Source organism: Diabrotica virgifera, chromosome 5 (genome assembly GCF_917563875.1).
Source record: "Diabrotica virgifera virgifera chromosome 5, PGI_DIABVI_V3a".
In the NCBI taxonomy this organism is placed as follows: Eukaryota; Metazoa; Arthropoda; class Insecta; order Coleoptera; family Chrysomelidae; genus Diabrotica; species Diabrotica virgifera.
The window spans coordinates 90,737,111-90,881,289 of record NC_065447.1 but is presented as its reverse complement, the minus strand read 5'-3'; the positions used below and the strand labels follow the sequence as shown (position 1 = coordinate 90,881,289).

The 144,179-nt window shown below is 32.8% G+C and overlaps 1 protein-coding gene across 1 annotated transcript; it reads right to left on the bottom strand.

Moving 5' to 3' along the window:
- Positions 1 to 121,256: 121,256 nt before the first annotated feature.
- On the bottom strand, positions 121,257 to 124,013 carry LOC126885054 (uncharacterized protein K02A2.6-like). Its single transcript, XM_050651485.1, has 2 exons — positions 122,988 to 124,013; positions 121,257 to 122,901 (listed from the first exon to the last, which is right to left on the bottom strand). Exon 1 carries the CDS (start codon positions 123,724 to 123,726, stop codon positions 123,190 to 123,192), a length of 537 nt encoding a protein of 178 aa, XP_050507442.1. The 5' UTR covers positions 123,727 to 124,013; the 3' UTR covers positions 121,257 to 122,901; positions 122,988 to 123,189.
- Between the last annotated feature and the right edge of the window lie 20,166 nt (positions 124,014 to 144,179).

Sequence of the window (144,179 nt, the reverse complement as noted above, 5' to 3'; positions counted from 1 at the left end):
TTTGTTTATCCCAAAAAACTTTTGTTATCATGTTATTGTTCAGAAAATAAGAATTGAATAGCAGTTCTGTGGAAACCACGTGAAAGAAGAATAATTATATTTTCAATGAATTTAAAAAAATTAATAGAAAGTCATTTTTATCATTCCGAAAACATTTTACTAAAGTGGAGTCATTTTTGGCTTATAAACAATTTGAATAACTTTGTTAATATTGATTATAGATTAAAGCTACTTTTGGATTTGAAAAGCTATTATTTTTAAACGAATTATCAAAAACAACTTTTGACCTAGGTTAATTACGGTCAAAGTTAGCCATTTTTTTTATTTAATTCACAGCTACTTTGTTCATAACAATTAATCAACCTAACTAGCGCCATTTTTAAGCTTAAGGTAAATAGTTTATGTGTAAAAGTTTGAGTAAATTTTAAACTTCAAAAAAGTGGTTAATAAAGCTTTAAAAATTACGTCCTAACGAAATCAATTCGTGGTCGGTAGAGGGGAATTATTAAAATCCGTGCACTCAAAAAATGAAATTGATTCTTCAAACATATGCTGCGATTAATACCTCCGGAGCTTGTTGATGGATTTTAATCATATTTTTTTTAATTTGTATGTACCCGTAGTCTTGTAGAGTACGTTATGTACACATATCCCCACCTAGCATTACAAAATGTTAGGGGGAACCCCCCTTATCACTCAGGGATATGAAAAATAGATTACGACCGATTCTAAGACCTACCGAATATTCATATATTCGGAATTTCATAAAAATCGGTGTCAAGCGGTCTCGGAGGAGTATGGCAACTAACACTGTGACAGGAGAATTTTATAGATGTAAATATATAGATGGTTATTAAAAAATGGGGATTGGTTATAGAAGAGTGAAAATTAAGGGTTGTATGTATTTTTTAATTCTACACCATATAAAATTAAGGTAGACAATTTTGCCAAAAAATTAAAAAAAAATGTCAGGGGGACAACACCCTTTATAATTTATAGGTATAAAAATGGATTAATACCTATTGTCAGTCCTACAGGATATACGTGTTGAAATCCCAAAGTAGATTTACTCTACAGTCAATATTGACAAATTTATTGAAATTGTTTTTATGCCAAAAATTACTCTACTTTAGTGAAATGTTTTCGGAATGATAAACATGACTTTTGATTATTTTTTTTAATTCTTTGAAAATATAACTGTTCTTCTTTCTTGTAGTTACCACAGAATTGCTGTATCATTATTATTTTCTGAACAATGATATTGCAAAAAAAGCTTTTTGGGAGAAACAAATTGAATAAAATTTAAACTAATTGACGAATCGTCTTGAAATTTTTTGTGCGTGATAAATATGTACTGGTTGTTTCAAATTTTCATGCAATATCAAAGTCTTAAGTTTATTTTCACAAAAGTTATAACACATTTTTTTTTCGAAATTTTAGTCTTATTTTACAATAAGCGAAGCAGAAAATGATCGGACCAAAATTCAAAAACTGCCATTTTGAACCTTTGCTCATATACTAAAATATGAATGCTCTAAATACATAAGATAGGTAATTACCTTATTGTTACCTGTAGCGATTTAAACGAAAAAAGCTGCCATTTTTGACCCTTATTGGTAATAACTAAAATTCTCGTTCGAAGTGTGACGGGCATTTTTGTATTTATAATGGATAAAGGTATATAGTACCCAAAAACCCATTTGCAACCTGGCTGCTCAAGTGTCCCGACAAAAACCTTATTTCTCTGGACTACAAACTAAATGAGCAACTACATAAATTCACTATAATACATAGGGGAAAGTATGGAACAAATTTATTTTTCTACGGCCGTGCTAAAGCAGCCACTTTCCCGCACGCATTTTGTTCCCGAAATTTGAAGTTTCCTGCACTGCGTGCGCGAAAGTAAATTTTTCCCGCACGGCGTGCAGAAAAGTCGAATACCTTGTAATATAAATGCAATAAACCAATATTTAGATATTATGTACTAATGTATTTCAAATGCATCTTATTGTGTCAATGTTTTAATGAAAATAACGCGATAATTCGATGAAATAAAATTAATTACTTTTAATGGGAAATAAGCCACAATTTTACCAAAAAAAGGATCTTATTAACGTTTCGACGCCTAAGTCGGGTGTCGTTGTCAAAATACAAAATAATTATTTTGAAAAGTCAAATCAGTAGACATTAGTTGCGTTCGCGGGTGCCTGAAATTGTCAGAGAATTGGATAAATTGTCAGAACACGCAGGCGCACTTTAAAATAATATCGTTAATAGATAAATAGACAAGGTATATTTACCTAGTATAATTTAATAATTAGTTACTAATATTAATTAAAAGAAAATATACCTTGTATATTTATGTATTAATGGTATTATTTATATTAAGTGAGGTTAGAAATTGTCGGCGATAATTTCTAACTAGCAGTTTCTCTTAAAACCCTCCATTATCTTCGACAGTTCTGATTTTCGTTTACTTCATTATCCAATAATGTTTTCTATTTTCTTTTTTTTTTTTATTACTCGGTTAACTTACACTGTTTTCGTTTTTTTCTTAATTTGAGTTATATTTAGTTGGTTAAACATAGCACTACAAATACACGTAAGCAGTTTCTCTTTTCTAATGGAAGGAAAACAAACTACATATTTGCAGCAAAGCAACTCAATATTTTATGTCAATTCATTTACAATACACAACTCCAGACATATATTAGCGTAAACAATATGATATCCTGTTTGTGTTCGATAATTAACCTAAACTTTATAACGAATGAAGCAGCATAGCAATATTCACAAAAGCTCACCACAACACTTTTATCTTACTTATAAGGAAAGTTATGTATTTTGTCCAGAAAGCCACTGCGCATCCGCTAGGAAAAATGTTCCGATTCGGATTTTTTGCACATTCATAATCAAAAAGGACCCCTTTTAACAAATTTGCATGTTGCCAGATCCAAAAGTGGGTCAAAATGTTTTTAAACGTTTTTTTTTTGTTTTTTTCCTAAAATTATTTGTTTGCATTTTTTTAACCTTCCGATGACCAAAGTTTTTTTGTTACACGGATGACCAAGGGGGGAAAATGACCCCAGGTCAAAAATGTCAAAAATGACAATTAACAAAAAAATTAAGTTTTTTTTAATTTTTTTTTGGCATGGACTTTATGTCAGCCAGTCACAACATGAGTATTAGTGTCATGTGTAGTGTGTATGTTGAGTAAGTGTCTTGTTACTTTGCAAAGTCGAGGACATTAGCGTAAAACTACTTGGAATTACACATAATAGACGGTATTTTACTAAACATCAACTTCAGAATATATTTTTTATTCGTAAAATGTAGGGATTTTTTTTTTATTTCAAAATATGAGGATATCTAGAATGATATTGAAGTCAAATAAAAAAATAATGAGTTAAAAATTGAAAATACTTTTGAATTTATTAAAAAAAACATACGCTGGGGTCACAATTTCCCCCGCTTGGTCATCCGAAGGTTAACAAAGCTTTTTTTAGGTTTTTCGGGTCATTTCAAACAGAAAAGGTCTTTAGTGACTTTTCTCTAAAGTTGATAGTTGTTGACATATAAGCGATTAAACCCGATTTTAACCCTCAAAAACTATGTGAAAAACTGAAAATTTCGATGTTGCCAAGGTAAGAAGATATTCTCTGAACATCTATTGATGAAATCCCGAAGAGTATTTTGCAATACAATATCAAAAACCCCTTTGTTTTTTAATTGCCAATCAAGCGGGCACTTGATTGGCAACCGTTGCATGTATATTATGTGACCTGCGTAAATATATGCGCGGAAAAATATTTAAATTCAATTTTTTTTCACCATCTTACTTGAAAATATCCCCTATTAACAAATTTGTATGTTGCCAGGATCAAAAAGTCAAAATTTTTTTAAATGTTGGTTTTTTTGTTTTTCCTAAAACTAATTTTTTTGCATTGGACAAATTTTTTTAGGTATTTTGGATAATTCCAAATAAAAAATATCTTAAGTGACTCTTCTGTAAATGTGATAGTTTTCGAGGTATAAGCGATTGAAAATTAAAAAATTGCAAAATCGGCCATTTTTAACCCTCATAAAATATGTAAAACACCGAAAATTTCAATGATACCAAGGTACGTAGATACTCTAATAATATCGATTGATGAAGTCCCGAAGAGCTTTTTGCAATACAATATCGAAAACCCCTTTGTTTTTTAATTGCTAACCAAGCGTTCGCTACACTATTTTTAACCGTCGCATGTATACAACATTGTATGTACAATGTAATACTTATGCGTAAATATAAATATGTGCGGAAAAATATTTTGATTCAATTTTTTTTACACCATCTTGCTTAAAAAGGTTACATATTAAGACCAGTGTCAAAAATGTGTCAAAAAAATTTTTAAACAATTTTTTTAAAATTTAAATTGTTCTCCGATTACATATTATATTATACACATGCAACGGTTGAAAAGAGTGTCGCACCCGCTTGATCAGCAATGAAAAGACAAAGGGGTTTTCGACATTGCATTGCATCGGGATTACTCTTCGGGATTTCATCAATCGATATTCTTAGAATATCTACGTACCTTGGTATCATTGAAATTTTTAGTGTTTCACATAGTTTTTGAGGGTTGAAAATGGCCGAATTTGCATTTTTTTAAATTTCAATCACTTATATCTCGAAAACTATCACCTTTACAGAAAAGTCACTTAAAGTCTTTTCTATTTGGAATGATCAAAAACCTAAAAAAAATTGTCCGATGCAAAATAATTAGTTTTAGGAAAAAAACAAAAAACAAACCTTTAAATTTTTTTTTACTTTTTGATCCTGGCAACATACAGATTTGTTAAAAGGGAATATTTTCAAGCAAGATATTGAAAAAAAATTGGATCGAAATATTTTTCCGCACATATTATATAGACGCATGACGCATATTACATAATATTATACATGCAACGTTTGCCAATCAAGTGCCCGCTTGATTGGCAATTAAAAAACAAAGGGGTTCTCGATGTTGTACTGCAAAAAACTCTTCGGGATTTTATCAATCGATGTTCAAACAATATCCTCTTACCTTGGCAATATCGAAATTTTCAGTATTTCACATAGTTTATGAGGGTTAAAAATGACCGATTTCGCAATCTTTAAATTTTTAATGGCTTATATGTCAAAAACTATCAACTTGAGAGAAAAGTCACTAAAGGCCTTTTCTGTTTGAAATGATCCAGAAAACCTAAAAAAACTTTGTAAATTTTAGGAAAAAAACAAAAAAAACTTTTAAAAAAATTTTGACCCACGTTTGTACCTGGCAACATGCAAATTTGTTAAAAGTAAGATTGGCCTTTTTGAGTAAGATTGTGCAAAAAATCCGAATCGGAATGATGCGCAGTGGCTTTCTGGACTAATTGAATATTCCAAATCAATTAAAACGAGGGTTGGCAACTATAAACAAGAAAAAAGAAGAATGACATTTTTATAAAACATGTTGTGAATCCAAACATTTTTATTTAGAAATCCACAAGGAAAATGATTTCCTGTAGTTGTCTGTATACATACCATATATTACAATTAATTAATTACCTAAAATCCTTTACAAAAGGTATAAAATTTATTAATAGGATTCCCAAAAAGAGCTATATCACAAATGCAGAACTTTTTCGATATTGTATCAGTTGTTCCCTACCGTCCGTTATGTGAGGAGTCAGAATCTCGAGGCGTGTTCAACCCACGTGGGGAGTCATATGGTACCTCGTGCTAAATCTAGGATAATTTCAAGCAACCATGTTATCTAAAATCAACAATGTAAATTTTTCCAATATTGTAACATGTTAAAGAGTTTCTAGCCTTATACATTGGGGTGCAAAATTAACCGGACAGTTTAAAAATGGGTCATTTTTTATTTCTGGAATTTCATAAACCTGTTGTCCGATTTAAGTGATTTTTTTAATATATTATTGCCCTATTCTTTAGCAATATCTCTGTAGTAGTATTGTTGCTAAACAGTTAAATTTTCATTGTATACCGGGTGTACCAATCAAACTGTGTTTTTCTCTCAAAGTTCGCATCACCCTGTGGAATATTTAGTATTTATAAAATACTGAAATTAAATTCCAACTATAGCGTCATGTTTTCTAAACATTTTGTTTTTTGATTCATTCGCTTACATTGGACCAAAAAAAAAGTTAGGTACTTTAACCACTAGCCATGATTTTTCATCAATACAGGGTGTTTTAAATAAGTATGGCCAACTTTGAGGGGAATTTCTGCATAAAAAATAGTGAGAGTTTGATTTATAAACGGCATGTCCGCAAATACTTCGTTTCCGAGATAGGTGGTGTTGAAATTTTTATTACAGAATGATGATTTATTTATTGCTTTAAAACCAGTTGAGATATGCAAATGAAATTTTGTCGGTTTTAAGACGTAGTTATTGCACATCTTTTGACATACAATTAAGCATTTAATACTTACCAATGGCGCGCATACGGGTAATATAACCGCTCATATTACCCGTATGCGCGCCAATGGTGAATATTAAATTCTTACTTGTATGTCTAAAAATGTACAATACCTACGTCTTAAAATCTACCAAATTTCATTTGCATATCTCAAGCGGTTTTAAAATCGTCGGTTTGTAAGAAAAATTTCAAGACCCTCTATCTCAGAAAAGAAGCATTTGCGGACATAGGTTTATAAAGCAAACTGTCATTATTTTTTTCATGTAGAATTACCCCTTAAAGTTGGCCACACTTATTTAAAAACACCCTGTATTTATGAAAAACCTGGGTAATTGTTAAAGTACCTAACTTTTTTATGGTCCAATATAAGCGAATGAATCAAAAAACAGAATATTGAGAAAACATGAATCTATAGTTGGGTTTTAATTTCAGTATTTTATAAATGCTACAGTATTCCACAGGGTGATGCGAAGTTTGAGAAAAGAACACAATTTCATTGGTACACCCGGTATACAATGAAAATTTACCAGTTTAGTAACAATATTATTACGGCGATATTGTTAACGAATAAGGCTATAACATATTAAAAAATCACTTAAATCGGACAACAGGTTTAGGAAATTACAGACATAAAAAATGACCCATTTTAAAGGTGTTCGGTTAATTTTGCACCCCAGTGTATTTTTAATTTGGTGGCTTAGCATATGAACATACTGCCCAGCACTGATGATGATTTATAATAGATCGAAAACTTTCTGCATTTGTGATGTAGCGCTTTAACGGACTTTGGTAATAATAAATTATATTCCTTTTATAAAGGATTATAACAAATTAAATTTTTATATACCTAGGTAAAACGTTATGATAATTTAAAGCTCTAAAATTTTACATGGCGCGAAGGTTAGCCACATGAATAACTTCTCATTATAATTAACTCATTATTGCAGTCAAATTTATCTCCCTCCTTATTTATAGGGCATATTACTGCATTTTTCCATTGTACTGGTATTGTTTCTCTTTTCCATATTTCTAGTAATACATTTAATATTTCACTCTGTATTCCATGTCCTCCATATTTTAACATTTTTACGGTTATTGTATCGCATCTTGGGGCCCTGTTATTTTTCATTTTTATATTACATCTTTTATTTTTTTTTTCTGTTGGTGCATATTGGTTTGCATCAGGCTCTCCGAATAATCTAAGCTCTTCTATTTCTTAAGGTTGATTTTGTTTGTTTAAAAGTTCTTCGAATTATTCCCTCCGCGCGCCGCGCGCCGCGCCGTTTTAGCACTGTTTTTTGGTCTGATATTAGCTCTCCATTTTTACCTTATACATAATTTTGTTCCTGATTTAAAACCTTTATCATAACATTTATTTCCATATTTATAGAAATCTTGTCTTTATTTTAGTTTCTATTCCTCTTTTTAAACCTTAGATTTTTTTTAATTGTCTACTTGACATATATTCGTCTTTGGTTCCATCTGTAATCTTCGTCAGCATTTTAAGCCTAGCTTGATTTTTTTGTTACATTAGCCTGCGACAGTCTTTGTCATACCAGCTTTTTTGACTAGGTTTTTTGCTTTTTCTCATTAATTTTTTTGCAGCTGCTATTATAATAGTATAATACGATTGATCCAAAAGATGGCATAACCCAGAATTCTAAAGTGAAAGTTCTCCTCCAACACCAAATTGTTCTATATGGTCCACATATGGTTCAGTAAAAAATTACACCATTTTGAGCGTCCGGTTTGGGAGGGAGATGTGGGAGAAGTCGGTAAATTAGTAGTTTTTTTAAGTTTTTTGTCAATATTTCTAAAACTGTGCTTTAGTGTAAACAACATTCTATACAAGAATATTCTACATAAAATTTAAAACAAAAAGATCCTATACATAATTGTTATTAAATCAACGGTTCCAGAGTTACGGAGGGTGAAAAGCGGAGGTTTTCGATACTTTTTATATTTTTTGGGAAATTAATGATGATTTTGGGTGGTGAGGTTGACGTTTCTTCAAGGGCTTATCACTAACATACCATCGGCTACTGAAATAGCAAATTTTATTTATAAAACCCAATCCTGTTAAAGAAAATCAGTAGGAAATTGCCCAATAAATATAAAAAGTATCGAAAACATCCACTTTTCACCCTCCGTAACTCTGGAATCGTTGATTTTATAACAATTATGTATAGGACCTTTTTTGTTTAAATTTTGTCTAGAACATTTTTGTATAGAAAAATTGTTTACGCTAAAGCATAGTTTTAGAAATATTGACGAAAAACGTAAAAAAAACTACTAATTTACCGACTTCTCCCCCATCTCCTCCCCAAACCGGACGCTCAAAATGCTGTAACTTTTTACTGAACAATATGTGGACCATATAGAACAATCTGGTGTTGGAGGAAAACTTTTACTTTGCATATTTAGGTTAGGCCTTTTTTTGGACCAATTATACTATACTACATACCTCCGTAACTTTGAAACCGTTCATTTTAGAAGAATTATGCATAGGACCTTTCTTATTTAAAATTTAATGTAGAACATTTTTGTATAGAAGGTTGTTTATGCTAAATCGTATAGTTTTAGAAATATTTACGAAAAACCTAAAAAACTACGAATTTACCGATTTCTCCCCCTCTCCCCCTCTTCCCCCCCAAAACCAAAGCTCAAAATGGTGTGACTTTTTTCTGAACATTATGTGGACCATATAGAACAATTTGGTGTTGGAGGATAACTTTCACTTTGGATATCTGGGTTCGGGTCTAGTTATAAATTACTCTTACTCTATAACAGTTTCTCTTAAAACCCTCCAGTTATCTTCGATAGTTCTGATTTTAATTTACTTTATTCTATTATTAAATTATGTTTTCTATTTTCGTTTTCTTAACTTGCTCGGTTGAATTCTTCTTAATTGGAGTTACATTTAGTTGGTTAAACATGCAAACTAGCACAACAGCCACACATAAGCAGTTTCTGTTTTCTGGTGAAAGAAAAACAAACTATTTGCAGTAAACTGCAACTCAATCTTTTATGTCAATTCACAACTCAAGACATACATTACCGTAAACAATATGGTATCCTGTTTGTTTTCAATAATTAACCTAAACTTTATAACGAACGAAGCAGCAATATCCACAAAAGCTCACCACAACGCTTTTGTCTTATTAGAAAAGTTATGTATTGAATATTCCAAATCAATTAAAACGAAAGTTGGGAACTTGTTAGATAAAGTGAGGCTAAATAATTTAAATTCGTAAAGCTTTGGTATCATGTTCGTTAATTAGCGTGTAGCTTTGTACAAAAGAAGCAAGATAATGAAAATATGAAGCGAAAATGCTAAAATTACAATCTGTTGGGGTTTCTTGTATAGATAATAATATAACATATAGACATTATTTTGATGGAGACGTAATTAACTTTTAAATTATTACTTTCGAATCTATTTAATAACAGTTTATCAACTGGAATAATACAATTTTGTTATATATCAATAATATGTTCTAGTCAATAGTCCTGTCGCCAGGGGGGGTACAACGGCCTTCTTAATTCAGATGGACTGACCCAAGTTTTTTTTATGTATTTTGGCCCGTAGAACACGAATTTTTTGGGTAACAGTTGATCCGGATGTCGATAAGATTGTTATAAACAAAGAAGTTGAGGAATTACATAACAGCGATTTCTCGCAAAACAAAACATTTTTTTCTATTTTTTGGGTCATTCTAACCAAAAAATGTTCCTACAAGTTTTTTCGTAGGATGCATAGTTTTCGAGATAAACGCGGTTGAACTTTCAAAAAATCGAAAAATTGCAATTTTTGAACCCGAATAACCTTTGAATAAAAAATAAAATAGCAATTCTGCTTACCGCCTTTAAAAGTTTGAGTCATATTTTATCTGTTTTGAATATTTGCATTGCTAAAAATTTATTTTTTGATTGTTAAAAAAAGCTATAAACACATAGTGTTTCCCGTGCCTAATACATGCGTTTTAATGCATGCTACGTAGAAATAGCCCCGCTTGCACTCTTACCTCCTCTACCTACTCATTCGATTTTAAATGAGAAATCATTGAAAACATCACTCAAGCACTAGGTGTTTATAGCTTTGTTTTAACAATAAAATAATAAATTTTTAGCAATACAAATAATTAAAACCGATATAATTTGACTTGAACTTTCAAATGCGGTAAGCAGAATTGCTATTTTATTTTTTAATCAAAAGTTATTCGGGTTCAAAAATTGCAATTTTTCGATTTTTTGAAAGTTCAACCGCGTTTATCTCGAAAACTATGCATCCTACGAAAAAATTTGTAGGAACATTTTTTGGTTAGAATGGCCCAAAAAATACAAAAAAATGTTTTCTTTTGCAAGAAATCGCTCTTATGTGATTCCTCAACTTCTTGGTTTATAACAATCTTATCGACATCCGGATCAACTGTTACCCAAAAAATTCGTGTTCTACAGGTCAAAATACATAAAAAAAACTTGGGTAAGTCCATCTGAATACAGGAGGCCGTTGTACCCCCCCTGGCGACAGGACTACAAGGATCACAGGCGTATTTTCACCATTTATTATTAACAAGCTAATTTTTCGTGAGTAGCTTCATTTTGACGAGACACTCAACTTTTTTCCTTACAACAATTTCTGTATATGGTAGATAACAAAGATAGCAGGGATAGTCCAGTCGAGTTGGACGAATAACAGGCCTAACCTTGCATACCGAGCTGCCCCAAATTTTGTTTTGCTAATCTTTACGGAAGGTAGTAGTGTAAATTTAAAATCTCGACAGAATTCCGCCGTTGCGTTAGCCGTCATTTAAATTTCAAACGGGAACCTTTCATGCACGACATTATTAATTTTACGACAAAAAGAGCAGCTCGGCATGCAAGGTTAAATGCTATCCCAACTGGGCTAGGATGAAAAATGTAATATTTTTAAGACGCACATTGTCCTATAAATTTTATGCTACGTTGTCCGAGTCCTACTTTTAAAAGTTGTTAATAACACAAGACCATTGTTTTTTATTAGTAACAGTAAGACAAAGGTATCACTTGATAAGTTGATGTATTTTTCATCCAAATGAAATAATGTCCTACAAAAAAACAGGTATATATCGCTTGTCCGACAAGAATCAATAATAAACGAAAGAATACAATTATGCTCTAACTGTCATTATTTTGCCCCATAACTCTGATAATATCGATCGCACAAAAGAAATTATAGAAAATCATATTTTCAACAATTTTAGTTCTTATACTTTTTGTCGAGAAGTTGAAAATGACGGAGATATTGAGCAAAAACGGTTCCCGTTTAAAATCAAAATGACGGCTAACGCAACGGCAGAATTCAGTCGAGATTTTAAATTTGCACTTCTATTGACCCTACCTAAAGATTAGAAAAATAAAATTTAGGGCATCTCGGCATTCAAGGTTAGGGCTGTTATTTATCTAACCCAACTAGAATATCTCTGCTATCTTTGTGATCTACCGCATACGGAAATTGTTGTAAGGGAAAAGTTGGGCGTCTCGTCAAAATAAGCTGCTGACGAAAAATTATCTTTTAGTACTAAATGATGAAAATAAACCTGGTATCCCTGACTATAATAGTATGTTCATTCATCATTTTCATTAGAAATGTCAAGCAAATATGCAGGCAAAGAGTAAGATATAAATACATATTAAGCATATAAATACATATTATTTATCATCATTCTCTTTGCATTATCGCTATGCGGGGCCAGCTTCCTTAATTGCATTTCTCCACACAATTCTATCTTGGGTCATATCAATGTTAATCCCCTTTACCAACATCTCCTGCCTTATCGTCCCCCCAGGTCTTCTTTGGTCTTCCTCTCCTACTCCTTCCAGGAATCTGCACTTCAGCTATTCTTCGTATTGGGTGATTAACGTCTCGACGTTGAACATGACCAAACCATCTTAACCTATGCTCTCTCATTTTGGCATCAATTGGTGCGACACCTGTGTTTGTTTGAAACTTTACTGTAATCGCAATATCAATATAACGCTCCGGATAAGCATGCTTCGTTGTTATATTTTCTCCACCCTTTTGTATGGGGTTGAGGCATGGATACTAAAACAATCCAACATTAAAAACCTGGAAGCATTCGAAATGTGGTGTTATAGACGTATTCTGAAAATATCATGGACAGATCGTAAAACAAACGCATAAGTGCTCGAACAACTAGGAAAACAATGCGAAGTTTTAAATTCCATAAAAATCAGGAAGTTGGAATACTTGGGGCACATCATGAGAGGTGAAAAATACGAACTATTAAGGAATATAAGGCAGGGCAAAATCAAAGACAGAAGAAGCGTAGGAAGACCTAAGATCTTGTGGCTACGCAATCTCCGTGAATGGTTTGGATGCAGCTCAATTGAACTATTCCGGCGCGTAACCAACAACATTATAATTGCCAGAATGATTTCCAATCTCCGATAGGAGCGGAACTTTAAGAAGAAGGTGCCACACCTAGACTTCCCCTAATATACTCATTTCTAATTGTATCCTTCTTTGTCACTTCACTCATACATCTAAGCATTCTCATTTCCGCCACATGCATTAGTTGTTCCTCTTTCTTTTTCACTGCCCAACATTCATTTCCGTAAATCATAGCCAGTCTTATGGCTGTTTTATATAATTTTTCCTTCGGCTTCATTGGGATTTTTCTGTCACACAACCCACCGCTCGTTTCTTTCAATCTCATCCATCCAATCCTAATTCTACTGCATGCATTTCCATCTATTTCTCCATTGCTCTGTAATTCCGATCCCAGGTACTTAAAACTATTGCTTTTCACAATCATTTCACCATCCAAAGTTACCATTTTATTTGTAGTAACTCCATCTTTAAACGAACATTCTAGATACTCTGTTTTTGTCCTACTAAGTTTTAAACCTTTTTCCTCCAGAGCTTGTCTCCACTGTTCCAGTTTTTGTTCTAAGTCTCTTTTACTATTTCCTATTAATACTACATCATCAGCATACATACATTATACACCATGGAATGCTACCCTGTAGTTTCGCTGTTATCTGGTCCAAAATTAATGAGAGTAAATAAGGACTAAGCACCGAGCCTCGGTGCAATCCTGCTTTCACCTAAAATTTATCAGTCTCTCCCACACCTGTCCTAACACTAGTCGTTACTCCCTCATAATTATCTCTCACAATCTTTACATATTCGCCAGGGACTCTATCATATGCTTTCTCAAGATCAATGAATACCATATATGAGCGTTGGCCTCTTTATTCCTGTATTCTTCCGTCAGTTGCCTTACAATGAAAATTGCATATGTTGTTGGTCTGCCCTGCATAAAGAAAATATTATACAGGGTGTCCCGAAAATATTGGTCATAAATTATACCACAGATTCTGGGGTCAAAAATAGGTCGATTGAACCTCACTTACCTATATACAATAGTGCACATAAAAAAAGTTACAGCCCTTTGAAATTACAAAATAAAAATCGATTTTTTTCATATATCGAGAACTCTTATGAGATTTTTTATTGAAAATGGACATGTGGCATTCTTATGACAGCAATATCTTAAATAAAAATTAAAGTGAAATTTGTGCACCCCATAAAAATTTTATGGGGGTCTTGTTCCTTTAAACTCCCCAAACTTTTGTGTACGTTTCAAATAAATTATTATTGTGGCACCATTAGTGAAACACAATGTTTTTAAAACTTTTTTGCCTCCTAGTACTTTTTCGATAAGCCACTCTTTATCGAGATATTTTGAATATTTGTCGAATCCACCACATATTTGTATATGGTTAAGTACGATTATAGAGACTTGTTAATAATCTGAAAATTTATTTATAATTTACATTTTTAGGTATATTTTGAAAAAGAAGCCACATCTCGATAAAAGGCGACTTATCAAAAAAAGACTAAGAGGCAAAAAAGTTTTAAAAACACTGTGTTTAACTAATGGTATCAAAATAATAGTTTAGTTGGAACGTACACAAACATTTGGGGGGTTTAAAGGAACAAAACCCCCATAAAATTTTTATGTAAATATATTCAAAAATAAGCCGCATCTCGATAAAAACTGGCTTATCAAAAAAATACTAAGAGGTAAAAAAGTTTTAAAAAGTTGCCCTATAAAATATTGTCACTCTATCTTTTACGCGGTTTTGATTTGTCCCTAGCTGTTTTAACAATTTTTGTATCCAATATTCTACTGATGTGATTGTTCTATTCTTTTGTTTTTTTTTTCTATTTATTGTTCAATTATTGTTCGTTCCACTTTATAGTCCACAATACACCGTCCTTTTGGAAGATGATTTATGATGATCTTAACTGCTTCGTTTGAGCGAGTCTACCACATTCTGAAAAATTTCAGAGTTCGTTTTGGACGCGTTTCCGCGTTCCGCGTCTTTAACGTATTTACGTTGTCGGACTAACGTAACGCGGCTGTAAATTTGTCGGCAAGAGATCGACAATCGTTATTACTTACTTACTTACTTAATCCGTCCTCTTGTACCTTACGGTGTCGAGGTAAATCGTTATTAATTAAATATAATTATTTTAAATTGACAATTAAGAGCTTTGTAATATCAAAATCGTATAGTCCGACAACCGCAAGATGTCACTTTAGTTCGGTAGTTTTGTCTCCTGGTAGATTTTTATCTACCGTTTTAAATAGTGGAATTAGTTTGCTCTTTCTCCATTCTTCCAGTATTTTATTGTGTTTTATAGTTCTATTAATTTATGGTGTTAATTTTTCTGTCACTGCTCCTCCATAATATTTCAGTAATTTGTTTTGTATTCTGTTCTTAGGTGTAGTTTGTCCGTTCTGCAGCTTTTCAAGTATTGTTTAACCTTTAACTACACGCGCTGGCGTATTTTGTACGCCAGATTTAAGAATTCTACTGCAAATATATTTAAAAATTTAATTTTTGCCCTTGTTTATCTCTCTAACCTATCACTGGAATGTGCTTTACAATTTGGTTTTAGTTTCGTTATAATCGGCGTTCTGGGAAGATCGTAATTTACAGTTTATTATTTGTTGTTTCCGGTGGTGGATAAAATACGCCACGATTATATTAATATAAATTGTAATATAAGTACATATTTCAATTGTTTTTTAGTCATTATGGCACAAAATATATTTTTCTTTATAAACAATACTTTTTCTCCTGTAAAAAATCACATTTAAAAAAATTTTTTATTAGTAATTTTATTTATTATGGAATCCAGTTATTCCATGATTCCAGTTATAAATCCCAATTGGCTTACTGAGAAGGAACTCCAAGTATTCACTGATGCCGAATAAGGTTTATAACAAACAACTAAGTGTATTTTTTCAAAAAAAAGATAAACAGATCCGCTGTTTTTAAGTGTATTTTCTTGTGGCGTATATAGTACGCCACGCGTGTAGTTATGTGATAACTTGATGCGCGGGTAGTTAAAGGTTAAACCTGCTGTGTACTTATACAGGGTGTTTCATTGGGAAACGGAAATACTTTAATCGTGAATAGAGGTCACCGAGCCGGTTCTAGATATAGTACATTTTTTGCCCTTCCGACTTTTATAACCGAGTTACAGGGTGTTTTATCGATTTTGCCCATTTCTTTCCTAAGCCATAACTTTAGAACCGCCCTATATATTTTTTTGATATTTCGTACACATATGTCTCATTCAAAACCCAAAGACCGACATACTAACCATACGAAGAATCCAGGTCCGGATTAACAAAAAATTATAAAGTAATTGTGACCTTAAAACAACACCCTGTATATTGAAATTATGAAAATCTGTTTGCATACTTGAAAAGTGCACAAAAAAGTAAGTTTAATGGTTCGCTTCAATTTTTCGGCCAGACAATTTTATGACTTTCATTTTGAAATTATATTGAATTTTTTAAGAAGTTTGACATTAAAAAGCAGATATTATTAACTTTTAGTTATAAATTATTAAAGTTAAATTATTAATGAATAAATACTCATTTTAAAAATAATCAATACTTATTTACCACATTGGAACGACTCAATTACTAATGACAAGAAAAATCCAGGTCGGGATTAAGAAAAAAATATAAATTAATTGTGACCTTGAAAACCCTGTATATTGAATTTTTGAAAATGTGTTTGTGTATTTTAAAAAAACATAAAAAACTGCGTTAAAAGGTGCATGCCAAATTTTTGCACAGATAATTTAATTACGGCAAATTTGAAATCATATTGATTAATTCCGTCAAGGTCACAAGAAGCTACCAGAAAAATGAAGAACAATCCCAATGTACTTAGAAAATCGATTCGAAATATTTTAAAACGAGCAAGGAAATGCATCGAACAAAATGGCGGACATTTTGAGCAACTGTTATAGTTCAAATATTTTTAATTTATGGTAAATTGTGGAATTGTAACGAATTTTTGTTTTATTAGATCTAGCAGTTTTTTAATTCTTTACTAAATCATTAAAATATTCCAATTCTCGCAATTCTAATTTTTAATGATGTGCATATAGCTACAAATCCAGAGAATATAATATGAAGCCAGCGTAGTAAATAAGTATTAAATATTTTTAAAATAAGTATTGATTCATTAACAATAAATTATTATTAAAAGTTAATAATACCTGGTTTTTAATCTCAGCGTTCTTTAAAATTTAAAATATAATTTCAAATTGATGTAATTAAATCACGGCGAAAAAAATAAAATAAGCCTTTAATCACAGTTTTTCATGCTCTTTTAAAATGCGCAGACAAATTTTTAAAATTTCAATATACAGGGTGTTGGTTCAAGGTCACAATTACTTTGTATTTTTTTTTCTTAATCCGGGCCAGGATTTTTCTTGTCATTAGTAATTGGGTCGTTCCAATGTGGTAAATAAGTATTGATTATTTTTAAAATGAGTATTTGTTCATTAACTTTAATAATTTATAACTAAAAGTTAATAATATCTGCTTTTTAATGTCAAAGTTCTTAAAAACTTCAATATAATTTCAAAATTAAAGTCATAAAATGGTCTGGCCGAAAAATTGAAGCGAACCATTAAACTTACTTTTTTATGCTCTTTTCAAATATGCAAACAGATTTTCAAAATTTCAATATACAGGTTGTTTTTTTAAGGTCACAATTACTTTATAATTTTTTGTTAATCCGGACCTGGATTTTTCTTATGGTTAGTATGTCGGCCGTTTGGGTTTTGAATGAGACATATGTGTACCAAATATCAAAAAAATATACAGGGTGGTTCTAAAGTCATAGCTTAGGAAAAAATGGGCAAAATCGATGAAACACTCTGTAACTCGGTTATAAAAGTTGGTAGGGCAAAAAATGTACTATATCTAGAACCGTCTCGGTGACCTCTATTCACCATTAAAGTATTTCCGTTTCCCAATGAAACACCCTGTATAAACTTGTTCACTTATTCTGACTTCATTGTAATCATTGGTTCTTCCTCTCCATAGAGCGTTTTATAACCAAAATTCATTTCATAAAAAAGGCAATGATGTGTAATACCTATTACTAATTTTTTTAAAGTATATTTGTATTAAATTCTCTCAAGTCTTCTGAACTTCCTATAAGACGCATTATTATTCCAAGTTTAATTATCTGAAGTATCTATTAGGTAGGCAGTATGTAATTAAACCTAATTGCTGGGTGTGTGAGTACTACCCATGATTATTCCTTCTAGAACACAACAACTAACAACCAATAAGTTACCTACTTAATAAAAACTAACAACTAAAATTATTGTATATCTTGTCAGGATCTAATCAGTGGGTGTAGTTAGGACAATAGTCGTACGCAAAAGAATGAGGTACCGATTTGTTATGCACTGAGATGATCGATAATTCGAAAAAAATCAAGGATACGGTACATACGCAGACCATATCATTAATTGTTTCTTAATAACTCCTACACACCCACATCTAAGTGTCTAATAGTGTTGAGTCATTGGCATCTGAACTGAAATGACATATTTTTTAGAAGACGGTGTTCTTTTAGATTTCAAGGACTTGCGTAAACAATAGTTCATTTCAATAAAAGGAACAAATTAAGCCGACAGTTAAAGAATCTCTGTTTTTAAAAACAGACAGATACATCTGATTACTCTAATATACTATTTTGCAATGATTACCTGATTTGGAACTTCTACTTCCAATTAAGACAGCTTTGTTTTCATTAATTAGATCTAATGATATCTTCTTGCAATATTTAGTAATGAAAAAGTAACATTTCGTTCTCAATAAGAAGCAATATCAAAGGAAGTTAATAATATCAGAGATTTTCTTTATGTTTTGATAACAAGGGGGACTACTTTTGTTTGTACTGTACTAGTAATGTATACAGTGATGAGCGTGCTAATAACCGGCAAAATAGCGCAAAAGATGGAAAACATATTAAATTGTGAGATAAAAAGAAATAAAACTAGTAGAGTTGTTAAATTTAGCGATAGTAACATATAAATTGACATTATATTGATTGTTTCCCACCTTTAGACGCATCAGAAGAGTATGTCAACTAAAATTGTCACTGTGACAGTGGCATTTCTCAAATTCGTCCGATACGTGTAAAGGTGGGATACAATCAATATAATGTCAATATATAAGTTACTATCGCTAAATTTAATACCTCCACTAGGTTCATCTCTTTTTATCTCACAACCTAATATGTTTTCCACCTTTTGCGTTATTTTGCCGGTTATTAGTGCGCTCATCACTGTATAAAAGGTAACTCACCTTCAGTGAGCTTTTGTGTTTATTTAGTACTCAATATGCTTTTTATTTTTTTTTAATCTTTATTCTTATTCCTAAATAAACATTATCATTATTGATACTAGGGGAGGAAAGTATGCTAAAGTTGCAATTACACGAACGTTATTGGGACCTATTGGGTTGTGAAGATTAAGTCCTAAAATCAAAAAGAGTTAAGTAAAATTTTCCATTTAAGTGGAGACTTTCTATTTTTTAATTTAATTTTTCATTTCCAACAAAATTGTTTTTTCGATTATAGCTCCATCTATCCATAATTCTAAAAAATATCTCGAATAAAAGTTTCTTATTTTTACGTCAGGAATCCAAATATGCAATAAAAATGGGGGCCCCTATTTAAGATTTTAAAACTAGGGGCGGGGGGGGGGGGTCGTGTTTAGTAAAGTACAGAAAGTTTGCATTTTTCCATGCAGCTGCATAGATAAAAAACAACATTACCACAAATAGCCCAGTAAATGAACGGGAAATTCGGCGATGCCGTGTAATTTTCAGGGGCAACTCCGAATTGCATGAAAATTTGGATTTAGGTTCTACTTACCCTCCACTTCAAAGTTGAAATTGTGCCGTTGGTTGCTTTTACTTGGGGGGTGAAAGTCACTCCTTCTCGGAGGTAAAAAAACATACGTTCAAGATAAGACCGGAAATGGATAAATTTACTGATTTTAAGCAACTTTTGTTCTATAGAGTTTTATACGTAAGTCAATACTTTTCGAGTTATTTGCCATTGAAAATGTTGATTTTTCGACAAAAAAAAAACTACGTTTTCAGACGGTTTTTCGCAAATAACTCAAAAAGTAAATATTTTATCCAAAAAAATATCCTTAGCAAAAGTGTAGCTTATAAAAAAACCTATGAGTAAAGTCTATCAATCAAATAAAAACAAAGTTGTAGGTCATGAAAAATACGTTCTTATTCGTATAATTCCAAATCGAATATTTCAAGGTGAAATCACCGAAAAATTAAGCAATTTTCGGGAAAAACCCATTTAAACTTTTTTAAAGTGTTTATAAAAAGCTTTGTTGTAATTGTTAACAAAAGTTTTAGCATTAAAAATAAGCGGGTTACGCTCAAAATAAAGTTGGCCCTATATTTTTTTGTACAATATCATGAAAATCTCGCCGTATTTAGCTCCCCAAATGAAATTAATCGCTACCGCTTTACAAACAATTTACTTACCTATCTATTTTTTATATAATCTATTAGTCTCACCGGTTTAAAGTGTTTATTTTTGAAAGGGTTATAATTGAGAAAGCCTGAATGGGTCACTAATCACGAGTGTATGCAAATTTTGAACAGCCATATCTTAACCAATTTTTGTCTTACGGAGAAACAAAATAAAACTAGCATATTTAAAATAGCAAAACCTACATTTTTTTACTCTTTAAGATTTTTCTTATCACTAATACTTTTTAAGTTATTTTGAAAAAATGAAATTTTTCAAAAATTTTTAGAAATTTTTTTTTTAATATAAAACCAAATATTTTCAAAAATAAGCACTTCAAACCAATCAAACTTACAGATCATATAAACAATACACACAGTTAAAATAGATGGTAAAACCAAAAGATTAATTTCGTTTAGGGTGCTAAATAGAGGGAGGTTTTCACGATTTTTTTTTACCAAAAAAAGGGTTAAGTTTTTTTCAGTGTAACTCGTTTATTTTTGATGCTGTAAACTTTTGTAAAAAACAGATAATAAGCTTTTCTTCGATGCTTTAAAAATAATAAGGTTTTCCCGAAAAACGCTTCTTTCTTTGGTGATTTCGCGTTGAATTATTCGATTTGGAATTAAACGAATAAGAACGTATTTTTCATGACCTACAACTTTGCTTCTACTCAATTTGTAGACCTTACTGGTACACCATTCTTTTCGTTTTTTATAGGCTACACTTTTTCTAAAAATATTTTTTTTGGCAAAATAGTTACTTTTTGAGTTACTTGGGAAAAACAATCTGAAAAAGTTTTTTTGTCGAAAAACCAAAATTTTAAATCGCGAATAACCCGAAAAGTATTGACTTACGTAAAAAAACTTTATAGAACAAAATGTGCTTAAAATAAGTCAACTTATCCATTTCCGGGCTTATTTTAAACACGCGTTTTTCACCCCTCGAGAAGAGGTTAAAAGCAACCAACGGCACAAATTCAACTTTGAAGTGGAGGGTAAGTAGAACCTAAATCCAAATTTTCATGCAATTCGGAGTTGCCCCTGAAAATTACACTCCAAAACGGTCATTTATTGGGCTAAAACCACCTTAGCCACGCCTTACCAGCCTTGTGTTTTTCTGTCCAGTTATATGGCATTTATTATTTTTTCTGTGTACTGGAAAGCCAAAACCATAGCATCACTTTTAGTTAGACCATAATGATATTTGGATACACGTACTGGATACTCCAATAAAGTGTTTTCGTTTTCATTATTAAAAACTTGTCTAACATTCGTTCCACTGTAATTAAATTCCTTTTCTCCTGATTGCTTGTGAGCCTCCAAATGTCGACCAAGTGTTGATTTACTGACATTATAAACTTTTGCTGCTTTTCAAATTGTTAGGTTGTCTGTTAAAACAGCATGGTTAGCAGACTTTAAAGATTCCTTATCAACAGGCAGTCTTTTCTTGTCAGTTTTACTACGGGGCATTTTTAAATTCTGCAATAAATTATTAAGAAAGTAGTTATTTAAATGTCTCAAGATCCAAACGCATCAATGTCCCAAGGTACAAACGCATGCTTGTCCCAAAGTACAGCACAGTGCACTTTTTGAAACTTAAACTTATATCAAAAAAATCTGCTCAAATAAATCTAAAATAACAAAGATACATATTAAAAAAAATTATAATCATTCTGACTGATTACAGCAATGCTGCAAAAAGTTAGCAAATTTTACAAAAAAAACAATAAATAAATACGCATTAAAAGTTACTCTTAGCACTGGAACACTAAAGCGTCACTAAATGATAGTTTTTGAAGGTATTGAGTTTAAATAAAATATGGCCGTCTAAATAGCATTATCTACTTGTCTGACCATGTGTACATCTGAAAGATACTCCAGGTTGTCGGTGAAAAACGTGATACAATTCAGGAATTTTTGAAATCCACTAGGTGCTGTAGAGGACTATGGCAGGAATAACTTATACTAAAATGTAACCAAAAATTGTGTGCGGTTTTTTTATGACGTTTTTCATTTGTTAAATTTGCAATTTTTAAAGATTTTTAATTTTGAGCTTCGTATATTCATTTTAGAGAAAAAATTTTAAATAAAAAATTGTAGTAAATTAAAAAACCTACAATTTGAGTCATTGCAAGTTTCATTTCGTTAATACATTATTGCAAAACAGCCTGCGAAAAGTCCAAAATGGCCGTATGTTGCAATTGCATTATTTATTGTAAAAACAATTTTTATGTATTTTTTTAAGGCTTTACAATAAAGATCTTTCAAACCCAAACATAAAAAAATTGTAGAGCCCGACTGACGAACTTGTTGCTTAGATATTATAATTTGTTTATCCCAAGGGGTCAAATGTCGAAGGCTATAATTTTTGAAAAAAAATCGTACAGAGTTAATCCAAAATCCACTCCACATAGATAACATGTCAAAGAATAAAAATAATATTGGTCATCTGTGTGCTTTTGTCCCGAGGGTGAGTTTCACCCTTATAAGGGGTGAAAAAATATATATTTTCAAAATAAGTTCGGAAATGGACAAAACGTCGAATTCTAAGCACCTTTTGTTCTATAGCATTTTTTTAAACCAAGTTAATATTTTTCGAGTTATTTTCGAGTAAATACCTTCATTTTCGGTTTTTGACAAATAACTTAAAAAGTAAGAATTTCAAAAAGTATTTTAATAAAAATATATCAAATTAAAAATTGAAAAAAACGATTGGGAAAAACAGTCTGAAAACGTAGTTTTTTTGTCGAAAAATCAAAATTTTAAATCGCGAATAACTCGAAAATTATTGACTTACGTAAAAAAACTTTATAGAACAAAATATGCTTAAAATAAGTCAACTTATCCATTTCCGGCCTTATTTTAAACACGCGTTTTTCACCCCTCGAGAAGAGGTTAAAAGCAACCAATGGCACAAATTCAACTTTGAAGTGGAGGGTAAGTAGAACCTAAATCCAAATTTTCATGCAATTCGGAGTTGCCCCTGGAAATTACACTCCAAAACGGTCATTTATTGGGCTAAAACCACCTTAGCCACGCCTTACCAGCCTTGTGTTTTTCTGTCCAGTTATATGGCATTTATTATTTTTTCTGTGTACTGGAAAGCCAAAACCATAGCATCACTTTTAGTTAGACCATAATGATATTTGGATACACGTACTGGATACTCCAATAAAGTGTTTTCGTCTTCATTATTAAAAACTTGTCTATCAGCATTCGTTCCACTGTAATTAAATTCCTTTTCTCCTGATTGTTTGTGAGCCTCCTAATGTCGACCAAGTGTTGATTTACTGACATTATAAACTTTTGCTGCTTTTCAAATTGTTAGGTTGTCTGTTAAAACAGCATGGTCAGCAGACTTTAAAGATTCCTTATCAACAGGCAATCTTTTCTTGTCAGTTTTACTACAGGGAATTTTTAAATTCTGCAATAAATTATTAAGAAAGTAGTTATTTAAGTGTCTCAAGATCCAAACGCATCAATGTCCCAAGGTACAAACGCATGCTTGTCCCAAAGTACAGCACAGTGCACTTTTTGAAACATAAACTAATATCAAAAAAATCTGCTCAAATAAATCTAAAATAACAAAGATACATATTGTAGCGTGATTATTGTAATTACTTCTAATTACAATAAAACTAGCGGTTCGTAATTTATTTACGACTTTATTATTTATTTATACAAGTTTACTTTACAAACTTTAGCTTAAGACTAACTCTATTCACAAAAATTATGCCTTATATATCCTAGTCGTTATTCTCGATCATTCCGGGCTAAGCCAGCTCTCCGACTATCGTGTGACCTTCCAACAACCGCGCATCGGTTCCACGTATAGCGTGCTTCGCTCTAGACTTTTCTCGGCTTACGCCTTGCGGCTGGTGACTCATTGTTTTGCTACATTGCTCCCCTCTTAAGATCTGAGCGTCCCGATCAGCAACTCTAGATGAAGGCCCAGGATGGCGGAATCTACACGACTCTCCAGCTTTGCATACACCCTTCAAGAAGAAATAGCAGTCTACTGTCTTTGAAGGGTATGACATCTTCGGGTTCATGCAACACACAGTAATTCGTACGCCAGTTTCTCTGAAGATCACTTCAAGCATGCTTCTCACAATCTTCCAATCCAGTTTTCTACTGCATGGCCTATTTTTGGTATAGCCAAATCTTTGATGTCATAATTACACACGATTTTCTTCAAATTAGTTAGAGCACGCCATATGTTCTCGTAGCTTGGCGTGTCCGTATAAGACTTCCTGGTCACTATATACAGCAAAGATCGAGGACCATCTTCCAATCGCAATACTCTTCCAATTTTAGGTTGTTGAATCCTTAACTCGTCCAGGCGGCCGAACTTTCTATTGAATACGGACGAGATTCCTTTAGTCATCTCGAGGTCTTGGGCAACACAGTGGGCTAGAGAGACGTTTTCTGGAACACCAAACAGATCTTGCTGAACTTCTGTGGTCACGCCGAATCTAGCACTCTTTCTTTCTGCGTAATTTGACATAAATTCCTTAAAACTTGGCTGTGGTGCATCTTTCATCTCCTGTTGGAGGACTCGGGCTTCCTCTGTTTCATTTGAGCCAGCATATGGTGCAAGACGATTTATGTGAATAACTTTTGGTTTACCGTTTGGTAACTTCTTAATTCTGTATATTACGTCATTTATTTTCTTCTTAACTTCATACGGACCTTCCCATTGTCTTTGCAGTTTAGGACACAGGCCTCGACGACGTTGTGGATTATAAAGCCAGACAAGATCACCTACTTCGAAGCTTTCATTCTTGCAGCGAGAATCATATTGATCTTTCATTCTGTCACTGGCTATCTGGATGTGTTGTCGGGCAAGTTCATGAATGTTGTTCATTCGTAACTTCAGGCGGTCTACGTATTCTTCGCCTGCAACATATTCCTCGGAAGGTCTGCAGCCAAACTCTAGGTCGCAGGGCAAACGAACTTCACGACCCAACATCAGGCAGGTTGGTGTTTGACCTGTAGTTTCATTCACGGCCGAGCGGTAGGCCATCAGGAATAAATGAATGTGTTGGTCCCAATCTCGCTGATGTTCAGATACAACTTTGGACAAGTGTTTACCCATCGTTCGGTTCATCCTCTCGACCATTCCATCTGATTGAGGATGCAGGGGTGTTGTTCTGGTCTTATTGGCACCAATCAATTTACAAACGTTTTGGAAAAGAGCTGACTCAAAGTTTCGCCCTTGGTCGGAGTGGATCTCCAAGGGAACACCAAATCGGCTGAAGAATTCTTTAACAAGTACCTCTGCAACGGTAGCAGCTTCTTGATTCGGTAATGCATAGGTCTCGGTCCATTTCGTAAAATAGTCCATGGCTACCAGAATGTATTTATTTCCAGCATCGGTTTCTGGAAATGGACCTGCAATGTCGATTGCTACTCTTTCCATAGGACTTCCAACATTGTACTGTCTCATGGGTGCTCTCTTTTTACCAACTGGACCATTACCGGATGCACACAGTTCACATTTCTGGCACCATCTTCTTACATCATCTTTACAGTTCACCCAATAGAACCGTTCTCGAACCTTTTGCAGAGTCTTCGTAATACCAAAGTGTCCACCTGATGTACCGTCATGCAACTGACGCAATACTTCTGACACTTTACTTTTAGGTACAATCAACTGAAGCTTAGATTCTGTACCATCATCGTTCTCAAAGGTTCTGTACAGAAGATCATCTTTTAGTATCAGGCAATTCCATTGGCTCCAGTAGGCCTTGACTTCCGGACTACATGCACTAATGTTTTGCCAACTAGGTCTCTCACCTCGACGCATCCAATCCAATACTCTTTTTATACATGGATCGTCTTCTTGGGCTTCTTGTAACTGTTGTGGCTGCCATTGCTCATTAACGACGGTAGTTCGTCTCACAGGGCAAAGCTGTTCATCTACTTTAAGCCGGTGATTACAACTTTCACTGCATGGCCGTATCGAGGAAGCATCTGTATTTGAACCAACTCTTCCAGCCCCCTTCATGCGTCTCTTCGGCATCGTGTCACGAATCACCCTCCGTACCATTTCCACCAAACGTTCATCTTTTCTCTTATCGCCTTTTTCCACGGTTATTACTCGATTGTTTCGTGAAGCTTGGCTAGCTGCTTCGTGTTCCAAGGCAATAGCAAGTGCTTCATCTAAAACTTTCGGTCTTGCTAGTCGTAAAGCTTTCTGTAGTTCACTATCTTTCAGCCCATTGACAAAGGTATCTACCGCAATTTCTTCTAAAACGCTGTCTGGCACCTCCGGATAAGCCAACCGCACCACACGAGCCACATCTGCTTCAAATTCTTGCAGATTCTCACTTGCTCGTTGACTTCTACTTCGCAGTTGTGCTTTGTATACTTGTTGTAGATGGGCATCTCCATAGCGTTTTTCTAGACGAGTGAACAAGGTCTGGTAACAATTTTCTTGACCCTTGGGAATTGACCTTAATATATCTGCAGCATCACCTCGTAAAGCAGCAGTCAAGGAAACAGCCTTTTCTTGTTCGGTCCAATGATTGGCGGTCGCAATAGCTTCAAACTGTCTAAGATATATGGACCAAGAGGACTTTCCATCAAATGGTGGTAATTTGAATCTCATATTATGCGACGTTTCGTCTCTCGGTAGTTCATCTTTCACTAAAGGATCTAACGTTGCTGCATTAACTGATGGTTGTACTTTTGTATCGGTTATCCTGCTCTCTAGCTGTTTGATCTTTTCTTCTACGGTCTCTACACTTTTCTGCATCTTATCGAATGTTCTAGAAACTTCTTCAAATTTCTCATTGTTCTGTTTACAAACTTCTTCTAGTTTTTCGTTGTTTTGCCTACAGACCTCTTTAATTATTTGAGAAGTCTCATCGAATCTTTTAGCAACATTTTCGAATTTCTCGTCGCTTTTTCTACTAACTTCTTCAAGTTTCTCGTCGCTTCTTCTACTAACTTCTTCAAGTTTCTCGTCGCTTTTTCTACTAACTTCTTCAAGTTTCTCGTCGCTTCTTCTACTAACTTCTTCAAGTTTCTCGTCGCTTCTTCTAGAAGTTTCATCGATCGTTTCAGAAACAGTTTTTAATTTCGATAAGATTACTTGTTCTGCTGACTGGAAGTGGAACGTCTTTGGGTCTTCTCCGTTCTTCGTGAGGACATCCTCGAGTCGTGCTTGTAGGACTATCTTGAGCCCACTGCTGTCCAGATCCCGTTCCTCGAGCTGTTCACGGAGCTGTTTTACTGTAAGTTCTTGTAGCAACATCTTTGGTCGGCACACACGTACTTTCCAAAATGTCTTTTAACAGTCTTTCCGAATACCGAACAATCAACGCACTTTAACTATTCCCGACGAATAAAGTCCAAAAGTATTTTAAAGTCTCTCTGTAATTCACTTATTTATATCGCACTAAGTTAACCGAACACCGACATCAACTGTAGCGTGATTATTGTAATTACTTCTAATTACAATAAAACTAGCGGTTCGTAATTTATTTACGACTTTATTATTTATTTATACAAGTTTACTTTACAAACTTTAGCTTAAGACTAACTCTCTTCACAAAAATTATGCCTTATATATCCTAGTCGTTATTCTCGATCATTCCGGGCTAAGCCAGCTCTCCGACTATCGTGTGACCTTCCAACAACCGCGCATCGGTTCCACGTATAGCGTGCTTCGCTCTAGACTTTTCTCGGCTTACGCCTTGCGGCTGGTGACTCATTGTTTTGCTACAATATTAAAAAAAATTATAATCATTCTGACTGATTACAGCAATGCTGCAAAAAATTAGCAAATTTTACAAAAAAACAATAAATAAATACGCATTAAAAGTTACTCTTAGCACTGGAACACTAAAACGTCACTAAATGATAGTTTTTGAAGGTATTGAGTTTAAATCAAATATGGCCGTCTAAATAGCATTATCTACTTGTCTGACCATGTGTACATCTGAAAGATACTCCAGGTTGTCGGTGAAAAACGTGATATAATTCAGGAATTTTTGAAACCTACTAGGTGCTGTAGAGGACTATGTCAGGAATAACTTATACTAAAATGTAACCAAAATTGTGTGCGGTTTTTTTTTATGACGTTTTTCATATGTTAAATTTGCAATTTTTAAAGATTTTTAATTTTGAGCTTCGTATATTCATTTTAGAGAAAAAATTTTAAATAAAAAATTGTAGTAAATTAAAAACCTACAATTTGAGTCATGGCAAGTTTCATTTCGTTAATACATTATTGCAAAACAGCCTGCGAAAAGTCCAAAATGGCCATATGTTGCAATTGCATTATTTATTGTAAAAACAATTTTTATGTATTTTTTAAGGCTTTACAATAAAGTTCTTTCAAACCCAAACATAAAAAAAATTGTAGAGACCGATTGACGAACTTGTTGCTTGGATATTATAATTTGTTTATCCCAAGGGGTCAAATGTCGAAGGCTATAACTTTTTGAAAAAAAATCGTACAGAGTTAATCCAAAATCCACTTCACATAGATAACATGTCAAAGAATAAAAATAATATTGGTCATCTGTGTGCTTTTGTCCCGAGGGTGAGTTTCACCCTTATAAGGGGTGAAAAAATATATATTTTCAAAATAAGTTCGGAAATGGACAAAACGTCGAATTCTAAGCACCTTTTGTTCTATAGCATTTTTTTAAACCAAGTTAATATTTTTCGAGTTATTTTCGAGTAAATACCTTCATTTTCGGTTTTTGACAAATAACTTAAAAAGTAAGAATTTCAAAAAGTATTGTAATAAAAATATAGCAAATTAAAAATTGAAAAAAACGATGTATGCATGAACTCTCTAGACCCAGTAGAAACAAAATTCTAGCTAATGAATAATATGTTCATATCCGTCAATTTTCAAAGTGAGTTATTTCAACGTGAAATAACCAAAAAATGATGCACTTTTTTTCAGAAAAATCATTACAACTTTTTTAAAGTATTTAAGAAAGTAGGTATATCTGTTTTTTAAGAAAGTTTATAGCATCAAAAGTAAGCAAGTTACGCTGAAAATAAAGTGAGCCCCTTTTTTTTATGAAATTAATCCATTTTGCTTCAATGTTGTTTTACTCGTGTATGTGTCGTTTATGTCTGTAAGTGTCATCGGTTCAATGCGCTTATTTTTGAAGGGGCTGTAGTCAAAGGGACTTGAACTTGTCAATAATCACGAGTGTATGCAAAATTAGAACAGCCATATCTTAACAAATTTTTGCCTTCAAAAAAAAGCAAAAGATCCAAAATATTCATAAAAGGAAAAACTACATCTTTTTACTCTTTGTGATTTTTGGTCACACTAATAAATTTTAAGTTATTTGAAAAAAAAAATATTTTTTTTTCAAAATTAAAAATTAAAATAGATTTACTTTAAAACCAATTTTTTTTAAATAAGCCTTTTGAACCGATGATACAAATCATATAAATAATACATGGGCAAAGTAACTTGTGAAGCGGTAATGATTAATTTGGTTTAAGATGGTAATTAGGGGTGACTTTCCCGAGTTTTTTGACAAAAAAAAAGAGATCAACTTTATTTTCAGCGTAACTTGCTTACTTTTGATGCTAAAATAAAAAAATTTTAAAAACAGATATACATATTTTTTTAAACACTTCAAAAAAGTTGTAGGTAATGATTTTTCTCCAAAAATGCATGATTTTTTGGTTATTTCACGTTGAAATAATTCACTTTGAAATTTGACGAATATCACATATTTTTCATTAGCTAGAACTTTGTTTCTACTGGGTCTAGGGTCTAGAGGTTTCGTGTATACATCATTTCTCTTTTCAATTTTTAATTGGCTATATTTTTGTTAAAACTCTTTTTTTCAATAAAATACTTACTTTTTGAGTTATTTGTCAAAAACCGCCTAAAAACGTGTTTTTTTTTGTTGAAAAATGAATCGAAAATAAATCGAAAGGTATCAACTTGGCGAAAAAATGCTATAGAACAAAAGGTGCTTAGAATCAGACGTTTCATCCATTTCCGAACTTATTTTGAACATAAATTTTTTCAACTTTATAAGACGTTAAAACATATATAATATAAGTAATATAATAATATATAATATATTATATAAGTCTTTCCTTAGTCAATGACTGTGAAATAATTTCTTAATTGTTATAAATAAAGTCACTACGATTTAAGAAAAAAACAATTATCTCGGCTTCAGTTGGTCGTAGAAAATTTTTATTTGGTTTTCAATCTTTATTTTGTCCTTAGCAACAATAACCTGCAAGTTGAAACTCATAGGATGTACAGGGGCGGCTTCAGTTCTAAATGTTTATAACGAAATTTGCCCCCTTATTTTCAAACCCGAAATAAGAGGTTGAAAAATGCTATATGCATTTATTTACATCAGAATATGAAAACATAAGTCTTTAGAAGAAGAGTGGATCTTGGATTAACCCTGCACGATTTTTTTTCAAAAAGTTATAGCCTTGGATATGTAACTTCTTGGGATAAACAAGTTATAATATCTAAGCAACAAGTTTACAAGTTTTTTATGTTTAGTATTGAAATATCTTCATTTTAAAGCCTTAAAAATACATAAAAGTTATTTTTACAATAAATAAGGCAATTGCAAAAACGGCCATTTTGGAACTTTGGCAGGTTGTTTTGCAATAACGTATTAACGAAGTTAAACTTGCCATAGCTCAAATTGTAGGTTTTTTAATTTACTACAATTTTCTATCTAAAAGTTATTCTCTAAAATAAATATCCTAAGCTGCAAAATTAAAAATCTTTAAAAATTGCAAATTTAACAAATGAAAATCTTCATAACTAAAAAACCGCACAAAATTTTTGGTTACATTTTAGTATAAGTTATTCCTAGCATCGTCCTTTACAACACCTGATAGGTTTCAAAAATTCCTGAATTATATCCTAAAATCGACCTATTTTTCACCCACAGCTTGGACTAAGATATGAAATTATCTGCTAATATGGAAGGTGCTAAAAATGGTTAGTACTAATATGAAAGATGACATTACCATGACGTTTGTTTCAAGGTACAAACGTACCAAGGTAAGACATTTTTCAATATAGGACGAACTCAAAATTAACTCTTAGTGGGTTTGCTTCTTCTTCTTCTTCTTCGTCTAGCCATTCACGTCCACATCTGAACATAAGCCTCTTCAAGTGTCCCTTTATATTGTTTTTTGTTTTACGCTACTTGTAGCCAATTTTTCCGGGCAGTCCGTTTCAGATCATCTGTCCATCTCATAGGAGGTCTGCCTCTGGGTCGTTTGTGTTGGTGTGGTTAGAATTTGTTCTGTGCCATTTATGTAGATCACTCCTAGCTACATGTCCAGCGTACTTCCATTTCAACATTAATGATTTTTTACCACATCAGTGACTTTGGTTTTCTGTCTTATCCATGTGTTTGTTTTCCAGTCCTTAACCCTTAAACGCCCAAGGGTGGGTAAAAAATGTCCACCTAATGCGTATTACCTTGTAACATATTTATTACGTGTTTAGAAATTTTTAAAAAATTATTTATTGTTGAAAAAACAGCCCTTTATCGAATGTTAATTTACTACAATTTTCTATCTAAAAGTTATTCTCTAAAATAAATATCCTAAGCTGCAAAATTAAAAATCTTTAAAAATTGCAAATTTAACAAATGAAAATCGTCATAAATAAAAAACCGCACAAAATTTTTGGTTACATTTTAGTATAAGTTATTCCTAGCATCGTCCTTTACAACATCTGATAGGTTTCAAAAATTCCTGAATTATATCCTGAAATCGACCTATTTTTCACCCACAGCTTGGACTAAGATATGAAATTATCTGGTAATATGGAAGGTGCTAAAAATGGTTAGTACTAATATGAAAGATGACATTACCATGACGTTTGTTTCAAGGTACAAACGTACCAAGGTAAGAAAGACATTTTTCAATATAGGACGAACTCAAAATTAACTCTTAGTGGGTTTGCTTCTTCTTCTTCTTCTTTGTCTAGCCATTTACGTCCACATCTGAACATAAGCCTATTCAAGTCTCCCTTTACATTGTTTTTTGTTTTACGCTACTTGTAGCCAATTTTTCCCGGTAGTCCGTTTCAGATCACCTCTCTATCTCATGGGAGGTCTGCCTCTGGGTCTTTTGTGTTGGTATGGTCTCTAGGTTAGAATTTGTTCTCTGCCATTTGTTTAGGTCGCCCCTAGCTACATGTCCAGCGTATTTCCATTTCAAAATTAATGATTTTTTACATCAGTGACTTTGGTTTTCTGTCTTATCCATGTGTTTGTTTTCCTGTCCTTAACCCTTAAACGCCCAAGGGTGGGTAAAAAATGTCCACCTAATGCCTATTCCCTTGTAACATATTTATTACGTGTTTAAAAATTTTTAAAAAATTATTTATTGTTGAAAAGACAGCCCTTTATCGAATGTTAATTTACTACAATTTTCTATCTAAAAGTTATTCTCTAAAATAAATATCCTAAGCTGCAAAATTAAAAATCTTTAAAAATTGCAAATTTAAAAAATGAAAATCGTCATAAATAAAAAACCGCACACAATTTTTGGTTACATTTTAGTATAAGTTATTCCTAGCATCGTCCTTTACAACATCTGATAGGTTTCAAAAATTCCTGAATTATATCCTGAAATCGACCTATTTTTCACCCACAGCATGGACTAAGATATGAAATTATCTGCTAATATGGAAGGTGCTAAAAATGGTTAGTACTATTATGAAAGATGACATTACCATGACGTTTGTTTCAAGGTACAAACGTACCAAGGTAAGACATTTTTCAATATAGGACGAACTCAAAATTAACTCTTAGTGGGTTTCCTTCTTCTTCTTCGTCTAGCCATTCACGTCTACATCTGAACATAAGCCTCTTCAAGTCTCCCTTTATATTGTTTTTTGTTTTACGCTACTTGTAGCCAATTTTTCCGGGCAGTCCGTTTCAGATCATCTGTCCATCTCATAGGAGGTCTGCCTCTGGGTCGTTTGTGTTGGTGTGGTTAGAATTTGTTCTGTGCCATTTATTTAGATCACTCCTAGCTACATGTCCAGCGTACTTCCATTTCAACATTAATGATTTTTTACCACATCAGTGACTTTGGTTTTCTGTCTTATCCATGTGTTTGTTTTTCTGTCCTTAACCCTTAAACGCCCAAGGGTGGGTAAAAAATGTCCACCTAATGCGTATTCCCTTGTAACATATTTATTACGTGTTTAAAAATTTTAAAAAAATTATTTATTGTTGAAAAAACAGCCCTTTATCGAATGTTAATTTACTACAATTTTCTATCTAAAAGTTATTCTCTAAAATAAATATCCTAAGCTGCAAAATTAAAAATCTTTAAAAATTGCAAATTTAACAAATGAAAATCGTCATAAATAAAAAACCGCACAAAATTTTTGGTTACATTTTAGTATAAGTTATTCCTAGCATCGTCCTTTACAACACCTGATAGGTTTCAAAAATTCCTGAATTATATCCTGAAATCGACCTATTTTTCACCCACAGCTTGGACTGAGATATGAAATTATCTGCTAATATGGAAGGCGCTAAAAATGGTTAGTACTATTATGAAAGATGACATTAACATGACGTTTGTTTCAAGGTACAAACGTACCAAGGTAAGACATTTTTCAATATAGGACGAACTCAAAATTAACTCTTAGTGGGTTTGCTTCTTCTTCTTCTTCTTCGTCTAGCCATTCACGTCCACATCTGAACATAAGCCTCTTCAAGTCTCCCTTTACATTGTTTTTTGTTTGACGCTACTTGTAGCCAATTTTTCCGGGCAGTCCGTTTCAGATCATCTCTCCATCTCATAGGAGGTCTGCCTCTGGGTCGTTTGTGTTGGTGTGGTTAGAATTTGTTCTGTGCCATTTATTTAGATCACTCCTAGCTACATGTCCAGCGTACTTCCATTTCAACATTAATGATTTTTTACCACATCGGTGACTTTGGTTTTCTGTCTTATCCATGTGTTTGTTTTCCTGTCCTTAAGTGATATGCCAAGCATTACTCTTTTCATCGCATGTTGAGTGACTCTGAGTATATATCTGCAAAAACCTATCCAAGTGTCGACATCAGATCAGATCACAACCCAGTAGTGACCAAGATTAGACTCAAAATGAAAATAATAAAACGAAGAACAACAGATATAAAAATTGGGGCAACATTAAATTGGAAGGTCCGAGAAGTTAGCTACAGATATAAGTAAATGAAGGCATGACAGTTTTGCCATGTGTTCTTAGGATAAATCGGAAAAGAGCATGTGATATATTTTTATTAACATGGAAAACATTAACTATGTAGATAAAATAACTAGAAAAAATTTTAAATTTCTCTAATTAAAAAGTGTAAAATAAGTAAAATTCTGCTGTTTTAAGATTTTATTACTAGGTATATACTTTTATTATATTATTATCTATATAAAAATAAGCTTTGTATAAATAATAAGGTCGCCAATACAATAATTATTACAGATTTCCTAGTAATATTATTACATGTCATCTTTTCACCTGAACTCGAAACACCATCGAAAAACTCTAAATATTGATTAAAGATAGAAATATTAAAAAGCTGTGATAATAACAGGCTCCAGAATATATGAAACTGAAAATACAGATATAAAAGTCCACAGTACTATTAGGAAAATAATTTGTCTAAAATGGAAGTTGTAGCTATTTATATGGGTAAAAGGACTATAAGTCTTTCACGTGATACAATATAGTTGTAGGCATTTTAATATTTTAAAAAAATACAAAATACACACAAAAATAGCGTACTGACGAAGTGAACACTTTTCAGTAACTAAGAGCAATTCAGTATTCAGGTACATTAATTCCAAATAATAGAGTAATAAAAAGAAATATAATATAATAAAAAGAAAGTCATAAAATGTATATCTACGGAACATCTGTGCAATCTGGCAAACGCAAATTTAAACGTTCTGACTCTGTTGCCAAATCTCTCCAGGAATCCATCAGGGCAATTGCCACAAAAAAATTTCTAGTAATTAACTGCAATTAATATCTAAACAAACAACAAATATTGATTCGTTCGTATTTTACATAAATTAAAATATATCAAAATCCATAGAATAATGTAAAAAGGTACTTTTCGAAGCTTTCTCTGTATATTTGAAGCGTGCAGCATATTATACATTATATACATTATAATCACATGGCAACACTGTCAAACTTCAATTCAACGTTCTATGAAAATCTAATCTAACTTCTCGGACCCTCCAACTTAATGAAGTCCAAGAATTGATACAAGTAAACTAAGTAACCCACTCATAAAACAACGCCTGACAGATATAATTAATAACCGATTAATGAATGTTAAAGAACAATTTCTGCAAAACACTGAAACGGAGACAAAATAGTTATTAATAAAGACAGAAATATATAAAAGTAAAGATAAAAAGTGAAGAAAAGAAGAAAGCCGTTTTACAATACAGAACAAAACAAACACAACAGGCATACAACCACTACAAACGAATAAGAAACGAAACGAATACTTTAGTGAGGCAAATAAAAAGGAAACACTGGCAGAGTTTCTCAAAACAAATGGAACACAACTGCTACGGAACACAAAAAGAAGTTTCGAGAATGATCAGAGAGCAACGAAAGGAGATGAACGAATTTGAATACGTAATGAACTTCAAGTAACAGTTGAATCCATCACTGATATAAAAAATCAAATATACGATTCAAGATTTCCTTTCAAAGATTAGTCAGAAATATGGCACGATTATTTAAAAAATACATTTTGCAACATAAAACTGAGTTTGAGTAATGACATTTCATATTTTAAAGGATTAAGCGATACCACATTTCAAATAATGTTAAAACACATGCTGAACACGAAAATTCGAAAAAATGCCCGGTTATGCCGGAAATCCTCGTGAACATTTGTCACATTTAGGTCAACTAAAAATAAATTATGCTTGTTATATAATTTATAGCGATTTTTTTGCGTAATATGGTATTACGTTCACGCCATTTACAACATGCTACACCGAAGAAAAAGCGGAATAAATGTGGAGACATTCTTACTCACTCTATTCTGCAGACTGGGGGTTTTATGAAATTCATGTTATGCGGTTTTCTTTCATCGTTTGTGATTTATAGAAGTATTTTAGAATTGGTTTTTGCCGGTACAATTTACTGGTGTAAAAAGCATGAGAAAAATGTTTGCGAAAGTCAATTTAAAGAAAATGTGGAAACAGTTATTTCTATCAATAGTCCATGTACTGAGTTCATAAAACTACAATGATATAATATCTCTCTTTAGCAATTAATGTTCATTCTTTACGTTAGTGAGAAAAATATGGAAAACGAAGACATCCCGCAAGATTAGAAAGTATCAATAATAGTACCGATATCCAAAAAAATGTAAGTAGGAATGTAACAAATAACGAGGATTGACGTTGCTATGTACAGCTGGTTCCTAAAAAAACTGATACGACTCTTAGTAAGATTTGATAATTTGGAGCAGTGTATTTGATTGGTCTGACATTATATTATATTTATTATGACAGACAAACAATCAAATAAACAAATAAACAACAAGCAACTGATTATATAAAGTTAATTCATAAATTGTAATAATTATTATTAAGGACTAAATTTGGATATTATTTTTTTAATTCCTGCATGTTATAAAGAGTATATAAATGGTAGTTTTACATAAAATAGGGTTGTTGTTATTATTTTTAATATGATTAAGGAATAAAACAAACCACTTAACTCAACAATAGGTATATTAAAGCAACAATTGAAACCAAATTAAAAGATAACTGGGCACTATCAGAGGCAGCAAAACATAAGCAGAACCACAGTTTTTTTTCTGCAGTTCGGTAGGTACCTGGTACCTAAGACATGCGCTGCTTTAATTCTGCGTCAAGTTGTCTTTCTTCCCGGAAACTGTGACATAATTCTTGCAGTTTTCGCATCTTCAAAAGGATTCTCTTCTAATCTCTCCAAAAGCGTACGATCTTCATGAGCGGTACATATTTTTATTCTTCCAGAACCTTGCTTGCTTTCGAGAGTTTCTTGTTCACTCCGTCTTTTATTAATATTAAAAACTGTTGTTCGGCTTACGTTAAAATAATTCGCTACGGCAGATAGTGACAAACCATCTTCTAATTTCGTTACAATTCTTGCTTTTAGTTCTTTGCTAGCATGTGGAGCCCTTTTTTGAGGTTGAACAGAAAAAGTTATCTGACAAATTTAAAGATTTGGCAGTGACAGTGACAGTATGTAAATGTATTTATCTTTCAAAATAGACTGCTTAATTTTCTACAAAATACGCTTCAAGAGTCGTATCAGTTTTTTTAGGAACCAGCTGTACATGTGTAAACTGTTAGATAAAATATTAAAATACGATTAAGAATAATAAGAGAATACACATTAGACGAATCACAAAGTGAATTTTAGAAGTGGTAGTAGTATGCAGGGTTATTTAAAACAAAACACAAAAAGCACAACAAGAGGAAAAGAAAATATACTTATTGTCCTTTTCATGAGCATTTTTCAGTGCGTAACAAATGATAGAAAAAAAGGGTAAGTCCGTGATAAGACACATTTATGACATTTATTCTAACATGACATTTTAGTTAAATCTGACAGTTGTCACATTTTATTTTCAATTTGGAATAAAAACAAATCAAATGTGTTTCTTGCATTTATAAAATGGTATTTTCTTTGATTTGTATTGTCTTATAAATTATACAGATTATATTTGTAATATTAATATCTAATTAAAAAAAAATTATTTTTTTATTATGGCGCCATCTATCGACAACTAGAATAACTAGAATAAATGTTGTAAATGTCTGTAATCACGGACGTGCCTTTTTTTCTGTCACATACAATTTAATGCGTTAGAAAGAAATCAAAAACTGTGACGCACTGAAAGATGATCATGAGAAAAAGAATACCATTTCTTGACCTAGAAAAAGCTTTCCATAAAATGTCGAGACAGAACGTATAGAAAATACTAAGAGAAAAAGAAATAATAGACAAAAAGCTACTAAGAATGATACAAAGAATATACAATGAGAACAGCAATGCCATAATTAGTCGTAATTCAACATCAAATACGTTTTTCTAAGAGAGGAAACAGCAAAGACCTACCAACTACCGTACCATCACCTTGCTGAGCACAACTCTTAAACTTTTAACAAAAATACTTGCCAATAAAATAAATGAAGAATGTACAATTAGTAAGGAACAACTAGGTTTTCAGAAAAATAGACACATGACAATCCACAATAGACGCCATGTTCATAGCCAGACAAATTCCTCAGAAAGCACTGGAATATAATATACCAGCGTTTATGTCATTTATAGATCTGACTAAAGATTTTCTATTGAGATGATAAGGATAATTAAAGAGATTAATAAGAAGAACCTGGTTCAACACAACATCTGTGCAGCATTTCCGCATTGCTGCAGAAAAAGTGAAGATTTGGAAAAGACTGTAAGACTTGTACACACTTCTAAGTAGGTCAAAACGGCAAACGAGTTTATGTTCTCAAAAAAAATTGATAGTGTGTAAAAAATGTTTTATTATCAGCTAAGTACTTTCAACACATAACGTGCCATCATCAGAGCTTCCTAAAAGGACATTTAAGATAAGGTTTTTTATATAAAATTAAAGATTGAAAAACTTACGTCCTCTCATAAAACCTTCACAGAAGAGCAATTGCTAAACGACACAATAATAAACATAGATCCTGGCAAAAGTCCAGGCAAAAGCCACAGATATCGCGTATAACAACCCCTTAAATTGAATAAATTACATCTAATTTCTTTTTATTTTAAAAAGACAACATGGCTGAGTCAAACCATTTTGAGCCCACGTTCTCAGCTATTCACGTAGGCTCAAAATGGTTTGACTCGGCCATGTTGGCTTTTTAAAATAAAAAAGAAATTAGATGTAATTTTGTTCAATTTAAGGGGTTGTTATACCCGATATCTGTGGCTTTTGCCCAGGATCTATGTTTATTATTGTGTCGTTATAAGATCTGCACTATTCTAGCATACACACTAACGCGCACAAGCACTATACTCTGCTTTTCACTATCACCTATCACTTAAACTAGTTCATAAGGTTTTGTCCTCTTCAGTCTTCTAACTTGCCCAGTAGTATCGAGGAGCTGGATTGCCTCAATATTCTCGTACATGTGAAGTCGTTGCTCGTGACTTCCTGCCATCCTCTTGATGATTATATCCACAGTTTCTATTCCTAGGTCAATATGTATATCACTGTTTGTAACATACCAAGGAGCATCTACAATATTTCTTAGTATTTTGTTCTGGAATCTTTGTATTACTGTTATATTACTTGGTCTAGTACACCCCCATAGTGGGCATCCATAAGTCCATACAGGTCTCAATATTTGCTTGTAAATTAGTAACTTATTATGCATCGACAATGTGGAGTTTCTTCCAATTAGCCAATACATTTTTTTATATCTTATATTTAGTTCTTCCCTTTTTTTCTTAACGTGCACCTTCCAGCGTAGTTTTGCATCTAATGTTATACCCAAATACTTAGCAGTATCTGCATATGGTACTTGGATATTTTTGATTATAACTGGTATATATTGTATTTTTTTGTTGGTGAAATTAACATGGAGAGATTTAGCTTCATTTAGCCTGATTCTCCATTTTTGTGTCCACTTATAGATTTGGTTAACTGCTATTTGGACCTTGTTGGTCGCCTCTTCACTTGTCGTCCCTACTGCTTGAATAGCTGTATCATCAGCAAAGGTGGCAACTGTGTTGTCTTCCAGTACAGTTATATCACACGTGTATAGTAGGTATAAGACCAGACCCAACACACTGCCTTGTGGAACACCTGCTCTCTGCTCTAATTTCCTTCAATATTATTCCTTCAATATAATTTCCTAATCTGAAAAACAGTCTTCTTGCTTAATTCTAAAATGTCGTTGTTTTATGTATGACTGTAAAAGTTTTGAGTACTGTATAGGTAAAAAACATTTTAGTTTGTATGTTAAACCTTCATGCCAGACTTTATCAAAAGCCTGTGTCTTTTCTTCTAGAGATCTTTCGATAATATTTGTGATTCTGTGCACCTGGTCAATTGTTGAATGCTTATTTCTAAATCCGAATTGATGTGTGGGTATCAAATTCCTTGCTTCAATAATTGGTTTTATTCGCTTAAGGATCAGTTTCTCAAACAGCTTCGATATTAGAGGAAGCAGAGATATCGGTCTGTATGACGAAACCTCATGTGCTGGTTTTCCTGGTTTAGGAATCATAATGACTTCCGCCATCTTCCATATCATTGGTACATATTCTAATCTGAATGCACCGTTAAAGAGGTTTGTTAATTTTACGATAGCTCTTCGGGGAAGATTTTTCAACAGCTCACCCGTAATTAGATCATAGCCCGGAGCTTTCTTCGGATTAATATTTTCCCTTATTTCTTCAAGCACTTCTTTTGGTGTAGTTAGCCGAATTTCTTCCTCTAATTGAACAGGTTCCTCCCATCTTTTTTCATCCCCTTGAGGTTCATTTGGTTTGAATGTATTTTCAAGATGTATGGCAAATAGCTCTGCTTTTTGTGCACTACTTCTGGCCCAGTTACCATTTCCTAGTTTAATAGGAGGAGAGTGCATAATAGGTCTTTTTAATCTTTTAGTAGCTTTCCATAAGGAATAATATGTACTACCGTCATCTGTTAGCTCCTGTAAGTAAGAATTAATCGAGATATTTATTTAAAACAATTTACGTATCTATCACTAAATATGGAACAGAGAATTGGGTATTGAACGACAAACAAGAATTGAGATTGCAAGCCTCGGAAAGCAGGTATAACACTAAAGGAAAAAATCATGAAAAGAAATTAAAATGGACTGGACATTTAATTAAAATGAACAACAACAGACAAGTTAAAATGACATGTAAAGCGAGGCCGATAAGGAAAAACAGGAGAGGCCGACCAAGGAAAACCCGGAATACAAGAGTGATGGAAATGTTAAAGAATAGCAGAAAATCGTGGCAGGAAGCCAAATAATTAGCTATGGACAGAAAGAATTTGCGTAAGTTCGCAGAGAATAACCAGTAAAGAAGACACCTCGACACCTTCCGGTATAAGAGGAACATCGATTATGTATGTATGTATGTAAAACTTTTACATACTTAGCAATATTAGTAGAAGAAACAGGCCCTAAAAAATAAGAAATCAATAGCAAAGTAGAGAAAACACTGTATCATATTATGAACCAAACATTTATATGCAGAAAAGAGTAGAAAATATTAATGACTTCGAAACAGTACCAACAAAATGCTCAATTAGAAAATCACATGACAGGCAAACCCCAACTAGCTTATAAATTAATAATATTTGTGCATTAACTACTGCACTTTATGGTGGAAGAGCTGGAGGTTGGTCCAGTTAAATCGGTTAATCGGAGTGAACGTCCAAGAGACTGTAGTGAAATCGAACCTTAGTCTCGTCCCTGACATTGGTACGGCTAATATTGGAGTCCCAGTTAGCACCAAAATAAGGATGTTAAACGGAATTTCCCAGTAGGTGGTGCCCTACGCTAACCCCTGTGAAGTGTAGCGTATTGGACATCGCGAATTAGTTAAGCTGTTGGAGATTACGCAAATATAAATCATCCTCAGGGTATCCAATGCCCTTAGGATGGCCTTAAATGAGGCATTGTATGTTATTGGAGCGCTGACGCCAATCATCTTGTTCGTTGTACAAAAAGCGAGCGAAGGTGTATGGAAGGAGAACGGATGAAAATATCGATGGGGAAGAGAGGAAACGATAGAGTAGCAGAGGAAATTGAAAAGTGATAACGGAATGGCAAGGTAGACGAAGAACTAATTCCCGATCTGAGGTCGTGGTAGGAATGTAAGTTCTTGTGACTTCTTGAGGCAGTCTCTAATCGGTAATGGTAGTTTTGGAACCTACACAAATAAGACAGGCAAAACTGCCTCCGAAGGGATAGTTACCACCCACCTTTGGACCGTAAATCGGAAATCCTGTATCTTTTTTTGCTCACTAGCTAGGTACCTTTATCAAAATTAGGTTAGGGCCTTACGGAAATATTTTTTTGTTTTATTTTGGTAACAAGCATCTCTTGAATTATTTCTTTCTCATTTATGGTGATTATTATTGGATCGTTTACATATTATTCCTTTTTTCAATCTTGGAACCCGGAACATAACAGCTAAACTGCTGAATTTATCCAGTAGTCATGCAAGAGAAGGCATGAGGAGCTCAGATTTGCAACCCATTCTGATTCTGACGAATAAGAGCCCGATGCAGCCTGGGCCCCAGAGACGACGGAGACTAGGTTCTTATGGACTGTATAATAGGAGTGATGCAATGGGCCCTCCGTAGGAGGTCTAAGTGCTCACAAGTGGATCTTGTCCCGATATAGTACCATACCATGTAAGCGGAGTTCTCTATATTAGGTGCCTACTCTCACTAATTTGCTTCACTGATATGCATACTAGTAATGTAAAATTTCTCACGAAAAATTTACCTAAATTGTACAGGTTACTCCATTCATATAGATTCTGACCAATGGAAAGCTACAAAAATAAAAATTACAGCGATTATTTCATTCATAGGAGCCTCTGACCAATAGAAAGCTACAGAAATGAAAATTAGGGTGATTATTTTTTAATGATGATTTTAACTTCCAATTGTATAGTAAGATATTTGATCACGTGTTTAATTCTGTCCAATCAGATTAAAATTATACTGATTATTTTATTCATAGGAGATTCTGACCAATAGAAAGCTACAGAAATTTGAATTAAATCGATAATTTTTAATAATCTACCGTCGTTAAGTATATTACGTCAGATGCCCTTCGTTGCTACGAAAAAATACATTCAGTGGCATTAATGACAATTAATGTTTTAAAAATTATAAAATTGATGACTTTCAATCGTCAAATATTTATAAAAATGTGTGTTTAAGGGTACTTACATAAATAAATTACAATAACATTTTGGTTTTGAACAGTTTTATTCATGAAATAATCGCAACAAATTGCACTCGACCTCTGAAATTAATATAGAATTTTTGCTCTCGTGACACTTTGACACTTTTAAAACTGTCAAAATGTCACTCGGGAAAAATTCAATAATTTCAGAGCTCTTGTGCAATTACTACTGAGAATTATCTACTGTAGAAAATTACGGTGAAAATTCCACACCTGTAATTTTGAACCAATCAAAATACGTTATTTTGACAGATCACCATGGCAACGGAGGTATTTTATCGGAAATTTTTTGCTCGTGGGGTACCCAACAGCGAATTATAGTGGAAATTTTTTGACGTTTACAATAACAGAACATTTTTGACAGACTGGTTTTTATTTGTTTACATAATTTAGTTTTGATTCATTTTCTATCACTTGTAGTTACTCAAAACTTATGTAAAATTGAAGAATATACTATTTTCTATCTTGAAATGGTATTCCCATGCAACTACAATGAGTAGAAATTACGAATTTGAAAGCCTAAATAATTGCTGACAAAGCTATGGCGCGCTATTAATCTGTTCATGCAGCTTTGGATTTTCAAATGCAAATTTGGTGTGGAATTTTCTTACCGAATACCACGCGAAGTCAAATTAATAACCGGAAATTTTTTTTTGATCATGAATATTTTTAGAATATTTTCAAAATATTCATGATCTCAAAAAAATTTCCGGAAATAATTTGACCTCTAGTGGTATTACTAGTGATAATTTTTTTAAGTAGATTGTTTCTGTTTCATGGCAACCGCTCATTATACTGTGACGTTTTCTAGTTTTGACAACTGTTACATTTAATAGAATGAACGAAAGTAAACGTTTTGATTCTGCATCCGTAAAAGAAATAAACATAGAAATTACAGCAAATGCAAGTAAGTATACTTTACTTAGCAACAATTCAAATTGGAAGCAATTCCAAGAATTTTGTGATGAAAGGGGTTACAAACTGGAACAAGATACTACTGTCCCAAAATTGGCCCTCATTTTAAAAGACTGGGCATTCAACATGAAAAGGTGTAACGGTGAAGACTATGAAGAAACATTGATTAAAACAATGTGGAACAATATCGCCAAACTTATTCAAGATTTATATTATAACGAATTTAACCAAGTCATAGACCCCTTTAAGGATGTGGAATTTAAATCCTCGCGAGATGCTAGAAACACATAGTTCTTAGTTCTCTTGTCATGTTCTGTTTTCTTTTGTAATATACTTAATACAATAAAGTTAATGTTACTAAAGACTTAACTTTTGTATGTGTGTATTAAAAAATAATCTTACGAATATCACACGACAGTAAGAATAAATAAGAAAATAATGCTTCATTTTTACTCAAATTTGTTGTCATTGGGCAATAGCCAATCGAGCCCTGCGGGCTCTCGTGTCAGACAACAAATTGCCATTGCCAGACAACAAATTTTTGAAAAACTGTCGCATTATTTTCAGTTTATTCTCACTCTCTTGTGATATTATACCCGATAATTTTTGATAATATCCCGCCGTCAAGTGTATTACGTCAGATGCCCTTCGTTGCTACGAAAAAATACATTCAGTGAAATTAATGACAATTAATGTTTTACAACTTGTAACAGAGAACACCAAGAAACAGGTTTAGCAAATATTCAGGCGAAGATATCAATAAAATATTAGTTAAAATTATTTAAAAAGACAGTTTAATTCATGAAATAATCTTAACGAACTACTCTTGATCTCCTAAAAATTATAGATTTAATTTGCCCTCGTGACAGTTTGAAAAAACTGTCACTCGTGATACAAATCGATAATTTTAGAGCACTCGTGTAATTACTACTAAGAACTAGTTACTACTAAGAATTTAAATATTTATATCAGGACTGTAATATTGTTAAATTTGAAGAAAAATATTTTACAAAACTGATCATAAATAAAATTATTTATCTCATAAAAAAATTAATAGAGTTTTTGTTGTCCTCACATTAATGAGCAAACCTACAATTATATTACCTGTTATTAAGAGTGCAGGCGCATAAATTTCGGGTCAATTCTTTTTAAATGCATTAGTTTTTTTCGAATCCCGAGAAAACTAATAAGTATTTTTGAAAAATACATGTGAAGTATGTGAATTGCATAGCGTAGTATTCCTTCCCTTTTGTCTTCACTGCAGCATCCATTTGGCTTGCAAATTGTAGAAGCCCTAGGGGCGTCACCAGGGAAATGTACCAATAAGTTTTCAATTTAAAAATCTTTTAGTAATATTTTTAATATTTTTCAATAATATTAAGGGATTGACTATTAGGATTGAAAAACTTTATCTTTCAATTGCCAGATGACGCTAGTCACCTAATCCATTCACGTCAGTTGCAATGTGGGACTAATATGTGTCGAAAAATTTACTCGATTAAAGAAAGCAACCTATGCATTCTCTGAAGAGCCTCTAACAAGAGGTGAAATCGTCGATAAGAGTGCTGGTTGCGCTCTCTAATCTTAATAAAAATTAAGACATTTTTGGCCTCGCATTGCAACTGAATAAAAATGGTATACATTTTTATTTTATAGTAGTACTACTCCGTGGAGTAACTAGGTGCATTTTCCGTTGGAACTTTACCAAGCTGCAGACGGGGGTTGTGAATTGCATAGTGGAGAATTCCTTCCCTTTTGTCTTCACTGCAGCATCCATTTGGCTTGCAAATTTTAGAAACCTTGGAGGTGTCACCAGGGAAATGTACCAATAAGTTTTCAATTTAAAAATCTTTTAGTAATATTTTTTATATTTTTCAATATAATTAATGCTGCTATTAGGATTGAAAAACTTTATCTTTCAATTGCCAGATGACGCTAGTCACCTAATCCATTCACGTCAGTTGCAGTGTGGGACTAATATGTGTCGAAAAATTTACTGGATTAGAGAAAGCAACCTATGCATTCTCTGAAGAGCCTCTAAAAAGAGGTGAAATCGTCGATAAGAGGGCTGGTTGCGCTCTCTAATCTAAGTAAAAATTAAGACATTTTTGGCCTCGCATTGCAACTGAATAAAAATGGTATATATTTTTATTTTATTTTTGAAAAATTTGAACGTATGATGAAAGATTACATTATTACCTATGGCCAAAAGTCCCTGAAAACTGCTATAATGTTTATTTTAATAAGTTACAGGGGTGAAAAATAAGAAAAAAATTAGTGTCATTTTTAATTTCAAATATGTCAATAAAAAGAACTTTTTGTTTATTCGAAGGAATCTTTGGCCCTCGGTAATAATACAATCTTTCATTCTGCCTTCAACTTTACCAAAAATATTTATTGGCTTTTCCAGGAATCGAAAAAAATGAATGCATTTAAAAAACATTGGCACGAAATCTCGAGCCTACGCTCTTTTAGAATAAGCAGTCATATTTGGGAGAAATTAAAATAAAAATGAACATTGGTTATTTTGAAAAAATTCATACGTTATTGCAGTATGAAAAATTAAGTTTTTAACTTACATATTTGACTGATGTATCTTATTTTCAAATAAATTAAAATTTTTACATAAATATTTATTTATAAAGTTAAATTACTTTGCCGCTTTTGTATCATTCCGAACACGATTACTTTTTAAAATAAAATTATTTTCTTTTCTGCAAATATTAAATCCTTCTTAACTACTTAACATTTTATTATTCTAAATACTTGCAAATCGTTAATTCACCCCAAGTTATTTTAACCCTAATAAATGCACATAAATTATATAAGGATACACCAACAAAATTCTGTGGTAGCTCGACTTCGTTTTAGCAAAAGCAATATATTTTATTTTAACAAATAGAAATAAATACTATTAGGGAAAATTAACCCACTAATATAGGTAGGTACATATACAGAGCTAGTTTATTGAGAATATGCTGAGTAAGTGAGGCTGTATTGGTACATACACAGATACTTTTTTTAACCATTTAAATGAATAAATGGATGAACTGGTGCGACAAGAAAAATCATTTTATGCGGGAAGTTCAATTCAAGAATTTGTAAAAAAAACAAATATCACGGTGGTTGGAAAATTTCGAGAAGACAATTTAAGTGACAATGGCCAAAGATCAATAATATTGATAGGTGTAAATAGCATGTACTTACTATCTTGGGTTTTCAAACATGGAAAAACACACAAGTATACAAGATGCTCGCTCAGAACTATTTAAAATAAAATCCGGTATCCCACAAGGTAGTGTACTCGGTTCCTTATTATACCTGTTATTTACTGCTGACCTACCCACAACTAGATTGACAACAGTCGCAACATTCGCAGATGACACAGGTATTATCACATCTCACACAGACCCCAAAGAGCTTCGCATAACGTAGAAAGCCCACTTAAATAAAATAGAAAATTGGTTAAAAAATGGAAACTAAAAGCTACTGAAACAAAATCGACCCACATTACATTTACCATGAGAAGAGAGAGCTGTCCACCAGTAGGTATATATATACAACAAATAATTAGTACAAGTAGATCGAACAAATACCTAGGGATACATCTAGATAAAAGACTAACATGGAGAAAACACATCTCCACCAAAAGAAAGCAACTTGAACTCAAACTTCAACAAATGTACTGGATTCTGGGCAAGCACTCGATACTGTCAATTAAAAATAAATTAGTGGTATAAAAAGTCATCCTTAAACCCATATGGACCTATGGAATAGAGCTGTGGGGCTCAGCCAGCAACTCTATCTTGGAAATCATACAACGTTTTTAAAATAAGGCATTAAGAACCATAGTAAACGCTCCATGGTACGTCTTCAACGCAATAATAGAGAGAGACCTAAAAGTTCCAGCAAATACAATGAAAAGTATGAAGAAAGACTTAGTGCGCAACCAAATTATTTCGCGAGTGAATTATTAAACACGGAGGGTGAAGTTCGCAGACTGAAGCGTTATAAACTAACTGATTTACCAAATTACCAAATAGATTTTAGAAAAATTAGAACTATTTAAGTGTTACTTTACTTTACTAGTAGTACTATCTACACATTAGTTGATAATTTAGAAAGGACAGTTTTCATTGGACTTCTGACCTACATTTCGTAACCTAAGAAATTCAGAATTTTACTGATTGTTCCTAATGGAACAATGTTCCATCTCAAATAACTTGAATGTGGTGCAATTTTTTTGGAAAACTTAGCAGATATATTTTAAAGTTCATTAAAAAACCTCTCAAATGAGCTCCAATAAAAGTTTTTTGCATAAGGACTGACGAAAATAAAGTCGCTCCCTGCTTTTTTTTTAAGTCACAACTAAACCCTCATTACAATCTTAAGAGAAATGAATAGCTTCCCACTTGAAATTACCTATATTTAGATATAATATATGATTGATAATGCTTAGTTTAGAAAAGATACCTAGTTGATTAAATCGATTATTTCATTCATAGGAGATTCTGCTCAATAGAAAGCTACAGAAATCTGAATTAAATCGATAATTTTTAATAATTGCCCGTCGTTAAGTATATTACGTCAGATGCCCTTCGTTACTACGAAAAAATACATTCAGTGACATTAATGACAATTATTAATGTTTTAAAAATTATAAAAGTGATGACTTTCAATCGTCAAATATTTATAAAAACTTTGTGTTTAATTGTACTAATTTGTACTTACATAAATAAATTACAATAAAATTTTGGTTTTGAACAGTTTTATTTATGAAATTATCGCAACAAATTGCACTCGAACTTTAAAATTAAAATAGAATTTTAGAGCTCTTGTGCAATTACTACTGAAAATGAAATTTTTATTATTTTAAAAATGTTTACTTTTCTTAACTAAACGTAAACGAATTCATGATACACAAAAAAATGAAATCAAAATTTTTTTTTAAACATTTTTTTCATATTATGAATACTTTCAGATTTATTTAAGAAAAATTCACTTCTTTTAAATTATAAAAATGTCATTTTCGATTTATAAAGCAGTCAATGAGGGTATTTGGCTCCGAATTCCATCCTACTACATCGATTTACTTGGTATTTTCACAGTAAGTAGGGAATAGCTCAAGAAACAAAGTCTACCCTATGCCGATGTGCGCTTTTATCTTGGGGGTGGTTCCCACCGCATCTCGCGGGGTGAAAAATGTTTTGGTTAAATACCATTTATTAATTTTTGCTGGATATTTGGCTGGATATGTCAGGTTGAGCCGCGCATTAAATTGCCCAGTGGCGAATTAAAAATATCTGACTTTGTTGCAGTTCTGGGTGACAGAGTACTGATTGCAGACGTAGCCGTTCCCTGGAAAGGCCCTGATCCGTTAAGTTTTGCCGCCGCTAATAAGACGGCAAAATACACGGAGCCCCTATTCCTTCAGACCGTGCAATCCCTATATCCAGGGAAAATTATCTGCGTGTCAAGCGAATTCGAAGATCCAGCGAATTCTTAGCCTATCACGGCAAGACATAAGGAATCTCATTCTTAAGACCATTCAAGGCAGCCTGTTCATTCATAGTCACTTCATGAAATCCTAATGAGTGAACTTATGAAACTAATCTCGAGTAATCCTCCCGGCTTTTCCTAAGAGGGGATATACGTTCGTCAGGGTTATGCATAAGTTTTATTCATAGATTAATCTAAATGTTATGTGAATGTCTTAATTGTTGTGAATGTCGGCGCTTCACGCCACTTTTTGATTACTTTTATTATTATATATCGTATAGATTTATTACTACCTCGTAATTTTCAGAGTAGTTCTCTTGGGAATGGCGTTCGCTATGCGGCAGGTGCATACGCTCATTTTAGCACGCCGATTAATCTGCTGAAAGACCACAGCAAAAAGAGCCAAACGTCACTGGTTGGTCGGATTCGCGTGTCGGAGCGCGGGTGCGACCAACCAGTGAGAGTGCGTTAGATCGATGACGAGGGGGGCTCATGATGATTTTGCCCCTCGACCGGCATGCCTAGGCACGCCAACTGAGGTTTTGGCTCCACTCTGAATAGCCACGGAAGAGGCTAGAGAACCTAATTTTACGCAAAATCTGTTCTATAATTATTATTTTTTGAAAACTCAATACTTTTTGAGTTATTCGTGGTTGAAAATTGGCTATTTTTATTGAAAAATTACACCTTTTCGGACGGATTTTTGCGAATACCTTAAAAACTATGCATTTAACAAAAAAAACTATCCAAAATATTTCTGTAGGCTATAAAAAAACAAAGAGATTTGTTCCCTCATAAATCTTCTAGTTAAAATACAAAGAGGGCTATGGTAGGTAAGAAGAGTTTGTTTTTTTGCTGCATGCTCAAATCGGTTTATTCAACTTGAAATAACAGAGAAACTGTCGATTTTAGTGTATAATGATACTAATAACTTTTGTGGTGGTTTAAAAGACCTTTAAAATGAGTAATATTAAATGTCGATCACATTCAAACTAAGCGAGATATTCTGCAAAAAATTTGATGACCAATGTATTTTAAGAACGAGTGAGAAGTATATTTAACCCCTCATCCATCAGAACTTAAATACATCGTTTTGCTTCGACAATACTTTTTACTATAGTGTTATTTCCATGCTCAAAAAGTTGGACTGGATTAAACTGAACGGTTTTTGAAAAAAAAAAATAAGATTAAATTCTGGAGCGCATTTTTAAATTTTCTTAAAAATCTTCCTTTTCCTCCATGTAACTCGAAAAACATAAGAGATACGAAAAAAAGATATTAGACAAAAATGTAGGACTTTTTAGGTATAAATTTCTTTTGTATTTTTTATTACTGTATCTCTTATCATTTTCAAGTTACATGGAGAAAAAGAAGATTTTTAAGAAAATTTGAAAATGCGCTCTATAATTTGATCTTTTTTTTAAACCATTTATTTTAAACCCGTCCAAATTTTTGAACATAGAAATAACACTATAATAAAAGGTATTGTAGAAGGAAACCGATGCATTTACATTTTGGTGGATGGGGTTTAAAATTACTTCTCATTTTTTCTTAAAATACATTAGTTAGCAATTTTGTTTGCAGCATATCTCGCTTAGTTTTAATGAAATGGACCTCTAATATAGCTCATTTTAAAGGTAATTTCAAGCACTACAAAGAGTATTAGTATCATTATACACCTAAAGTTGATCGTTTCTCTGTTATTTCAAATTGAATACACCAATTTGAGAATGTACCAAAAAACAAACTATTTTTACCTGCCATAGTTATAACTAGAAGATTTGTGAAGGCAAGTAGTGTCTCTTTGTTTTGTTACTACCTACAAAAATGTTTAATATAGTTTTTTCAGTTAGATGCATAGTTTTTAAGGTAAGTAATCGCAAAACACCGTTCGAATAGCTAGTTTGTTTCAATGAAAATGGCCAATTTTCAACCACGAATATCTCAAAAAGTATTGAGTTTTCAAAAAAAAAACAGTTTTTGCTTAGAATTAGGCTCTCTAGCGAATTCCGTAGTAATTTTAACCAAAATTTTTTCCACCCTAAGAAGGGGTGGGAACCACCCCCAAGATAAAAGCACACATCGGTATAGGGTAGAATTTGAATTAGGAGACAAGTAGAAGCTAGGCCCAAAATTTCATTAAAATTCATGCAGTAAGATAGAATTCGGAGGGAATGTCCTATTCTTGCTCCCATTGACTGGCGTGTTAACCAACCATTTTTTTTTCTTCTAAACTAAGCATTACAAACCGGTCAAATCACATGGGTCATATCAATTATACCTAAATAAAGTTAATTTCAAGTGGGAAGTTATTAATTTCTTTAGGATTGTAACGACGAGAGATTAATTTTCACATTTCAAAAAGAAAAAAGCAGAGAGCGACTTTATTTTCATCATAAGTCAATCAGTTCCTACGCAAAAAACTTTTGTCAGAGCTTATTTGAAACATCTTTTAATGAACTTTAAAAGATGTCTCTTAAGTTTTCCCAACAAATTTCACCACATTCGAGTTGAGATTAAAGGTTCTCCATTTCGAGGTTCTTCGAAAATAACCATTTTTAAAGAGCAATAACTCAGTGGTAATGTTTTTTTCTACAAAATTAATTTTTTTTTAAGTTAATCATGGAAACTGGAAAAAAAATCACAGACCTGGAAACCAGTTTTATGTAACCGAAGCCTGTCGGTGAAGATTCGCAAGAAGGTCCTAAAATGTTACATGTGGTCTATATTATTGTATGGTTGTGAGACATTAACGTTAAAACCACAATGCTAAATAAATTAGAAGCATTCGAATTGTGGTGCTATCTAAGAATCCTAAAGGTATCGTGGGTTTCGTACATTTCCAATGAAAATGTTCTCTAAATGATGAATTCAGAACGTCTGCTCATAAACATCATAAAGAGAAGAAAAACAAGACACTTCGGTCATATAATAATTAGAGGGCCTAAATACCATCTACTCCGCCTTATAATACAAGGAAAAGTGTAGGGAAAGATGGATTGATCAAAATAAACATTCCTGGTTGCGTAATATTAGACAATCGTGTGGTTCCATGGTATAATAATTATTTCGCGCAGCAGCCGATAGAGAGATTTCAGGAACTTGTAAACATGATGACGGCCAACGTCTGAATACGGAGACGGCACCTGAAGAAGAAGTTAATCATGAAAACGGTTATAAAACGTGAGTTTTTTCAATGAAAAATGCACAGATTAAATCGCTAATAACTTGGAAAGTATTAATTTTGCAAAAAAATTTATAGAATCGGTCAATCTATCGACTATTATAGTTATTTTGATTGAAAAAATTGCATCCCCTAGGTCGGGTTCTTTTCACCCCCAGAGCAAAAGCCCTGTTCGGCATAGGGTAGATTTTGAAAAAGAGGTTCAATCGAGCTTAAATCAAAATGTTTATTAAAATTGGTGTTGATTCTCAAAATTCCACGGTTTTACAGTTTGTTACCACTGATGACTGGTCTATATAAGTACATTACTTTATATTTTTAGTTTTTAGGTGAATTTGCTAGGTGTCTTCCATATTTTTTAGTTTTTTTTTTTCATAAAATTTAACTAGAATCTTATTCATTTATTAAAATTAATATTTTCCTTTTATCTCACAATAAAACACTGAAAAACGTTCGTTTTCTATACTTCAACAAAATTTATTACAACTATGTTATTACTACAGCTGTTTCGGCAAAGTCCCTTTCTCAAGTGATATATTTTACAATGTGTTTGCCTTTTTAAGTCTTTAACTGAAGAGGTTGAGGAGTGGGGAGCTGTTTGTCTCGAGTTGGTCATTCAGAATTATATCTGTATTTTTCAATTTATTAATTTCCATTGATTCTAAAAGTGATAGCTTAAGGCCTTTATTTTGAATATGTAGAATTTGAAACTTTTCATTGAAAGAATGATTATGATCTAGAAGGTGAAGTGCGTATGTAGAAGTGTCTGTTTTTCTATTGTTGAAAGCCCTTTTGTGTTCTGCTATCCGTTTGTCAAAAGTTCTGCCAGTTTGACCGATCTAAGTTTTCGGACAGTCACCATAAGTTAGTTTGTACACACCACTCTGTAGTTGCTTTCTTTTTCGGCTTTTATTGTTTTTAATATGTCTGCTTAAGTTGTTGTTAGTTCTGAAAGCTGGTGTTATTCCTTTCTTTTTTATGTATCTGGCTATTTTTGTTGTTATTTTGCCAGTATATGTGAGAGAGCAGAAGGTACTGGGTTCTTTCTGTGGTGGTGGATACACTAATTTCAAGGCTTTCTTATGGAGTTTTTGGTTTAAAATCTTGTTAACTGTTTGTTCGTTATAGCCATTGTTTACTGCTATTTGTCTAATGATATTTAGTTCTGTTTCGAAGTTATTTTTTGTCATAGGAATTTCTGTCAGTCTATGTATCATGCTATGGTAGGCTGCTAATTTGTGTTGTGTAGGATGGAATGATGGATTGTGTATAGTTGTGTCAATACGGGTAGGTTTATGATATACGGAGAACTCATGTTTGTTGTGTAGTCTGGTAATCGTTACATCTAGAAAGTTTATGGAATTATTCTGTTCTGTTTCTATTGTGAACTCAATATTACTATGAAGTGAGATAATGTATGATAGAAATTGGTCAAGTTGTCTGTTAGTTCCTGTAAAGCAGACTAGTATGTCATCCACGTATCTCCACCAATATAAGAACTGTTTAAATACGGGGTGTTTAGAAATTGTTGTTTCAAGTTGGTCCATAAATATGTCTGATAGTAATGGGCTTAGAGGATTACCCATAATAAGTCCTGCACTGTTGTTTGTGTAAATTTGATTATTGAATTCAAAATAGTCTTGATTTATGCAAATTTCAAGAAGGTGTAAAATTTCAGATGCAATGATCGGATTTGTACTATTATGTTCTAAAAGGTTTTTAGCTAAAACAAAAGTTTCTGTAGGAGGAACACTAGGAAAAAGATTTTTTACGTCAAATGAAATTAGTCTGGTGTTGTTGGGCAATTGAAAATGTTGTATTTTATTAACTAGTTCTAATGTATTTTTTACGGTGAATTTAGGTGAAAATTTGGTGTATTCTGTAATAATATCTGACAGTTTTTTTTGAAAGTTTATATGACGGAGCTGTATAAAAAAAACTACAGGTCTTATTGGGTGGTCAGGTTTGTGTAGTTTAATAAAAGAGTATAATTTAGGGGGTTGTGGGTTCATAATATTAAGGTATTTCTGTTCTGTTGGAATTAGTATTCATTTTGAATTTTCAATGGCTAGTTTAATTTGTTTTCGGTATTTTTCTCTGGGGTCTTTGTTTAGTGTTATACTATTTTGGTTATTTAAAAATTCTATTGTTTTGTTATTATAGTCACTTTTATCGATAGCAATAGTACCTAGTGTTAGGTTAGGAAAATTCAAAATCAATACTAAATCCAACAGAACAGAAATACCTTAATATTATGAACCCACATCCCCCTAAACTATACTCTTTTATTAAACTACACAAACCTGACCACCCAATAAGAACTGTAGTTTCTTTTTATACAGCTCCGTCATATAAACTTTCCAAAAAACTGTCAGATATTATTACAGAATACACTAAATTTTCACCTAAATTCACCGTAAAAAATACACTAGAACTAGTTAATAAAATACAACATTTTCAATTGCCCAACAACTCCAGACTAATTTCATTTGACGCGACGTAAAAAATCTTTTTCCTAGTGTTCCTCCTACAGAAACTTTTGTTTTAGTTAAAAACCTTTTAGAACATAATAGTACAAATCTGATCATTGCATCTGAAATTTTACACCTTCTTGAAATTTGCATAAATCAAGACTATTTTGAATTCAATAATCAAATTTACACAAACAACAGTGCAGGACTTATTATGGGTAATCCTCTAAGCCCGTTACTATCAGATATATTTATGAACCAACTTGAAACAACAATTTCTAAACACCCCGTATTTAAACAGTTCTTATATTGGTGGAGATACGTGGATGACATACTAGTCTGCTTTACAGGAACTAACAGACAACTTGACCAATTTCTATCATACATTAATTCACTTCATAGTAATATTGAGTTCACAATAGAAACAGAACAGAATAATTCCATAAACTTTCTAGATGTAACGATTACCAGACTACACAACAAACATGAGTTCTCCGTATATCATAAACCTACCCACACTGACACAACTATACACAATTCATCATCCCATCGTACACAACACAAATTAGCAGCCTACCATAGCATGATACATAGACTGACAGAAATTCCTATGACAAAAAATAACTTCGAGACAGAACTAAATATCATTAGACAAATAGCCAGTATACAATGGCTATAACGAACAAACAGTTAACAACATTTTAAACCAAAAACTCCATAAGAAAGCCTTGAAATTAGTGTATCCACCACCACAGAAAGAACCCAGAACCTTCTGCTCTCTCACATATACTGGCAAAATAACAACAAAAATAGCCAGATACATAAAAAAGAAAGGAATAACACCAGCTTTCAAAACTAACAACAACTTAAGCAAACATATTAAAAACAATAAAAGCCGAAAGAGAAAGCAACTACAGAGTACTAACTTGTGGTGACTGTCCGAAAACTTACATCGGTCAAACTGGCAGAACTTTTGACATACGGATAGCAGAACACAAAAGGGCTTTCAACAATAGAAAAACAGACACTTCTACATACGCATTTCACCTTCTAGATCATAATCATTCTTTCAATGAAGAGTTTCAAATTCTACATATTCAATATAAAGGCCTTAAGCTATCACTTTTAGAATCAATGGAAATTAATAAATTGAAAAATATAGATATAGTTCTGAATGACCAACTCGAGACAAACAGCTCCCCACTCCTCAACCTCTTCAGTTAAAGACTTAAAAAGGCAAACACATTGTAAAATATATCACTTGAGAAAGGCACTTTGCCGAAACAGCTGTAGTAATAACATAGTTGTAATAAATTTTGTGGAAGTATAGAAAACAAACGTTTTTCAGTGTTTTATTGTGAGATAAAATGAACTTCCATCAAGTAACGGTCGAATCCATCAATTTTCCTTTTACTTTTTCCGCAGGTAATAAACTTGACTATATTATCTATACTTATTTGTTGTCTTATCTCGGTAATATATCATTGCTTTTGGTGTTGTAAATATTTCGCTAATTTTGTAATGTGCTCACTGTGTACTTATATGAAGAAAGAAAAATGAAAAATTAAGGTGTTAAAATAATTTATATAATAGTATGAGTATAAGTAAACATATTATTTAAATTAATGAATTATTACGCTTAATGAACCAGTTTAGTTTCCTTACCCACGTAGTTAGTTCAACTCTCCAAACCTCTTAAGTGAACGAACCATTACGTCAAAAGCCTTTCTGTTATGGCACATACATATCGTGAGTAAATTTCGTTTAAAATGGAGGTAATAGGGAAGAATAAGACGAAATGTACCACAATAATTTAGCCCGATTGCAAGGATACACACATCAGTGGAACTTAAATTCCTTTTAAAAGTTATTCTCCTTGTGTTATGATCGTTCGCTTCGAGCTGTGTTGTTCCATAATTTGAAAATTTAATACACATAGACGTACGTTATATGGGTTAGTACTTTAAAATATTCTATTTTTAATAAAAGGCAGATATTAGTAAACTATTTCACGGTTTTTGCGACAGATTTTAAAGAACCGCTTGGATTGACATTAAATTTGGCAAAGGCAAAGCTAACATGTCAAAGAAAAAAAGTAATATTGTGCCGATGTGTGCTTTTGTCCTGGGGGTGCGTTTCACTCCCTCTCGGGGTGAAAAAATATATGTCCAAAATAAGTCCGGAAATGGATAAACTGACTAACTATAAGCAACTTTTGTTCCATAGAGTCAATTCGCCAAGTCAATATTTTTCGAGTTATTTGTGAGTGTATATGTTCATTTTTTTCGCAAATTACTCAAAAAATAAGTACTTTATCTAAAAAAACATTTATAACAAAATAATAGCCTATAAAAAGTTAAAAAAAAATGCAGAGCATAACAAGCATTACCTATAACTCTGCATAACAAGTAGAGTTATAGGTAATGAAAAATAGGTTCATGTTTGTCAAATTCAAAATCGAATATCTTAACGTGAAATTCTCAAAAAATAAAGCAATTTTTGTGGAAAACTCATAACAACTTTTTAAAGCGATTAAAAAAAGCTTTATTTTTGTTTTACAAAAAAGTTTCTAGCATCAAAAGTAAATAAGTTACGCTCAAAATAAAGTGGGTCCCTTTTATTTTATTTTATTTTATTTCGTTTTGGCAAAAAAAAATCGGAAGAACACCCGCTAATTAGCAACTTTAATGAAATTAATCATTATCGCTTCACAAATTACTTCACCTATATTGTGTCTCTATGATCTGTAAGTTTCATCGATTTAAAGTGCTTATGTTTGAAAAAATTTGGTTTTAAAGTAAAATTTTAAAAGTAAAATTAAAATAACTTAAAAATTGTCAGAGATATCAAAAATCTCAAACAATAAAAAAGTGACTTTGCTTTTCTGAATATTCCATATTTTTTTTGGTTTTTGTGTAAGCCAAATATTGGTTAAGATTTGGTGTTTCTAAATTTGCAAACACTCGTGATTAGTGACTGGTAAAAGCCCGTTTAACTACAGCCTTTCAAAAATAAGCACCTTGAACCGATGAAACCTACAGATGATATAAACAATACATACACGAGTAAATAAACTTGTGAAGTGGTAACGATTTAGTTCATTTGAGATGCTAATTAGGGGGTCATTTTCCCGATTTTTTTACCAAAAAAAAATGGATCAACATTATTTTGAGCGTAACTTGTTTACTTTTGAAGGTAAAAATGCTTTTTATAAAACAAAAATAAAGCTTTTTTTAAACCCTTTAAAAAATTTTTAATGAGTTTTCCCCAAAAAGTGCTTAATTTTTTGGTTATTTCAAGTTAAAATATTCGATTTGGAATTTGACGAATATGAAACTATAATTCATTAGCTATAACTCTGCTTCTGATAGGTATAGAGACCCAATATATACACTTTTTTCACCTCTTTACAGGATACATTTTTGCTAAAAATATTTTTTAGATAAAATACTTAGTTTTTAAGTTATTTGCGAAAAGCCCTTTAAAAACGTGGTTATTTTGTTGAAAAATAAACATATTCACTCGCAAATAACTCGAAAAATATTGACATGTCGAAAAAACTGTATAGAACAAAAGTTGCTTAAAATCAGTTAGTTTATCTATTTCCGAACTTATTTTGGGCATATATTTTTTCACCCCCGAGAGGGGGTGTAACGCACCCCCAGGGCAAAAGCACACATCGGCATAATATCACTTTTTTTCTTTGACATGTTAGCTACTATGTGTATGCCAAATTTCATGTCAATCCAAGCGGTTCTTTAAAATTTAGAGGTTTTGAAATATTTTACCGTTAAAGAACGTACTATATCGAGGAGAGTTATTTAATAAATCTTGCCCAAGTACTTTCGCTCTTAGAACATCATCAGGGGCATTTCGTCAAAAAAGAAAGCGATCCAGTGCATCCGTATGTCGTAGACATTTACTTAAAAACAATACAAATGACACACATTGAACAAAGGATAAACAGGTTAAAATAATTGTTCCTGGGCTACATCAGCTATGTTGGACGGTAAAAAGATTTTTACCACCACCCCTTAAAACTTATTTATTTATTTATTTATTTATTCACCATACAGACTAAATGTCTCATTACATGGCTAAAAAAATATAAATTTACAATTCTATATTGTTAAAAAGATGACTTTCTGAGTTATATACAAATTATCTTATTATCATTATTTCCAGCATTGCAGGAGTTTGAATACTTTTTTACACAGAGGTCTTTAAAATTTGACTTAGTATCAATTTATAAAACTTTGTCCGATACAAGGACCAATCTACATCGATTAAAATGTTTAAATTATTTAATAACTTATGTGCATTGTTAAGGGGAGATCTTGTTGCTACAAGATTGTGAGGTATATTGAACATTAATGAAGATCGTGTCCGACGAGGAGCAATATTGAATGGAATGAGTGAAAGTATATATTATGGGCTGTTAATCTTATTGTTAATTATATTGTATATAAACATAATGACCATTAAGTCCCTTCTTTGTCTTAGAGACAATATTTTAAACTAATTTCTTAAGTGTGCTGACCTAACAGAATTATAATCAGGCCATTTTTTGTAATTTTTAAAATACAAATATCGAAGAATTTTGATCGACAAATTATCATTGCAAAATATGCATGGGATTCCTTTTATACAGTGAACGTCTTCGTAGATAAATTCAAGAGTTCTATGGAACTGCATTTAAACCAGTGCTTTAAAATTTTCAACTAGGACAGTCTTCTTGTTCCTATACTCCTTTTGAGCCAATTTTAATGAGATATGGTTTCAAAAAAACGGAGCTCCAGCTCACCTTGGGTGTCAATGTTCGGCGTTATTTAGATCAGATATTTCGCGGACGATGGATTGGTAGATCAGGTAGTTTGAATGTCCTCCTATTTCACCCGATTTGAATCCGAAAGATTATTTTTATTGGGTATACTCGAAAGGTATAATTTATACAACTAAACCATCAATTGTTGCAGACTTAGGGCAAAGAATTATTCGATGAATCCATATTAACTTTTATTTTGAACACTTGATTACGTAGACATAAGTTTAGCAATGTACCATATCGTATACGGTGGTACTAGTATATTAATATGGAGATTTTAATAAAGGTGCGATATACAGGGTGTTGTACTTAAAAAATCAAATTGACTAACTATATCAGAGAAATGGTAAATCTGTTACCAATCTGTATATAATTATTGTCATTTACTTTCGAAAAAATTGAATAGTTTAAAAAGTATAGTGATCTCCAATTGTACGGGAATATTAGACCAACTCACACTGTCTCCATAATAAAATCCAATAATCAAGAACAATTTCAAGCAGACTTAAGTAATAGTCCGTTTACTCCAGGTTTTATTATAAATTAAAAAATTGCTTGGATTGACATGAAATTTGGCATACACGTGGCTAACATGTCAAAGAAAAAGGTCGCGTTGTGCCGATGTCCGCTTTTGCCTGGGGTGTGAGATTCACCCCCTCAGGTGTGAAAAAATATATGTTCAAAACCTGTCCGAAAATGGATAAATTGACTAGTTCTGAGCAAGTTTGGTGCTACAGAGTTTTCAATATTTTTTGAGTTATTTGTGGGTGAATATACAAAAAAGCCACGTTTTTAGACGGTTTTTCACAAATAACTCAAAAAGTAAGTCTTTTGTTGAAAGAAATATTCTTAGCAAAAATATAACTTATAAAAAAGTGAAAAAAGGGGTGTATGTCTGAAGTCTGCAGATACCGTAAGAGCAAAGTTTAAGCTAATAAAAAGTAGGTTCGTATTCGTCAAATTCTAAATCGAATATTTCAATGTAAAATAACAAATAATGAAGCACTTTTCGGGCCAAAGTTTTTAAAGTGTTTAAAAAAATCTTTATTTTTATTTGTTGTCTTTTTAATTTCTAGCATCAAAATTAAGTTGGTCCCTTTTTTTCTGGAAAAAAAATCATGAAAACCACTTTATGCACATTAGCATTCGAAATGGAATTAACTGTTGCTGCTTCACATGTTACTCTGATTATTAATTTTTTATATTATCTGTAAGTTTCATCCGTTCAAAGTGCTTGTTTTTGAAAAAAAAAATGATCTTAAAGTAAAAATTTTGTTTCGTTTTGAAAAAAATTTCTTTTTTTTTAATTAACTTAAAAAGTATTAGTGATACCAAAAATCTCAAAGAGTAAAAAATGTAGTTGTTGCTTTTATACATAAAAAAATATGCAAACATAGTCACTCGTAAATGACTAGAAAAATATTGACTTAGTGGAAAAACAGAACAGAAGTTGCTTAGAATTAATCATTATATCCATTTTTGGACTTATTGAACATATATTTTTCCCTCTGAGACGGGCAACTCACCACCAGGGCAAAAGCACACATCGGTACAATATCCCTTTTTTGTTTGACCTTTTAGCTATGTGGGTGCCACATTGCATGTCAATTAAAGCGGTTGTTTAAAATTAAGAGGTTTTGCAATAATTTACCGTCCGTCAATGGACTATAATTTCTATTGAATAAAACGTTCTACTCTTGGTAGGGGAGCAAAGTATGCTAAATGTGCAGTCACTCGAGCGCTTTGGGGACCTATTGGGTTGTGATTATTAGGTCCTAAAACCAAAAAAAGTTAAGTAAAATTTTCCATTTTAGCGGGCGCTTGCCATTTTTTAATTTAATTTTCCATTTCCATTAATGGTTTTTTCCGAATATAGCGCCATCTATCCATAATTCGAAAAAATGTTTCGAATAAAAGTTGCTTATTTTTATGCAAAGAATTCAAATCTGCAATAAAAAATGGGCTCCCACTTAAGATTTTAAAGTAACCCCCCACCCCACCTCCGTGGGGGGTCGCGTTTGGTACCATTTGATATATTTTTCAAAAATATTAAATAAGTGTATTTTGCAGTTTTTCGATCTGATGTTTATTTTGCTAAATATCGCGGGATTTGTATTTAAAATTTAAAATTTACCCCCCACCCCCCTCTGCGAGGTGTCGTGTTTGGTATCTATCGATAGATTTTTGAAAAATATTGAACGTGTAGTTTTTAGTTTTTCGATCTGACGTTCATTTCGCGAAATATTCGCCTTTTTCTTGTGAAATTTTGTGACTCACCAATTCCCTTAAGCCCCGCTCAAATCGTCAGATTTTTTAAATATACACTGTTTTGCATGTACTTAACTTACCTTATCTTAATCTGACAATTTCGAGTATTTTTAAGGATAGATTTTTTTTTTCGGGCCCCCCTAAACGAACTCCCCTGTGTTAAGAGCCATTATATGGCAGAGGTACATCTGCAGGGTACCACGTTTCTCCCATATGATAATCTGACGCGCTCGAGTAACTGCAAATATCCCCGCTTGGGCTCCCCTATTATCTGTACGGTAGATGAATTTAGAGGTAGAAGGTACTATATTATTTATCTATGGTAGAAGGTAACTGGCTAGTTACGGTTGTGGGCATGCAACTATGTTTATCTACTATTTTCATACATGTGTACATCTGTGTATTTCGTACATATATTTATATTAATTTGATATATTTTATTTTTGGTGACTACTCTTCATAAAATGTACATTCAAAAGTTCAATAAGTCTATTAGCTGTTGTCATTTTACATTTTTTTAAATAGGTGAAAACTTTTAGTTAGCTTAAAAAATATACTAAATACATCCTACCCTATTGTAAATAATACACATATTGAAGTAACCATATTCCAATATTTGGCAATGTGGATAAACAACGAACCTAAATAAGCGAACAAAAATATAAACCAGAGTAGAGTAAACACAATCCACGCTTTTTAAATTAAAAATATTTTTCTCGAATCAGAGCAATAATGAAAAACTTCGACAGCAAAAAATGGTTTAGATATTTTGTGTTTTATGACGAATATCGAAAGTGTTAATTTAAATCAAAGTGAACCAACAGCAATTAAGACTGTAAGGTTTAATATTATAATATTAGGCAAACCTTAAGTCGCATCATAAACTGGTTTTATTGGTTTTTCATATGGTTATATGTACCGTAATTTACCAAAATTGATCAATAGTAAACAACAACCAGTACTGTTTTTTCTGGCACAGAGAGGTATTACTTTTATGTGACTGCGTAAAAATAATTAATGGATATGTCTGCCGATGTTACTGTACAGAACGTCTCTCCAATTAGTAAATCTTACAGCTCAGCTGCTTCTCAGCAAAAATTTTTTCCAACGAAAGAACAGGGAATAATATTTAGTGCTATAAATAATGCCCCCATTCAAGATTACTTGATTCCGTTAGGCACCTTAATAAATCCAAAAATATTTTATTTTCTTCTCGTCTATCCAATAACAGAATATGTATATACCTAAGTAGCAAACTCACCGTAGATAACTTTATGGAGAAATATGGTTCTATACAAGTACAAGGAGAAACCGTACGAGCTAGACGACTTATAACCCCAGCAGAAAGATTAGTATTATCCAGTGTCTGCCCGACCATCCCTCACGATGTTCTCATCCGAGAATTGAAAGAAATGGGCCTAAACCTCGTCTCCCCCATAACCTTTTTAAGAACCGATGCTTCTTTACCTGAATACAACCACATAAAAAGCTTCAGAAGACAAGTATTTGTCAGCCCACATAGTATCATGATTCCAGATTCTATTTTAATAAATTACGAAAGTGTCACCTACAGAATTTTCATATCTCAAAATAATCTTATATGCCATGCATGTAAGCAAACAGGCCATATATCAAGCAAATGCCCAAACACCAACAATACAATACCTCCCACTCAAGCTCAAAACTCCACTTCACAGAACCCTACTTCAACGCTAGTCTCCCACTCCGCCACCGATAATGGTTTCCAGTCACATCAAACTGAAGAGGGAGATCCAAACAACATAAATATTCAAAAATCCTCTTCAATTTCTTCTACTCCTCAAACCCTACTGCCAACTTCTAAAGCGAGCAAAATAATTCCCACTGAAGAGAACATTCCCACTAAAAATCCATGTGAAAAAACCTCTGAAGTAATGGATCAACAAGCTTCACTCGTAATCATAGGAGAATCATCCAGTACATCTGTGAAAAGAAGTATTGACGAAACGTTAAACTCAAACACCACATCAAATCAACATCCAAAAGCCCAAAAAACCTAAACGCACAGCACCTACTCCTGACGCTCTTAAATTTTTCATGAATAAAAATTTCACGACACTTCCATTAAACTATGACCAGCTAATGATGCTAATTAAAAATACCCAAGGTAACAATTCACCTATAGAAATTGTCAAGGAATACACAACTGATTTCCCGGGTTTAATAAACCTATTAACCATATCTTACCCATACCTATCAGACAAAACTACAAAACATCGCCCGACTTAAAAATAAATTGAATCACTATCTAAATAAAGATATCCCTGACAGTGAATTATCTTCCTCCGATGCCTAATTTTCAACTCTATATTACAGTGGAATATTGATGGACTATTCCATCGTTTACCCATGCTTCAAATCATTCAATCAGAATACTGTCCAGAAATAATTTGCATACAAGAAACTAACCTTAGTCCAAACACAAGTTACAATTCTAAGCAGTTCAATTGTTTTAGAAATGACAGAAAAAGTAATAGTAATTATTCTTCTGGTGGGGTTGCCACTTTGGTAAAAAATCATACGTAGCAAGCCTATTTCCTGTAAAAACCAACCTCGAAGCAGTAGTAATAAAACTTTCAGCACCCTAGACACTCTACATTTGTAACATTTATCTACCATCAAGTACAATATTAACTTTTGACGATATAAATAACATTATCGAACAAATTCTAACTCCTCGTATTATACTTGGTGACTTCAATGCTCACAATAGCATTTGGGGTCTGTCCGTACTGATACCAGAGGTAAATTACTGGAAAAGTTAATGTCTGACTTACAGCTTAACTTACTCAATGATGGGACTCCTACGCGTTTTAATATTCAGACTGGAGATTCATCTGCAATTGACTCAAGTCTTTGTCACCCAGCGTTGTCACCTTAGCTCTTATGGGAAGTCTTATTATATACATACAGTAGCGACCATCATCCCGTTCTTATAAGAAATCTCTCTAGGCCAGCGTTTCTCATTTTACCATTTGCGATCCAATTTTCCATAATTATTTTCACCGCGCCCCCTCGTACAATAACAAAATATATCATATGCAATAACAGTGTACCTTAAGCATTTACAAAAAATTCAACACCGATTCGGAACAGATTGTCTTTTTCGCGGGAAGTTCTGAGTTATTTTGAAGATTCTCGATCGTCTTCCTGCATCTCCATCTTCTCAGTTCTGTTCTGACTCTGACCAACCAGTCTTTGTCTTAGTCGAGTCAGTTCAGTCAGTAATTCTGTAACTGTTAAATTTATTGTGGATATGTACATATGTATTATGTTCTAGTTACACCCTGTTTCGGCCAACTTTTCTCTGCAGAACAAGCCCAAGGAAGTCACTAATTTACATTAAATTTTTTGATAATTAGTATTAATTAGTACAGTGGAACCTCGATAACTCGGATTGATCGGGACCGCGGCCGATCCGGTTTATCGAAAATCCTAGATAGCCGGAGAATATGGTAAAAATTAATAAAATACGGTATACTTACAGATAAACTCCGTTAGAATTGAAATAACATGAAATATATTTATAAATCTGCACAGTACCTACTCATTAAAATTACTAAAAAAACACCAAACACAAACGTAAGCAAACGGAAGCGAACAATACAAGACACACAATACAGTCACAACGATGTAATGTTATTTAAGAACAGTGAAAACTAAAGACCATTGTTTATAAAAGAATTTTTTAAATAGCCTTTCCTAAACAATGCTAAGACAGTTTGAAATAAAAAGGAATAGGTACTACAGACAGGTGGCTGTTGTTTCTGCGGCGTGTGCTATGAGTCATTTTTAATATCGTATAGCTCAAATTACACACATACACATTATCTCTCAAATATTATATTACATACATTTTTATTGTTGAAAGGTTTGTCTGATAATTAACTATTTTGATGGGAAATAAGCCACAATTAAATTGAAAAATACAAAATATTGAAAATCAAAATGTTTATCTGATGAAAATCGGTCCGGGTTAGCCGGACATCCGGGTTATCGGGGGCCGACTTATCGGGGTTCCACTGTATTAATATAGTATTAATTAGTGTTAGTTTAGTATTCAATGCTCTTTAATTATAGCTCTTTGTCAGTGTTCACGGGTATTTTATTTTGTCGGAATTTTGTTTTTCTTTGCTTTTAGTAAATTAGTCAATGTTGGTGTTTTTTTCTTCACTCACACCCCCCCCCCCATTACTAAAAGCGCGCCCCCCTAAGGGAGCGCGCCCCACAGGTTGAGAATCACTGCTCTAGGCAACAATCGCCTTATGAGTTTCTACCCAAATGGAAAACGGAGTCGACAAACTGGAGAGAATTTAAAAACTACATCGATAAAGCTATGGAGAACTTTATTGTAAAAAGTAATGTCAATAATACTCTAGATGACTTCAATAATATTATTATACAAAGTGCAGAACCGTTTATAGGTAAAACTAAAGCGCCAAAAAGGCATTTACCCGTACCATGGTGGAATCGTGACTGTAGCGAAGCAATCCGGGCAAGTAAAAAAGATTTTAACAGATACAAAAAACATAAAAATATAGAGAACAAAATAGAGTACAAAAGACTTAAGTCCAAAACTCAACTATTAATTAAACAGGCCAAAAAACCCAGTTGGATGAAATATGTTTCCAATATAAACAGTTCTACGCCAATAAGTGAAGTTTGGAAAAAAATACGCAAAATTTCCGGTTTCCACCAATCACTCTCAATATCCAGCCTGAAAGTAAATAACCAAATCATTATACCACCAACAGAAATTTCCAACATATTGGCACTATAAAAAAATATCTTCCAATGAAAGCTTCGACCCCACTTTTCTTGAAAACAAAATACAACTCGAAAATTATAATACATTTCCATACGAAATTAGCCACAATCCTCTAAATCTCCCGCTAACATTTCATGAACTGAATGACTCACTTATAAATTTGAAGGATTCTAGTCCTGGCCCAGATGATATACCATCTATTTTTCTGAAGCAGCTTCCAAATTCAGCCATAATGGTAATGCTACAGATATTCAACCTCATATGGCAGCAACACCAGTACCCCACAATTTGGACTAAGGCTATTGTGCTTCCATTTCTTAAACCTCAAAGTCCCCGTCTAGATCCCGAGTCCTACAGGCCTATAAGCTTGACATGCTCTATGGGAAAATTACTAGAAAAAATTGTCAACGCACGGCTCACATGGACACTTGAAAAATCAAATCTACTGATACATGAACAAAATGGTTTTAGACAAAACCGATCAGGCATAGATAATATTCTAGACTTAGAAAGCGATATTCAGGAAACTCTAGCAATTCGACAACATTGTATAGTAATATTTTTTTATTTAAAGAAAGCATTCAACACGTGCTGGAGGCATAATATTTTGAAAAGACTGCACTCATGGAATATCCGAGGTAATTGTCTAGAATTTATTAAAAACTTTTTGCGGTAAAGAACATTTCGAGTAAGGGTTCAAAATTCACATTCAGAAGAATATATTGAAGAAAATGGGACTCCTCAAGGATCAATAATTAGCCCAACACTATTCTTAATCGCTATAAATGATATAATTAAAAATTTGCAAAAGCCTCTAAAAGCTCGCATTTATGCAGATGATTTAGTAGTTTACATCAAAGGCCAAAACCCCTCTCTAATGTCGAAATCATTACAAAATTTTCTACAACTAGAGGAATGGTCCCATGGCAAGGAATTTAAATTTTCGGTTTCCAAAACAGTGGGAATGGTATTCACCAATAAACACGCTTTCAGCACACCAATACTGAAATTTTATAATTCAGCTATCATGTTTAAAACAGACGTGAAATTTATGGGAATGTGGTTGGATCAAAAACTGTCTTGGAAAAAACATATAAATCAACTAGTCGCATCTTGCAATAAAAGATTAAATTTATTAAGAACATTATCTAACAGGGACTGGGGCTCTGATTATGATACCCTAATTAGTCTATATAAAGCCTTAATTAGATCTAAAATAGACTATGGCTCCATTGCGTACATATCTGCGTCCGAGACAACACTAAAACCCCCTATATAGTATACACAATGCAGCATTAAGACTTTCCTTGGGAGCATTTAGATCAACGCCGGTAGAGAGTTTGTATAGTGAAACCGGAGAACCTTCTTTATTCCACCGTCGCATTTATTTAACATAAACTCATGCAACTTCTATAGCTTCAAATCCAAACACACCTCTTTTTGATAATACATTCAATAATAAATATACGTCTCAAAATAGACATATTTCACACAAACCTTTCTATGAGAGAATTCGATTTTATCTAAGATATTTAGAAGTAAACTTTCCAGATATATTCCTAATAAATTTGGATCATCCCCCTCCTTGGAAAACTGATACCCCCCAAATAAATTATAATCTTACTGCATTTAGTAAGCACTCAACAAATCCAGCTGTTTTTAAAAATAACCTTAATTCAATCATAGCCAAACATGGAGATAATTGCTACAAGATATACACAGATGCATCAAAATGTAATACAGGAGTAGGTGCTGCATATGTAACTCCTAACAGTCAATATCATTTTAGACTTCCCAAATATTTCAGTATTTTTTCTGCTGAACTTTATGCAATACTCAAAGCCCTTGAACATGGCAACAAAAACAAAATACCAAAATGCTTGATCCTAAGCGATTCACTCGGTGCTTTACAAACTTTAAATCATGTGTATCCTAAAAGCACCCTAGAGAAAATGGTAAAATCTGAAATAGAAGAGGCTCAAGAAAATTCCAGACGCTTACCTTCATATGGATCCCATCTCATATTGGTATTGATGGAAACGAAGCAGCAGATCAGTGCGCCCGTAAAGTGTCGGAAAGTGTCGAAACAGAGGTAACGGAGTGTCGAAATCTCGCGAGTGACATAAAATCGTACTTTAGAAATCTAATCACGTGTAAGTGGAACCAAGAATGGAAATATTCACAGACATCTTTATGAACAATCAAGGATAATGTTTACCCGCGGCTATCGAGAATACGAACCCGAAAACTTCAAACTGTTATCATACGTCTGCGTATAGGTCACACAAGATATTCGCACTCTCACCTGTTTACAAGAGACGATCCCCCTAAATGTGAAATATGTGACGAAATAAATAATGTAAAACATTTTTTAATTGACTGTCCACTTTTTGCAAACGAACGAATTAGATTCAATATTCTAACAACATCAACAAACTTTTAGGTACAGATGGTTACCATGACAATATCGCAAACTATTTAAAATGTATAGGACTCTATTATAGAATCTAAATTACTGGAATTTTATACCTACACTGTATTCTTAATTTTAGATACATACTGTAATTATAGATAATAATATCGCTAATTATTTAAAACTCATAGAATTATTTTATAGCCTGTAAGTTATTGGAACTGTACTCCTACACTGTATTTCCGCTAATCACCTCTTGGTGGATGTGGTAAATTTTCAAAAAAAAAAAACAATGGTTTAATGTGAAATATAAATCCTACATTACACTTCATATCATGTATCGTAATAAATATGATGAACGCTTTTAACATTTAATAATAAACTGTATGTTATAACGTTTATTTTAAAAATGAAAAAAAAAATAAGTCGTTGTAAATAAATATATAATGCCTGGTTGCACCAACAGATCTTTTAGCTCCAGCTTAGCCCAGCTCAACGTATATATAGGGCCGCCTTGAATATCACTTAGGTTGCACCATAATTTTCGATTCTTACCTTATTATCAATTATACCTGTTATTATATTATAACATTATTATTATGTTATAAAAATATATTAATATTATATTAATTATTATCATTATGATATTATCATGACACGTCCGTAGGGAAGTTTATGACGCTTTTTTAACGAACTTAATTTAGTGCAGTCAATGAAGGTGGATATGAGCTATTACTTCCGATTTCGTTGAACCTCCATAGATTTGTATGAAAATTGGTGACTGGTTAGAGGATATCTCAAGGAACAAAGGTGACAAGGTGCCAACTTGCGCTTTCACCCTGGGGGTGGATGCCACCCCTTCTCGAGGGTGAAAATTATTTTATTGAAAATAACCCCATAATTTGATAGAGGGACAAATTCTAAGAAAAATTTGTTATATGAAGTTATTAAAATAAATCAAAACTTTTTGAGTTATTAAAGATCAAAAATTTTAATTTTTCTTGAGAAAAATTAATGTTTTTAACCGATTTTTCATCAATAACTCAAAAACTATAAGTTTTTACAAAAAAGTTATTATCACCAAAATTGAAGCTAATAAAAAACTAAATAAACTCTTTACTAGAAAAACCTTTTTATTTTAACTAAAGGTGAGTTATAGGTAACTGAATATATATTTTTTTCGGCGAGTAAAAACATCTAAGTATTCAAGCTGAAATAACGGGAAAATGATGCATTTTATAACATAAACTTATTAAATATTTGTCAAAGTACTTAAAAATATCTATCAAACGAGCCCCCGAACATGTTGATAGCATTAAAATTTATGCACCAAAATTTTTTCAAAATTTATTTTTTTAAAATGTTTCCAAAAAATGTTATTGTTTTTTTTTTAATAACTCCATCTATTTTTAAGATATCGGGTTTATCTAAAAACCGTTTGAAAGTTAATTCCAAGGCCGATTTACGTACGTTGAATTTAATCTTTTAGACCCCTTATTTTTTAAAAAGAAAAGGTTAAATGGCCCCGGTTGCATGGTTTTCACAGCAAAATTTAAGATTTAAACGTTTCTATCTCGGTTATTTTTGCCCTATGGAAATAGTAAAACAGGTAAAATATTTGACACAGAAAAAACTAAAATTTGGGTATATATCATTTTTTACGTATGTAGAGTATTTTTGGAGTTGTTATCAAAAGAATATGAAAATTACAATAATTTTAAAAATTATGATTTTTATAAAATTATACCTTTTTTTCAAAAATATGCATTCTAAATTGGTCAAAATTATTGAAATCATTACTTATGCTAATATAACGAACCTCTTGTAAGGATTATTAAAAATTTTAATTTTTGTGGAAATGGCGTATGTTTTTTTTTTCACTTTTTCCTAAAAAATTCGAAAGGGTTCTTTTATTTTCATCATAACTTGCTTAATTTTGACACCATTAGCTTGTTCTGAAGCTCATTTTATAGCTATTCTGAAGAACGTTGACAAATAATTAGCCGGTATATTTTATACATTGCATCGTTTTCCCGTTATTTAAGCTTGAATACTTAGATTTGGGGTACTCGTCGAAAAGAATACACATTCAATTGCCAATAACTCACTTTGAACTAACGTTAGTTTAGTTCTTTAGGTGAGGAATGTATTCAGTTTTTTATTATCATCAATTTCAGTAATAACAACTATTTTGTAAAAGCTTATAGTTTTGGAGTTATACGTGAAAAACCGATTTAAAATATGCATTTTTTTAATAAAAAATAAAATCTTTGGTCTTTAGTAACTCAAAAAGTGTTGATTTATATGAATAAATTGATATAACAAATTGTGCTTATAATTTGTCCCTCTATCCACTTATGGCTTATTTTTAATAAAATAATTTTCACCCCCGAGAAGGGGTGACATCCACCCCCAGGGTAAAAGCGCAAGTTGGCATCATGTCACCTTTGTTCCTTGAGGTATCTTCTAATTACTCACCAATTTTCATGAAAATCGATAGAGGTTCAATGAAATCGGAGGTGAAAACCTTCAGTGACTCCACTAATTATAGAACGTCTCTTGATTTCATTTTTACAGCTAATTATTTTGTATCAGTTTTACTCCTAGCTGAGTATCGGGACCAAGTTTTCGTTGGAATTTTGGCCATGATAGGTAAGCAGGTAGTAAGGTACAATCTTTAAACCTCTCCTTGTCTTCTTTTAGTTATCATTCGCTTGGTGTGCAACTAATAGAAACCACGAATAGGCGTAAACAAAAAATTGGTCTCAAAACAGGTTTTATTTTTCCGGAAGTAAAATTTTGAATTGTGAAAACAAAATGCCTAATATGCAAAGAAACAATACAGTTAATGTGACAAGGTTAAATATTGGCGAATATGAATTTGAAAAGGCAGAAGACTTTAAATATCTTGGAGTCTGAGTTAATGGATGACTAATGACGGAAGCATGGTAATCAATTAAAGGATCCTGACAGGAAACAGAACCGACTGGAAATACAACTTCCTAAAAGATACAAAGCTCACTCAAAATCTCTCTCTTTAATCCTGACCCCCCGGAGGGAGTGTAGTGGTAGACGTGATGTCGTGTATTGTCCGTCTCCAAAGATGTCTGTCTCTGGTCATTTCTTTTAACTCATGCATGGGTCGTTTGCTTATTCCTGTAATTTGATCGATCCATCTAGTTGGATATCTTCCTCGTAATCTTCGGCCTTCCACCTTTCCTTGTATTATGAGTCTTTCAGTGTTTTCTGTGTTTGCGCTCATAACATGTTCAAAGTATTTTACTTGTTGGAGATGGACTTTACTGGAGAGTCGTTGTCTAACTTTTAGCTCTTTTAATATTGAATTATTTTTTGTCCTATGCTCGGTCCAAGGAATTCGAGCATTCGTCTTCAACAGAACATTTCAGTGGCGTCTATCTTTCTTCTTTCCGAATTTCTCAGAGTCCAAGATTCACATCCGTAGGTCAGTATTGGGAATATTGAGCAGTTGATCAACCTCATCTTTAACGCTCTTGAAATTTGACAGTCCTTCCATATTGTGGTCATTTTTGCTGTGGCGACTTTTGCTAGATCATATTTCTTCCTGTAGTGACTCTGTGTTTGTGATTAATGATCCCAGATGGAAGTATGATCTCACAACCTCAAACCGATCAATTGTGGTTATGTGTGGATGATGGTTATGTAGTCTATCTACTATCATGATCTCTATCTCTGATATGTTTAATTGCAGACCAAATATTTGACTTTCGATTTCAACCAGTCATATAAGATCAATCAGCTCTGCTTGACTATTTGCAAGAAGGGCTGTGTCATCTGCGAAACGTAGGTTGTTTATTTTATCACCATTTACTGAGATACCTTTTCCCCATCCTTCAAGTGCCCTTCTCATAATATGCTCAGAATACGAAACGGAAAATTTACAGAGTATTAATTAGACCAGTAATCACATATTTTGCCGAAAAAATGTGCCTAATATAGAAAGATGAAAAGAGATGTATTCTAGAGAGAAAAATAATTCGGAGAATAGCAGGCCCACTAAACTTAGATAATAACGAATTTAGTAAACTTATGAACTACGAAGAAGAGAACTTTTGAAAGGAGGGGACATCGTCAGATGTACCAAGGCAGAGAGACTTGAATGGATGAGACTTATAGAAAGGAGAAATCCAGAAGTATTTATCAAGAAAATCACCAAATGGATACCAGTATCAGACAGACCACGAGTAAGACCGAAAACAAGATTAAACAACCAGATAATCACTGGCGAAGCGTCCATGTAACCACTGTTACCATTGGTAACAGTTAAAAAACTTGCAATAAATATTTTATGACTGTTATGAAATAATTCCATTTATATTTTTTACCAACAGAAATATTTGTTAATAGTACCTAATTCAGTAAATAGCCAACTAGACCCACGAAAATATTGGCGAGATATGTGAATCAGTTGCACGTTATTATATGCTGTTACCAATACTGGCAGTGGTAACGCAGGAGAAACCTCGCTATCGCTCGGAACTAGCTCGTTTGAAGGAGCGACGGCTCTGTTAGAGACGGCGCGAGGGCACGCTGTGTATACCAGTATTGTAACCATTTTGAGGATTGGTAACATTAGTTTAGTACCTATTACAGATTACAGTGTGCGTGCATTTAAACATGGAAGAGTGTTGCTACGTATTGCGTAATTGATCAACTACTTGAAAAGTTATTCTCCTTGTATATTTTTTTATATATAATTTTAAAGAAAAAAATGATATTATTGAAAGTGGAAGAATTAAAATATGTATAAACAATAGTTTTCAAAATCTATTCTTTTTCCTACTTGTTCATTTTTTTTATGTTAATTTTATGGTAGATTAATATGTTTAGTTTGTTTATTATTTATTGTTATACCTGTTACATATACATAATTACATACATATAATTTGAGAATAGTGATTTGTTTAATTTTATCCCACAGGATTGAAAACAAAAACTTATATTTGGGAGGTTCAAAATATTTTTTTTTAAATAAAATTTTTTTACATCTAGTTTGGTAACACTTAAGAAAAGTCACGCGTCGCCACTGCAGATAATAGATAACTATAAGCAAAAACCAGGACAAATGGAGAAATAATATGTAGAAGACGTCAAGTCCTACAAATAATTGTAAAACCAAAATGTTATTGCGGACTAATCAGTATATTATACTGTTCTTAAAAACCAAAATACAAAATTATACTTATTTTGTTTGTAAGTTATATACAGGGTGTTTGGTAAAGAATGGGCCATAGCTTAACCTTAGATTTCTGAGATTAAAATAGGTCGATTTGAGCTAACTTACCTTAGTACAATAGTTAATAATAACCTAAATACGGGGTGTCAAAGTTAAACTTTAACAGGGGCGTACGACGGGGGAACGTGAAAGGTTGACCCTCCCAAATTCTACGCCACTAGCGGAATTTCCCTTTTTTCTGTCTGCCTTTTCATTTTTAACTTCAAATATCTCGAAAACTAATAACTTTATTGTTACGAATGAAGAGTATATTATTTGCAAAAAATTGGATAATCGAAAAATTATGCTAAAATAGTAGTTTCATCAGTGGCGTAGAATTTGGGAAGGGTCAACCATTTACTTTCCCTAATCGTACGCCTCTGGTATTAACCTTCGGATGACCAAGCGGGGGAAATTGTGACCCCAGCGTATGTTTTTCTTTAATAAATTCAAAAATATTTTCAATTTTTAACTCAATATTTTTTTATTTGACTTTAATATCATTCTAGATATCCTCATAGTTTGAAATAAAAAAATTCCCAATATTTTACGAATAACAAACAGAAAACAAACGTTTTCAGTTTTTTATTGTTAGAATAACAAATATATTCTGAAGTTGATGTTTAGTAAAATACCGTCTATTATGTGTAATTCCAAGCAGTTTTACGCTAATGACGTATACTTTGCAAAGTAACAAGACACTTACTTAACATACACACTACACATGACACTAATACTCATGTTGTGACTGGCTTAATGACATAAAGCCCATGCCATAAAAAAAAATTTTAAAAAAAATTTCATTTCTTTGTTAATTGTCATGTTTGACATTTTTGTCCTGGGGTCATTTTTCCCCCTCTTGGTCATCCGTGTAACAAAAAAAGGTTGGTCATCGGAAGGTTAACCAGAAACGATTATTTAACATAATTTAGAGGGTGTACAGTACCTACACTTTCTGCCAAGTATCATAAGGATATTATGTCAAATAGTTTTATAGTACCGAGCACACATAATTCTTAAAGTTTTAAATAAAGAATAAATTATTTAAAAAAAATAATACTTTAAAATAATTTGACATACCCGTGTCATACTTGGCAGAAAGTGTAAGCACTGTACACCCTACTAAATTGTGTTAAGTAATCGTTTCTGCGGACAACGCAGATGCAGGACAACTATTTCATATTGCAGAAGATCGAGAAGCCTTCGCAATGGTGATCGCCAACATCGGATAATTCTGATATGGCACGTGAAGAAGAAGAATCGTTTCTGGCTACTACCAGAGGCGTACGACAGGGGAAAGTGAATGGTTGACCCTTCCCAAATTCTACGCCACTGATGAAACTACTACTTTAGCATAATTTTTAGATTCTCCAAAACTGCCTATGCAAATAATATACTATTCATTCGTAACGATAAAATTATTAGTTTTCGAGTTATTTGAAGTTAAAAATGAAAAGACACACTTATTTTGATTAATGTATTATGCTCCTTCGTTTTTAGCTTCAAATATCTCGAAAACTAATGGCTTTATCGTTACGAATAAGGAGTATGTTATTTACATAGAAAGTACTGGAGAATCAAAATTTTGCACTATAATATCAATTCCGCCAGTGGCGTAGAATTTGGGAATGGTCGACCATTCACGTTCCTCCGTAGTACGCCTCTGGTAGTAGCCAGAAACGTTTGTTTGTTTGTTTAACATAATTTATTAGACTGTACAATACCAGCCCCACTTACCAAATTTCGTGTTGTCCTATGCCTGTGAGGAAATATTCAAAAATAAATAAAATAAAAGTTTAACTTTGACACCCTGTATTTAGGTTATTATCAACTTTTGTACTTAGGTAAGTTAGTTTAAATCGACCTATTTTAAGCTCAGGAATCTAAGGTTAAGCTATGGCTCATTCTTTACCAAACACCCTGTATGGTTATATTTTAAGAAAATGTCAAAAACCATGAAGTATGTCGCGTTGTCTTTTTTCTGATTGACTGTCTGTATAATTTTGTGGAATTTGTTTCCTCAAAAATTTTTATTTTTTAGAATAAATATTTTTTTTATTTGTTATCAATGCAATATAATATATTAGTATGGTGAAAATGAATAAACATTGATTGGAAGTTTTATTTTATTTATGTTTGTTTAATTGTCTAGAAACACGTGTGCTTGGTTTTACAGTAATTTTCAGCGAATTCTAGTCAGTCAAAATGTATCTAACTTAGCAAAAATATACTTACTAAATTGATGTTCACTCTGAGATTAGCGAACCGACTATAACAGCTATACGCCATATGCAATGTTTTATCTAGTTCAATAAATGTTTGCAACTTTAGTTAAACATAAAACAACATCTGCAGATCACGATCCTTTTTCCTCTGTTCATATGAAAGACCGCAAATTTTGAATTCCAGTCCTCCAAAACATGGACGATGTCAAATAGAAAATAAATTATAGTCACTAAAACAATTGCTGTGTTTCCTTTATTGTAAGCAAACTGATTTGCATTTAAATTGGTTCTGTGGGTTATCCATTCTTGTTTCTAGTTTTGTAAGCCCAGAAACTGATTAAATAGAGAAATAATTTAATAAGTTATTTTGTGCGGTTAATGTGACAAGGAGATTGGTTTCTATGATTATTACGTTACAATTAAATCTTGAATAAATATTTTTGGCCAGTTGCATCAAGTAGGTTAATAGTTGTTTGATAATAATTTAAAATATAGAATATAGAACAGTAGTGAAAAAAATATTCGCCTGCACTTACTTAAATCATAAATGTTTTTAGAAGAAAAAATAAAAATAAATATGTTTTATTATAGTTATTAAGGTACCAAGGGTATTATAAGGATAATAACGCTTGAGGTATATACATATACCAGTGGTGCCTTCAACGTTTAATGTCCGACTAAATTCTTCTTTATATGCAAAAAATTTGAATGAATTTTGAATTAATTAGTTTTTAAATAAGTACATTTGCCAGCAATAGTCGTAACGTGATTGTGGTAAGCATAGTTTTACTTAGGTTTTTATTTGTCAACTTGACAGTATTTAACTAGTTATTTAAATTTAGTGCATTATGTCATATTTAACTGACTTCGAAATCATGTCATTATTTGTCAAATATTATACCAGTCGGATATTAATATATTAATTGTATAATTGTGTTATTAATATATTAACATTTATAATTATAATATATATTTACACCGTTTTTAGGCATTAACCCCCTTAGGTAGGGATCTATGAAGGAGTATCACCAAGCCGCAAGCCCTTATCCCTTGCCGTACCGGTCCTCCATAGGCCGATCAGACACCAGTTTATTCCAGACCAAGTCGTAGATTCTATTGAAGTTTATACTATGACGTTGGCCTGAATTTCAAATGACGTGGCTGAGGCTCGAACCTCGACCGCAAATCCACTAAACTTGTCGATCGACTGCGCCTCAACCAACTGAGCCGTCATGACCGACATAATTATATTTTAATTGACATATTTCTAACCTATTATACACCCACAAAAAAAATATTGCATATTTTATTTTGAGTCTGTTTGAGTTTATATTTGAGTTTTTATTTTTGATTTTGATGTATATTATTTCCTTTTAAAAAATTTTGTACTTTTTATTTCTATATATAAAGTTTTACTGGACAATTCTACGTATTATTTTCATTGTGAGTTGACTTCCATATTGAAGGCTACAACAAAGTAGAGACATTAATGGAAGAGTCTAATTGTGCTTATAAAATTTAAGTATAAAAAGAAACAATACCCACAGTAGAACTTTTCTTACGGCAACGTTGTAACAATTTAGTACTTAATATTTCCCTCTCTAGCTCTAGTGACAGCCTGCATCCTTCTAGGTATGTTTCGCAGAAGATTATGGATGGTTTCTCTTCTGTGCATCAATTCTAAATTCTACAATTGAGTTTAAAGCTGAATTTATTGCTTGTATACGTCGTTTTGTGATGTGCTACACATATTTTATGGGATCAGAACTCCTTGCTGGCCAGTGTAGAGTCTCAATCCCAACATCCCCCAAATATTTTATGACTATTTCTACAGCATGTGCACGGGCTTTATCATGCATTAATACAAAGTAGTCATACCCACTTAAGTTGGCATAAGAAAAAACATTCTCTTCAAGGATATTGCGTGCCATGTACCAGTCAGCATTCACTCAAACTATAGGATCCGTACGACTTTCCCAACGAATGCCACTCCAGAGCATTATGGAATCGCCACCAATGCAAAGTGTAAAATATTACATTCTGCGGAACGTTCCCCAGATCTTCTGTATACTCGACCACGTCCATCTGACTTTTAGACTTGCATCCTAGTTTCATGTGTGAAAAGAACACTTCCCCATTGATGTTTGTTCCAATTAACACGGGAACTTGCAAATTGAAACCGTTCGGTTTTGTGCCTTGAGAAAAGTCGTGGAACTCTGGCAGGAGTTTTGGATTTAAACCAACTTCTTTCGAGTCTTCTCGTCACTTTTTTGACACCTATGTTAACTTGTCTTGTAATCAGTAATTTATTTTAAACATTAAGTGTAAGTGTGCGATTTCGCCAAGAATAAAGTCTCAAATATTGGCCATCTCTAAGTGTTGTATATATTTTTTTCCTTGGCCAAGTTTCATTGCATCACTTTACTCTATTGTGCGTCCTTTCTAAGTTGCCTTATTTAACCCTTATCCGGGCAAGGTGGGTCCAACAGGCCCGAGACGCCAATTCTTTTATCATAAACTGATAAAAAAATTTTATTGAATTTTATGCATCACTGAATTTGTTTAGAAGTATGTTTCCTTCAACATAGTCATGAGCTATTCAAAATATTCATTATCGTTTTTGAAATTATTGCGTCGAAAGAATTTTGTCACGTAAAGGTGCAACACGGGTCCATCGGACCCTATTTGCATTTATACCTAAAGTTTAAATTCCATAAGGAAAAATTTCCCGTAACTGGCTGTATACCATTAATTACAAAAATTGAAGAAAGACTTCTGTGTAAGAGGTATATTTATTAAAACCCCAATAAAGGGCTACATTAAAAGACAGAACGTTTTCGCTCTAAAGAGAGCATCATCAGTGTTCTAATCAAGCTCTACATGCTAAGCCACCAAAAATACATAGGTTAAAACCCTTAAAACGCCGACCAAAAGTCTTACATTGGCGTGTATTATGCTAAACCCTGGCGATGGGTGAAAATGAAAAAGATATACCTCACAGCATTATATGACTCTACCACGTGTATGTGGGTGGTTGAGTTGATTTCTCTGTCTTCACAAAGAGAAAGGTGAAAGTCAACTTTCAACAATCATCACTGATGATGCTCTCTTTAGAGCGAAAACGTTCTGTCTTTTAATGTAGCCCATTATTGGGGTTTTAATAAATACACCTTTTACACAGAAGTCTTTCTTCAATTTTTTTAAAGTTTAAATCTTTGTTAGAGAAGTTAATCTGGCAGTCAGGTAATGTTTTTGTGGATTATCTAAACAACTTTTATGATTCCGTAAATCCAGTAATAAAGTCTAAACGTGTTCTAACAATGTAAACATCTCTTTGATATAAACATCAAAGAGATGCTTACAGTAGATGTTATATCTATTCTAAATGAATTTTAACAACTGATAATAATAAATATTGTTGGAATGCAATAATATTGTTAGGTAAGTACTAGTACCTATACTTTTTTTGAAATAAATAATGCATCTGCTATCAGTAGTTTAGTATCGATGTTAGTGTCAACAACTAAGCTCCTAAAATTATATTGAATTACAGTGAAACTAGATAGTGCGAATAACCCGAAAATTAATCTATGGTTTTTTTATTCTTATTGGTTTTTTTTAACTTATATTAGTACTTATATTAGTACTTAATAATAATTTAATTGGTCATATCTAGTTGGTAATAAGCTAATCTTATGGCTTAGTCCCAACTAAAATAGTAAATTGATATGACAAAGTATTAATTTGTAAAATTAAAATATTAATATTCTTCTGACTTATGCGTTTTATTAATTTTGTAAAGATTTTTTTGTCGGTACTTTATACATGAGCTGCCAATTACCCTAATATTTTCTCAGAAGGGTTTTTACACAATAAAGGCTGATTCACATTATAGCTCAGGTCACGGTTCGCTCACGCTCAGCTCAAGGTTCGGTCAACTATTCTTACACGCATCTTAATCATGTTGTCCGCACTAAACACGACGGTCAAGTTCCGGCCCTTTTTTTTTTGATTGCGTGGTTTCTCCGAGAGAATATTTTGATCGTGGCTTGAGCTGACCGTGAGCGGAGCGTGACCTGAGCTATTATGTGAATCAGGCTTAATGAAAGCCAACAACATCGTAATCTTTTTCCAGGCTATGCGTAAACATCAACCCGTCTTTTCAAATAAAATGGCCAGGTAGATTTACAAAAGTTTTTATTTATTTATTAATTAAGTCTTTATTTGTCTCCAAATGTTTTTTACTTGTGAATAAATATTTTTTCTACAAAAATTTTTGTTGCATTTCATTATTTTGTGCAAATCCTTCAGGTAGATCGCATCCTCGAGGTAGACCGCATACTATAGTAGCACCTTTTTTTAATCTAGACAATTTAAATTTAACTTAAATAAAAAATCAAAAAAGAATATTAGAAATATATGGGTAAATATGAATAGTACATTCAAGAACAGTGGTGGGCCCAACGGACCCGAGTTGCCCGGTTACGTAAGTAAAATGTATTGCCCGGATAAGGGTTAAGGCGGATTAAATATTCCAAATTTTATTTTTCTCCTAATGAGTGCAAGAACGTTTATTAGCCAAGTATCCTATAGTCACTACTCAGCCCTGGTGAATGAAAGAACTAAGACCGATGTAAAGACCCAAACACTCGATGAAAACGTTGAATAGGTTGCATATGCGAGTTCATTTTAAATTAAGTAAAAAGACAGACGTACTTCCAATCATTTATTGTTAACTTCCGACGACAAGTTTCGCTTTCTATAACATGCAGTTAATCTTTAGGTCAACAGGTACAAGTAAAATAAATGCTACAAATAAAAACCAGAGTTGCAACAATGTCTGGTTCTAAAAAGATGCTAAAAAGATCCATAAGATCAAGCTAATACATATTTAATAATATATTATATAAATTAAAACCACAGACAAATACATACGTATGCCCACATACTGGCAATAACAAACGCTCTTATGACTGCAAACACATTCAAATGTATGCAGTTTGTGATTATGCAATGTAAACATGTTGTACTTACATGCCACTGCAAGGAATTATTTCTAGTCTTCAATAACACGATTTATTTCTCAAATTATGCTGATGGGGATTTGATTGGATAGACGGAAAATGTTGCATAGGTTAACATATTTATGGGCCAGATCTTGAGGTCTCTACCCTCAAGAACTTGCCCATCTACTTGCATCACTTCTTTTTCTTTGACATGTGAGCTATGTGTATGACAAATTTCATGTCAATTCAAGCGGTTCTTTAAAATCTACAGCAAAACCTGTGAGTAAATATCTATTTTATACATTTCTCATGTCACTCATACAACCAATCGTTAAAAGCCTTTTCTATTACCATCTTAGCATCAAATAATCTATATATCCGACAAATATTACTGCTGGATGAGCAGTTGCGTAGCTCTGGGGTAAGTATTTCCTTGCCTTGAGCCTGTTGTACTCCCTAGAGATGCAGGGAGGAAAATTAACTATTCATCAAAAACACCACAAAAACTTCTGCAGACAAACATCGTCCTAAATAGACACAGATATTATAAAAACATTCCCTATTATTTAAGCTGGAACTGACATGACAGAACGGAAGTCAAGAGTTGCCAATTTCTTCTTGATGTGCCCATTCGTGACGAATGTTGGCGATCATCATGGCAATCTTTATTTTATCTGCAGCAACGCGGAAAAGCTGCTCATATGTTGTGTTGAACCAGGTTCTGAGGTTCTTTAATCAGGACGTTCTTCTTCTTCCTGGACCTCGCTTTCCAAATATTTTTCCTTGCAGGATGACCTGTAAGTTGTCAGTTGCCAACTGATAAATACATTTTGTTTGGAATATTGCATAGAACCATAGAAATTTTGTATGGCTGATTAAATTAGTTGTTGCCTTTGAATGCGAGAAAAAGATAAGAATATAATTATAAATGGGCGCCAACTATTTTTAGGAGCAAAATATTAAAAACGACACTGAAAGTTGACACATGAATGAAATTAACCGAAATTGGAATAAAATAATCAGTAAGTAAATATAAATAACCAATACGTGATGTTCAGAATGTTACACAATAAAAAATAAGAAACCTTAAACATCCGATATACGTAATGAGGGGCCAGCGATATGAAATGCTAAGATTCATAATACAGGGAAAGGTTAAAAGAAAAAACACTATTGTAAGGAGAGTGTCATGGTTTAAGAATTTAAGTGGCTAGTTTAATGCATTTCAATGGAACTCTCCAGAATAGAGGTAGATGGAGTAAAGATACTGATGACGATACCCAACCTCTGAGTGGAACACAGCACTTAAAGGAGAAGAAGAAATACGCACATCACACTATTCTGAACCTGTCAATGGAAGGTCGCCAACCACTTGATATGTACTCCTATGTACATATTTTTCTAACAGTATTTTTATAGCATTGCAAGACAGTAGCTTATCTTCCAGGGGCTTTGTCGCGATTACATTTAAAAACAAACAACTCAAAAGACTCACTTAATTTAGTATATTACATTGTCACGTAAATTCTTTCAAACGCGTGATCCTTTTTCCTTATCTACCAGCATATTTGCTGAAGTATTACTCTACTTTATATTAACATATTATACTAAGGGGCGTAGAAAAAAAGAACACCAAGTTCACTACATTCATTAAAACTAGTGTCTAGAAACATTCTCACGGAAAAATTAAGTACAAGTACAAGATTATACAAAAGGGACAGTAATAAAATAAAACAGAATACATTACATAAAAGTAAAAATATCAAAAAGTAAAACTTTCAACCTTCCTTAATATTAAATCCATCCATAATATTATGAATAATACTTGGATTTTTGTCATGATTATTGTTACAGTCGAACCCGCTTATTGGAATACCCTTCGTGCCAAGCAAAAATATTCTTATAAGCGGGATATTCTAATAACCGATCATTGGTGGCAAGCTGAAATAAGTGTAAGGAATATACGTTATAATAGTACATACTATGTCAGTATGTATATGCATATGGTTTTCGGTCTTTTTATGTCAATAAAAATTTATAATCTATTTACAAAAATAATTACGAAACGATTAGAAAATAAATTGGAATTGGATTTTAGAAAAACGATCCAAACAAACGATCAATTATTGCTAATAAATAAAAATATAGAAAAATGCTTTTTCTAAAAACAGCCAAGTGGATGACAATATGTACCTACCTATAGAAATTTGTAGACAAATGAAATTATTTTATAATCTTGTCGGCGAACGATTCAATTTTCTGTGGGAAAGGAGCGTTTACTCATAACACAGTAATGAAGTGTTTATGAGGTACCTGACAAAGCGTAATAATATACAAAACAGTAGGCTTTCGGAGCTCTTACCGGCAAACCATTATACCAGGCAAAATTTAAATTTTTAAGAAATTGTACGTAAAAATGTATTCGTTGACCTGAAAAAAATATTCTATTAAGCGGCATTATTTTACTAAACCATATTCCAATATACGGATAAATTTATTAAAGGGTAAATGGAAACGTTTCGGGACCTTGAATATATATTCCATAAACCGGGATATTCCTATAACCGGTACTCTAATAAGCGGGTTCGACTGTATATGATAAGTGGAGATAGGACATATATGCACTAAATTTTCCAAAATATGCGAATATATTATGCACACATTTTTTGCAAATATATGCATAATTGATGGCAGTCAGTAGTTAAAAAAACGTTTTCATTAACAAAACAGCATTAAAAAAAATAATGTGTGTGTGTACTTTGTACGCACGTAAGAAGTTATACTTGTATTGTATGATTTCAACGAAATTAATATACTTTAAACAGTCTATTTATATTTTATTTAAATACTAAACTAATTTTAATACTTACTACTTTCCAAAAATTTTTATTAAAACAATACCAAAAATTAAAAAAATAAAAGAATAAAACACACACAAACACATTGAAAAATGCCACAAAGAAATGATTTCTGAAAAATAATTGTTGGCAAAAATTTTAACTAAATACGTATTTTTTGAAAAAAAAATAATTATATAATAAATATACTTACAATCATAAAATATGTAAAAAAAATAAAAAAATAAAAATGCATTGGGGATCGGAACCCACCTATAGTAGGGTGATTAGATTTGTAATCGGAGCACCTTACCGTTTAACCCCTTACACATAGCCGTCATGTGGGAAGCTGGGCCAACTGAACGTTTCACTGTTTGACAGTTCTGAATTTAATCAAATTAAAATAAAAATGTATACCACTTTTATTCAGTTGCAATGCGAAGGCAAAACAATCTTGCTTTTCAATTAGAATACGGAGCGCAGTCCAGTCCTCTGAATCGCGATTTTCAGCTCTTATTGGAGCCTCATCGGAAAGAACGTAGGCACTGTTCTCCATACCCCAATTGACTAGCGTCGAGAGTTTTTCCCAGCCATTGCAACCGAAGTGAAGGTATTAGGTGACTAGCGTCATCTGGCAATTGAAAGATGAAGTTAGTTTTCAATCCTAATAACAAAATTAATAATATTGAAAATATTAAAAATATTACCAAAAGATTTTTAAATTGAAAATTTATTGGTACATTTCCCTAGTGACACCTCCAAGGCTTCTACAATTTGCAAGCCAAATGGATGCTGCAGTGAAGACAAAGGGAAGGAATTCTACACTATGCAATTCACATCCCCTGTCTGCAGCTCGGTAAAGTTTCAACGAAAAATACACCTGGTTATTCAACGGAGTAATACGACTCTAAAATAATATGAGGCTTGCAAATTGTAGAAGCCTTGGAGGTGTCACCAGGGAAATGTACCAATAAGTTTTCAATTTAAAAATCTTTTAGTAATATTTTTAATATTTTCAATATTATTAATTTTGCTATTAGGATAGAAAACTAACTTCATCTTTAAATCAAATTAGTTTGATTTTTATGGAATTAAAATATTAAAATACAACAAAACATAGAAGAGTAAAAACAGAGTAAGAAACAACGAAACAGAGTAAGAAAACAATATGTTAATTAGATGAAGATTGGTAGAAATTTTGTTGGTAACCAAATTATGTAAATCAAAGCATTACCTATTAGTAAGGTACATTTTACATTTTCCAAATACCTAGATTTTTTAAAACCTCCTTGACACTTTTCTATGGCAATATTAGTTTGCTCGTCAAAATCCGATTGTTCCGATACCCAACTGCGGTATAAAAGTGAAAGAATCTAAATTAACAAATAATTTTAGAATTTACGTACCTGAAACAGCCGGATGGAACATTTATAATCTAACTTTTATAATAGGGTACATTGTACATCCGTAATAATGCACGTCTATATTATTCGGTATTTCAGGATTTTAAAGTCATAAACAAACACTGTAATATCGCTACCTACATTTGAATATCACGTATGAGGATTTTTAGGCGAAAGAGTTAGAGGTTGATTCTTAGTATTGCGCATGCTCTACCGAATTATTCTAATCCCAAGTACGAGAAATAATGTTTTCTCGTGCTTGGGATTAGAATCATTCGGTAGAGCGTGCGCAATATACTCAGAATCAACCTCTAACCCTTTCGCCTAAAAATTACCCGTGTTGAGCTGGCCCCCCCCACTTGCAAAAATTAAAAAACAAATAGCCCTGATTTATGAGCTATTTATGAGCTCTCATATTCCGCAAACTAAAAATTTTGAGCTCGTTCCACTGAGCAGGAATTTAATACCCTAGTGGGGGGGGGGCTGAGTACCCACTACTTAAAAATAGGAATATTGAATCGGTTTTTGCGGCAGAATTACGAGCTATTTATGAGCTCTTGAAATTATATAGTTTCGATTTTTGAGCTCATCCCCTTCACCCCCAAACAACCCTTTAATTGATTTAACTTAAGAGAAAGATGCTGAGAAAACTTAAAATATACCGTATTGCGGATATAATTCATATAGCTTATATACTCTAAGAATAAACTATTAAATCAAGAGCATTTCGATTATTGAGCTACAACCCCTTCGCAAGAAAACCACCCTATCTTCCCGGCTTAAGAGAAAGTTGTACTTAAAATGCATTAAACTAATTATTTGGCGACTACATATCATTTAATAATTTATAAGCTTCCAAATTACGCGCATTTAGATCAGTAGATTGCAATTTATTTTGTATAGTGCAGTCACTGAAGGTAAAAATCAACGATTACCTTCAATTTCGGTGAACCTTCATCGATTTTCACGAAAATTGGTCAGTGGTTAGAGGATACGTCAAGAAACAAAGGTGACATGGTACCACCTTGCGCCTTTACCCTGAGGGTGGATACCGCCCCTTCTCGGGGGTGAAAATTATTTTATAAAAAATAAATGCACAAATCAATAAAAGAACAAATTAAAAGCAAAATTTATTATATAGTTAATAAAATAAGTCAATACTTTTTAAGTTATTAAAGATCAAAGATTTTAATTATTTGTGAAAAAATGCATGTTTTGAAAAGGTTTTTTGTAAATCACTGAAAAACTTTAAGTTTTTACAAAAAAGATAATAGTAGTTTAATTCGTATAGCTTATATTCTAAGAATAAACTCTTAAATCACGCGTCTTTCGATTATAGAGCTACAACCCCTTCGCAAGAAAACGACCCCATATTCCCGGCTTAAGAGAGAGTTGTTCTTAAAATAATTTAAATTAATTATTTGGCGACTACATATCGTTTAATAATTTATGAGCTTGCAAAATATACGCATCTCAATTATTGAATTGCCATTTTCTTTCTATAGTGCAGTCACTGAAGGTAAAAATCAACTAGTACCTTCGATTTCGGCAAATCTCCATTTATTTTCACGAATTGACAATAACAACTTGGTGTTTTAGCCTGGGGTATATGTCACCCCTTCTCGGGAGTGAAAATTACTTTATTAAAAATAACCCCACAAATCGAGAGAGGGACAAAGTGTAAGCAAAATTTGTTATATAATGTGATTAAAATAAATCAATACTTTTTGAGTTATTAAAGATCAAATATTTTAATTTTTGGAAAGAAAATGCATGCTTTAGAGCGATTTTTCATAAATGACTCAAAAACTGTAAGTTTTTACAAAAAAGTTTTCATCACTAAAATTGAAGCTAATAAAAAATATAATAAATTGCTTACTTGAAAAACCCCTTAATGTTAATTTAAAGTAAGTTATTGGTAATTAAATGTATATTTTTTCCGCGACTGTTAAAATCTAAGGGTTCAAGCTTAAATAACGGGAAAGAGATGCATTTTATAACACTTAGGTACTAAATACTTGTCAAAGTACTTAGAAATACCTATGAAAAATAAGATGCAGAAAAAGTTGATAGTATCAAAATCCGCTCACCAATTTTCGTGAAAATGAATGGAGATTTACCGAAATCGAAGGTACTAGTTGATTTTTACCTTCAGTGACTGCACTATAGAAAGAAAATGGCAATTCAATAATTGAGATGCGTATATTTTGCAAGCTCATAAATTATTAAACGATATGTAGTCGCCAAATAATTAATTTAAATTATTTTAAGAACAACTCTCTCTTAAGCCGGGAATATGGGGTCGTTTTCTTGCGAAGGGGTTGTAGCTCTATAATCGAAAGACGCGTGATTTAAGAGTTTATTCTTAGAATATAAGCTATACGAATTAAACTACTATTAACTTTTTTGTAAAAACTTAAAGTTTTTCAGTGATTTACAAAAAACCTTTCCAAAACATGCATTTTTTTCACAAATAATTAAAATCTTTGATCTTTAATAACTTAAAAAGTATTGACTTATTTTATTAACTTTACATAATAAATTTTGCTTTTAATTTGTTCTTTTATTGATTTGTGCATTTATTTTTTATAAAATAATTTTCACCCCCGAGAAGGGGCGGTATCCACCCTCAGGGTAAAGGCGCAAGGTGGTACCATGTCACCTTTGTTTCTTGACGTATCCTCTAACCACTGACCAATTTTCGTGAAAATCGATGAAGGTTCACCGAAATTGAAGGTAATCGTTGATTTTTACCTTCAGTGACTGCACTATACAAAATAAATTGCAATTTACTGATCTAAATGCGCGTAATTTGGAAGCTTATAAATTATTAAATGATATGTAGTCGCCAAATAATTAGTTTAACGCATTTTAAATACAACTTTCTCTTATGCCGGGAAGATAGGGTGGTTTTCTGGCGAAGGGGTTGTAGCTCAATAATCGAAATGCTCTTGATTTAATAGTTTATTTTTAGAGTATATAAGCTATAGGAATTATATTCGCAATACGATATATTTTAAGTTTTCTCAGCATCTTTCTCTTAAGTTAAATCAATTAAAGGGTTGTTTGGGGGTGAAGGGGATGAGCTCAAAAATCGAAAGTATATAATTTCAAGAGCTCATAAATAGCTCGTAATTCTGCCGCAAAAACCGATTCAATATTCCTATTTTTAAGTAGTGGGGGGGGGCTGACTCAGCCCCCCCCCCCACTAGGGTATTAAATTCCTGCTCAGTGGAACGAGCTCAAAATTTTTAGTTTGCGGAATATGAGAGCTCATAAATAGCTCATAAATCAGGGCTATTTGTTTTTTAATTTTTGCAAGTGGGGGGGGGCCAGCTCAACACGGGTCTAAAAATTCTCATACGTGATATTAGAGAATGTAGTAGGTAGCGATATGTTATATATTTCCTTACAATAAAGTAATATAGTCGGTTCGCTAAACTCAGACGCAACTGGCTAGATATTTTAGTCGATAATTTTTTTGTTTTTTGCCAATTTTGCAAAAATTGGCAAAATTACTAACTATTTAGTGATTATTAACTATTTAGTAATTATTTTTTGCCAATTTTACTAAAATTGGCAAAATTACCTACTAAAATATCTAGAAAGTTGCGTCTGAGTTTAGCGAACAGACTATACCCAGATGCTTACCTATTGTATCTGATGGATTGTCCGGTTGGGACCATTTATGAGCTTCCGTTATTAAGTACTAAACTATTAAAATTCATTTACTTTTTATAATAAAATATTTATTTAGCATATTAAGATATGCTATAATATGGCAAATATGTAGATATTGCAAAATATACAAAAACAGTAAAAAAACAATTATATGCAAAATATGCAACAAATATGCAATTAACGTAAAGTCCGGTCTCTAATGATATGCACCAACAGTTTTTTCTGAAACAATTACACCTCCTAAAGGTACATATAGGGAGAAAATTGGAAACTATATTTTGCCACTACCAAATATTGACACATAAACTGTTAGTATTTATTTTATACATTTCTAATAAAAATTTTCAAATATATTACCGTTACTTATAAAACCATAATCGTTAAAAGCCTTTCCCATTACCATCTTAGCATCAAATAATCTATATATCAGACAAATATTACGAGCTAGACAACATCCCAGCGGTTACTAATAATTACTGCTGGACGAGCAGTTGCGTAGCTCTGAGGTATGTATTTCTTTGCCTTGAGCCTGTTATACTCCTTAGAGACGCAGGGATGAACTGAATTCAAACGATCTGATTTAATATAATATGAAATCTAATATGATACGAAAGCTAATATTCCAGTAACAGAGACATGCATAGTCAAGGATGATGACAGTTCAAAGCTTGGGGCAAAATTGGTACTAAAAAATTAAAGAACTATTGTCAACTAATAATGTTTGATATAACCATAAAAATATAAATTAACAGAGAATAGAAAATATATAAATGCTAAAATTGATTTTTATAATGTGTAATAAAAAGCGTGTTGGGCGCCAATGTTTAATAAAATAACAACCACTGTGTAATAAGAAAATTTACCACCTATATTTGTATCTGGAAATTGTACGGAGTAACCAATTCGTAAAGTATGGACAATTACGTTGTAAGATAAAAATGGGCGTGTGTTAAGGGTGTGCAGTGTGTTGGGCGCCAATGTTTAATAAAATAACAACCACTGTGTAATAAGAAAAGTTACCACCTATATTTGTATCTGGAAATTGTACGGAGTAACCAATTCGTAAAGTATGGACAATTACGTTGTAAGATAGGAATGGACGTGTGTTAAGGGTGCGTCCATAATGCAGATTGGTTTCCGAGTCAGAAGGCCGAGTCCGTATGCGAATAATACTAATAAAAGCGCGCAGCTCCCCTTTGGCCAGGCGTGTTTAAATACGAAGGATTATTTGCACCCGGACCTAGCGCTGACTTCGAAAATCAGTGTGCACTATGAGCGCGTCCTTAGGGTACGTCCACGTTGCATGCTGGCTTTCAGAAGCAGCGCCGAGTCTGTGTGCTAATAACCCTTTGTATTCAGTTGTCAGCGCGCAGGTGCACTTTTATAGAATAGAATAGAATAGAATGGAATAGAATAGAATAGAATAGAATAGAATAGAATAGAATAGAATAGAATAGAATAGAATAGAATAGAATAGAATAGAATAGAATAGAATAGAATAGAATAGAATAGAATAGAATAGAATAGAATAGAATAGAATAGAATAGAATAGAATAGAATAGAATAGAATAGAATAGAATAGAATAGAATAGAATAGAATAGAATAGAATAGAATAGAATAGAATAGAATAGAATAGTATAGAATAGAATAGAAATATGCTTTATTGTCACTAAAAATTATACAATTTTATGGACAAAGCTTAACATAGAGTCACAAAAAAAAATAAATATGTAACAATAACAAATACAATTTTCTGAAATTAGATAAATCGTCAATGAAAAAAATATAAACAAGTTAAAAAAGTGAAGCAAAAAACAAAACCAATATATTGCAAAATTACTATGAATTGCAAAATTGAACATACAACAAATAATAAAACACAAACAAAGGAACTAATAAGTTTAAGCTGCTGTATGTGACACCCAAATATATATAAATATACTTTAGTTACTTGTACATTACTGTAATTTCTTAGTTAGTCATTACGAAACTCTTCTACTCAATAATATTATGGTCTTTTAGATAAATGAGCTTTTGTCATTTTACGAAACTTGAGAAAAAGATGTTTCAGATTTAAGTTGTAAAGGGAGATGGTTGTATAGTTTTTTTGCGGAATATAGTATAGATTTCTTTACTAACTCAGAAGACGGGATCGGTAAATAAACATCAAAAGTTGAATTTCTGGTGGAGTAGTCATGATGAGGCCTTGCTGGAAAGACATGCAGGTGTTTACGAATTAAGCAAACAGTTTCTAAAATATACAAAGATAGAAGCGTTAAAATTTCATGATCTTTAAAGTAACTTCTGCAATTGGTTGTTCTTCTAAGGCCAAACAGGTATCTTATTGGTCTTTTTTGTAATTTGAAAGTAATAACATCAAATTGGGCAGCTGTACTAGACCCCCAAAAAGGAAGACTATATCGAATATGAGACTCGAACAAAGAAAAATATGTTATTTTAGAAAATGCTAAATAGAGTTCCTTCGAAACAGATCTTATGGCATTGCAGGCTGAGGCGAGTTTCTTACTTAACAAATCGATATGAAGGGACCATTTGAGGTTGCTGTCTAAAAGGATGCTAAGAAATTTTACAGAATCAACGGTAGAGATCTGGCTGTTATTCACAAGCAGGAGTTGAAGAGCACGTTTATATGATAATGCTACCGTTTTATCCATTTTATCCACGTTAAAAAAGAGTAAATTAGAGTCAGACCAGGTTTTTATCGTAAGAAGATCAGAAGTTATAGTTGCATGAAGAGTTGCAATAGTTGAGTTGCAATAGTTGAGTTGCTCCAAGTAATACTGGTATCATCAGCAAAAAGAAAAATTTTTCCATCGATTTTTAAATGAGTGATGTCATTTATAAAGATAAGGAAAAGTAGAGGACCCAATACTGAACCTTGTGGTACTCCACATATTATGTTTTTGAGACCTGTTTAAATATGAAGGATTATTTGAACACCGACTCGGCGCAGTTGTCAGAGTGCAGGTACACTTTGGCCAGGTCCATTTGTATTACGAAAGATTATTCGCACAGATTCGGCGCCGACTCCGACAACCAGCGTGCACTCTGGACGTGCCCTAAACGTACGAACACAGTGGAAGCAGGTATTGGCTCACGGACAATTCGCGCAGACTCGCTTTTATACGTTTACAAAATGAATGCACGTTTTTAACCCAGCAGTGGTCGCTATATGAGAGTGTCTCTCACGGTTTCAGAAAATTGCGCACCACTTTTTTTCTGGGAAATTATACATGCAGTAGTTCCTTTCAGTCTCCTAACTATCCTTCCTCGACAATCTAATAGACTCGGCCGCTCAGATAGTGACTCAGTTGACTTATCATCACTAGATTGTCGTTAGTGCGCTTCGTATGAGACATTCTCTCATCGCGCGAACACCGGCGCTACCAACTGTGTATAAAAATTAATTTTATTTTTCCACTGAAAACCTGAAATAATATCCTTTTGTAACGTAATAAAAGGCGCCGTGAATGTGGTCGATGAAATGAAAACCCTATTTTCTGTTTTACGGGTTAGATGTAGATGGCCACTTACCATACATTTTTCAATGTTAAATGTTGGCGGCATTAATATTCACATTGTATATAAAGAACATAATAACAAAACAGAAGAACGTCGTGTCTTTTTAAAGGAATCGGCTTTATCGTTGATAAAATCTCATCTTATAACTCGTTCGACAATTTCAAACATAAATTTAACCCTTCAGAATTCTGTTGCAAGAATTGCCAAAATAACATTACCGAACTCATCACAACCTGAACCATCGAATATTCAGCTATGTTCATTTTGCCCTCTCTGCAACAATACAAAAGTAAAAAAAAATATTTTTGTCATCAACCAATTTATTCAGAGCCTTCTTGTTGTAACGAGGTCGTTGCGTTTGTTGCTGCAGGTAACAAAAATTCAGCCGAAGACAGGAGGTTCGCCTTTTAAGACATTTATTTAAAATCAAAACATTACAAATGATAAGATAATTAGTCTTAATTACTACTCGTTAATTTCGTTAATAAAATATATTTTAAACCTACCTATCGAACATTGGGTTCGGGTTGATGTGACGATATCTGGTGCATGAATGAATACAACCGACGATCGCGTAGATTAGGAATAATTACATTTATTACTATGAAACGGACATATAAGGAGAGGAAAGCTCGCTCAGTTCGCCAGCGGAAAAGACATGTAGGGAAATACGATCAACGCTCGTAAAAGGATATGTAAAAGGAAAACCGTCGGATTCGTTCAACATACCAAAACGACGGCGGAAAATAGTCGGGATAACTCACCTCTTATATCTCGTTGTTATTTATTATTTTTTGATCAACGCTCAAAGAATAATAATCAACTAGGCTTTTTGTTCCGACTTTATATCGTACGAGACGGTACAAAAACAGGTTTTACTTAATTCATTGGCGTACTCTAGACTCTAGACGATAAAATTATATTATCGTCACACCCTCCTCTCCTAAAAAAATTTTGAAACAAAATTTTAGCTATATACCTAACCACAACTTATAACTATAATAAAAGAGAAAAACGTCTTTCTGAAAATTAAACTCACGAATATCCTTTAATGCACTAGCATAAGTACTAACTTTTGTATGGTTTCCATATTGTCCGGTGTTCTATCCTGGAATGGGCGGCGGCGTTCTTACAGCACTGTAATGTGACGGACTCAACACTGCTGAGACCTCGAGGATGACTTCCATTTTGATAAATGTAGAGAAGAAGGAAACCGTAGGAAGAAAACCGTGTTCACTATTCAAACCAGAGTTATCAGTTACAAATAATTACTGCTAAACGAGCAGTTGCGTAGCTCTGAGGTATGGATTTCCTTGTTTTGAGCCTGTTATACTTCTTAGAGATGCAGGGATAAACTGAATTCAAACAGTAGGATTTAATATGACATGGAAGCTAATATTCTCGTCATATAGATATGTCTAGACAAAATTGATGATATTTGAAAGCTTGAAGCAAAAATTAGTTTGGAATGTTTGATACTTATTACCATAACAAAATACTAGTAGTGATTAGAAAGTAAATACATGTAAAAAACGATTCTTACAATGTGTAATAAAATATCGCGTTGAGCGCTAATATGTAATAAAGTATCAATCAATGTATGGGTGATTCCATTTCAAACCACTCAATTTTGGATCTAAAAAACTCTTGGGTCTCCTATTTGTCTGAGACCTGCTCCATAGAATCTGCGTAAAAGAGTGAAGTAATAAGAAATTTAAGCCTGAACAGTCGTTTTTTTTTAAGTTAAGTTAGGCGCGATTGGGAATAACGTAGAGGGTGAATTTTTATCAAAACGACATTATGAAATACGCGCACACTGACAGCCTGAAGTTAGTTGATAAATCTTTTAGTGTTTTTAGTAAATGTATTTATTATAATTTTTGTGTCTTTGGATTTGTCTTCGTCGGGAATGGAATAATTAGTATTAAAATATGATGAGAAGAAGACTAAAAAGCAATCTTAATTTGTACAATCAAAATATTTCATATTTTGGTATCAATTTTACAACCAAGCACACGGACGTAACGGTGGGTATTTTAGTAATAGGCTATTGATTATGTACTATAGAAAGGAACTACAACGTTAACGGGGTTTTATTATTTCATATGGTCAATGAATCCCTATATATGAAAAAACCGCGGAGTTCTATGCACTTTTGGTACAAACACGTCTACATAAAAATTATTCCTGGTTAAATTTCCTATCTAAATATCACTTTTTAAAGTCAATAATACTTTTTTTTACAAAAATATATTCAAAAGAAAAAGCACAAAGAAACCCAAAAGAAAGAAATTTTGGTTTTTTGTCCCATAACTCTTGTCCACGGGGATATAGGTAAAGACGTTGCTTCACATAAAAAAAACTTACATATTTTATCTTTAAAATGTTGTTTGGTAGATGTCATTAGGATTTACAATTTTTGAAATATGATTTTTCAAAGTTCGCCACTCACAGCAATTTTGGGCAATTTTCCTTGTTATTTCGCAAATATTGTTCTGTAACTTTTTTCTACGTAACTTTAGGCATATGCAATGGTTGTAAGAGGAATAGAAATCAATTACCTTTAAAATGTTCTACTGTATAATGTTGTACGACTTCTTTTAAAGAGGTTATCTTTTTCAAGATTTTATACTTTTAACGAGTTTTTATATTTTTTACGTTTTTTTTTTAATTTCCCATTATAACTTTTTTTTTCTACACTTAGGTATATATTATATAATAAAAAAGAAAGCTTATTCTGTTTACTTTAAAATGGTGTATTATAAAAAATTCTAGGATTATTTTTGAATAAGGTATGCTTTTTCCAAATGTAATAAGTATTTGCAACGATTTTTGATTTTAGGATTATTTTTTAAATCTCTCAATATAACTTTTTTATGTGATTGTGTGTTATGATTGAATCTTATTTTTTATAGCTAATACTTTCGATCCACTTGACTCGGCCGGGCAAACTTCAAAATATGGATTAATTCCAATAATTATTGTCAAAGCTCCTGCACCACAAGCTTTGCTTGAAAAAGTAGCATGTAAATGTACCAAAGGATGTACAAAAAACTGCGGTTGTAGGAAGATAGGAATTAGTTGTTCAATATTCTGCAAATGGTGCATGTGCATGGGTACTAATTGTGGGAACTCTAAGATAACTGAGGTGTCAAAGGAAGATATTGAAGCTAATGCTAACGAAGAGATGGACTTTGATTTTGAAATTTTTTTTACATGTCAACGTTTAAAAAATTTAACTAGAGTGATGTTTTCTAAGACTAATGTTTATGTAATTTTTGTAAAAGAAATAATTTTAAATAATACTGGTAAAAAAATATCAAAGAATCACTCAGTTTCCATTATTTAAATATAGATAATACACCATTTTAAAGAACAGAAAGTAAGCCCTCTTTATTGAGCAATATATAGTATATTCATGTACAAGAAAAAAAAGTTATAATGAGAAATTAAAAAAATAATCCTAAAATCAAAATTCGTTGCAAGTACTTATTACATTTTGAAAAATAATATCTTATTCAAAAATAATATAATCCTAGAATTTTTTGTAATACACCATTTTAAAGTAAACAAGCTAAGATTTTTTTATTATATAATATAATATATACCTAAATCTAGAAGAAAAAAAGTTATAATGATAAATTTCAAAAATAATTGTAAAAAATGTAAAAAATAATATTTTTTTTTATATTAGGTATTATATAAAATATAATATATAATATAATATTATATTATATATACTACATATATATAATATAATATTATATAATATATGTATTATATAATAATATTATTTTATTTTTATATTAAATTATAAAAAATCGTTAAAAGTATAAAAACTTGAAAAACAATAATCTCTTTAAAAAAGTCGTACAACGTTATACAGTAGACCATTTTAAAGATAATTTATTTCTATTCCTATTGCGTGTACCATTGCATATACCTAAAGTAACGTAGAAAAAAGTTACAGAACAATATTTGCCAAATAACAAGAAAAATTGCCCAAAATTGCTGTGAATGGCGAAATTTGAAAAATCATATTTCGAAAACTATAAATCCTAATTACCTCTACTAAACAACATTTTAAAGAAGAGATATGTAGGTTTTTTTTCTGTAAAGAAATGTCTATACCTATATCCTCGTGGACAAAAGTTATGGGACAAAAACAAAATTTCTTCCTTTTGGGTTTTTTTGTGCTTTTTCTTTTGAACATATTTTTGTAAAAAAGTACCATTGACTTTAAAAAGTGATATTTAGATAGGAAATTTAACCAGTAACAATTTTTATGTAGATATGTTTGCACCAAAAGTGCATAGAACCCACCCTAATGTAACCTGTGCCCAGGGACTAATTCACCCATTTCTCAAAAACGCACCCCTTTAAATGGTAGCACTCCGCGGTTTTTTCATATATAGGTGTCCATTGATCATATGAAATAATAAAACTCCGTTAACGTTGTAGTTCCTTTTAGCTATCTAATTTTGAATATAATCAATAGCCTATAATGCTTTAATAAAATTGTTTGGAAAGTAGTAAGTACTAAAATCAGTTTAATATTTAACCCGGGAGGCATATTTACCAATGCTCCTATACTACGGTAAATCGGTTAGCCTTTCATATACACTATTACCGTTTTACGCTACAAACCCTCATTGATTTAGGCACCTATTAAATTATAAGACATCTATTCAATTATGGTGCCTTAATTTTTATTGCAATTAATGTTATTGTAATTATTTTATTTTTCAATTTATTGTATTGAAATAGAAATGTCGAAACTGCAATATATCTAGCATAATTAAGAATGTGTTTTTGACCCTAGGCCAAGAAACAAATAATAGTATATGAGCATTTGTAAATAAATATGCACCCGGGAGAAGTCGCGAGGTCCATGTCACCAGCCCCCCCTTTTTCAATTTGAGGGTCAAAAAAAAGCTCATTCGTTTGTATTGCGTTAGTACTGGATTGTATCACCCTTCATTCGTTTGTACTGCCCCCACCCTTTTAAATCTGCCTGGAGGGGCTGGTGACATGCCATCCCCCCCTTTTTCGATTTGAGGATCAAAAAAAAGCTCATTCGTTTGTATTGCGTTAGTACTGGATTGTATCACCCTTCATTCGTTTGTACTGCCCCCACCCTTTTAAATCTGCCTGGAGGGGCTGGTGACATGCCATCCCCCCCTTTTTCGATCTGAAGGTCCGGGATGGGTGTGTTCGTTTGTACTGCGTTAGTATCGGATTGTATCGTCCTTATTTTGTTTGTACTGCCCCCACTCGTCTAGATTGGCCTGGGGGGGCCAGTGACATGCTACCCTCTACTCTGCACTTTTTGCCTTCTGAATGTCGAAAATAGGCTATTTCGTTTGTACTGCGTTAGTACTGGATTGTATCACCCTTCATTCTTTCTTTTGTACTGCCTCCACCCTTTTAAATCTGCCTGGAGGGGCTGGTGACATGTCATCCCCCCTTTTTCGATATGAGGGTCCGGGATGGGTATGTTCGTTTGTACTACGTTAGTATCGGATTGTATCGCCCTTATTTTGTTTGTACCGCCCCCACCCGTCTAGATTTGCCTAGGGGGGCCAGTGACATGCTACCCCTCTAATCTGCACTTTTTGCCATCTGACGTCGAAAGTAGGCTATTTCGTTTGTACTGCGTTAGTACTGGATTGTATCACCCTTCATCCGTGTGTACTGCCCCACCCTTTTAAATCTGACTGGAGGGGGATCCCTTTTTTCGATCACGGGGTCCGGGATGAGTATGTTCGTTTGTACTGCGTTAGTATCGGATTGTATCGCCCTTATTTTGTTTGTACCGCCCCCACCCGTCTAGATTGGCCTGGGGGGCCAGTAACATGCTACCCTTCTACATTTAAAACAGGGGAGGATTAATGCTAGGAGTAAGGACACAAAATTAGCCAAAACTATTATAGTAACACCGCGGGTATAAAATTTGGTAAATTCGTCAAAAATGTAACGAATTACATTTTAAAACTGAAAAACAGGCTTGCAAGCCACTCTCCATGGGGAATGGAAAGTTACACCCTCAGATGGATCTCGGAGTAGTTCTACGCTACCGATTTGAAAAATGGTACATGTATTTGTTGGACATATTTTGAACACAATTTTCGATCAGAAATCAGAGGAGCGACCTTGCCTTTTCCTACTAGGAAGAAATTTATCCATCCCCTCAATAAATTTTACAGTTTTACACGCTATCGATATGAAAATCAAAGATCTCATGCGGCGCATTCCGAAATGCACTCTTCGTTGTACAATTTCAACCTCTCTGGATAACTGATTAACTGAAACATACATACGGCAGAATTCATTGGAATCGAAAATTATTAAAAGCATTTGGAACATTAAATGAAAAATTCCCACAATCAATATCTTACTTACCATCTAATGTCAGAGACCAGATAACAATAATTGCCGTTGGTATGTTATGGTAATTTGTTTTCTAGAAAGGTTTGTATTGTTCATTTATGACTGCAATGAGATTCAGAATTTTCGTATTCCATTTGCAAAATAAATATAGTGTCAAAAACTTGCTTATACATTTGACGCACTGTCCGTCAACGTGTTAATTGACTCTACAGATTCAGTGCCAAAACGAGAAATTTTTATAGAAAAATATTTGCAAATATATGAAATGCCAAACTGACCTATTAAATAAACAATGACAGTGCAATTTTCGATTTTTTTAATATGGAATTATCGCTGTATAGACCAGGGCGGATCTGTTTTGAAGTGGATGTGAGAGGTGGCATTCCGATGTTTGCAGATAAAATTAGGTGACAACTTCAGTAATTATAATTGGCTTATGCTCCTTCTCAAATATGTCCGGAACATTAATAAAAACATTCAAATATTTAAAAATTTCGAAAAACATCGATTTTTTTCAATCGTTTTTAAAACGATTCATTTTGGAACAAAGTCGTAGGGAAATAAAATAAAGATAATTGAATTTTTTATGATATACAAAATACACTTAATAGATTTTGCATAATAATTTTGCAATCTAATATTTTTTAAAAGTTAAAATTTATTATAAACTGTCTGAACAAAAAGTAGACCATTATTTAGAAGTTTGCTAATTTTTTTACATATAAAGATACGCCCTACCTATCTAATACATTTTACGGAACTTAAGTTGGTTTATTTAATCGGCCTCAGCAATGTTTTAAAGTTATACACAATTTTTTGGCTTATAAACAAATACAGTGAGGACGTTTGAGTTACTAAATACGAATACATTCATTTTTCTATTATTTATCAAATAAACATTTTTTTCTGTTTTAGGACAACAGTTAAATATATCTCGAATTAACTAAATTAAATACTTTCTTCTGTTTGTCTCAATTAATTAAAAAAAAATTGGGCACCCTGTATAAATAATTATGTAATAAATAAAGAATTGAATAATCTTTGAAATAAGCTAGCACACGACCCACATTTTCATTTAAAAAATCATCGATTACGTCATCACACCCAGATGGATGACGTTAGTAGTATGATAGATATCCCAAAAATTATAATTTAAATATAAAAATCGACCTGTTTAGGGATTTATCTCCAGAGTTGCCCATTCTCGAGAAAATTAATTTATTCCAACTCAAACGTCCTCACTATATTTGTTTATATGCAAAAAATTGTTTATATCCTTAAAACAGTGCTGAGGCCGCTTAAATAATCCGATTTTAATTTTGTAAAGTGTATTGGATTGGTAAAGTACCTCTCGATATGTAAAAAAATTAGCAAACTTCTAACAGGTCTACTTTTTGTTCAGAAAGTTTTTAAACATTTGAACTTTTTCTAAAAAAATTTAGATTGCAAAATTATTATGCAAAATCTATTATGTCGATTTTAATGAAATTTGGTGGACGGATTGAGTATGTTGTAAGAATTTTCTAAGTAAAATACGAAGGTTCTAAGTGCAACCAAAGTGGTTGAAAAACATTGAATAAAAAGAGGCTTATTTTGTCCTCTTATTTTGTATTTATTGCTATTTTGCAGAAAGGATAATCATTTAAGATATTTTATACCAGTCGTGTCGTATATCATACAAAATTCAATTATCTTTATTTTATTTCCCTATGACTTTGTTCCAAAATGAATCGTTTTTAAGTTACAAGCAATGAAATTTGAAAAAAATCGATGTTTTTCGAAATTTTTTAATATTTAAATTTTTTTAATAATGTTCCAAACATATTTGAGAAGGAGCATAAGTCAATTATAATTACTGAAGTTGTCACCTAATTTTATCTGCAAAAATCGGAATGCCACCTCTCACATCCACCTCAAAACAGATCCGCCCTGGTCTATACAGCGATAATTCCATAGTAGAAATCGAAAATTGTAATGTCATTGTTTACTTAATAGGTCAGTTTGGCATTTAATATACTTGCAAATATTTTTCTATAAAAATGTCTCGTTTTGGCACTGAATCTGTAGAGTCAATTAACACGTTGACGGACAGTGCGTCAAATGTATAAGCAAGTTTTTGACACTATATTTATTTTACAAATGAAATACGGAAATTCTGAATCTTATTGCAGTCATAAACGAACAATACAAACCTTTCTAGAAAACAAATTACCATAACATAGCAGCGGAAATTATTGTTATCTGGTCTCTGACATTAGATGGTAAGAAAGATATTGATTGCGGGAATTTTTCATTTAATGTTCCAAACACTTTTAATAATTTTCGATTCCAATGAATTCTGCCGTATGTATGTTTCAGTTAATCAGTTATCCAGAGAGGTTGAAATTGTACAACGAAGAGTGCATTTCGGAATGCGCCGCATAAGATCTTTGATTTTCATATCGATAGCGTCTGAAACTGTAAAATTTATTGAGGGGATGGATAAATTTCTTCCTAGTAGGAAAAGACAAGGTCGCTGCTCTGATTTCTGATTGAAAATGGTGTTCAAAATATCTCCAACAAATACATGTACCATTTTTCAAATCGCTTCTACTCCGAGATCCATCTGAGGGGGTAAATTTCCATTCCCCATGGAGAGTGGAGAGTGGCTTGCAAGCTTGTTTTTCAGTTTCAAAATTCGTTTCATTTTTGACGAATTTACCAAATTTTACACCCGCGGTGTTACTATTTGCAAGGTTTGGCTGATTTTGTGTCCTTACTCCTAGCACTAACCCTTCTCTGTTTTAAATGTAGAAGGGTTAGGGGTAGTACAAACAAAATAAGGGCGGTACAATCCAGTACTAACGCAGTACAAACGAAATAGCCTATGTTTGACATTCAGATGGCAAAGAATTCATAGTAGAGGGGTAGCATGTCACTGGCCCCCCAGGCCAATCTAGACGGGTGGGGGAGGTACAAACAAAATAAGGGCGATACAATCCGATACTAACGTAGTAAAAACGAACATACCCATCCCGGACCCCCATATCGAAAAAGGGGGGATGGCATGTCACCAGCCCCTCCAGGCAGATTTAAAAGGGTGGAGGCAGTACAAACGAATGAAGGGTGATACAATCCAGTACTAACGCAGTACAAACGAAATAGCCTGTTTTCGACATTCAGAAGGCAAAAAGTGCAGAGTAGAGGGTAGCATGTCACTGGCCCCCCCAGGCCAATCTAGACGGGTGGGGGCAGTACAAACAAAATAAGGGCGATACAATCCGATACTACCGCAGTACAAACGAACATACCCATTCCTGACCCCCAGATCGAAAAAGGGGGGGATGGCATGTCACCAGCCCCTCCAGGCAGATTTAAAAGGGTGGGGGCAGTACAAACGAATGAGGGGTGATACAATCCAGTACTAACGCAATACAAACGAATGAGCTTTTTTTTGACCTTCAAATCGAAAAAGGGGGGGATGGCATGTCACCAGCCCCTCCAGGCAGATTTAAAAGGGTGGGGGCAGTACAAACGAGTGAAGGGTGATACAATCCAGTACTAACGCAATACAAACGAATGAGCTTTTTTTTGACCCTCAAATCGAAAAAGGGGGGGCTGGTGACATGGACCTGAAGTAGGTCTCACTTCTGTAACCTAAGTATCGTGCGTACAGAAAAAATCTCACAATATAAATTTAAATACGAACTTAAATCAAATTTCTATTTCATAATATTTTTGTTTACTTGTTATGTTAAAAATATCGATTTCTAACAATTTTAAAGCTAATTAGTTCTTACCAAAGCCATAAATTCCACAAAAATAATTTAAAAAATAAAAAAAGTAAAAAAATAAGACAGAATTTCTACGCATTACTACGATCTTCCTCGAGGCATTTACAAGGGGAAAGCAATGTTGAAACAATTTTCATCAAGTCATCACGGAAAAGGATAAAATGTGAGATTTTTTCTCACGGCGCAACTGCTCCCGAGTTAAATAAAATTAAAATAAACTGCCCTAAGTTATCATTTTATTTCGCTGAAATCATATAATAGCTGTATAACTTCTTACGTGCATATAAAGTACACACACATTCTTTTTTTTTTTTTGTTAACTTAATTCCTAGTAGTCTTTTGTATAAGCTTGTTCAATTGAAACACATTATATCTATAATATTTATAAATAATATCATTAAAGTTTCGAAAATCTTTTATAGAAATTAGGTTTTTACACGGTACATTCTTTCACGGTTTTTGCTGTAAATTTTAAAAACCGCTTGGATTGACATGAAATTTGGCATACGCATAGCTAACACGTCAAAGAAAAAAGTAATATGGTGCCGATGTGTGCTTTTCCCCTAGGGGTGACTTTCACCCCATCTCGGGGGTGAAAAAATATATATCCAAGATAAATCCTCAAATGGATCAACTGACTAATTTTAAGCAACTTTTGTTCTATAGAATTTTTTCACCAAATCAATACTTTTCGAGTTATTTGCAAGTGAATATGTTCATTTTTCAACAAAATAACCACGTTTTTAGACAGTTTTTCGCAAATAACTCAAAACATAGGCATTTTGTCGAAATAAATATTTTTACCAAAATTATAGCCTACAAAAAAATGAAAAAAAAAACGGTGTATATATTAGATCTCTATACCTAGCAAAAGCAGAGTTATAGCTAATGAAAACTAGGTTCATATTCGAAAAATTTCAAACAGAATAATAATTCAATGTGAAATATCCAAATAATGAAGCATTTTTGGGGAAAATACATTACAACTTTTTTAAAGTGTTTAAAAAAGATTTATTTTTATTTTTATAAAAAAAATTTCTAGCATCAAATGTAACCAAATTACGCTCAAAATAAGGTTGGTACCTTTTGTTTTGGCAAAAAAAATCAGGAAGATCACCCCCCAATTAGCAACTTAAATGAAATTAATGTTACCGCTTGACAAGTTACTTTAATTATGTTGTGGTGTTTATCTGATCTGTAAGTTTCATCGATTCAAAGTTATTATTTTTGAAAAAATTTAGCATTAAAATCAAATTTTTAAAACATTTAATTTTGAAAAAAATGCTTTTTTTCAAAATAACTTAAAAATTGTTAGAGATACCGAACATCTTAAACGATAAAAAAAGTCGGCATTACTTTTCTGAATATTTTGTATTTTTTTGTTTTTCTGTAAGACAAAAATTGGTTAAGATTCGGTGTTTCTAAATTTGCATACACTCGTGATAAGTGACTCGTTCAAGACCTTTTAACTACAGCTCTTTCAATAATAAGGACTTTGAATCGATGAAACTTGCAGATCATAATATGATCAATACATACGCGAGTAAAAAACTTGTGAAGTGGTAACAATTAAGTTCTTTTGAAATTAGGGGGTGATTTTCCCGATTTATTACCAAAAAAAGGGACCAACTTCATTTTGAGCGTAACTTGTTTACTTTTGATGCTAAACATTATTATTAAAAACAAAAATAAGCATTTTTTAAACACTTTAAAAAAGGTAAAATGTGTTTTCCACAAAAAAGTGCTTCGTTTCTGGGTAATGGCACGTTAAAATATTTGATTTGGAATTTTACTAATATGAACCTATTTTTCATTAGCTATAAGTCTGCTTCTACTAGGTATGGTGACCTAAACAATATACACCATGTTTTTCACTTTTTTACGTGCTATACTTTGATAAGAATTTTTTTCGACCAAATATTTGCTTTTTGGGTAATTTGCGAAAAACCGACTGAAAACGTGGTTATTTTGTAAAAAAAAATTAACATATTCACTCGCAAATAACTCGAAAAGTATCAACTTCGTGAAAAAACTTTATAAAACAAAAGTGGCTTAGAATTAGTCATTTTATCCATTTCCGGGCATATTTGGAACATATATTTTTCACCCCCAAAAGGGGGTAAAGCTTACCCCTAGAGCAAAAGCACACATCCGCACAATATCACTTTTTTTCTTTGACTTGTTAGCTATGCGTATTCCAAATTTCATGTCAATCCAAGCGGTTCTTTAAAATTTAGAGGTTTTGCAATATTTTACCTTTAAAGAACGTACTACTAAAAAATTACAGAAATTTAAAAAATACAGTTATATTGTTTTTGTAAATTGATCATCAATAATTGTAATCACTCTTACTGATATTCTTAAGGCTATGGGTACATAATTCGCAAATATTTTACGTGTATCCCTACTTTTTCTGTCTTTACACGGCAAATTACGTGTAGTAAAATTCACACTGGTATGGATATGCAAACATTACTAGAATGTCATTCTACTTGAAAATGTCATAATTAATTTAAAAAGATGGCTTTTGAATGTTCTTGGATAACTGTTATTTTTATAATTGCAAATTATTAATTCAGTTAATAAATGTGATAATTTTTTCACTAACTATATTTTCAGTAATTGTAATAATTTATTTGTACAACAAAAACTAATAATTAATCGAGAAAAAAGGAAAAGTGTTAAAGTGATTTTTTAATAATATATTGTTATTATGGAACGCTTACAATTTTGAACATCTCTAACAACAAAATACTTGGATCACAGGATATATCTGATGTATTCTCTGCTTGGATCTTCCACAAATAATACACAATAAATAACTTTTTATTAAGTTCACGTCTTTAATCAATTATTTATCAAATACCTATACGCTGTGAGCTCGTACGTAGAGGGGATATTTATAAATTCGCGAGCGCCAGTAGTGGCAAGTCTGTAAACGTTTACCGGAAATTTGACATAAATGTCAAAGTGATTAATTTAAAATTAAAATTAAAAACATTAATTATAAAAAATATTAGTTGGTCAAAGCTGTGGTATATATTTTTACCTTAAATATACTTACGTTTTAAATACGGAATTTACGTTTTTTTAATGTTCCGTAATATGTAACTATAAATAAATGTATTAATCTTAGCGCCATCTACATGATAATTGAGAAAGTATCCGAAGTAAGAAATTAATATTTCATCAATAGAACGTCAAAATGATTAGCAAAATCTTAAAAAAATATATTACAATTTAATTACTTTTTAGCGTTGTAAATATTAAGCGATTACAATTAAATAATAAATTTAAAATTACCGGTGAAAGTTGAATTAGTAATCCGCCAGGAGCGACACCAGCGAAGCTCAGAGCGTATATATCAATAATATTTAATCAATTTCTCAAAATATTCCCGATGCAATGTCAAATATTTAAAATTGTCACTGATTGTCAGTGTGTGACTGACAATATATGCTGACAATATTATATTCGGCTGAGTGCGTTGTAAGACAAAGACAGATTTGGGAAATATTACCACGGCATTGTGTTTATTTTTTTCGAATCCTGAAAAACCCAATAAATATTTTTGAAAAATTTAAACGCAGAATGAAAGACTAAATTATTACCGAGGGCCGAAAGTCCCTTAGAATAAATAAAAAGTTTATTTTGAATGAGATATTTGAAATTAAAAATCACACTAAATTTTCCCTTAGTTTTTCACCCCTGTAACTTATTAAAATAAACATTATAGAAGTTCTCAGGGACTTTCGGCCCTCGCTAATAACGTAATCTTTCATTCTGCATTTAAATTTTTCAAAAATACTTATTAGTTTTCTCATGATTCGAAAAAAATGAATCCCCATTTGAATAGCATTGCAGCCGAAAATACGTACCGATCCTCTTAAATGTTAGTTATGGATTTGTAATACTGATCACTTCTTATTATTTATATTTGACTGCGATTTTGGGCATTGTGACTTCAAAATGGCATTTTTTGTTAAAGATCCGTCCAAATATAATTAGCGTGCGGTCATACAAATTTCAACCTTTTGAAGCAAGTTCATGTTAACAATTTTTTTCGCTCATGAAAGAGCCCTGCTCATGGAGTTTACAGAACCTGGAGTGTGATATCAACGAAAACCTGTATAATGAAACTTTTAACAAGGTTCAACAAGGAATACGATTAAAACGTCCAGAAAAGCTCTCACGTGGTGTCATTCTTCGGCACGACGATTCTCTATCTTCTGTCGCCAAGGACGTAAAAGCAAATCTACAACGAAAGAAATAAAGGATATAAGAGCATCCATCCTATGTTTCAATGTTTACCACCCTATTTATTGCTTTACTATTTTCACATCTTTGAGCCGCTGAAAATCACGTTAAAAAGTAATGTACTTCAGTTGGACAAAATACAAAATACCGTAAAAGAATTCTTCAACCTATAGCCACAAGAAATCGTAAACAGGGTATGTAGTCCAGGGTAATGAGGATTTTCTCGGGACACTCAAAGATTTAGGTAACTGATTACTTTTTTAGTTATTGTAGACCTATAGGAAGAAAACCTACCTGTTACCTGCCTAGAGTTCGCGTCCGTTTTTTAATTATTAACAATTTAGTGCAAAAATTCGCGATTTTTTAGATTTTTTGCACTCTATTCAAAAACTAAATAGTTAACATAAAATTACAAAATTCAGTTTTTTAGAACATTGAAAAACCTTAAAAATTCCGATTTTTGAAAGTTAAAAAGTTAATTTGTTACTACGCAAACTGCAAAATAAGTGAAAATCGTTATTTGTTAACCCTCGGGAAAATTGATTTAAAACATAATTAGGACTTGTTTATTATCCTATGGAACATAATTTTACAAAAAAGTACTGATTTCTTCTTAAAAAAAAAATTAATATCGTTGCAACACAAACACATAAAATTTTTCATAGAGTGAGCAACACAAAGTTTTTACACACAATACAGTTAAGCCGGGACTTTCGGTCTTTTTTCTCTGAGATAAGTAACACCGACCTTGTCCCTTAGCTCTGTTAGCTCCAGGTGGAACATCAGAAACGTCCAATTCAGGATATGAAATTTTCATCATTTGAACCCTACACTCATTTTTCCAAAAAAAAAGCACTTAAACGCTAAAAGTTTTAAACGAAGTAATGGGTGGAATGCGTTTAGAATTGAATTTAATGCGAATAAAAAATGGACAAAAATAAAAAAAAATTATTAAAACAGATAGGTGAGAAAAACGAGGTCTGGGGTGCATTCGCACTCCGCACCGCCTTACGAGGGTTAATAACTTTTACTAAAACTACGTTAAAACTTTAGTGTTTCACCCAAAGTTGGACATTGGGGTACTTAACAAACCCTCAAAATTTGAGACCGATCCATTAATTAGTTTAAGAGTTATTCTATTTGTTTTTCCCAGAGACCCTTATTTTGCAATAAGATAAGACAGAAAATAATAAAGATAGTGCAATTCTGAGTATGCCAAATGAAATTAGAAGAGTGATAGTTTCAAAATGTATTAAAATAATTTTTAAAATTTAATAGTTTATAGACATTTTGAAGAAATTAATCCGAGTGATCACAGAATTCCTTAACATAATTATTAACGGAGAACAAGTTCCGAAAAGCTGGAAAGAGGGCTGGATCTCTTCAATACACAAAAAGGGAAGTAAAAGTGATGTCAACAATTATAGGGGAATAACTGTAACAAGCACAATGAGCCGTTTATATGGCAGAATGCTGAAAACCATTATTTGCGGAGAATATCAACCCTATGAATCCGAAGAACAGTGTGGTTTCAGGGCCGGTCGATCTACGATAGATAATATATTCTGTCTAACACAGGTTATGGAAAAAAGACTAGAACGTGGACAAGACACACATATAGTTTTGTCGACGTGACGAAGGCATATGACACAGTACCCGTGGAAAAACTGTGGGAGGTTTTGGACAATACACCATACAATGCCTCTATAAAAATTCTATGTCAAGGGTAAAGAGAGGTAACCATCTGTCAACTAGATTCCAAGTAACAAAAGGTCTTAAACAAGAGTGCTGTTTATTTCCCATTCTTTTCAATATATATACCGACGATATTCTCAGACTTTGGAAGCAGAAATTCAGTGGTATGGGTATACCAATCGGAGACGTCACACTATACACTTTGAACTACGACTACGCAGACGACCAGGTGGTAGTTGCCCAAGATAAGGAAGACTTAGAATATATGACAAGAAAATTGATGGAATAATACATGAAATGGGGTTTAGCGGTAAACATAAAGAAAACACAATATCTACATATCGGTAGTATACCGAAATACCGAAAAATCAATTTTCAACAACAGTTTGAAAGATAATCCAAAGGCCAAACGCGTTAAATTTAATCTTTCAAACCCCTTACTTTTTTAAACATCAAAGATTAAATGGCCACGGTTACATGGTTCTCGCAGCAAAATTTAAGTTTTAAACGTTTCTATCTCGGTTATTTTTCACCCTCCAGAAATGGTAAAGATGGTATAATATTTGATATAGAATAAACTATAATTTGGTTATTTACTATGTTTTACGTATATTGAGTATTTTTATAGTTATTATCAAAAGAAAATGAAAATGACGATAATTTTAAAAATTCTGATTTTTTAAATTATATCTTTTTTTCAAAAATATTCATTCTAAACTGGTGAAAATTGTTAAAAGCATTACTTACACTAATACAAAGAAATTTTTGTAAGGATTACTATAAATTTTAATTTTTGTGGAAATGGCGTATGTTTAATTTTTCACACTTTTTTCTAAAAAATTCGAAAGGGTTCTCTTAGTTTCATCATAACTTAATTTTGATGCTATTAACTTCTTCTGGAGCTCATTTGTTAGGTATTCTGAAGTACTCTGATAAGTTTATGACAGGTATATTTTATAAAATGCATCGTTTTCCCGTTATTTAAGCTTGAATACGTAGATTTGAGTACTCATCGAAAAAAATATACATTCAATTACCTATAACTCACTTTGAAATAACATAAGTTTAGTACTTTGAGAGAATAGTGTATTCAATTTTTTTTGTCTTCAATTTTGGTAAGAACAGATTTTTTGTAACAGCTAATAGTTTTTGAGTTATACATGAAAACCCGCTTTAAAATATGCATTTTTTTACGAAAAAATAAAATTTTTGATCTTTAATAGCTCAAAAAGTATTGATTTATATTAATAACTTAATATAACAAATTTTGCTTAGAATTTGTCCCTCTATCGATTTATGGTATTATATTTAATAAAATAATTTTCACCCCAGAAGAGGGGTGGCATCCACCCCCAGGGTAAAAGCGCAAGTTGGCATCATGTCACCTTTGTTCCTTAAGCTCTAACTGCTCACCAGTGTTCATGAATATCGATGAAGGTTCAACAAAATCGGAGGTGAAAACCTTCAGTGACTGCACTATTTCAAACGAATATAATTTGCTTTATCTCCGGAACAACTCAATGGATTTTGATCTTTCTTTTTTTAGTTGGTATGTAATTTTTACGTACATTACAAATATGCAATTTGTTTATAAATTTATTAATTAATAAATAGTCTAATTTGTTTAAACAATATTTAAAAAAATATTTTTTTACAAAAATCTATTTTTTTAATCATAGTATCATTAATGATCACAGAAAAAGTTAAAGTACACTTTAATAAATAAATGATGTTTATTAGATAATTATTTATTGAAGATAATTTATTTATTAAAGCATAACTTAACTTTTTCTATGATTAATAAGGATAACATGATTAAAATCATGGATTTTTGGGAAAAAATGATTTTTTCAAAAATCGTTTAAGTAAATTAGACTGTTTATTAATCAATAAATGTCTAGACAAATTGCATATTTGTTATGTACAGAAAAATTACATACACATTAAAAAAATAACGATCAAAATATATTCAGTAGATCTCGTGATAGAGAAAATGATAGTAGTTTTAAGTTGCTTTTTATAGTTTTTGAACTCGTGCATTTGTCGGCTCCCAGCTCCCCTTCACTTATCACGACTAGTCACCAATTAAACTACATTTTTAAAAATTCGTGTAAAATACCAGCTTTTCTAATATGTAAAATGACTTTTTCTACAGACAATATTTTTAAAGTTACTCTAAATGTTTTTAAACTACAAAATTTCACAAATTTGACAATAGGATTTTTGACTATATTAGATAATCTTTTTTATCGTTTTTTAATACATTTTGATAGTATCAGTTTTCTACTTTCATTTGGAATACTCAGAATTGCCCTACCTTCATTATTTTCTGTCTTATGTTATTGCAAAGTAAAGTTTTCTGAAATAAACAATTAGAATAACACTTAAACTAATTAATGGCTCGATCTCAAATTTTGAGAGTATATTAAGTACACCGATCCCCAACTTTGGGTGAAACACTAAAGTTCTAAGGTAGTTTTTGTAAAAGTTATTAACAAATAACGATTTTCACTTATCTTGCAGTTTGCGTAGCAACAAATTAACTTTTTAACTTTCAAAAATCGGCATTTTGAAGGTTTTTTAACGTTCTAAAAAATTAAACTTTGTAATTTTATGTCAACTATTTAGCTTTTGAATGGGGTGCAAAAAATCGCGATTTTTGCACTAAATTGTTAATAATTAAAAAACGGACGCGGACTCTAGGCAGGAAACAGGTAGGTTTTAATCCTATAGGTATACAATAACTAAAAAAGTAGTCAGCTACCTGGATCTTTGAGTGTCCCGAACATGGTCTCTTTCTAGCTTATTGTTTTCACCTAATTTTGAAAAACTGTGAAAATTTTGTATTATCCACGTCCGTCTGTCCGTCCGTCTGTCTGTAATCACAACTCCTCCGTCAATATACCAGCTAGAATGACAAATGAGGTGTCAACTGAAAGCTGATAATCCAAGGATGGTACTAAAGGTGAGATATTTGACCTTGGCGGTCTGTCCGTCGGTCTGTCCGACCGCGAATATAACTCCTCCATCATTATACCAGGTAGAATGAAAAATGAGGTGTCAAATGAAAGCTTATAATCCAAGGATGGTACTAAAGGTGAGATATTTGACCTAGGCTGTCTTTCCGTCGGTCCGTACGACCGCGAATATAACTCCTCCGTCATTATACCAGGTAGAATGACAAATGAAGTGTCAAATGAAAGCAAATAATCCAAGGATGGTACTAAAGGTGACATATTTGACTTAGGCGGTCTGTGCGTCGGTTCCTCCGACCCCGAATATAACTCCTCCATTATTATACCAGCTTGAATGATAAATGAGGTGTCAAATAAAAGCTTATAATCCAAGGATGGTACTAAAGGTGAGATATTTGACCCAGGCTGTCTTTCCGTCGGTCCGTACGACCGGTAATATAACTCCTCCGTCATTATACCAGGTAGAATGACAAATGAGGTGTCAAATGAAAGCTTATGATCCAAGGATGGTACTAAAGGTGAGATATTTGACCTTGGCTGTCTTTCCGTCGGTCCGTACGACCGCGAATATAACTTCACCGTCATTATACCACGTAGAATGACAAATCAGGTGTCAAATGAAAGCTGATAATCCAAGGATGGCACTAAAGGTGAGATATTTGACCTTGGCGGTCTGTCCGACCGCGAATATAACTCCTCCATCATTATACCAGGTATAATGAAAAATGAGGTGTCAAATGAAAGCTTATAATCCAATAATGGTACTAAAGGTGAGATATTTGACCTAGGCTGTCTTTCCGTCGGTCCGTACGACCTCGAATATAACTCCTCCATCATTATACCAGCTTGAATAATAAATGAGGTGTCAAATGAAAGCTTATGATCCAAGGATGGTACTAAAGGTGAGATATTTGACCTAGGCTGTCTTTCCGTCGGTCCGTACGACCGCGAATATAACTTCTCCGTCATTATACCAGGTAGAATGACAAATGAGGTGTCAAATGAAAGCTGATAATCCAAGGATGATACTAAAGGTGAGATATTTGACCTAGGCGGTCTGTCCGTCGGTCCGTCCGACCGCGAATATAACTCCTCCATCATTATACCAGCTAGAATGATAAAGGAGGTGTCAAATGAAAGCTTATAATCCAAGGATGGTACTAAAGGTGAGATATTTGACCTAGGCAATCTTTCTGTCGGTCCGTACGACTGCCAATATAACTCCTCCGCCATTATACCGGGTAGAATTACAAATGAGGTGACAAATATCAAAGTTTAGTAAAAATGACTCAAAATTAGTAAATTCGTATATCAATCCACGCAAAGTTACACGTAAAATTCAAATATCGTCTTCCAGTTCTACTTTCGATTACTTTGGGTGAAAACCTAGGACTTACGAAATCCAATTACTTGTTCCCCTGGTCTAATGTATCGATTGGTGGAACAATTTCATATGCTCCTTAAATGTAGTGGTAATTATTTGTAGATTTGTTTCCCGATATTTTTTTCGGGATCCAAGATACGATAAGTATAATAAATTGAACATGTCTAGTATATCCAAAAATTTCATACTCTTCTGTTTCATACATTTGAGTCCAGAGATCTTTACCCGTGCGTCATTAATACCTGGTGAGCTAAAACACATACTTTTTATCTAGCATCATTTTCTTCCATGCATGAAACTAAAGACAAACCAGCTACCGCCTGTTATTAGGTAAAAATACAGATTATGTTTATGAGCGCTCTAAACTCAGTATATTAAAAAGAGATAGGTATAAAAAAGACGCTTAGAAAAGTTTTCAGATTTTAAGTACAATTTGTGACGTTTCTGGTTTGTTTATTTTTGTGGCTGTCAGTCTGTTGAATTTTTTGCTGTTTTTTTGTCGAATTGTAATATCATTAGGACAATCTATATAGAATAATATGTTTTAAGTTAATTTTAAATAACCTTATAAGATATGTATTAGTGAAGTGACATTGAACTCAGGTGAACCCATAAGACGTGTTGTTTTGAGTTAAGAATAAAATATAAAATAGACGACAAAACACGAGAGAATGAATTATATTATTGTACGTAGAATTGCGAAATGGTTTGGCTGATATAATGTTATTGTTTATAATACACTTCAAAGACTTGTAAATAAAGTATGTTGTAGCAGATGAAGCAGTAATTATTTAAATAAGGACTATAAGGGTTAATTGTATACCAACCCTTCAACATTCCTTACATGGCGCTCCTGTAAATTAATTGGGAAAATCTTCTGACAATGGGCGACAAAAATTGGAAACGAAGACGGCGAAGATGGACCAGGACGAAAATGCAGAGAACCCAGGGAACAAAGACAAAGTGATAAAATGTAAGTAAGAATGTCTATCTTTATTAAAAATGCTTCCCTCGTTTTATATTATTATTGAACATTGAATATTTATCTTTGCTGATTTTTGAATAATTTATGAAGTATCGATTTTTTTTTTAAGAATATCTATGAATTTTGAAACACGAAGTGATTTTTGAATTGAATATTTTTATCGAAGTTTATTATATATGCTATTATTGAATTTTGAATTTTATCGAATTTATTTGAAAAATCTCTATCCCATTTCTATTTCTAGTACGGTTATTTTTGAATATTTTATGGAATATCGAATTTTTTCCAAGAATTTCTATCGAAGTTTGAGATATAAACTTATTTTGAATATTTTTATTCTTGAATCTTTTACTCTTTGAATCTAACTTTTGCATATGCTATTTTTGAATTTTTGTCGAATATGTATACTATTATTGAATTTTTATTAGCCAGTTGCTTTATTATTGATGTTTATTGAGTATATTTAGTACATTTTTATCGATTTTGTGTTAAATTTTGTATGATATGAACCTGAATTAATATTTTTTGAGTGATAAATGATATTTTTTTTTAATAAATAATGATTAGTGATGACATACGATAAACATTGCTATAAGCAAGAGATATATTTTTAACGAACCGACCTGAAGAGTCGAGATAAAGAATCTGGAGGACTATATAGATAAGAAGAAGAACTAACAATATTATAAGCTAAATATTATGAGGCAACTAGAGACAATAAGAAACCCACTGCTCTTGTCAAATTAGGAAGGTACTAATGATTTATAGAAGCTTGAACGCTTATTAGAGACCCACTTTGTGTTTTGAAGGGTACCTATTTTATTCATGATTATTCGTGAATAAACAACGGCCTCAAAGCAAGTGATTGAGGTTGTGATATTTTTAGAAGAATTTGAACCGCATAAAATACCTATTTCGTGTTTTGAGTTAACTATACCACCTTAATGGTGCGTACAGATCAGGGCGAAAATTCGGGTGAATATTGGCGGAGAACTAAGACATCCGAATGAAACCTCTTTTATTAAGGTAAAACGAAGGTATCGGAGCTAGTGAAGAAGTGATGATTATGATGTTATATGAAATGATATATGAGATATATGATATATGATTGTTATATGAAATATGTATATGAAGATGAATTATGTACACTGTAGAAGTGCTATTATATGAAGAAAAATGAATTATATGAGTTGTAGTACCAGACAAGAAGAAGAAGAGGAAAATATGTGGGAAAAATGAAAGAAGAAACATAAAAAATGCCAAAATAAACAAGCAAAATTAAGAAGATACTAAGCAAATAAGTAGCTAATCATTGAATTTTTGTCTAAGAATTAAAGTTGTAATTTTTTTTCTAAAGTAACGTAAATTATAAATAACTTATTTTTAAATGTATAGAATGAATCCAGGTTAAATTTTCGCGGAAAATGGAAGTGTTTGAATTAACCCTCCGTTACTCGCACACGGTGTGGGAGACCGGGCCTGTAAATAAATTCCTGTAACTCTGCTTGTAGTGGGGATTTTGAATGGCTACTTCGTATACTTCTTCAGTGGTCAATCAACTGTGGGTAAAGTCAGTCCGCAGTGTAAAAAATAGTACTGTCCTTTTGTTATTACGCAACACGGTCCCGTACACCGTGTGCGAGTATTTGTGCACCAATTTTTGTGTTTGGATCACACATCGATATTTTTAATTAGTAAGGTAATTTAAGATCTTTTCCTTATTTTCAATGTTTATAGATTAGTTTATTTATATTTATAGATATAAATATAAATATATAACTTACCCAGAACCATCAGAATGAGGTTTAGGGAGATATGTGGTTTACCAACAGAACAAGTACCAGTCGTAACACCAGGAACTTCAGATCGCTGTGCTGTTTGTGATTGGAAGAAAAATAGAAAAACAAAGTTTTACTGCCAAATATGCTCAAAATATCTGTGTTTGGAACACCATTGTTCCAATGAATGTGACACCATTGTGTATTTCATGTTTTAAAAACGTTAATTAATTTTTATAACTTTTTTTGTTACTACAATTACTCTTTATTTTTAATTTTTTTGTGTATTGAATTAAGATCTTAAGTTCTTAGTAAACAAATTTAACCATATTCAATTTTTTTTTCACTTCCAAAGTTTTTGTATATACATATAAATGGATAACAATGAAAATTATTAATTTTTTGATTAAAGTAATATAATGTGAACACAAACGCATATCTACAAAATTATATGATCATATATTCATTAAATAATTTAATCGTACACAATTTTGCAAAAAAAAATAATTTTAAAACACTGCTGACCCATATTTTTGGACCCGGTCTCCTGCACCGTGCGCGAGTATCCGATCACAAAAAGTTGGCGCGAGTAACGAAAGGTTAAGGATAGACAATATCTTACAATAAGTGTTAGTAGATAGTAAGCAAAGGGACACAAAAAGTGAAGTTTTTAGAGAGATTACATTTTTATTATAGGTACATTATTTTAAAGTTAGTAAGACATATATAAATAAATCAAAAGAAGACTGAAATAGGAATTATTAATAGAGTAAAGGATACATTTTTTTACTTATTCGAGTAATATTAACTTAGCTTAGGACTTTTAGTTAGATACGAGATTTTTAGTTAGGTAGATTAGATTATTCCCCTGCTTATAGGAGATGCATATAGGCACTAAAAGACTATATTAAAAATCCCGATAGGTTTAGTCACTGTTTTCATGTGGACACTGTTTTGTGAATGGAGAAAAGACTCAAAAAGCAAGACGGAACAGAAAGTGAATTAGTGATAATAATAAACAATTTTTTAGTATTAGAAAAACCGGTTTAGAATAGGGAAAAGAATATACATGTTTAGGGTATTAGGATAGCTAGGAAATTTAATTTTTGAAAATAGTATTAGGTAACCATAAACATTTTGTAAAAGGGAAAGAGGAATATATCTCATTTTAAAACAGGGAGATGTAATATCATTAGGACAATCTATATAGAATAATATGTTTTAAGTTAATTTTAAATAACCTTATAAGATATGTATTAATGAAGTGACATTGAACTCAGGTGAACCCATAAGACGTGTTGTTTTGAGTTAAGAATAAAATATAAAATAGACGACAAAACACGAGAGAATGAATTATATTATTGTACGTAGAATTGCGAAATGGTTTGGCTGATATAATGTTATTGTTTATAATACACTTCAAAGACTTGTAAATAAAGTATGTTGTAGCAGATGAAGCAGTAATTATTTAAATAAGGACTATAAGGGTTAATTGTATACCAACCCTTCAACATTCCTTACAGAATGTTTGCATTTTGAATTTTTTTTATATTACACAAGCAGTTTTTTCACAACTAATTTTATATTGGAGTTTAAAATTTTATAGTAAGTGTATTTTATTTTGTTATGAAGTTTTGTTAAGTAACAGTTAAGGAATGGTTGTGTTATGTTTCCGCCAAAGTAAATGAAATGACAAAAAGAAAATATGTTATTGAATTTTTTTGTAACTTGTTCATTTATTAATTACTAATGATATTAAAAGAATTTATTGAGCTACTTCAAATGTAGCGGAAATTCTGCACTAAAATTTTAAAGCAAAACTTACATTTGATATTCTATTTATTTAATAACGTCAAATTTTAACCCGTCATTGCAGCAGTAGCTACTTACTGTCCCTTGCTGTTGCGTTTAGTAAATTTCCGACTTATTTCGTATGCTCTTAATGATGACGCCCGGGTAAAGAACCCTAGACTCAACTGTACGTCTTTTACTTATGTAAATTTTTATGTTCGAGAGATGTTAAACTGCTTTCTTCGAATGTGATCTAGATCCAATTTCTGTTTGTCTAGCACCGATAATCTTTATGATTATTTTTTTTTTTTATATCGTCTAGTAGTCTAGTTCGTATTTTTTTGTTGAAGGTTAGTGTATCAATTGCATACAATAATAAAAGTTTTATAAATGTGTTACAGTTATGTAACAGCTGCACTATTTTAGCCTCGTGATGGTATTCTCAGAAAAAATAGATTTAATATCGCCTCCGCTCAAACAGTGTCTTAAATCAAAAAAGCAAAATATCAAGAAAACTACGTTTAAAGTTTTTGCTAGACCTTTTCCAGGTTTTCCAGGTTTCCAGGTTTATTAAAATTAGTATAATTTTAGTTAAAATAATCACATATTATACTGACTTAACTCGACAAACGACGCTTTATACACATCTTAGGTGGACAAATTCCTTGCACAAGTCGATATGTGAATCTCTTTATGTTCTTTGCAGTGATTATTTTGATTAATCATATACACTAGTGTCATATAACGACAAATACTTGAACTATAAACGAAACACTTTCTGAGATAAAATTTTATAATTTTATAAAACTGTTGGTGGAATAAAACATTTTTATTTATTTTTTTTTTTTAGTTGTGACACTATTTGAGCGGAGGTGCCATATTATAACACTCGAATGTTTTAATTTCTTCGAACGTATTTAGTTGAATCTTTACTATTTTCATTGTAATTAAAATAAACCTAAATGCATTGCCTGTTCATCCGTTATTCTCAATGTAATAATAACAACCTATAAATTTACGAAACAGTATCATAATTGCTGTTTTATTTCCTTGTTAGTTTCTTTAAAGAATAAATAGTTTCTCCTTTAACAAAATATATTCCGCAACTATGTCTGAGATCGTCGAAAATAGGTTACTCAATATTCGTGTGCCGTCAGCTGGTCCGTCTCTGCCAATGGACCGACGTCCTGAATGTGCCTCTTTGCAAGAAGTTTGCAGTTTACGGTAATGTCTAGAGCGGGAACAAACTATCGTATATTACCTATATGCCCCGCAACATATGGTGCCTCGATTAAAGGGTAAATGTTAAAGCATGGTTCAGAAACTTCTACAGCCAATAACTATATTATGTTAAGTAGAGCAAATTCGGTCCATATAAAGGGACCAACTTTCCGAAGCTGTATATCAAAACTTCACATAAACTTCAAGTGTGATGGCGCAGGCGAAGGCGATTGCAAGAGCGGTATTTTCGCGGAAGTTTCTAAAACTTCTTTGTTCAAAAGAGATATTAATCCGGTGTACTTCGTACTTCTCTTTAGTTTTATGAATGGGCCGGGGATAAATTCAAGACCTGCGAGATGTAGAGTTTAGTGCGACGGTTCAAATAAAAGAAAATAAGTTTTTCACCGCCAGAAAACGCTCAGATATAATAAGAAACGAGAAACCATAATGGTAATGAGTTAATGTACTGTGGACAGATTAAAAGTGCTCTCTAAAAGCTTTTCTGAGGAAATAACAACAGTCATTATAATATTTTGTAACCTAGTTAAAACTCATAACAATGTTACATCCAAAAGGCAATAATGACTTTATTTAAAGCCGATGCCGTCGAGATAAAAGGAAAGCTTTATTGTATAGAACGTAAAAGCATTAAAGTCTACAGCTTTTATTTTCGATATTATTTTTATACGAGTATAACGTGAATTAATAATAGGGCAGTCAATAAGGGTATTTGGCTCCGAATCCCATCCTACTACATCGATTTACTTGATATTTTCACAGTAAGTAGGAAATATCACAAAAAACAAAGCCTACCCTATATACTATGGCGCTCTTATCTTGGAGGCTTCCCAACCCTTCAAAGGGGTGGAAATTTGTTTGGTTAACCCACATATTACTGAAACTATTTTTTTTTAATTATATCTTTGCTTAAAGGAAATATAAAGAAAAGTGCCATTTTTTAAAGACAAAAAATACTAAAATAATAATTTTTGCATTAGCTGTCAAAATATGTCATGTTCTTTTAAAACGACAGCAGTAAGAAGCAATATGTATTAGAAAGTAAAACATGTTAAATATTTAAAGGCAAATTCAGAATTTAATACATTTATTTTAATGTCTAGGTACACATGTCTTTTTCTATCACGAAATACTATAATCGACTGACTCATTAAATACTTCATTATCCATATTCGGGCATCTATGCTGTTTGTCAGAACATCCATTTCTTTTAGTCGTCCGTCAGGGCCGGCGTAGAAAATATTCTTTACAGTCGGCCACGCTTCCCTTATCCACGTCCTCGTGGATCCGATGCCACTGATTTACCTAGATCATAAAAAACATGTTAACTTTAAAAGACAAGACTATGAAATAAATAAGACACATGCCCTATTAATAATGGGACTACTATCTAATAATTTTACATTAAATCTAACAGGAGTCATCCATCCAGTTCATCTTAAGTTGGACCTGAAATATTAGCTTAAGATCTACAGCTAGTAAATTTCTTTAAAAAAACATGCTACACCCATAGTAAGAAAACAACTCTTATAAGTTCGCTTCTAAATTATGCAATAAGAAAGCAACTCTCATAAGTTCGATTCTTTAGTAAATTACATTAAAAACAACATGCAATAGGTAAACATGCTATACTAATAGCAAGACAACAACTCTAAGAGTTGTAAGATAAGAGTATAAGACCATAAGAGTACAAGACTTATAAGTTTGCCTCTAAAATATGCAATACCTGCAATAAGAAAACAACTCTTATAAGTTCGCCTCATTAGTAAATTCCATTAAGCAAAACATGCAATAGGTACCTATAGTAAGAAAAGAGCTCTTATAAGTTCGTTTCTTTAGAACTTGCCCTCTCCAAACCCCTTACCATGGGTTGGAAGAGCCGTGGTCTAAGAGCTAGTTTCTTATACTTTTGTGGTCAACCATCTTAAGAGATCCGTTTCGTTAGGACCCTTATAAGTTCGTTTCTTTAGAACTCGCCTAGGACTCTTTAAGAACTCGTTTCGTAAGAGTTCTGTTGCTAGCTATCTTCGAGATCCGTTTCGTTAGGACTCTTATAAGTTCGTTTCGTTAGAACTCTTGTAGCTAGCTAACGTGTGATCCAAAATTATTGCCATCACAGCTGGCTCTAAATTACAGAGATAGCTATACAGCGCATGTCTATTCTTAATTCACATATATTTTCCAGTTTACGTCAACTTTGCAGTGTACGTCAAATTAACAAGAAAAGTTAGGTTACCTATAATTTCATTAATTCTTTTTATTTCTGATTAAAGTTCTGTGTTAAAGGTTTTGACTGATTTTTCTGTTTTATAATGTTAATCAAAATTAATTGATAAACCAATGATATAAATTCAGATTGAAACAAGACATACGTAATTTTTTTTGTACAGCTAGCCTTGATCACAATAACTGTGGATCGCTCGTTATCTTGGAGATCCGTTTCGTTAGGATCCAAATCCCCTTTGGATTCAGAACTGACGTCAGTATTGAAAGGTTTCATCTTATCGTTAGATGACACACCTTCATTTTTCTTTTGAGATCTCACGGAACCTTGAGGATCCTCGATTACGTAACGATCATGATCTAAAACCCTTTTTAATGATATAAGGATCAGGTAATTAGGGAGTCATTCGTTTGACGTCCTCTTGAATTCTTCGTTGAATTCAATCACTTTGTCAAATGTTTGCTTTTATTTGACCTGGTTTGCATCAGTCATTCGTTTGACGTCCGCTTGAATTCTTCGTTGAATTCATTCACTTTGTCAAATGTTTGCTTTTATTTGACCTGGTTTGCATCAGTCATTCGTTTGACGTCCGCTTGAATTCTTCGTTGAATTCAATCACTTTGTCAAATATTTGCTTTTATTTGACCTGGTTTGCATCAGTCATTCGTTTGACGTCCGCTTGAATTCTTCGTTGAATTCAATCACTTTGTCAAATGTTTGCTTTTATTTGACCTGGTTTGGATCAGTCATTCGTTTGACGTCCGCTTGAATTCTTCGTTGAATTCAATCACTTTGTCAAATGTTTACATTTATTTGACCAGGTTTGCATCAGTCATTCGTTTGACGTCCGCACATATTTTCGATAGATCGCCCCGGTCTGCCTCCTGTAATGACACTTCGTTGGCCAGAACAGCATCGGCTATACCTCTTGGTTGGTAACCCAACATTACTTCGTAGGGCGTTTTTTTTTGTGGTTGAATTCTTCGTTGAATTCAATCCCCAATTTGGAACCAATTCATCTCAAGTAATCTCGTCTTCACTGCAGGATGATAAAGAAGCTACTATTGTACAATTATACCTTTCCACTTGTCCGTTTACTTTAGGAGCAGCAGTGGAATTCAGAACATGTTTTATTTTAAGTGATGTACAATAATCCTTGAATCGTTGGGAAGTATAGCAAAAACCTCCATCGCTAATTATTCTTCTTGCTACACCAAAGAATTCAATTGCACTTTTCAAAAAAGTAATCACCGGGGTAACTTTGGTGGACTGCACAGCCTTCATAAAAAAGAACTTAGTGAAAGCATCGACGATGACAATGAGATAAGAGTTCCTTCGTTTTGACTTTACAAATGGACTTAGATGATCTATATGCAGTGTATCAAAAGGTACTGCAACCTTCTCAATAGAATGCACAAGTCCAGGTTTTTGCTTTTCACCAGGTTCCTTATTATATAAGCCTTCTAGACAACCTCCAATGTATTTCTTAACATATTTTATCATACCTGAGAACCAGTATAATTGAGATATTGCCGAAATAGTCTTTTCTACTGACATGTGACCAGTTCCATAATGATAATGCAAAACAACCTGCCTGCGGGCTTGCCGTGGAGCAACCCACCTTTTGCCTTCTGAAGTTTTTCGATATAGTCTATTGTTTACAATGCAGTAGTTTTGATGGATATCTTTTTCTTCCTTATCTGATGGAGATTTCGACAGCAGATCTATGATAGTGTTGCATCTTTCATCTTTTAATTGGGCATGTAAGATCCAATCTTCTTGATCGATGTTCACAAGGTTTATCTTAACCGTGAGTGCCTCCTCTGGAATTTTTTGCGACAGTATCTCTGCTTAGAGCATGTGGCATTTTCGTACCTGGACGGTATTCAATGTCCAAAGTAAATTCTTGAATGGTTAACCACCATCTTTCAATTCTGGGAATTATATCTCTTTTGGTCAATGTGATCCGCACTGCATTACAATCTGTAACCACCTTAAATGGATTTCGATGAGATAAATTCGAAAATGTTGTAATGAATTTACTACTTGACATCTTTTTTCGTGAGAAGTGTCAAAAGTCTTGCAATCGTGGCAAAGTCCTTTACATATTTTCTGAAGTAACTTGACAAACCCAAAAATTGGCGTGTAGTGTCGACATCAACAGGTTCTGGAAATCGTTCAATTGCTTCTGTTTTCAGCTGTAAAGTCGTGAAATACATACAATCTTTTAATTTTTCTAAGAACTCGTCTGCACGTGGAAGTGGAAATCGATCCTTAACAGTCTTCGAATTCAATGCACGATAATCTACACACATTCGATTTTCTCTATTTTTCTTTTTGACTAATAGAATCGGACTTAAATATGGTGAACTACATTCTTGAATTACTCCCTTAGCCTGTAAATCATCTACGATAGTCTGTACAACTTTCCGTTCATTGCAAGACAAACCATAAGGACGATACACGACAGGACGACGATCATCAGTAAGATGGATTTGCATTTTAAGAATATCTGTTTTACCCAATTCACTAATGTTTTGTGAAAAACAGCACCTAAATTGATTCAGTAAGTCAAGGAGCTTTACTGCTTACTCCTCAGATAAATTTGAATTACATAACACATAATTTTTGGAAAACAAACAAGAATTGTGTAAAGAACAGGTCATTACGCCAATATCAGAAGAAATACTTTTATCTTCAACACAATCAACACCTCTAGCTACAATTTGAGTTTCACTTACCTCAACTAAGGTGATATGTATGTATTCAAATTATTGTACCCTGTTCTAGCCAATCCTCCCAACCTGATTTGCATATGGAATATCATAGCAGTTCGTTCTAGTCACTAATAGATCCCAACATCCCAAAAAAATTCAGGAATGCACTCGGGCTCCACAAATGTTCCATTAACCGCATCGTTGGGCTTGAGCTTTTTTTTTTGACTAGTAACTCTAATCGATTGAGTCTATCACTAACATAAATTTCGAGTAGTGGAGGAGTGTGTGAGACTCTTTCACTTGATGAAACTACCTGAACGATGTTCGTTTCTCTAGATCTGGGAATCTTGGAACTTGCCTGATGATGTAAATGATATTGTCCGTTTTATCTTGTAATCATAGTCGTTACTACTACTGCTAGATTCGGATGTTGAACTTGAACTTAGTCTGGATCCTTTCCTTTGGCCCATTGCTTTTGCTTTCTTTTTATATACTATATTTATATAATAGTAAATACTTATACTCATGCTTTTCAAATAAAATTGCTAAGATAAATTGAGAGAAGGTTGTTGCTACACGTTGAACAACCTCTCGAACTTAAATAAGGCAATATAAACTCAATTCTATACGTTGAATAGCTGATACAGAGCGTTCACCAATCAACCAGATATACCACTTCAAAGGAAGCGTTAAAATCGGCAACACTGTTTATTATTCCACTATAGTATCGATGCGTAATCGTCCATCGACGGATTTAAACAAATAATACTTTAGGTTCTGAAATTACTAATCTACAATGAGTAGGTGACGTAATATGGTTGTTAAATTACCGGCAAGTGGGTAAATAAACCGGCTGCTCAAATTCCTCAAACATTTATTACCAAACATTTAAAATTAATTTTTTAAGTGTTAAAGATGTTCAAAACTCATCTACTCGATAGTAACAGTAATGACTGAATAAATAATTAATTTAAAATAATGCTATTAATGTAAATTAATAAATAATTCACGCAATTAACAAGTAAGGATTTAAAAGAATATTCAAAAACTAAAGCCATAGTCACCGCTATTTTAAAAATGACATTGACACTCTACGACTATACCGTCTACACTCTAAATATTTATAAATGCATGTGTATAAATTATAACAATAACGCATACCTTATTAAATGTGGATAAACCGGCAGTGCTCACACCTTAAGCGCGCATATCTAATTGAAACCCAAACGCAGTGTATATTCTTATAAATATTTTAATCTATTTTAAATTTAAATCGCGAAATATAAATATTACTAAACGTTGAATAGTTTATATCTCTCTATAGATATTTTAATCTATTTATTAATCATTATTAATATAATAAAATTGTGAAGTTAATAAAAGAGAAGTCTGTTGCTACACGTTGAACAGTTTCTCAAACTTAAATAAGGTAATATAAGCTTAATACTATACGTTGATTAGCTTATATACTATCCTTATAAATATTTTAACTTATTTTGAAATCAAATCGCGAAATATAAGTCTATTATCTACACTTTGAATAGCTTGTAAATATATTCCGATAAATATTTTAACCTTTTTCAAAATCAAATCGCGAAATATAAGTCTATTAGCTACACTTTGAATAGCTTATAAAAATATTCCGATAAATATTTTAATCTTTTTCAAAATCAAATCGCGAAATATGTTATTAACTACACTTTGAATAGCTTATACATCACGATAAATATTTTAATATCTATTAAATAAACTATCTGATAAATACATACAGTTCAATCCTCTTAACCCCATCAGACACAAGTTCGAAGTTCCAACAGACATCCTGTCATAAAAAATATGTGGTACAATGTACATCATTGGCAAAGAAACATCACAAATTGATCCAAAAACAACTCATAAAAACACCCAGGTGATTCACCGTACTTTAAATATTATTTACACGTCGCATTTAGTGCAAATTCCGGATAAAATTCCACGTAAAACACTTTAACGTAACAACACTTTATAAGTTCACTTCTTGCAGGAAAATTCCGTTGCTATTTTTGTCACTTTCGAAACATTCACATACGGTTATACTATTATTGTGTTTTTAAACAAATATCACTATTAAATAAGTATAAATATAACTTAACGCTTGTTCTAGCACATGGATAATATCCTACCGCTGCTTTGTTAAATATTTAAAGGCAAATTCAGAATTTAATACATTTATTTTAATGTCTAGGTACACATGTCTTTTTCTATCACGAAATACTATAATCGACTGACTCATTAAATACTTCATTATCCATATTCGGGCATCTATGCTGTTTGTCAGAACATCCATTTCTTTTAGTCGTCCGTCAGGGCCGGCGTAGAAAATATTCTTTACAAACATTATTAATGTTGTTCTGAAGCTATTTTCTTGTGGCATTTTTACAATTTTAACTATTTAGAATGGGAAATAAGCCACAATATTATTAAAAAAATGATTTTTATTAACGTTTCGACGCCCAAATCGGGTGCCGTTGTCAAAATACAAAATACTATTAACATAAACAAAAATGTTGTTGCTTAGTAAAAAAATTTTTCTAATAATTTATTTAATTTGACTCATTTATATCGGCAATTCAGATATATATAATACATTTTAAAGTAGAAGACTTTAAAATGATATTGCCAATATTTATGAGTTGCGTTCCTGGGACGACTTTACTGAAAGACAGTTCATTCGATTACATGAAATCAACCTCAACTCAAGAATATCCGTCACAAAAAAAATCATAGCATGTGATCTGTCTTTAAAAAGATTTTAAAGATGTCTTTTATTTACAAATGGGCCATTAGATAAAACTTTAAACATAATCAAAACGAAATTAGAGAATGATGATACATTGAAAACTAGGACAAAACTAAATGTATCAGCTATAACGGAGTTATTGACATTATGTACCTACTAATAATACCTATTTTCAACTAAATAATGAATTTTATAAACAAAATTTTGGTCTAGCAATGGGCTCCTCTTTATCTCCATTATTGGCTAATATATTTATGGAGGATTTCGAAACTAATATCATTTCTAAACAAAATTTAAAACCCACTGTATGGTGGAGATATTTAGATGATGTGTTTTCAATATGGCCTCATAGATCAGAATAATTGTTGGATACATTCCTGAATATTATAAACGATCAAGAAGAGACAATACAATTTACAATGGAAAAGGAATATACTAACACCCTGCCTTTCCTCGATTTTTAAGTCTCAAAGAAGGATACTGGATATGAGACTCAAGTGTATAGAAAACCAAACACATACCAACAGATATCACAATTACAAATCAAATCACAACATCAACGTTAAAAAGGGAATCATAAAATCCTTATATGATAGAGACAAAATTACTTGTTCTAACGAAAATTCATTTTTAGAAGAAAAACAATCCTTAACATCTGTTTTATTAAAAAATGATTATCCTTTATCGTTTATAAATAAGGAATTGTCAAGATTGGATCGAATGGAACAGAACAACATAGAACGGGATCCTACAACATTCATAAGAAATAATACGAGGAAAATATCAATACCATACATAAAAGGACTATCCGAGAAACTTAAAACAATAGGAAATAAATTCAACATTTCAACAACATTCAAAACAACCAACACATTGAGATCTATTCTATCTAAAACTAAACCTAACAATGAACAAGAAAGGACAAAGAATTGTATTTATAAAATACCCTGTGAATGCGAACAGTTTTATATAGGTAAAACATCAAGACCATTAAACGTTAGAATAAGTGAACATCAATCTTATATTAAAAATAGAGAATTTGATAGATCTCAAATATGTCAACACGCATGAGATAATGAACATAGAGTTCAGTGGAGAGATTCAAGTATAGTCCTGAAAGAAACAGATAGGAAAAAGAGAAAAATCAAAGAAGCGGCTCTAATTATGCTAAACGAAACCAATTGTGTCGCAAATTCCTCGGTGGAATGCAGTAGGATGTGGATACCCATACTGAAAGAGGAAGTCAATAGAAAGAAAATACCACAATTAGTAAGTCAATAGTCGAGTTTGTACATATTTTATATTTTAGTATTACTTATATATCCATGTATTATTGATATTATTTATAATTTAAACAAAAATAATAGTAAAGTCAGAATTTGATATTAATTTTGAGAGTAAATTAAATGTAAGACCAAATACTTACGATGTCGGGATAGTATCACGAGGTTTTTCCTGGTTTTCCCTCGTGATTTACTATAAGATCTCTAACGCGAGAATGTTAATGTCACCGTTGCATGTGGTTGTCTTTTTAAAGACATATCACATGCTATGATTTTTTTGTGACGGATATTCTTGAGTTGAGGTTGATTTCATGTAATCGAATGAACTATCTTTCAGTAAAGTCGACCCAGGAACGCAACTCATAAATATTGGCAATATCATTTTAAAGTCTTCTACTTTAAAATGTATTATATTATGTATCTGAATTGCCGATATAAATGAGTCAAATTAAATAAATTATTAGAAGAATTTTTTTACTAAGCAACAACATTCTTGTTTATGTTAATAGTATTTTGTATTTTGACAACGGCACCCGATTTGGGCGTCGAAACGTTAATAAAAATCATTTTTTAATAATATTGTGGCTTATTTCCCATTCTAAATAGTTAAAATTTTATTAATACAAAAATAATTACAAAGTATGGAAATCCTTAAAACATTGTTTAGGGTGTAATGGCATTTTACATTTTTCACAAAAAAATTGAACCTTTTTCTTGCAAAGTCCGGAACGAGATTAATTTTCTTAATAAACAATTAAATGGTTCATACCATCATATCTTGAATGTAAGACAGCGTTGGGATTCCATCTTGTTTGCGCCGCGTTTGGTATCTTTTTTGTAGGTTTCCAGAAGGTTGCAAGCTATTTGCCTTCTAAATTAAATTCAAGCTGGTCAAGGCTTCCTCCGTCTTTTCGGTCCAGTTTCCACGTGTTTTGAATAGCCAGGTGAATTCCTTGTACTATTAGCGGAAAGTACTATTTTTCCCTCTTATAGAGATCCGGTAAAGACTAATGTTTTGGTCACAGCGGTCTACGCCACCCATAAAAGAATTGTATTGCTTTACCATATTTGGTTGAGAAACAAAATTGTGTATCTTCTACTTATGGAAAAACGGTTTAAATAGGTGATGTGGTTTTACTGAACAAAAGTTAGATGCAATTGTAATTACACTATTGTCGTGCCAGTGACAAACCACAATGCCTGTGTTTTTATCTAATCTGTAATCGTAGTTCCCCTTTCATTTTTTGCATAGCTGTTGGAGCGAAAAGGGGGCATTTTAGTGTTCTATTATCTTGATTGTAGGTACCTGTACCAAAAAGACCTCTAGTTTTTAACTTTTTTAATAGATGCGTGGATGAGAAGAAGTTATCAAAAAAAAGATGGAATCTCATTTTTGGCCAGCGTGATTGAAGCACATCTGCATAAGACAAAACAACCGACGAACCAAGACCCAAGTTCTTGTATGAGGATTTGCACTGAGTTGCCTTGATACGGTGTAAACCATGCAATATAACCTAGACGGAGAGTACCCTTTCTAAACTTATAACCCCAAGGAATGGGTTTGTTTCGTATAAATTGTTTCGTAGGGTGCCTTCCAAAATATGGTAGCATAGCTTCATCTAGACTATGTTCTTGTTCGAAAAAAGCGTGATTTAAACATTTTTTATTCAATGCATTATACAATGGCCGTATTTTAGCAAACGTCTGTTTTGTTCAAACTATTATTATAACACACATGAAGAATTTTCATTATATGGGAAAATCTATCTCTCGATAGAGATTCAGCGACTTTTTCATTGTGACTGTTATCACGATTTTCCCAATACATATGTATAGCTTTTTGGTAATACCACGTAGCCACTTAAAACAAGCAGACCCATAAAACACCTAATTTCATTATTTGTAACATCACTAGTCAAGTTTTTTTGTGCCGCGTATGTATTTGTATATGTTGTTATCATATTGAATAGGTTGTCGTCAAAAAATAGCCTGAAGAGCGGTAATGGCGTGCGATTTTGTTTAGGTCCAATTTCTGGTCTCCAGTAAACATCTTTAGGATGCTGGTACAGATCACCTATAAGCCATTGTGCAGATCCTAGATTTTCGAGAATAATCGATGTTTTGTTTCTTCTTTGCGTAGGTAGTGTGGCACGAGGTACGTCGTCGTCGTCGGAATTCGACTTTTCTGCACTCTGATCTTGATTGTCGAAAATAACCTCCACGTCATTTCTCAGCTGGCTTCCTGGTAAATGGTCTATCGTTGTGACATCCTCGTCTCCTGAATCGCAATCTGTTATATTATCATTAGAATAGTCTGGAGGAAAAAGAATTATACCATCAGGAGGCGTTGGAATTTCATCTGTTTCAAGTTCTGCAATTCACTCATACAATTTTAACGGTTTCCCAAAAAAATAACCATTTTGTAGTGCTTATTACTACTGTCCTTTTAAAAGAACAAAACAAAAATGGCCGTACACAAGAAGGTAATAAAAACTCAAAGCAATATTTCCACTATAATTACACGTAAATAAAGCAATGACTAGCAAATCATGTAAAACGCCCACATTTGATTTGTAATTAAAAAAAACTTACCTCCAATTAGCAGTATCCATGTATAATTAAAAAACAAAACAAAACAGTGCTATGCCGGTACGTAAACAAACTTTTAAAGCGAGCAACTGATGAAATATCTTGATCGACAAGTTTGACAGTAAACCTCACAGGCGCCATCTATCAACGGTAAGTTTAAGTTATCAATTTAGGGGAAATATATCGATTTCCTTTTAAAAGGACAGAAGTAGTATGTGGGTTAAAATAACCAAGGAAATTGATCAAAAACCTAATTCTAAGCAAAAACTGCTCTATATTTTTGTTCTAAATTCAACATTTTTGAGTTATTCGTGGTTGAAAATTGGCCATTTTCATTGAAAAATAACACCTTTTCGGTCGGTTTTTTGCGAATACCTTAAAAACTATGCATCTAACTAAAAAACTAGATAACATTTTTATAGCTTATAAAAAAACAAAGAGATTCGTTCTAGAGATAATACAACAAAGAGATTCATTCTAGTTATGATACAAAAAGAGGTATGGTAGGTGAAAAAGTTTGTTTTTTTGGTGCATGCTTAAATCGGTGTATTCAACTTCAAAAAACTGAGATCCGTCGATTTTAGGTGTATTATGCTACCAATACCTTTTGTAGTGCTTGAAAGACCTTTCAAATAAGCAATATTAAATGTCGATTACATTCAAACTAAACGAGATATGCTGCAAAAAAAATTATGACTAATGTATTTTAAGAAATAATCAGAAGTATTTTTAACCCCTCATTCACCAGAATTTAAGTGCATCGTTTTTCTTCCATTTTATTATAGTGTTATTTCTATATTGAAAAAGTTAGACGGGTTTCATATGAACGGCTTTTGAAAAAAAATTTGATTAGATTATAGAGCGCATTTTTAAATTTTTTTAAAAATCTTCCTTTTTCTCCATGTATCTCGAACAAGATAAGAGATACGAAAAAAGATACCATATAAAAATATAGGGTTTATCTACATAAACATTTTGTTTTGTTTTCATTACTGTATCTCTTAGCATTAAACAGGGGACATGAAAGGAGCCTCCACGTAGATTGTGATCACTTGTGAATACAATCGGGCGTCCCCTGGAAACGAGTAATGTCGACTAATCCTTTAAACACCGGTGCACCAACAACACAGATGCAATCAAATCAAAACGGTCTTTATCAAGGCCATTTTTGATGACGACCTCAATTAATATTGAAGGACTATCAGCAGATAAAGAAGACCTATTGTCTAATATGTGCAGAGAACATGGTGTCGATGTTCTACGGGTTCAAGAAACCCATAGAGGTACTGCAAGCCGCAGACCAAGGATTCGGGGTATGAAGCTCATACTGGAGAGACCACACGACCAATATGGTAGCGCAGTCTTCGTCAGACCAGATATCGACGTAGCATCCACATCTCTAACAGATCAAAATGACATCGAGATCCTCACAGTGGAGATAAACTCCTGTACAGTAACGTCAATCTACAAACCACCAAACGCTGACTTTGCTTTTGAGGAACCGAATAACTTTAAATCACAGCAAATCAAATTCGTACTGGGTGACTTCAACTGTCACAGTGTCGCGTGGGGTTACAACGAAACAGATTCCAATGGCGAAGAACTAGAAAAATGGGCTGAAAGCATGAACCTAAAACTTATTCACGATCCAAAGCAGCCTGCGTCGTTCAACAGCGGAAGATGGCGCAGAGGTTACAACCCAGACAATATATTTGTCAGCGACAGAATTGGAGACCAGGTGACAAAAATCGTTGGAAGCGCCCTCCCAAAGACACAGCACAGACCAATAATTTTTCTTTCCAACGCGGCAATCAGATACGAAATTGTTCCTTTCAAGAGAAGGTTCAACTTTACTAAAGCAAAATGGGAAAAATTCTCTGAAACATTGGATCAAGAAGTTTCCCAGCTAGAACCTTGCCCTGATTCATACGATAAATTTGTAGAAATCGTAAAGCAAGTATCACGGAAATTTATCCCTAGAGGTTGTCGAACTGAGTACATAGCGGGGCTCAATGAAGAATCTAAACCCCTACTTAAAAGATACGAACAGCTATATGAAGAAGACCCTTTCTCGGAAGCGACAATACAGGCTGGGGAGGAAATGTTACATGCGATATCCGCCAACACAACGGAAAGGTGGTGCAAGCTGGTCACGAGTCTGGACATGAAACAAAACAGCAGACGTGCCTGGAAGCTGATTCGGAATCTTGGCAACGATCCCGCTGCTCCGGCAGTCAACATGACAGAAGTTACACCCGATCAGATAGCCCATCATCTTCTAATGAACGGTAAGACGACATCAAGAAAGAACAAGGTGAGAGCTCAACGGAATATCGACGAAGAAAGAGATGTTCTAGGTACCTCTTTTTGTCTAGAGGAGATGAGAGGCGCGATCCATCAAATGAAAGATAATAAAGCGGCTGGCCTGGACGACATACGAACAGAGCAAATAAAGAACTTTGGACTAAAAACCGTAGAGTGGCTCGTAAAAATGATGAATTGCTGCATCCGTACATTACAAATCCCCAAAATCTGGAGAAAAGCTAGAGTGGTAGCCCTCTTAAAACCAGGGAAGGATCCGGCGGATACAAAGAGTTTTAGACCTGTATCTCTCTTGTGCCACCTTTTCAAGGCATTTGAAAGAATGATACTGAACCGGATCGCAGAATATGTGGAGACTAAAATTATTCCAGAACAAGCAGGATTCAGGCCCGGAAAGTGCTGCTGCAGTCAAATTCTTAATCTCACCCAACATATTGAAGATGGTTTTGAACGGAAGGAAATAACAGGAGTAGCGTTCATAGACCTAACTGCCGCCTATGATACAGTTAACCATCAACGGCTACTCGCAAAACTCTACGAAACTACAAAGGATTTCCGACTAACAAGGTTAGTGAAATGTCTCCTCCAGAATAGACGCTTCTACGTAACGCTCCAGTCCAAGAACAGTCGGTGGAGGGACCAAAAAAATGGGCTACCACAGGGAAGTGTCCTCGCGCCGATTCTATACAACATATACACCAACGACCAACCCATACACCAACAAACAAGGCAATTTATTTACGCTGATGATACAGCGGTGGCAGCTCAGGGAAGAACCTTCAATGAAGTCGAAGTGAAACTGACAGATGCCCTGGGAGACTTAGCTCTATACTATGATAAAAACCATCTGAAACCCAATCCCACAAAAACCCAGGTATCTGCTTTCCACCTGAGAAACAAGCATGCCCGAAGGTCGCTGGAAGTGGAATGGCGTGGTCAGATGCTGGAACACAACAAGACGCCAAAATACCTTGGCGTCCGTCTGGATAGAACTCTGTCTTACCGATACCACTGTCAAGATGTCAAGAAGAAAGTGAGTGCCAGAAATAATATCATCCGCAAGCTAACTAATACAAAATGGGGAGCACAACCACACACTCTCCGCACTTCTGCCTTGGCATTATGTTTTTCGGCCGCGGAGTTTGGAGCACCAGTATGGGCAAACTCTGCTCACGCAAAGAACGTCGACGTGGCTCTAAATGAAACGGTCCGTATAATATCGGGTTGCCTGAAACCGACACCTATCGAAGAGGTATACCCCATTGCTGGAATTGCTCCACCACCTATCAGGAGGAAGGTCACGTCAGAGGTAGAACGGAAAAAGCAGGAGACGGACCGAAGACACCCAATGACTACCATTCTCAGCCAAGCAGACTAAGACCTCGGAAAAGCTTCCTGAAAACATCAAGATCCATCCCCGAAGCGCCAGAGACGCGCCGAATACACCTATGGCAAGCGTCAGCTACCGCGACACATTTTCCTCCCTCGGAGGAAATGGCTGCTGGACACAATTTACCGTATCCGACTTGGAAAGCGCTAAACAGACTAAGAACCGGCGTTTCACGTTGTGCTAGTAACCTGAAAAAATGGGGATACCAGGAGGACGATACCTGCGACTGTGGCGCGGTTCAGACCAGCCGGCATCTACTATCATGCACAGAGATGAGAGAGACCTGCACAGAACAAGACTTAATTATAGCAAATGACAGGGCCATCTATGTGACCAACCATTGGAAATACAGAATTTAAAGTTGTTGGTGTCCCGGACACGGAAAGTAAGTAAGTAAGCATTAAACAAGTTACATGGAGGAAAAGGAATGTTTTTAAGAAATGATCTTATGTTTTTCAAAAGCCGTTCATTTTAAATCCGTCCAACTTGTTAAACATAGAAATAAAACTATAGTAAAACGTACTGTAGAAGGAAAACGATGCATTTAAATTCTGCTGGATGAGGGGTTAAATATACTTCTCATTTTTTTCTTTAAATACATAAGTTGCCCATTTTTTGCAGCATATCTCGCTTAGTTTGAATGTAATGGACATTTAATATTGCTCTTTTTAAAGGTCTTTTCGAGCACTACAAAGGGTATTGGTAGAATTATACACTTAAAATCGACCTTTTTTCAGTTATTTCGAATTGAATACACCGATTTGAGCATGCACCAAAAAAACAAACTCTTTTCGCCTACCATATCTCTTTTTGTATTATAGCTAGATTTCTGAAGAACCGAATGTCTTTGTTTTTTTTTATAAGCTACAAAAATGTTTAATATATTTTTTTTAGTCACATGCACAGTTTTTAAGGTATTCGCAAAAAACCGTTCGAAAAGATGTTTCAATGAAAATGGCCAATTTTCAACCACGAGTAACTCAAAAAGTATTGAGTTTTCAAAAAAAATTATAGAATAGTTTTTGCTAAGAATTAGGTTCTCTAGTAATTTTCGTAGATATTACCAAAAAATTTTTCACCCCCGAGAAGGGGTGAAGTAATATCCTGTTCTTGCTCTCATTTACTGGCGTATAAATTTCGATTATGAATAATGTGACCATAAAATGTCTGAAATGAAAATAAAAGCAACAAACCAAAATAAAATATGAATATCCTCGTCTTCTGCTTATTGACTAGCTTTACAACTCGAGGTGAGTCATCGCCGCATCGATTATAGCCCTCCATCTTTTACGATCTTGCGTCTCCACTCCCTATTGTTTTACCCCAATCCTAGATAAATAGGCTTTAACATCATCCTTTCATATTTTTCTGGTAAGTCCCACTGATCTTTTGACCATCTGGTCTCTTAAAGAATACTGTCTTCAACTCGTTCGCTGCCAGAGTGTTTTGTATGGTTTTTTACGTTCAGCCCAATTGGTATATTGCAGATGGGAAAACATTTTCATTCTTTGGACCAAGCTGCGCAGTAGTAGATTTGCATGGATAATGATGTCTTATGAAAGAAATTTACGTCACCCATATTAAGAAATTCGTGGAAACGTGTCGCTGGCATGCAAAAAAAAATTTAAATGATTTAACGTGAAGTTAAAACACTCCCTTGTGTAGTTGTAGTCCAGAAAGCCACTGCGCATCCGCTAGGAAAAATATTCTAATTCGGATTGTTTGCACAATCTTACTCAAAAAGGACTCCTTTTAACAAATTTGCATGTTGCCAGGACCAAAAGGTGGTCAAAAATTTTTTAAACGTTTTTTTTTTGTTTTTTTCCTAAAATTATTTTTTTTGCATGGAAAAAAGTTTTTTTAGGTTTTTTGGATCATTCCAAACAGAAAAGGTCTTTAGTAACTTTTCTCTAAAAATGATAGTTTTTGACATATAAGGGATTAAAAATTGAAAAATTGCGAAATCGGCCATTTTTAACCCTCAAAAAGTATGTGAAAAACTGAAAATTTGAATGTTGCCAAGGTAGGTAGATATTCTTTAAACATCGATTGATGAAATCCCGAAAAGTTTTTTGCAATACAATATTCAAAACTCCTATTTTTTTAATTGCTAATCAAGCGTGCTCGACACTATTTTCCACCGACAGTATGGTGCAAATGAAAGGAATAAATTCGTTATTTCGTAAACCGGCGACTTTAACCCGCCGTTACACGCGTCTTCTATTGTGACGTGGTTGCACGCGTATGAGCGTCGCCCTCACCTACATAAATTCGACTTATTTCGAGGAAGAATGAATGTCAACATGTAGAAATATAAAATGGGTTGTACTCACATATTATAGAAAGTCTCGTAAACCAATTTTTTTTAATAATTTAACAAAACAAAAGTAAAAATAATATAGATCAAAAGCAAATTTTCTTAATTTTCAATTTCAGCAAGCCACTTAAGAAATTAACGTCCTTTACGCGAATTGATTTTACTAAAAATACAAATTAAAATTAACAACTGTTCTGAAGCTATTTCGTTGTGGCATTTATGTAATTTAACTATTAATATTTTGTATTTTGATAACGACGTCCGAGGTGGAATTCGAAACGTCAATAAAATCAATTTTTCAAGTCAAATTGTGGCTTATTTCCCAATTAGAATAGGTAAATTTAAAAATGGGTTCCTAACCAGTGGCGCACCTAGAATTTTCCTCTGGGGGGGAGGGGGGTTTGCTTGGGTACCGAAAGTTTTTTGTATTATTTGTGAAAGACAAGTAACATTTTCCTACTTTCTTTTATATATATTTCTATATGCTCTGGGTGGGATTTTAACCCCCAAATCCCCCCCTCGTTGTGCCACTGTTCCAAACCTAATCCAAACAATAATATTTTAATTAAACCTACCTAAATATTAAATAAAAACCTAAAAGTTTCTTTGAGATAATAGAAACGTGATTTCACTGTGATTGCACGCGCAGTGAGGAATTCCCTCACTTGAAGAGGGATGTCTCTTCTTTCAACTATCACACAGCACACTGACCGCCTGAAATATTCTATAACTTTTTCATACCCTCTCATGAACCATGCTAAAGGCATTCCTGGGTGCTTAAGGTTATCATATTAGTTTACACAATTTCATTGATTATAAACAAATATGGTGAGGGATTCCCTCATAGCGCGTGTAATGGCGGGTTAAGGAAAAATCCCGAAACAGGTCGATTTTTATTTTTAAGCTATGATATTGTGGCATATATGGTATACTAGTGACGTCATCCGTCTGGGCGTGATGACGTAATCGATGATTTTTTTAAATAAGAATAGGGATCGTGTGGTAGCTCATTTGAAAGGTTCTTCAATTCTCTATTCAGTAATGTAAACATTTACATAATTATTTATACAGGGTGTCCTTCTACTTTTTTTTTGTCAAATAATTTAATTTAATAAAATTTTTTTGGAGACCCTATATAAATAATTATGTAAATGTTTATATTACTGAATAGAGAATTAAAGAACCTTTCAAATGAGCTAGCACACGACCCCTATTCTCATTAAAAAAAATCATCGATTACGTCATCACGTCCAGATGGATGACGTCACTAGTATATCATATATGCCACAATATCATAACTTAAAAATAAAAATCGACCTGTTTCGGGATTTTTCCTTAAAGTCGCCGGTTTACGAAATAACGAATTTATTCCTTTCATTTGCACTATACTGTCGGTGGAAAATAGTGTCGCGCACGCTTGATTAGCAATTAAAAAACAAAGAAGTTTTGAATATTGTATTGCAAAAAACTCTTAGGGATTTCATCAATAGATGTTTAAAAAATATCTACCTACCTTGGCAACATTCAAATTTTCAGGTTTTCACATAGTTTTTGAGGACTAAAAATGGCCGATTTCGCAATTTTTCAATTTTTATTCGCTTATATGTCAAAAACTATCATTTTTAGAGAAAAGTCACTAAAGACCGTTTCTGTTTGGAATGATCCAAAAAACCTAAAAAAAACTTTTTTCCATGCAAAAAAAATAATTTTAGGGAAAAAACAAAAAAAAAACGTTTAAAAAATTTTTGACCACCTTTTGGTCCTGGCAACATGCAAATTTGTTAAAAGGAGTCCTTTTTGAGTAAGATTGTGCAAAAAATACGAATTAGAATATTTTCCCTAGCGGATGCGCAGTGGCTTTCTGGCCTATTGGTGTAATATTTTAATAAAAAATTAAAATTTAAAAAAAAATCCAAAAGGATTCCTTTCAAAACGTTTTCGGATTTATCAGTCCGTCATCAGTGAACCTAAAAGTAAGTATTCCCACTTAATAAAATAGAAAAAGGGTGAAATTTTGACTGTTAAAATTGAAAAGTGTGGTTAAGATTACTTACCCCCTGTCCTTGCAAAATAGGCACAATGCCAAACACTGGTTAGGTGAAATGTTCTAACTACATAGCAAAAATTATAAAATAGTTTGGCTTAAAGTGGATGCCAGTGGATTACCTCCAGCAACATGATGGTCTACTGCTCTACGTTAACATATTTTCTTTTAAGTCGTCATTGAACCACGTTTCGTCTGTCAATGATTTATAAGGAAGTGGAAATACTTCAAATGTCAATGACATTGACATCCAGGAAAGGGCAATTTTTAATGTAATAACCAAGGTCAGGATCCAATGTAATTACCGAGATTTAAGTTTTAGTATGTGTTGAAATTATTTTAATTTTTATATTAGAAAATTAAATTTACTTTTTAATTATTGTGACTATCACTATAAGATTGAATATAAGATTAAATTGATTAAAATAATTTTTATTTTCAAATTTGACAATATTTGACAATAATTATTATTGTCAAATGGTAATGAAAAACAAAATGTATGAATGAATAAATGACTTATTATGATAGTAAAAATAAGTCTATACGCTGTGAGCTAAATTTGCGAACGCCAGTAGTGACAAGTTTGTAAACGTTTACCGGAAATTTGACATAAATGTCAAAGTGATTAATTTAAAATTAAAATTATAAACATTAATTATAAACAATATTAGTTGGTCAAAGCTGTGGTATATATTTTTACCTTAAATATACTTACGTTTTAAGGCTATGGGTACATAATTCGCAAATATTTTACGTGTATCCCTACTTTTTCTGTCTTTACACTGCAAACTACGTGTAGTAACATTCACACTGGTATGGATATGTAAACATTACTAGAATGTCATTCTACTTGAAAATGTCATTATTAATTTAAAGAGATGGCTTTTGAATGTTCTTGGATAACTGTTATTTTTATAATTGCAAATTATTAATTCAGTTAATAAATGTGATAATTTTTCACTAACTATGTATTCAGTGATTGTAATAATTTATTTGTACAACAAAAACTAATACTCAATCGAGAAAAGAGGAAAAGTGTTAAAGTGATTTTTTAATAATATATTGTTATGGAACGCTTACAATTTTGAACATATTTAACAACAAAATACTTGGATCACAGAATATATTAACCTGATGTATTCTCTGCTTGGATCTTCCACAAATAATACACAATAAATAACTTTTTATTAAGTTCACGTCTTAAATCCATTATTTATCAAATACACTATATATCAATAATATTTAATCAATAACTCAAAATATTCCCGATGCAATGTATATGTATACACCGTTCTTAGGCGTCAACGCCCTTCGGTAGGGATCTATGGAGGAGTATCACCAAGCCGGAAGCCCTTATCCCTTCCCGTACCGCTCCTCCATAGGCCGATCAGACGCCAGTATATTCCAGACCAAGCCGTAGACTCTATTGAGTTTTATACTACGGCGTTGGCCTTTTATTAATTTCATGACCTAGCTGAGGCTCGAACCAGCGACCGCAAATCGCAAATCCACTAAACTTGCCGATCGACTGAGCCCCAGCTAACTGGACCGTCAAGACCGACAATGCAATGTCAAATATTTAAAATTGTCACTGATTGTCAGTGTCTGACTGACAATATATGCTGACAATATTATATTCGGCTGGTGCGTTGTAAGACAAAGATAGATTTGGAAAATATTACCACGGCATTGTGTTCATTTTTTTCGAATCCTGAAAGAACCAATAAATATTTTTGAAAAATTTAAACGCAGAATGAAAGACTAAATTATTACCGAGGGCCGAAAGTCCCTTAGAATAAATAAAAAGTTTATTTTGAATGAGATATTTGAAATTAAAAATCACACTAAATTTTCTCTTAGTTTTTCACGCCTGTAACTTATTAAAATAAACATTATAGAAGTTCCCAGGGACTTTCGGTCCTCGCTAATAACGTAATCTTTCATTCTGCGTTTAAATTTTTCAAAAACACTTATTAGTTTTCTCAGGATTCGAAAAAAATGAATCCCCATTTGAATAGCATTGCAGCCGAAAATACGTACCGATCCTCTTAAATACTGAATTTTGAGTTTTTTTAATGTTCCGTAATATCTAATTATAAATAATCTATTATAATCTTAGCGCCATCTACACGATTATTGTCAAAGTATCCGAAGTAAGAAATTGATATTTTATCAATAGAACGTCAAAATGATTAGAAAAATCTTAAAAAAATCGATTACAATTTAATTACTTTTTTGCGTTGTAAATATTAAGCGATAACAATTAAATAATAAATTTAAAAATTACCAGTAAAAGTTGAATTAGTAACCGCTAGGAGCGACACCAGCGAAGCTCAGAGCGTATAGCTTTGATAGTGTGGCCTCTGATAGAAAAATTAGATAGTCTGGGCAGGTAAGATTGAATTTATTATACTGTAATGTTGGTTGTATAAGTCTAGTAGGATATTAATGCTGTGTGAATATAACTATCTGAGAATATTGAGGAAAATTGATGTATTATAAGATTATAAGGTGAATCCGTAAATATTGGGGGAGACAGACTTTTAAACAACATAAAGGAATTGTTCAGCTTATGTCTGTAATAACCAAGGGCATTTGGTTAACATTTGCTTAACATTTGGTCTGTAACATTTGGTAACATAAAGGAATTGTTCAGCTTATGTCTGCACCAAAGTGAAACACCTACAAGATGGTACAGTGCACTTACTATCTTTTTCAAAAAATGTGATCCGACAAACATCGAGAATTACCGGTCCAAAAGCCTATTAGACCACCTCTACAAGTTATTCACAAGAATAATAACAAATAGACTGAAAACAAAATTGGATTTTTACCAACCTAGAGAACAGGCGGGTTTTATGGAAAACTTTGGCACTAACGACCACCTACACTGCATAAAAGGAATTACAGAAAAATCTATCGAATACAACCGACCATTGATCCTGGCTTTCGTAGACTTTGGCAAAGCATTTGATCGATAGAAATTAACAGCATAATGAGAACATTGGAAGAAAGTCGTATAGATTATCGGTACTCAAAACTGATAGCGAACATATACAATAATGCAACCATGATGGTCTGACTACACAAAGATACCAAATCTATAAAAATCAAATTAAATGAGGAATTAGAGAGGGAGACACGTTATCTCCCAAACTCTTACGGCAGTACTTGAACAAGCCTTCAAACAATTGGAGTGGGACGCCAAAGGAATAAATGTCGACTGTGAAAGGCTCTCCCACCTACTATTCGCAGACGACATAGTTTTTATAATAGACAACTTAAAAGAGATTAGAACTATGCTTACTGAGTTAGATGCCGCCTGTAAAAAAGTTGGTTTAAACATAAATTTTGGAAAGACACAATACATGACAAACCTGGTACCAAGCGAAAATCCAAAAGTCGACGTCAACGAAATAGCATTGGTCCATAAATATAAATACTTAGGGCATGAAATCCAAATTGCCAGGGACCATTAAACTGCCGAATTACAGAGAAGGATCACCTTAGCATGGGCCGCATATCGTGCTCTATCAGACATCTTTAAGAGCAACTTGTCAAATTATTTGAGAAGGAAGGCGTTCAATCAATGTGTGCTTCCAGTTATGACTTACGGCGCCGAAATATTATCGTTAACCCAGGCCACAGCAACGAAACTTAGAGTAGCCCAAAGAAGAATTAAACAGTCACTACTTGAACTGACTCTCAGAGACAGGGTCAGAAACGAAGAAATCAGAAGAAGGACAGGCGTCACAGATGTCATAGAGCGAGTAGCATGGCTGAAGTGGAATTAGGCGGGCCATGTAGCCAGAATGAAGGACGGGAGGTGGACCCAAAAAATTACAGTGCGGAGACCAAGAGAAGACAGAAGAAGTAGAGGTAGACCACCTACACGATGGACAGACGACGTCAAAAGGATTGCTGGGAATTGGTTGCAGAAAGCCCAAGATCGACAAAACTGGATGATGAAGGTGAAAGAAAAATTAACGGAATGTGAAAATGTGTTGGTTATAGTCAAACATATAGGAATGTATTGTAAAATTATGCAATGAAAAAAAAAAGTAAAATGGAATTATTTGAACTTTTTTAGAAATAATCAAAGTTGATAAAGATATATAAATGAACAAAAGATTACAAGAAGTGCGCCAGCTAGATACACAACACACAAAATACTGAACTTAAAAATATTTAAAAGTTAAGAATAGTAGAAAGAATAAAATTATAAAGTTAACAATATTGAAGTATCTAGAAAGTTTGATGTCTGAGATTAAATTTTGCTAATTTCGTTCGTTGATAAGTTTCGAAACTGGTAGAGGTGCTTGTTGCACTCTCTGATTGAATGGAATAATGATGCGGCTGTAGTTTCGTGTTGAAACGAAATTGAAAATGGTTGTTCATTTTTGATTAAACTTTGAATTTTAAAGATAAGTAAAACAGAAAGAAGACCTGTATAAGAAAGGATTAAATTAGTAGAGAAGTAACACAATACTTGGAATAGATCAAAGAACGAAGTGAAAAAACAATAGTGAAGAATAGACAAACTGATAAGTTCAATAATTTTTGAAGAAA

Excerpts from the sequence above, each read along its gene's own strand:
- LOC126885054 (XM_050651485.1), bottom strand. The coding sequence starts at position 123,726 with ATGTCAGTAGAAAAGACTATTTCGGCAATATCTCAATTATACTGGTTC.